Here is a 111,881-nt window from a genome sequence, read left to right as displayed (position 1 = left end):
TCTTTCAAGCAGTTGCAATAACTTAGAAATCATCATTCTTATTGTAGGTTTCTCTATCTGTCTTACTTACTTCATGGAAGCAAGATCTTTTTCCCTTCCTCCTCCAGATAGGTGTCTGATGCAGCACTACCAAATACTAACTTAGGAGATTATTCTTCATATTTGGTGGGCCCTAAGCGAGTGGTGTATTGTATGTGCGAGTTGCCATTTAGCTAGTAAGCCCATGGATATTGAGGTTCCACAAGTGATCCAAAAAGGATCTGGTCTACAGCATTATGAAAGAAACTTCTGCATCACATAAGATTCCAATTTGTTTAGATGTGGCCTGAGGTTTGATATGGCATTTCAGAATTCAAAAGTGCAAGCTAGTATTGTGGATGTATGCTGCGACTTAAAAGTTCAATTAGCCGGATTTTTTTTCCACAGAAAACTGTCTGACTATTCTTTAATTCTGCAGTGTTCACAGAACCATTCAAGTATAACAAAATATTAAGATTTCAAGAAGGTGATCACTGAAACACTTGGTGTCAAACTTGTAAAGCTCCCATTATATTAATTCTGAATATGTAACTTTTATTTTTTTTTAGCAAATGTCCTGCTTCCATCAACTTATAATCATGCATGCTGTAAGATATGGGATGGTTCATGGCTACTGTTTAGATTGAATCTCCAATTGATCATTTGCTTCTAGAACTTTTCTGGATGGTTCATGAGTACTAGTGTGACAGTGTCATAAACTTCAGAGTTATGGTTTCTCTCGTTATTTCAGCAATGGCTGTTTTCTAGGACTCCCAATTTTGTTTTGGTCACTTCGTAGTCGATCTCTTTGTTTCAGGTTATGGATGTTTTCAACAAAATCTCAAAATAATTCCCAGGTTGGCAGGTTCACCTTACTTCTCAGATTTCATGAGCCAAGTGAACCTAATATTTCACTTCTGTTTGACTGTGTCAAGATGGATTCATCTTTCATGACACTAGGTATTTTCCTCAGATTTCAATAGCTGAACCTAATAATTCACTTCTGCTTGACTGTGTCAAGGTGGATTCATCTTTCATGACACTAGGTATCTTAAAAGAAGTGGGGTCTCTTTCCTGTCCTGGGGATGTGATGAAGGTAACTTCTCCATTTTCTCCATTTTCCCATTCCCCAGTTTTGAGAATTGTACTTTTGCATCACTGAGGTACTGGTTTTGCAGTTTGATATGCTTCTTTGCTAATAAAACAGATGTGTCCATTCTATCTAGGCTGTAAAAGTTATAGAGATGCGAGTGTACAATGTTGTCCTGGATTCTGCAGTTTCTGTTTTCCTTTTTTCATATACTGATATGCATTTATGCTATAGAACAAGCCATTGTTTGTCAGAAAAAAGAAAAGAAAAGAGAGAAACTAGCCTTTGGGATTTCACCATTACTAGCATTTAAGTAGCCAACAATTTCCTTACCCCTCAAAAGAAAAGTAGCCCAACAATTTAGAGATTTATTTATGGAGTTTGAACGTTGTGTACAATTATTCTTTTAATGGCCTTAATTAAAATCCATATAATTGGCACACAAATTTAGAACATAATAAATTATCAATAGCCTAGCATGCTTCTCTACAGTGAAGGAACTAGTGGCTTCAATGAAGCACCACCGTTTAATGTTGGATTCCAAGTTTAATTTGAGACCAGAAAACCGTTGCCTTAATCAAAATTACTGGAGAATTAAAGCCCATTTTTAAAGTCCAAAGGATCGTCTATATCAATGGAAATCTTTCTTTGTTGATTGATTTGAACCCTAATGTTGAGCTTGCCCACATGTTTTCAGTTTTTGTGTCGAAATTTATTAAGACCAACCAACATCTGAAGTTTCTTGACCATTTAGATGAGAAATTTGGTGCCGTTGTTGAATTGTACATCTTGTATATTAATTGATGAATAGCTTTGAATACTGAATAGCCTTGATTTTATTACTCTTGATCTACTCTCCCAGAAAGGAAAATTTATTACTCTTTACAGTTGATGAAAAGGCTACTTGTTAAATGCTCGAGCACGCCTACCAATGGTGAACCTGCTAGTTTGTAATGGTGGGAAGGTTTCCCTGGAGCTTCTAGCATTCAATGATAATAAACAATACTGGTTAGTTTTCATCATTAAAGTTCATAGAAACTTTGTTTCATATGATTCTAGTCAACAAAAACCATTGACTCTGTAGTGAATCTTGAGACAGATCTTATCTTTTGATGTCCTTTTTCTTTCTTTTCAAGAGTGGCATGATGTTAATGAATTTGTAAATTTGTTGACAAAAAAAAGTTCGAATATTTCATCTACAGGGGATGAACATATATTGGATATAATTTATTACTGTTAGTTCTTGATTTTATGGGGGCAATGAACATGTGATTGCTATGACGCAGAGGAAGTGATGACAATTTTGAATTTCTGGAATGTAAGGTATGAGAGCCAAGTGGGAGGACTGCTTGCACTACAAGAACAGACATCAACAGAGTCCAGAGTCCAGAGTACTTTTGTCTCCTTAACACTTAATTATAGGAGACCTCTTTAGAGATTCTGCATTCCTAATTTTACCCTTCAGATACAACTTCTGCTACTCTGGATTCATTCCCACATTGTTAACCACAACAGTAGTGTTGGCCATGCAATCAAACAACTCTCTCTTACCTTGAAAAGGGATTAAGAGTCTCAGAACACCTTTGAATCATGAAACCCTAATTCTTGAAAATGTTGTATGTATGTATGTTCTCCACTTCACAGGAGGAGTTGTGCATGGCATGTTGTTCCACTGAGAAGAGCTGAGATATTTGCTTTCTGGGTAGGAGAAGAAGAGCTAAGATCATTAACTACATTACATTTATGTACACTTGACAAAAACTCTAATAATAAATGCATAATTATTGAAAAGCATTATTTACCATCTACTTACAAGTCATCCTTAATGTCCAACTACCAGTATGAACCCTAAAATTTTACTCTTCTCGGATCGTATAATCCACACCTCTTTCCAGTTGGTCAAAACTCAAAACTGGTCAAATTATGATATAACCTTCAAGGACAGCCATCAAAACTTAGCATCAACTACTCTATGGTATCCGATGTTTGGCTTCACTATGAAGTATCAGTATTAACATTTACATCGTACAATCATAACGAGCTTTATCATCTAAAAAAACCCATCAAGACAAGGGAAGCAAACGGTGATAATGCTATCTGATCATAAGCGATATGTAGTTGCTATACTTGGATACATAGCAGAGTTGGGATTCTTTACCCGCGAGGGTCGGAAGAGGATTGCAGCAATCCTCACACCTTTCCATCACATATTCATGAGGAGAGCTACTTTGAATGTGTGATGAAATAGTGTGACATGGTATTACAAATTTTCACCTTTGAAGATAGATGATTCAGATTTTGCATGGTGGATTCCAACAATGAAACAACGAAAACAGACGAATATAAGAGATAGAAATATCCCACCTTCCAAAAAAGTCAAATAAAGAGTTGAATCACTTAATTGTACCATATGAGTGATTCTAGAGAACAACTAAGTGATAGTGACATGCCCCCCCTCCCCCAAGCACTCTATTATTTTGTTCTTACTAAATGGAACAGACTAAGTTATTAAAACTAAAGCTACGAACAACACATGTCAGAGAGTTCTTAGTAAAGTGTTTTGATACCCATTGCATCATTTCATCCCATGGCATAAGAGTATGCAGAGAAAACCCATCGAGATGAAGGATACACTTCCAAATCTCAGCTGAAAAAGAACAACTAAATAAGAGAGATCAATGCTTTCCTCTCCTGAACTACATAAGAAGCGGGTAAGTTTCTTATAGGGAAACAAATATAAAGTTTCTCATGGGAAAAAAATATAAATTCTTTTACATATATTTGCATATTTGTTTGAAGATTATAAAGACGAAACATAAATTTTTCTGTCATACAAATTGAACTTCCAAATGGTTCAACCAATTATCACACTTAAAATTTTTGTATGGACTTTACATTCTTTTTATCCTTTCTAGTTCTTTTATAATAGAGGCAACTAAGGATAGAAATTTGGTTTTCAAATTTATACTCAATTGCATGATTTCCCTCGTGAGTTGGAGTGTGGCAATACCATTATGTGAAAAACTTATGAGCCTGGGTCTTCACCCTTCGATGCCATTGTAACTCCATTGGCTTCATTTGTGAATGCTATAAAATTCATTAGTGCAGTTACAATGATTCCTTGTGATTGTTCATTTCGAGGATCCGTTATAACATTTAAATGTTTGACTTGTAGTTAAAGTATTATTCATTAACATCCACAATCGATCAATAATTAAAAAAAAAATTCAACTTCATCAGACAGATTCCAAAACAATTTTGTGAATTTTATTCAATTTTTTTTCCTTATGCACAAGATAGATTTGATTACAAATTGATAGATTCGATTACAAATTTGTCCGATACTTTGAGGAAATTAAAAAAAAAAAAGCCCGATACTCTCGATTTTCCGATACTTCCCGAACGTGCAGACAGTCACCAACCACCGAAATTCTACACCGTTTGTGGTGTAGCCATGTCGGCCACTACGTATATACACACCCATTCGTATATTTTCTATTCCTACTTATTTCATTTGCTTTTTCCATTAATTTTTTTTTGAGAGAATTTCTTCTGCATTCAATTATTAGTTTCCACAACTTATCAGATTTGGAAGATTCAAGTGTTTAATTAGCCTTTAATATCTGAAACCATCACTTTTTCTTTCCCAATTTTCAAGAGAAAAAAAAATTCTTTCCATGGTGACCTGGTGGGGGGACCTTCAAGCTTTTATGCCTTGTCTCCATTGAAACACGTCTTCCCATTCTTCAAAATCTCTGATTCTCTCTCTGGGTTATCGAGAACCGCCAAATACAAACCCTATAGACGCCATTTAGGATTCTCACCGTCCTTCCTTGATGGTTCTCTTGTCTGGTTACGATGAATCATTCCCCAATCCCCATCCAACATTCTCATAGTGGATTATTAAAGAGATAATCTCTCCTCAAGTAATGTTCTTGGGATTTGCAGAGGAATAGAAAATTTTTAATCTCTTGGGAAACTTGAGTGGATTAAAAACATTTTTCTCTATTTTTCTCTTCCCAGCTTTTTCTGAAGTCACTGATTCCAACTCAAAAGGAGAGATGAAGCCTGAAAGAAGATGGAACAGTGCAGGAGCAGAGTTCTAAGGTAAGAAAAATTTTCTTTTAAAAATGATTTTGTGGGTTCTGCCTTCTTTAGAATAATTCCCTTCCAAAAGAAGATGGAGTCTGAGATTTCTAAAAGTAAATCTTTTTGCTTTTTGGGTTCTGCAACTTCTGTTTTCTCAATGAATCTTGAAGAGAACAAAGCTTCCTTTGCATTTAGTCACTATCAAAGAATCCGAGTTTCCTTTGCATTTAGTCACTATCAAAGAATGCGACCTTCTGGGTTGTGGTTTCACTCTTTCTTGGAGCTTCTCAAATCCATTTGTCTTTCTTCTACTATATGTCTTGAGCAAGCAAGCTCTGAAACTCATTTTTTTTCTGTGTTTTCCATGAAAAAAATCGTGTATTTTCTGGACAACCAAACTGAAAATTTCGTTGATCATTCCCCTTTGTTGTTGCTTTCGTTTTTCAATGGCACAGTTCAGCGATCTGTCCGAGTCAGAAGTCGACTCACTGAGTTGGGAATCATTCATAAAGAACTTTCTGCTCTTTCTGTGAAAAATTGGCCTCTCACTATTCACTTATTTGTTTTGTCAAGTTTTCAGGCAACAAGAACAGAAGAATCCACTAGAAAAGGGGAAACAAATCTTTTTCTTGGGTGAAATGACGGTTATACCCTTGTCATCCTTTGGAATGGACAGATTCCTCCTTGCTCTTCATCACCTAACGGTCCTTCTGTTATTACTCCTCAGTTTCCCGTTCCCGCCATCAATAGCTCTAACGGTCGAAACACAAATCCTCCTGCAATTCAAGAACCATTTGAAAGACCCATTAAATTCTCTAGCTACCTGGAAAGAATCTGACTCTCCCTGCAACTTCAATGGGGTTTCTTGCGATCTATCTGGCCGAGTCACAGGTATCAACCTCGAGAACAAATCGCTTTCCGGCGAAATTTCTCCGACCATCTCTGCTCTCCAAAGTCTGGAATCCCTTTTCCTGCCGTCAAATATAATTTCCGGTGTACTTCCTTTCGAGTTGATCAACTGCAGCAATCTACGAGTTCTCAATCTCACAGGAAATAATCTGAAGGGTACCGTACCGGATCTTTCATCATTGAGAAGCTTGGAGATACTTGATTTGTCTATTAATTATTTTTCTGGTGGATTCCCAACTTGGGTTGGAAAATTGACCAACTTGGTTTCACTGGGTCTTGGTCAGAATGACTTCGACGAAGCTGAAATCCCTGAAAGTTTGGGAAATTTGAAGAACTTGACATGGCTTTTTCTGGCTGGAATGAATTTGAGAGGGGAGATTCCGCAGTCCATTTTTGGACTTAAAGCCCTTGAAACATTAGATTTTTCGAACAACAATCTCTCTGGTCAGATTCCAAAAGCGATTTCGAATTTGCAGCGGCTCAACAAGCTAGAGCTCTATGTAAACAACTTCACTGGGAGTATCCCACCTGAGCTCGCAAACCTTACACTTCTTCGTGAATTCGACATTTCTAAGAATCGGTTATCTGGAGAAATTCCTGCTGAGATTGGTAATATGAAGAATTTGGTGATTTTCCACTTGTATGAAAATTATTTCACTGGAGAGCTTCCTTCAGGGTTCGGGGATTTGCAGCATCTGGAGGACTTTTCTATATACAGAAACAATTTTTCTGGACTATTCCCAGTAAACTTTGGCCGGTTTTCTCCGCTGAAGGCCATAGACATATCTGAGAACAAGTTTTCCGGTCAGTTTCCCAGATTCTTATGTGAAAGCAAAATGTTGCTGTTCTTACTTGCTTTAGATAACAACTTCTCTGGTGTTTTTCCAGAGTCTTATGCTGAATGTAAGACACTGGTGAGGTTCAGGGTAAGTAAGAACCGATTGTCTGGTGTGGTTGCTGATGGGATCTGGGGTCTACCCTCTGCAAAAATTATAGATTTTGGAGATAATGACTTTAGGGGGGGAATATCTTCGGACATAGGGATTTCTGCAAGCTTGAATCAGCTACTCTTACAGAACAACAAGTTCTCTGGAAAGCTTCCTTCAGAACTTGGGAAACTTTCTCAGTTGGAAAAACTATCTGCAAGTTATAATAGTTTTTCTGGTGTGATACCTTCGCAAATTGGAGGCATGAAACAACTGTCGTCCTTGGATTTGGAAGAGAACTCATTGTCAGGACCAATACCATCAGAACTGGGTCACTGTACCGGGCTAGTATACTTGAATCTTGCTGGGAATTCTCTGAGTGGTAATATCCCTGAAACACTTGCCACGATGAACTCTTTGAATTCTCTGAATATATCACAAAACAAGCTTTCAGGTTTCATTCCAGATAATCTAGGGGAACTGAAGTTGAGTTCCATTGATTTTTCCAAAAACCAGTTGTCAGGAAGAGTTCCTTCTGACCTTCTCGTGATGGGTGGCTACCAGGCATTCTTAGAGAACTTGAATCTCTGTATTGATAAGAAGTTGGAAGATGAGATGGGGTCTTTAATTAGTGTCTGTAGCGGAAACCAACGTACTAACAAAGTTGCTGCTGATAAATTGGCTTTGTATTGCATGATATTATCAGCCCTGGTTATTATTTTTGTGTACGTTTTGGTTGTGAAATACAGGGCGTATGAATCTTATTTGGAAAATCTTAAAAAAGGGCAGGAGAAAGATCCAAACTGGAAGCTTGAGTCCTTCCACCCAACACAACTAAATGCAGATGAAATATGCAGTTTGGAGGAGGAGAATTTGATTGGAAGCGGGAGCACAGGAAGAGTCTATCGATTGGATTTGAAGAAGAATGGAGGAACGTTTGCTGTAAAGCAACTGTGGAAGGGAAGACAGTTGAAGGTGCTAAAAGCAGAAATGGAGACTTTGGGTAAGATCAGGCATAAAAATATACTGAAGCTATATGCCTGCTTGATGCGAGGAGGATCAAGCTTTCTGGTTTATGAGTACATGGAGAATGGGAACCTGTTTCAAGCTCTTCATAGGCAAATTAAGTGTGGGAAGCCAGAATTAATCTGGGCTCAGAGGTATAGAATTGCTATGGGAGCTGCAAAGGGTATTTCTTATCTTCACCATGATTGCTCACCCCCAATCATCCATAGAGACATTAAATCTACCAACATTTTACTTGATGAGGACTATGAACCCAAAATTGCTGATTTTGGGATTGCAAAAGTTGTGGAAGAGTCTGGGACAGATGCAAGCTGTTTTGCTGGCACTCATGGTTATTTTGCCCCTGGTGAGTTCCTAAACTGTTCTATTTTGAATGTCGTCCATGTCTCTGTCTTCAAATGCATTTATTAAATCTGTGTTCCTCTCGATTTTTCCTTTCAGAGCTCGCATATTCTCTCAAGGTGACTGAAAAGAGTGATGTATATAGTTTCGGGGTTGTCCTGCTAGAATTAGTGACCGGTAGAAGTCCAATCGAAGCAGAGTATGGAGGGAAAGATATTGTTTATTGGGTCTTTTCCCATCTCAATGACCAGAAAGACATCCATGAAGTTCTTGACCGGAGTATATCAGATTCTTCCAAAACTTCCATGATGAGGGTTTTGAAGGTTGCTGTGCTTTGTACTACTAAACTTCCCTCACTGCGTCCAACCATGAGAGATGTGGTTAAGATGCTTGTCGATGCTGATCCCTCTGCTATTAGTCCTGAATGTAAGACTCCTGATCATAAGATTTGATGTACTGATTTGTAGGTTTTCCATGTTTAACATATTTTGTTTGGTAGAAATGTTGATGCCGAGTGGCTTGATGAATCTATATTTGAAATCTGCTCGAGCATCTCAGTTTGTAATGCATGCTTAGAGGTAGTTTCCTAGTGATCAGCAGATAAAATGTTACTAGACAATTTGTGTTGCTAAGTTAATAGTTCAATATGTTCTACCCAGATTTAGTCAAAGTGGGTCTGTACATTCCATATCAGACAACCTGAGCCAGCCTAGTGAGCTGCTACCAGGGCATCAGACAAAACTACTTGACCCCATTTCAGAAAGTGGATGCCAGGTGAGGAAGAAGGAACCATTTTCCTTCCTGGCATCAATGATCTACTGAAATAGATGCTTTGAAGTCTCCAGAACACAGAGGTAGTTTCCAAAAGTGATCAGCAGATAAAATGTTACTTTTGTGTTGCTAAGTTGATAGATTAATATGTTCTACCCAGATTAAGTCAGAGATGTGTGGGTCTGTACATGAATTCCATATGTAAACTTAAAACTACTTGACCCCATTACAGAAAGTGGATGCCAGGTGAGAAAGAAGGAACCATTTCCCTTCCTGGCATCAATGATCTACTGAAATAGATGCTTTGCAATCACCAGAACACAGGTAGTAGGCCCATTTCTTCTTAGCAAATAGAGGTATGCATCCTTTCATCTTCTGGCACTCTGGCATTCTCTCTGGGTTCTTTTATTCATTACTAGCACATGCTAAACATTAACTCATGTCAGTAGAAATCAGCAGTGGAAGATCCAATATAATCTGAAACCACACATAATGCTTTCCATATGTTTTTATATTCTGTAATTTGATAGGTGTTTATGGTTGCCAATTCATGCAATAAGTGAATGGCTGTCAAAAATATTAAAGAAAAAGGCGGGTGTAGAAGTCCTATGGCATTGCAACTGAAGCTATTTTCACAGTTTTTTTAATTTTTTTATGGATAAAAGAGACTTGTGCCAAAAGAATACCAAAAAAACATTTATATGGTTATATTCTGTAATGCTGACGACCCCATCTTCACATTCTGTCAACGTTAACGTTATATTTTCTCAATTCTCACTCGCCCACCCAAAAAAGAAATCCTGAGGGAGTGAGAGGTGGGGATTTTGGGGAGAGTCCTTTTTAAGATATTTAATCTAAATTTTGTATTATTTTTTCTGGTAGTTGTTATTATTGTTTTCTATATATCAAGTTTTAATTCTGGGATAATTACTTGTTGCTCCTATATTTATCAATTATTAGAAACTTTATTCTTTAGAGCAAATTGCACCGGTACTCCAAAATGGAAGCTTAAAGCACTAACACCCCACTTTATATTTGAGAAACACAAAGACCTCAAAATTAGATTTTTATTGGATACATTAGTCCAATTTGTCAATGAAAACCGTTTAAATCACTGTTTATTATAGGTATATTTTTAGAATTGAAAGAAAATAATCAGTGACTTAACGGTTTTCAATGACAAATTGAACTAATGTATCCAATAAAAATTCAATTTTCGGGTCTCTGTGTTTTTCAAACATAAAGTTGGGTGTTAGTGCTTTAAGGCCTCTATTTTGGGGTGTCAGTGCAATTTGCTCTATTCTTTATGAAGTTAATATTGCCCCCTACTTGCCCGATGTTAAATGGTTATTAAAATTGGATATGCAACATCTATTTTGCCGTTTGTTAGGATGTTGATGTCTCTTGTTCTACAGCTCAATTATTATCTTATTTTGTTGTACCTTTTGAAATTACTAGTCAAAACCTTAGGCTTTGTTGATTATTGACGCCCTTAGTGGCTAAGTTCTATTAGTTAATTGATGATGTGACATTTTTGTATTTTTTTAAAATTTTAAAATAACCATAATTTGAAATCCAAAATGACTATAATATAAGGGTAAATTGGTATTCCATGTGTTTTTGTAAATGAATGTAATATGGTCTTTGGCTTCTCAATCTTAGCAAATGGCTAAATAGATATTGCATATCCAACATTAATAGCCTTGTACTCTTGTAACACCACTAGAAGTGAGATGTGTAATGGTAATTTCATCAATAGTTGGATGTGATTAGTAATTAAGCTATAGTATAGGGAGGCCATCGATAATTGTTCTTAAATAATGACAAAATTCAGGTTTATTTTTTGATTATTTAAAAAAGATAACGCAACATCATCAACCAAGACTTAAAGACTTAAAGATGGTAATTAAGCTATAAGAGGCATCAGCAATTATCCCTTCAATTATTGATTAACGCCCACTAATGACAATTTTGAAAATAAAAAATGGTGGGGCCCCGTAAAACCAACCTGTTTTGTCTCCATTTAAACACGACACCTCACGACACCTCACGATACCTACCGTTCCTCGTCCTCTCCCGCGCTTTTGTATTTTAATTTGAATAAAAATTATAAATTATATTGAAGAATCTTTTTCTTTGGCCCGGGTTGGACCGCATGTACAATCAGAAAATTGAGAATTGAGCAATCATGCACCGGTTTAATGTCGGCGAAGAATGATAACAGCAAACAGAGAAATTAATTTGAAAAAAAAAACACTTGTTTGTTTCTTCCAGAATTTTTTTTTTAGATGAGAGAATTTATTTATTCAATTGAAAACCACAGGATTTTACACGTTAAACATTCAAAGAGCAGGATCCAAGATAAAAAGGAGGGGTGGGGATTGGGGAGTGGTGGTACACAAACCAATCCTGAGAGAGGGCTGCTGATTTGAGTAATTCGTCGGCCGCAAAATTCGCTTCACAGGGGATGTGTGAGAATGAATATTCAGTGAATAATGCCACGTTTTTATGCTCAAGAATCATTACTGGGAAAGAATTGCAAGTATGATTTGAGTCCTCTTAGGATGCGTTTGATAACGGTTTTTAAGTTATTTCACTCTCAAAGAGAGAACGGGTGTTTTGAGTTTGTTGAAGCAGTCTCTTCCGTTATTCTTCAATAATGAAACAGTCAAAAAAACATAAATGAAGAACGAGTGTTTTACAAAAGATGTGCATGATCTGTGAAAACAAACAAAAACTAATACAATAATCTTAATGGTAAAAGTCTCTCGGAAGTCGGAACCACCTTCATCAAGCGTCATCCTTTTTTGGAAACCCCCTTTTACCTAATCTCCGACTCTTTTGGCATAAAGAAACATGAGGCCTTTCCTTGCAAACCCTATTTTACCTAATCTCCGACTCTTTTGGCATTAAGAGACATGAAGCCTTTCCTTGCAAACCCTGTTTTACCTAATCTCCGATACTTTTGGCATCGGGAGATAATGAAACGTTATTGTCAACTTTCATTATCAATAATGATTCTCAAATCACCAAATAAAGCAGACATTCTCACAAAAATTATTTCAAATAAAGTAATATTAGATAGACTTGACTATAGTGTAGTTATGACTTATGACTCACCATATGGTTATCATCTTAAATTTATATAATGTAGTTAATGACTCACTTTCTAGGCATACTTGTGTTTTGTTCATTCAACAATAATAAATTCAAAATTACTAAGGATGAATCTCATTAATTTGCTTTCTTCTGAAAACAATGGGAGATTAATGTACTAGAAGCATGAAAAGTCATGGGTTAAGAACTTCTTGAACACAAATCCCACAAAATATTTTAAAATTAATATTTTTTAAACCACTTTGACGTCAAATATAATTTGTGGTTAGGTAGGAAGGAAAAAAACGTCTCATTTGGTATCTATCATTGACCAAACAAAACTAATCTAAATAGATTAGATTACTATAAATGGATTTATTAAGGCTACATAACCAATAAAAAACAATGGATTATCAATAAAATTTATGAATTTAATTGTTATTTTTATGACTTCTCAATGGTTGTCGAATTTATTGTTGGACATCTTCTTATTGACTTTTCAACGAATGGTATAATAATTTATTAAATAAAAAAATTTATAAGAAAATCTAGGAATTTTTTATCCCATTGAATTATTTTTTTTAAAGTTATTTTCAGGTAGAAAATTTATAAAATCACTGCATGGCAAGGGCCTTCTTCTAAGACTTGATTTTGCTCACAAAAGGCATCTATCTTGCATTATGAAGTCATTAATCTAGAAATTTTAATTAACATTATATTACAATTGATCAACCATTTAAGTTGTCAACAATCATTTTGAATAAGAAAGTACATGATCTAAAAGGAAAAGCATCATCTATATTGCTCATATATGTCAAATAATTATCTGAGGTTCATCCGTGCTAGTTTGTGCGTACCTCGATTACATCCTCAGAGGGAGCTTTTTCGTCCACAATGATCGATTCCATGACATCTCCACTGAGAAGTATGTGCACTGCTGTGCACAACAAGTGATTTTTTTCTAATCTAAATCCAAATTGAACTAAAAATATTAATATATCTCTAAAATTAGTTTACTAAAAAAGAATTTATTAAAATCTAAATCGAATCAAAAATTTTATTTGATTTTCTAAATATAATGGAAGAGAAAGAATATTATTTATTCTAGCTTTCATAATATTAATCATTCAAATCTATGAGACTAAACAATTCACAAATATATATGTTCTATTCATCAAATACTTTTTTTTTTTTTGTATTTATTTATATTAAAAAAAAAAAAATGTTTTCCATGTTTTATATTCAAAACTTGATGTGGTGGATATCTAACAACGATAAGATCATGTTTAACTTATTTGCTGCAATATTTAGAACCTTGTAAAGCAAAAAGGAGGTGCTTGATCTTCATGTAGTTTCTGTTAATGCTAATTAGTCTTTATCCTTAACCCCTCAGGCAAAAATGTACATTTTGGACTGAGCATAATTGCTTTAAATAGTAAAATTCCTCGTTATTTTATAACTGAATTCTTTGATAATTTTTTATTTACAATTCCAGTCTAAGCGATGAAGGTTTTGTATCATCTATTCCTGTGGGTAGAGGATTGTTTTTTTCTTCTTCTTCTTTTCACACTATTCTACTACACAATTATAAAGGAAACGCAGTTTTGAGTACTGATAATGTGAATCAGAGTTAAATCTACCTATAAACACATGATAAGAAAGTATGATAAGAAAGTATGAGGAGAGTATAATGGCGGATATAGAATTTCAAATATAAACATGTTTAGAAAAATCACTTGTGTCACATCCATGAAGGTATGGAGCAGGTCAGTGAAGTCTCATATTTTTGGGTTTTATGTGGTCAAGGAAAGAATAATTCCAAGAACCCATTAGCGAGAGTGGCTGTTTGGTAGCCAGGAAATAGTTTCCCAAAGCCTCATAAGGTTGCTCAAATGGAATCTCCAAGAAAAGAAACCACTGTGAGGGAAAGTGCTCACTTCAGTCTTGCCTCACCAATCATACCCCAGTGATGATCTACACCAGAGAGAGAGAAAGAGAGAAAGAGAGAAAGTGACTCAAGGGGTTTCTGCACTTTCCTTAATTTGACTCAGCTGCTCCACTGTGGAAATTCAAAAGGACTTGGTCTTTGGTCCTCATTCCTCGAAAAGACAACAAACCCAAACCGTGTATACACGATTTCATACACGATTTCATACTCTTTCAACATAAAAACTATGGTTTTCAGAGCTTCTCCTCTGCAATTCTCATAACAATGAGATTGAAAAATTCTTCTTCTTCATGCCAATCATCTCAATTCTTCCATGACTCCTCAAACCCCTTTGTCTCTTTTCCTTCTGGTGATCTTCTATGCTACTACTCTTCTTCCACCATCTTTCTCCTTCTCCACTGTCGCCATCTCTGAGACCTCAAATCAAACACTTGTTTGTGCATTGATTTCACAATCATATCTCAATTGTACTAGCTTAACTTTGGGAACCCAGAACCCAATTCGATCTCCAAACGTTTCTCTTACCGCAATCACAGCTGGGAACGGCTTTGTCTGTTTTCTTAGATACCCATCATCGGCCTCTACTGCAATTGGTTGTTATAGATTTTCCGGTAATGGTTCTGATGTAACATTAAAGAGGATTTATCGAGGAGCCATACTTAACGGTTTCGAATCTGGGAATTCTCATGTATGTGGGATTGTCAGTGGATCAGACAGTATCGCTTGTTGGCAATGGAAAGGATTCATTCCTCCTAATCTGCAAAACATATCAGAGATCGCCGTGGGTGAAGAATTCGTCTGCATGATACTCGAATCTGGGCAAATCAAGTGTAACGGAACAAACACGAATGTCGTCGGAAAGGAGCCAAAGGGGAATTACAGTTCAATCGCAGCGGCATCGCAGGAAGCTTGTGCCATTTCAATGGATGGTTCCACAGTGATTTGCTGGGGTCAATTTGCTAGAACCGTTACAGGGAATTTCATTTCAATGGCCTTGGGAGAAAACCTTGGCTGTGCTATTCAATCCAATGATACAGTTACTTGTTGGGGAGAAAACAATTTCGCCTTGCCGGAAAGTCTGCAAAATGTCTCTTTTATGTCAATTACCGGGAAGAATCGTGTTTTCTGTGGGATTTCATTACAGAATTATTCGTTAATCTGTTGGGGTGGTGAGAATTTAGGTTCTGGTTCCTTGATTTTTCCGAATGTCATGCCGGGATCTTGTGAGACAACACAGTGTCAATGCGGAAGGTTGCCTGATTATGGACGATTTTGCAGCCAAGGTCACATTTGCCAACCGTGTAAGAAGGCGGCTTTACATCCACCAGCATCAGCTCCGGCACCGGCAGTACAACCTGCTTCGCCGGCATCTTCGTGTAGCAGTAGAAGGATAATCTTCTTGGTTGTTGGCTCTGTAGGTTCGGCCATTTTTGTTATAGTGGTTTGCTACTTCACCTACCGAATTTGCAAGAGACAGGTATGCAGAGTTCATGATTCAGGGCGATTAGAAGAAGCCGCCGAGACAACACCACCTGAACAAGGAGCACTTCAAACCACAGCGGGACAAGAAGAAGAAGACCTCTACCCACATTACCCAGAGAATTTTGATGATTCCTCATTTCGCTTCCCTACAAATCAGGGAAAACCTCTACCTTTGCAGGAATCTCCAAAACTAAAGAGAAGGGTAAGCCGTTTGGCGAGCATGGGTAGTTTCCAATTGGAAGAATTCACGTTAGAAGAGCTCAGCAAAGTTACTGACAACTTCAGTCACGATCATCAAATCGGTTCTGGAAGCTTTGGTTCTGTGTATCGAGCAATACTCCAAGATGGACGAGATGTTGCAGTCAAGCGAGCACATCCATTGCGCGCAGGCTCCGTCAGGCGTCAAGAAGACCTAGACAAAGCGTTCACGTCAGAACTCGCAAATCTCTCTCGTCTCAACCACAAAAACCTAGTTCGGCTTTATGGGTATTGTGATGAAGAAGACGAGCGCGTGCTGGTCTATGAATTCATGGTTAATGGAACTCTCCATGATCACCTCCACAACTTCCATGATTCTCCCCTGCATTCGTGGACTGCAAGAATCAAAGTAGCCTTAGACGCAGCAAGAGGGATTGAATACCTCCATTCTTATGCCGTTCCACAGATAATCCATCGCGACATCAAACCCTCAAACATCCTGCTCGACTCAAACTGGGTTGCAAAGGTTTCAGATTTTGGGCTTTCATTAATGGGTCCTGAAGATCAAGAATCACACATTTCACTTCGTGCTGCTGGTACTGTAGGTTACATGGATCCTGCTTACTACAAATTTCAACAATTGACAGCGAAGAGTGATGTTTATAGCTTTGGAGTTGTGTTATTAGAATTGCTATCTGGGTTCAAAGCTATACATCGAAATCAAGAAACAGAGCTACCAAGGAATGTGGTGGATTACGTTGTGCCATACACTGCTAGAGATGAAATTCATCGAGTGCTCGATCCGAAATTGAAATCACCAACGCCATTGGAGATTGAAGCTGTAGCTTATGTTGGATATCTCGCCGCCGATTGTGTAGCGACAGACGGGCGAGATCGGCCGGGCATGACCGAAGTTGTAAATAACTTAGAAAGAGCGTTGACTGTGATAGCGAATCCAAATCTTCTCTCACGGTCTTCAACTGGTTCATCGATAAGAGAGGTTGAATAACACACCTGAGGTGAGGCACCAGTTCACACGTGTGCCTAGCCATTTTTGTGCATAGATTCTTTGTATTTGTTTATTTAAACCCAATTGTAATTTTTTAGTTGAATTTTAACAAACACGGAGAAAATTAAAGAAGAAAGGAAAAGGAATTTCGCATGAGCACTCAAGGTTTTTCTCTCCCTCTTATTTTGAAGAAGTCAAAAAGTCACATATAAAACTTCTAGATCTTTTCCATTTGTTCGAAGTCTGACTTTCTAGATATCATTGTCTTTGATTGTTTCTCAAAGACATTCAACTTGTAATTTGGGGAAGGTTCTCTTGATCCAATGATAGTTGTAGTTGAATAGAGTGTTGATGTAAGTCCTTGAAAAGATTGCTTTTTAGGGATGTGAATGGGTCGGAATGGCCAAGTCTTCTTTGTCCAAAGCCAAGTTAGAGCTATTCATGGCCAAAGGGGATCGTGATTAGTTCAGATCACTTCTTTATCGTGAGAACCTATACTATTCTCTTGACGCTTCTCCATTATACAATAAAAATATGATTTATATAAAATTTACTGAAAGTTCTAAGTATTTTATCAATATTCATATGTAAGCTGTAGACCTATTGTATCTATGTAGAAAGAAACGTTAGAAGAAAAAAAATCCCCTTCCTGATCCTTATTTTCATGTGCGAAATAGTAGCAACCCCTCAAAAAAAAATCCTCCGTCTTTATTGTTTGGAATTTTCTTCCTCCAGCTCCCAACACTTTCTTCATGTGCGAAATATTAGTACTTAACCCCTTAAATATTCAAATTTGACTCCCCTGCATAAAGCTATATAGACCCTTTTTTCATGTGCGAAATATTAGTATTTGACCCCCTACATATTCAAATCTGACTCCTCCGCGTCAAGCTATATAGACCCTATTTTCATGTGCGAAATATTAGTACTTGACCACCCTAAATATTCAAATTTGGCTCTCTTACGTAAAGTTATATAGACGTAGTAAGACCAAACAAGTCATGGGTTTGAACTTCTATCCTCTATACTTTTCCCCTGAACCCACCTCCCCAGACCTCTCAAATCCGTTGAGCTTGTGGGCCCCAGTCATTGTGACTGGTTTGATGATGACTGAAAAACAGATCACCCCTGAACGAGTCCAATCCAGGTTTTTTCTTAACATTGCATACCAGCCCTAGTTCATTCTGATTGGATTGGATTTGATTTAAAAAGATCGAAACATTTCTGTTTACTTCATTATGAATCGAACCGTTCGGTCAGACCAAACCGGCTGAACCCGTCACTTGAGGCAGCTTTTTTTGGATGCTTTCGTATGGTGCGGATCAATGGAGAAGGAGAGAAGAGAGAATACATATTTGTGTATTCCACTGCGATTTTCAGTGTTAATTGCCCGCTAATCCCTTTCTTTTTTCTCTGCGCGAGAGAGAAAAATGGCAGCAACACCGTTAATGCCTCAAAATGCAATGCCCGGAAACCCTAATTTAGATGGAAACCCACAGCCACCACCGCCTCCAGGGACTGACATGACTGGTATCTGCTTCAGAGATCAGTTATGGTTGAATACTTACCCTCTCGATCGCAATCTCGTGTTTGATTACTTCGCTTTGTCACCTTTCTACGATTGGACCTGCAACAATGAACAGTTGAGGATGCGTGCCGTACACCCACTTGATATCTCTCAACTCTCGTAAGATTCCACCATATTCTTTCTTTGTGATTATTGTTTAATTTGAAGAACAAAATTCTTCAACCTGTAACATTTGGTTTACTCTGTCAGACTTGCGTTTCCATATATTTCTTTAGCAGGTTATCATGCGAAAATCTACTTGATTTTCCATTTGCTATGGTAATTGTAAGATTTTGCTTGAAACGAACTGATTCTGCAACTTGGGCTTATGTTATCCATTTGTCATGCAAGTAAAGCTATTTTCTTTGCCTTTTGCGACAACAATTGAACGATATTGCTTGATATTAGCTTATTCAGTCGCTTAACGATCCAAATTATTTTCACTTGCTGGACATTCTGGTAAATTTGTTACTGTAATGGAAACCTATCCAAAAGAAAGGGGAAACTTAGGTAAAATTGAAGTGCGTATAATGTGACACTGCTATATGTGATATGGAATTTTTATTTCCTGGCCAAGAAAATCACTCATATAAAATACATAAACCAATAAACAAATAAATAAATCAAAGGCTAGATAAGTAAATGTTTATGGACTACAGATGGTGGTAAATCCCAAGTAGGCAGAGCCTGTGTGAGTTGATTAACTCCTCCAGTTTGGAATCCTCGACATGTCAATTTATCTAATTCTGCTATGAAAACCAGTGACTTATGAGTTATAAGATGATGCAATCCAGATTCAAAGACCTAGGCTTAATGCTACAATAATATGACTCCAGCTAAATTCAAGTCGTTGATTCTCTTCCAATTGTATAAGTTACATGTGTGCATATAAATTTAAATACTCCAACCCAAGACAGGAACAGGAAGCAAAAACTTACTTCATCTAGGAAACTTGAAATGGGAAGCTATCTCCTACGTAATCTACCCCGAAAATGAAACATGATATATGAAAATATTGCAGCATTGTCTTCTGCCAACCCTTGTTGGTCCAAACTTGGGTAGGACTGGTTCTGTCCTACCGTGGTGATGCCACTCCATCATACACTTTTCTGAACTGTAGATGCTGGAAATTCCAAATAGGTATAGCCACCGCAAGTAGGAGTTGGTAACCTATTTCTTGTCTGCCTGGTTTCTTTTGGTAGCTCTTCACCCAAAGTTCTAAAGGTTAAACTGATTCCTCAACTTATTGGACGGAATCACTCAAAAGACGAAAGGCAACTGCACTATCTTTCTTCAATCCAGTAGACCTGGCAAAGTAAACCATACCTGCTGATTCAATACCGAGAAATTCTGAAAGTTAAATGTATTATTATCTAAAGTTTTCAACTGCAAGTGGACTCCATCCCAACAATCAAACTACTGTGATTCCAACAGAGCCTAGGCAACCAGTGCTCATAGATCAGCTTGACCACTGGTTGCCAAATGTCACCATTGTATACAGAATACGTTAGTAGGTCATGAATACTCTTTGTCCTGATGTTAAAAGAAATTACATTCTAGAGAACAATGGTATGTTTCAAGACCTTGTGGGGGAAGGTGAATCTTTAGTCCTAAAAACAGTGTCAAGCATTACTGGACTTGAAATGTGAAACTTATAAACAGAAGTCCATCCACAGCCCTTAGAAAGTAAGGATGTGGAACCAATTCTAGATTATTTAGATGGACAAGTAAAATTTTGGTTATCCTCATCAAAGGAAACTAAATAAATGTTCAGGGCATTGTGCTCACTGCTCAACGTCCATCAAGGGCTTCATGTGGCTTGATCCTTCATTTGGATTATGGAAGTGTATATGAAGGTTTTCTTTCAGAAGGGTTTAGCCAAACTCCAGAACAAGTACAGTGAACTTATCATAGGTAGACACTCCTAGTTCATTTACAAGACCTTACTAGAGACTGTAGAATCCGGTCCTACCTTTTACAATGTGGCTTGGTGGATTAGTTACTGATGTCACTTACTGACTAACAAATTATAATGTCTATTTTATTACAGGAAAATGACAGGCATTGAATACATGCTTAATGAGGTAATGGAGCCGCACCTCTTTGTTATTCGAAAGCAGAAGAGAGATACTCCTGAGAAAGTCACGCCCATGCTTACTTACTATGTACTGGATGGTTCAATTTATCAAGCACCACAGCTTTGCAATGTCTTCGGGGCTCGTATAGTAAGTTCTCTATTAATAAAGATGCATTTTTGTGATGACATTGTCCGTTGCACACAAAATATGGTTCAGTATCTGATCCAGCAAGGAAAAGAAGGATTGTTTCAGGTGGATCCTCCAGAAAGCTCTTAATCTCCAAGTGGATCTGATATCCCATTAGGGAAAAAAAGACGGTTTTTAGGTGGATCCTCCGGAAAGCATTTAATCTCCAAGTAGATCTGACATTGGAGCTACTTGCGGAATCAGATCCACTTGGGGGGGGGGGAATCATGGAAAAAAGCAGTTGTGTGGCTGGCCCACTTACGTAGATGTCTGTAACAGTAGTTGGTTTTTGTTATTTCCTAGACCTGGATCAATAATCTTTTCTTCATATCAGTGTCATCCCCCTATGGAACCATTGTTGATTTTGAAGTAATATTAATCTATTTTAGTGTTTATTTGGGGTCTTGTGATCGACCTATTCATTTAAAGCTCAAAGAAAAATTCTATAGGACCGTCGTTCGGCCAGCTACAATGTATGGTGCATAGTGTTGGGCTATTAAAAAACATAATTTAGATAGACTTGCGTTGCAGAAATGAGGATGTTAAGATGGATGAGTGGCAAAACTAGGAAGGGTAAGATAAGGAATGATCAATAATGTAGATAGACTCACATTGCATAAATGAGGATGCTAAGATCGATGAGTGGCAAAACTAGGAAGGGTAAGATAAGGAATGATCATATTAGGGCTGATCTGGGAGTAGCTCCAATAGGTGATAGGCTTTGAGAAAGTCGTTTGAGGCAGCACGGCCACGTTCAACGGAGGCCTATAAATGCTCTTGTACGGAAAAATGATATAATTCAAATTAAAGTAATTAGAAGAGTTAAAGGTAGACCTAAGATAACCTTTAGAGAAGTGGTGAGAAAGGATATGCATTGCTTAGACCTTGTATCTAGCATGGCCTCAAACAAAGCTGATTGAAAGGCAATAATTTATGTAGCCGACTCCATTTAGTTGGGACAATGCTTGATTATGATGATGAGGAGGAGGATGAGTGTTTATTTTTTCTTGGTTTACTTTTCAAACCCAGTCCTTTATTTAGGACTTATTTAAAAAGAAATAGATGTAACAGCCTCCAAACATGCCATTTCTTTTTGGGCTTAGAATTTGAAGCGGAATTCTGATGCAGTCAAGACTGCTCAAGCTTAAGAGGTTTTTTATTGGACCATGGATGGGTTCTATGTGCCTTGGGTCAATTGTTATGGGTTAAATTGGTGTATTAGGCATTAAGTACGATTCCATTAAGTGTAGGTGAAGTGGGTATTCTGCATGAGGTGACAGTGTTTAGGTTGGATTATGATATTCATTGGCAAATATATAATTTTGTTTTAAGTCTATTTCCTTTATTCCATATGTTTGTGATTAGGACTCATTTTGTGAGTCTATTCAGAATTATCAAAATCACATAGCACATTCAAAGGACCCTTGGGTGACCTGGCAGTAATTTTGCAGTGTTATTGATGATGTTTCTAGCTTCAAGAGAGCTAATATTGTCACATGAGAACTTCTTTTAACTTCATTCAAGACTTATCTCTTGCTTCTTCAGTAGATTCGCATGGTAGCTGTGAAACCCCCCGGATTTCTACCCCTTTCCCTTTTAACTCGTGGTTTCAAGACCGAAAACCCGGGCCTCGAGTCGGCGACAACTGTGGGCCATTCAAGTTGAGCCCGAAGGATTGAAAATGGAACCAGTGTTGGTGGATTACCATTGTGATGACTCAACAACTCTCCTAGAGTTTAAGTGAAGAGAGAAGATTAATCACGATGGTGTAAAAAGGGTGATTTTGGAACGTCCGTAGATCGGCGATGGAGAATCCAATTGACGCGAATAAGGTATCAAATCGAAGATTGTTGAAAGACCTTTCCAACAAGCCAAAAATCACTAAATTCGGAGTCTTTTTGGGGGTCCAACCATGGACTAGTCGGTTGGGCCGGTTGGGTGAACCAACCCCCACCACATTTTTTGTTTAGGGGCAAAAACGGAATTCTGAATTTTTAAGCCCTAATTTATGTTTTAACTCACCGTAACCGCATTTCTATATGCAAGAACGAGTTTGAGGCTGCGGGAAGAGGAGAAACCAAGAAGAAGAGCAGTTCCCATCCTTTCGAAGGTGTTCTGCGATTCGAATCTTCGCAAAAACATTAGGAAATGTTAGTTTTCTTTAATCCTTCTCTTAGATACAGTTTTGTGAATATTTTATGTTCTTTTCTTTTGTGAAATCTTGAAAAGGAAGAGTGTTAGGTATCTTGGATGCTCATCTTTATTGTATTAATGTTTCCCTTGAGTATGAGAGTAATGGTTTGTTCCCTTGCGAAAGATTTTGCATTTTGACTCTCCGAGTCGCCCACGGGTGATTTAAGGGAGCCAATTTGGGGCTTTTTGATCTTGGTCAAATTGAAGGTACCTATAGGATTCTTTAACTGCCAATTAAACTTTCCCAAAGTTTTGTTTCGATTAGACTTCAAATCGGTGGCGAGTTAGAGACCATTCACTAGCGAGGTTGAAAACTATCATTTTTAACCTAGTTTTCAAATTTGGGTTTTCGTGAGAAGATTTTGGGATATCCTTTAAAACCCAAATTGACTCTAATTTGTGATAATTATTTCTCTTGCAAGATGATTAAGTTTATATCCTTTTGTTACCTTCTTGTGGGAAGGAATTACTGATCTTTGGAGAAAGGAATCTAGTTGGAATGTGAGGAATATACTTAACCTTATATTACATGTATAATGATGTTAGTTAGTTTTATTATTGATATCTTAACTTGCTTTAGTATTATCTTGTGATTATATCTTCTATCTTTCAATATCCTTTGAAATGTGATATGAAAATGTATAAGATGGATGAGATTGAGTTTCTTTTATGTTTTTTATCTTAAATTATTGAGATGAAAATATATGGATGATGTTGAATTAAATTACTCCTTTAATTTATGTTGCTTACTAGGGTTGTGGATTCACCCATTGCCCTAGTGACCTTATGTGATTGCTTAGATTTTGATTGGGGAATGGGGAATGCCTTTTTGGCGTTTTTGTCATTGAACACTAGTGGATGTGGTATGAGACACATTCCTATGGTGCCCTTAGCGCTTATCCTGATTATTGGTTGACATACCTAGGGCATGTCTAGAAATGTTTGGTTAGGTGACCTAATGAGTACTACTACCCTTTCGGCAGGGGTATTGAAGTTGGTTAACCCGTGATGTTTGTGGCTGGGTGTTGTGTGCCAAACAGGCCCACTATCATCATAGAGATGTAGAGTTGCATATAATAGATAAGGGTTCCTGGGCGCTCAAGATCGGTAATCAAGCACGTGAGAGGACATGGAGAGCATCATGTCCATATATGTGGATGACCGCTGGGTTAAGGAATGGGATCCAATAGATGCCTCTTGTTAAGGATTCCATTCATAGGTGGGAAGGTATCGAACCAACAGAGCACTAGGCGTGAGGGGAGATATCCGGACCATATGTAGTATGAGACCATATGACCTTGCACAGGGCTTAGGTTTATCCTTGACACGCGCCAGATCTTATACCAATGGTGATGTGAGAGGGTGGTGACGTAATCCTCAACCATGGCTTGATAGGACTTTACCCAACAACTAGGAAGAACCCAACAGACGTGCTTGGTTACCGGTTTTGAGCACCCAGGAGCCCTTATCTATTATATGCAACCCTACCTCTCTATGATGATAGTGGACCTGTTTGGCACACAGCACCCAGCACTAACATCACGGGTTAACCGGCTTCAATACCCCTGCCGAAAGGGTAGTAGTACTCATTAGGTCACTTAACCAAACATTTCTAAACATGCCCCAGGTATGTCAACCAATAATCAGGGAAAGCGCCAAGGGCACCATAGGAATGCGTCCCATATCACATCCACTAGTGTCCAATGATAGAAACACCAAAAGGGCATTCCCCATTTCCCAATCAAAATCTAGGCAATCACATAAAGTCACTAAGGCAATGGGTGAACCCACAACCCTAGTAAGCAACATAAAATAAAAGGAGTAATTTAATTCAACATCATCCATATATTTTCATATCAATAATTTAAAATAAAAAAAAAAACTCAATCTCATACATTCTCATATCACCATTCAAAGGATATTGAAAGATAGAAGACATAATCACAAGATAATACTAAAGCAAGTCAAGATATCAATAATAAAATTTAACTAACATCATTATACATGTAATATAGGGTTAAGTATATTCCTCACCTTCCAACTAGATTCTTTTCTTCAAAGATCAGTAATTTCTTCCCACAAGAAGGTAACAAAAGGATATAAACCTAATCATCTTGCAAGAGAAATAATTATCAAAAATTAGAGTCAATTTGGGTTTTAAAGGATATCCCAAAATCTTCCCACGAAAACCCAAATCTAAAAACTAGGTTAAAAAGGGTAGTTCTCAACCTCACCAGTGAATGGTCTCTAATTCGCCACCTATTCAAAGTCTAATCGAAACGAAACTTTGGGAAAGTTTAATTGGCAGTAAAAGAATCCTATGGGTACCTTCAATTGACCAAGCTCAAATTGGCTCTTCTAAATCACCTGTGGGTGACTCGGAGAGTCAAAATGCAAAATCTTTCGCAAGGGGACAAACCATTACTCTCATACTCAAGGGAAACATTAATACAAGAAAAGATGAGCATCTAAGATACCTAACACTCTTCCTTTTCAAGGATCTCACAAAAGAAGAGATAGAAAATACTCACATGTCTAAGAGAAGGATTAAAAAAAACTAACATTTCCTAATGTTTTCGCGAAGATTCGAATCACAGAACACCTTTGGAAGGATGGAAACCGCCCTTCTTCTTGGTTTCTCCTCTTCCCGCAGCCTCAAATTCGTTCTTGCATAAAGAAATGCGGTTATGGGTGAGTTAAAACATAAAATAGGGCTTAAAAATCCGAAATTTCGTTTTTGCCCCTAAACAAAAAATGGGGTGGGGGTTGGTTCACCCAACCGACCGGTCCATGGTTGGACCCCAAACGGACTCCGAATTTGATGATTTTTGGCTTGTTGGAAAAGTCTTTCGACGATCTTTGATTTGATACCTTATTTGCATCAATCGGATTCTCCATCGCCGATCTATGGACGTTCCAAAATCACCATTTTTACACCATCGTGATTAATCTTCTCTCTTCACTTAAACTCTAGGAGAGTTGTTGAGTCATCACAAGGGTCATCCACCAACATTGGTTCCATTTCCAATCCTTCGGGCTCGACTTGAATGGCCCACAGTTGTCGCCGACTCAAGGCCCAGGTTCTCGGTTTTGAAACCACGGGTTAAAGGGGTAGAAATCCGGGAGATTTCATAGCAGCCTCTTCCTTAGAATCCTTTCTGTCTTAGGGTTCGAAAGATAGGTGGAAGAGATGGCTTTAATCCGGCAAGTGGGGAAGGGAAACAAAGTCCAATTTGGGGTGCCAACCTGGATTCCTTCTTTCTGCAGTTCAAAATCTCAACGCCCAAGCCTACAAGGTGTGATGTTAAATTTGTTGAAGAGATCATTGACCTTGTGACTAAAACATGGAAAACACCACTAATGCAAGACCTTTTCAGCTCGATTGAAGTGACAGCCATCAAAAAAATTATTCAACCTTTGAATGATTGTGAAGACAGGATGGTTTGGGATGCAGCCAAGAATGGAGTTTTTTCTACCCGATCAGCATATCATCTCCTGAATCGCAGAGATGCTCAAATGGCATGTAGGCCTTCATCCTCAAGGCGACATAGGTGGGAGGGTATCAAGAAGGCGGAATGGAAGTATGCGTTTGGTAACGTTTCTGTTCTAAGAAACCAGTTCTTATGCAAAACCGTTTTTTAATGTTTCTGTGCTAAAAAACCGTTCTTTGCTTGAAATTGGGCATTTGATAAATCCATTCTGAAAATATTTTTAAAACACTAATAGAATATGTTAGTGTTTTTTTTTTTTTTTTTGGTTGAAAAATAAGTTGGTGTTTGATAAACTTGTTCTAAGGCTTCAATTTGAACCAATTTTATCACTTCCGTTTATGTTCTTTGGTAAAAACATCTTTTTTATGTTCTGCAAAAAGCGTTCTTTAGAACACTTTTCTGAGTGGTCCGTTCTTTAAGAACAGAAGAACGAACCGTTTTATCAAACGCCTCTAACCCGTTCTTCCGTTCCCAAAGAACAGAAGAACGCCATAAACGTTTTTTAAGAACGTTATCAAACGTGCCCGAAGAGACTTTGGAAATGCAACATGTTGCCTGAAATTCGCAATTTTATGTGGAGAGTTTATGCAGAGGGTATTGCTTCAGCAGAAAACCTCTTAAGAGTGCAGATCAAGGTGGAACCATTATGCAAATGGTGCGGTCAAATAGAGGAAACAAGCAGCTATGTATTGTTTCAATGCCATTTTTCTCGAGCAGTCAGGGTGGGTAGTGGTCTGGAGTTTCTTTTATAGACAACAACTGAAACATCATTACCAGGAATATTGGAGGCATGGAACACTCTTCACTTCACATCTAAGCAGCACAGTAGAGAAATCTTATGTCAATTTTCCTTTGTATGCTGGCACCTTTGGTTACACACAAATGATTTACAGTTCAATGGAGAAAAGAAGACACCACTGGAAGTTGTAGTCAAAGCGGAGAAGGCTTTTCGTGAATTCTGGACTTGTAATGGAGGAACTGCAAAGGATTGCTTGAATACTAACCAGGAAGTTGCAGCACCGACTCAAGATATGGAGATGTGCTCTATTTATAGTGATACTGCAGGATGTCCAGAATCGGGGTAGGAGAAGCTGGTTTTGCAGCTTGGAATATGGGTGAACTAAAGGCAGCATGTTCTACACCCTGTTCGTTGCCATCTATATTCACCGGTGAAGCTTTAGTGATCAGGGAGGCTATGTGCTGGGCCAAGGAAAATTGATGGATTAAGGTTAACATCTATACCGACTGTCTAGGCCTTCAGCAATACTTGGCCGGTATCAGTATTGATCCACCCCCCTTGACCGCTGCTACCGCACTTGAAGATGTACTGTCTTTGAAAGACAGTTTTACCTCTTCTAAGTTCTTTTTTATTTCAAGAGATGGGAATGAATGTGCCCATTCTCTTGCTCGGAGGGCCTTGGCCGTTTCTAGGCGGACCTTTTGCCTATTTCCTTTCCAGAAGCTGGGGTATTTCTTGTCCAGCCTTCTGAGTCTTTTCTTAGTTTGTTGGAATGAAAGGATTTTCACCAAAAAAAAAAAAAACATCAAGTTACAGGCTCACATCACAGTGGACATGTGTTTAAAATAGTTTGTTAATTTTAACATTTTCAATTATCCATTTACATTCTTATAAAACAGATCAGCAGCCCACCTAAACTTTAGGCTTGGAGTTTACTGAAGGTTCTCCAAAGCACAAAGAGACTCCACGCTTCCTCTCAAGAATTCACCTTAAACTTCACCTGGAATCCACTCCACCAGATAAGCACCACTGAATCCACAACAGAAAATTCAGGAAAAAAACTGAAAGCTTTATTTCTTCAAATCAATTATGCTGGTCTGAAAGGCTTACATATATCATGAACTAGTAAAGCTAAAGTCCTAAAACCTTTTTAGTTTTATAGTTTATTTAGGAGTCTTTATTTTTCTCTTTAAATACAAAATTGTAACCAACAAAGAGTTTCAAATTCAAATGGATGAGCTTTGGGCTTTGTTTATTGTTAAGATATAGCATAGCAGGTTGTGACACCTCTTTTTTCTGCTTCTTTCTGTTCTTTTTGATGATTCGTCTCTCTCTGTTACTTTATTTTGTTGTTCTTATTGATGTATTGTTTTAGGTCTTCAACTCTTCTTGGCTTGTTATCTTTTGTTCCTCTCAATACTGCTTTACATATTACTGATTTTTCCTTCCTTGGATGTGGAAGAAGCTGTTAGAAATTACTAGCTACCAGTCCTTTTAGCCTGAGATTACAGGCCTCACCTAAGGTGACTCAAGCTCTTAAATCTCATACCGGAGATCCGTTTCTTCTGGAATTTACAGACCTGCAACAATAACCAGATGTGGAACTACCGTCAAGTCCAGTTTCAGAATTTCCCCATAGTATCATGTGTGATTTTTGGATCCAAATATTGCATGTTCTAGGACTACATTCTTGTATATTTGCTGATCAGAGTAGTGTGGAAGACTAGGACCCATGCAGCTGACCTCACGTAAAGGGATGTTCCTGGGATGCTAATTTGACTAAACCTATTTCTCTTCTTTTATGCTTAATCATACTACTGTTACTCCTCTTGTCTCCTTTGATATGACCTTAGAGGATCCATGCGGTCAACCCCATTGGAATAAGGTTAAGGAGGTTGGTGTTGATTTTTAGTGGAAATGGAGTTATGATTGAATCCTCAAGTTCCAGCTTGATTGATGGATGTTGGTTAAGTTCTATCAAGTCTACTAGGGATTGCTGATGAGTTTTGGTTTCACAAAGGGAGAAAAAGACTTCTTCTCAATGTCTTCAATCCATTGTCTCTGGGATCTCCCAATGTATAATCTTGACCTTGTTCTATCCTTATTTTATGCTAATGTCTGAATTAGACCTTATTCTTTTAATGGTAGTTCTTCTCATGTTGTCTCTTCTTTTCCTACCTTGTTAGCCCTCTAAGATCTAGCTTTATTATGAAAGTGGTACCCTCTTTTCAAAACTTTGGATGTTTACAGAAATGCCACTGCTTCATTATGCTCTAGCTTTAATTGTTAAACTGAGCGCAGAAGCAATGCGGACTGGTTTTATGATGCTGGGTCTGTGTTAATCATTCTGATGGATGACATTGACGTTGCTATTCTGTGTCTCCTTTTGTTAATTTTTTTCTGGTATCTGGTGCTGTTATTAAGACATAACTTTTTTTTTTTTTTTTTTAAATCATTGTTTACATAAATTGATTTTTTTTAAATCATTGTTGTCATCTTTTTCACTTACCAATGTTTCAGGGACGGTCTCTTTATCATATATCAAAAGCATTCAAGATTGCTGCCTCAAAGTTGGAGAAGATTGGATATGGTATCAATCGGAAAATTTTGTTAATTTCTTTCTTTTAAATCCCCCCCCCCCCCGCTGTGCCCAAAAAAGAAAAACCCTCCCCAACCCGGGATGAACGAGAGTTGCAGAGCAGGAGAAAAAATAGCATCAGAAGTAGATATTTTCTTTTCCCTTTTTTTTTTTTGTTTTTCTTTGGGGGGGGGGTGTTGTTTGCAAAGTCACACAAGCTATAAGCTTCGCTTGATTCCCCCCCCCCCTTCCATCCAAATAAACAACTAGTGAGTTTTTGAAGACAACTTAAGAGATTCATGATCAGATAACCCTAATCCTTAATGGGTTTCTAAAATGTAAAATTGCAGGACAAACTCAATTAATAAAGTTTTACTAATTAAGTATCTTATGAAATCCAATATTTTTGTTTAACCAGGTCAACTCAATCTTTAGGCCCAAGTGGGTCTGCGTTGTTGGTCCAAGGCTGTGCTGCATCACCTGGGTGGTGGTTCTTGGCCTTCAAATTGTCACCTCTAGCTATTTTTTCGTTTTCAGGGCAGTCAAACCTTTGTTTTGCTTTTGACCTTCAGAAAATATTGTGTTGATCTGGTTGTTGCAGCCATGCTCGCAACTTATTAGGCCCATGCAGAGCATTGTTATATGCCAATGTAGTAAAAACAAACACCGCTTTATGTTGGATCAGAGTCATAGTTTTGTTACAATTTAGCCTGAAATGTATCCATCTGATACTTTTGAACTGTTTTTGTAATAATCTTAGTTTTTCTCCTTTTCACTATGGTGGTCTTTGAATGTGGATGAGTTGTATACTGCTTGCTGGTTGTGGCAACAGTTTTGGTTTGCAAAATTTCATTTTGATTGCTCTGTTGTTTGTGTTGCAGTTGATGCTGAAAATGAGAGTTCAGCATTAGAACCAAAGAGTGTAAAAGAGACAATTGACTTCAAGGAAGTCAAAAGAATAGATCACATTCTTGCAGCATTACAGCGCAAGGTAACTTTTTTCGTGTCCATCAAAATGTAGTTGTATGGATAGGGGATTCATATAAAACAGAAAAGATGAAATTGTTTGAGCTAGTAGTTTCACATGGCACTGCAAATTTGAGCAAGGAAATTTATTTGATCTGTTATTCAAATGCTTTTAACATTGTTTCACGGAAATCATCATTTATAATGTGTTTTGCTCTATTTTATCACAGCTCCCACCTGCCCCGCCACCACCTCCTTTCCCTGATGGCTATGCTCCACCTGTGGCACCTGAAGCTGAGAAAGGCCCTGAAACACAGCAAGCAGCAGAATCACAACCACCTACTGTTGATCCCATTATTGACCAAGGTCCATCCAAAAGGATGAAATTTCAATAACAGGTCTAGTTCCACCCCAACCCAACCCAACCCAAAATGCAGATGGAGAAGGTTTGCAGAGTAGGATCAAGTAACTAATGAATATGATCCACATCCATGGAGCAGGATTACAGAGTAGGATTAAGAAACTAATGGATATGATCCACATCCATGGAGCCCTTAGTGAAAATTAACAGACAGGATACAGGTCTAGAGTGCAAATCCACCGGTGGCCCCCTTATCAAATGGAAAGAGCATGAGCAATGGCGATGACTCCATCATAGTGTGAGATATGTACTTTTTTCTCAGAGGGATCTTTCTTTCTTTCTTTCTTTCTTTTTTTTTTTTTTTTTTTTTTTTTTTTTGTGGGGGGGGGGGGTGAAACTTGCTTGAATTTGTTAACTTAAGAATATTAGCTATGTTGACCAAAAAAAAAAGAATAGTAGCTATGTAGAATACGTAGAAAAGAAGACATTACATAACATCTTGGTCATTATGTGTAAAAGAATACAATGTTTGGCTGCTTTCTTATTTAGAAAGGTTCTTAAGCCACCAGTTTCATTAATCCCAATGCTTATTAACAGAAACAAATGCTTTGATGGTTTCAATGCTGTTGCATATGAACCTATGACATATCCATGATCAATCCAAGTAATTGTGTTGATAATAACAATATGAGTCTGGTGCATCTACTGACATTACACCAAATCATGAACAGAAAAAAAGAAAATTGCTAATATTGTTTTGTATCCACTAACTTTGACAGTGTTTATCTGTACATATAATCATATATATTTGCAAGCTGACATTGACTTTTGCAGACAAGATGCTCTCTCGAAGTGTTTCTTTTGGTTCTGTGTAAAAGTATTTCGATCATTAAATTTTCTTTGGATCCATTCTTTGGGTATGACAAAATCTAAGGTGTTAGTGGGGCCATATGTAAAGATCAGTGGTCCTCTCATATCACAATTAGGCCCATTTTAGATGACATTCTGTTTCTGAAGAGTAGATTTGAGTCATGTGTTTTTGAGCATGTTCCTAGGTTGACAAACTCAATTGCCGATAACCTAGCTAGAAAGGCAATGTTGGCTAGAAACACGACTTTAGTGCCTGTTTCCACTCCGTGGTTGAAAGATCCTTGTATCCTTTTTTCTTCAAGCTCTGCTCCTGAATAAAATCACTTTTAACCAAGAAAACAAGTGGGGGCATACGTATAAAGAGGGAATAGGATCTATGTCCTCACTAAAAATCAAAATAGGTCTACGTCCTCAGTCCTCACTAGGGATCAAAATAACACGTCTTTCAATTTATGAGCATAGATTACCAAAAAATTAATAAATTGGCAAAGATTGTTTTGGATGGGGTGAGAATTTCTGCTCATAGTAAGATTTTTTTTTTTTTTTTTTTTGGGGGGCTATGGTTATTGGTTAGAATTCAATCAAAGACATTAAAAAAGATTTTTGTCTTTTCTTTTTACAAAAATTAATTACCTGTTTCTTGCTCAGTTTTATAATTTGGTTTGACTAGTATTTGAGTTGAGTTTAAATTAGTTTTAAAATTTTGAAAATTTCCTGGGTTCTTTGAATATTTCAGGCTTTCAGCCAATAAATTGTTAATAAAATGATTAGTGATTATGCCAACTAAAGTCATTAGGAGGAAGGGGTTTTAAAATAATGGAGGATTATAATTCTACGTTATTATTGAAACAAAGTTGGTGAATACTCTCAAATCCATAAGCATTATGGGTACAAGTCTTGAAATCAAGATACTTCAAGGAACGGAAGTCTTTTTTATCCGAAGGTATACACAAGAAAAGGGTCATGTATATAGAATAGTATTGTGAGTATTATTCCCTAGCTAAGGAATATGGTAATCCGCAAAATTGGGAATGGGAATAAAACGTCATTTTGATTTGATCCATGGGCACAATCCAAGTAGGCGGCATGACAACAATACAAGACTTCACAAGGTGGCCACAACAGGCAACAGTGGCGGAGGTGGCAAATGAATTGCAAAATCTTAACAGTGAGATATCTTCATCCTCCTCTAATCACACCCATGTAATAACTATTCCAGAGAATTCGTCGGATCAAGAAGATTCTTGGTCCTCGTCAATTTCTCCAAATGGAGAATTCTCGGTCAAATTTGCTTTTAGGGAAATAGTCAAGCAACGTTTCATGACCAATGATTACCAATTTATGAATTGGTGGAAACATTATGTGGAAATTACCAATACACCCAAAATTTAAAGTTTTCTTTGGCGTGTTTTAAATGCAGGGCTGCCAGTGCGGCAAAATTAGCTCAATGGTCGCATACTCAGCGTGATTGTGCATTATGCGAGAAGGAAATTGAAACAATATGGCATATACTACTCTCATGTGAATGGGTGAAGAGAATTCATGCAGTAGGACCATTGGGGCTACGCACAGAAAAATGGAGTGATACATCTCTATTGAGTTTGTATCATAATATATGCTCACAATTAAATATGTCTAGTATCAAATGGTTTATGTATGTGTTCATACTCGCATGCTATTTCATTTGAAAATAAAGAAATGATAGAGTGTTTAATAAGAAATTCATTAGAAAACACCCTGTCCCCTCAAGGTGCTAGCAAACATACAACATTGGATTGTAGTTTTAAAACTACAAAAAAGAGGAGGAAAGAACAGTGAATGTATCAATGTACATTAATCGTGTGGTGCCTCGAGGAAAAAAAAAGGAAATTATTGCATTAATATACCGGAATATAACAAAAATGTGCTGATATGTGCTGCATGATGGAGCATTGGGATATGCAAAGATGGAAACCTGTAGTCTATCAATTTTGAAAAATGAAGTACAAAGGCATTGTTGGATGCAACACTTTTTGGGTTACAAATAGAGATGGAAAAAGCAATCAACTACGGGATAAAGATAGAAGAAATATGGACTAACTATCGACAGTTATCAGATCTTCTACCTCGGCCATCAAGAAGAACATGGTCCCTTGGGGAATTACCTATGTTAATGAAACTTACCAACACGACAAAATAAGTCAACTATGACATAATCCCAAACTCTATGCTCCAAACTTATTTTGAACAATTAGCTTATATAACATTAACATCTAATCTAATAGATGCCTGTAATAGAACATTATCTAACAACTGTAAGTGCTTTCAAGATGTTTAATGAATGGTAAATTTATTTCTTTTATCAAAAAAAGAAAGAAGAAGAAGATGATTAGTGGTTATTATACTTGTGAGGATGCCACAACATGTGATCCAATTTATCCTTGAGCATATGTTGAATCTACACACTTTCATATTAAAACCTCTACTGATTACCCAACAAAATAAATAAATAAATAAAAACCTTGAGGGGTGGCTCAGTTGATTATATACTAACACTTCAACATAGGAGGTTGTAGTTCGAATCTTCTAGGGGTCAAGGGTGAAGCTCCGCTTTATATTATATAATACTCACTTATACCGTGCATGCACAAAGAAGTTACTTTCGTATAAGAGGGACATAAAGGATGTTTAAAATTGGGACAAAAAAATAAAGGAGAACTGGGTGATAAACACAACGTAGTTATGATACATTAACAATGTGTCCAACCTATCTGGGTCGAGATCCTCTGCTTGCCTCTAACAACTCACCGTCCCAAATTTAGTAGGGAGGTTGGATTATATAATTGGAATGATACTTTCAATGGGTGTCCAATGAGTTTCAGGTTTTAGCTATGTATAATATTCTAATCCAAAGGCTAGGGGTAAAATCCAATGAGTGTCATTGATTGGAATGTTACACGTGGTTGAATCCTATAATTCATTGGATACTCACTGAGAGAATATCTCCAACGATGGGAGTCAAATATTATAGGACGGCCCCTTCTCTTAGAATGGATAAAATGCATCGAAAGTGAACCCTCATCCTAAAGATGTGATAGAGAAGTGTGAGGAAAACAAAATCATCCGAAGGAGATCCCAAGTCTAACTTGCTTGCCAAATAAATATGCAAATCTCTTAGATTTGGAATGACTGGGACTGGATTCAAACCGGTCGGTCCAAAAAATTATATCCAGATCTGGCCCTGGTCCTACATCGACCCCCTAGAATTATGGGTTACTTGGTACTTGACCTGTTAGGTCATTCTCGAACTTTCACTTTCAGCACAAGAAGATTAAAAGAAGATAATAAAAAAAAACAAGAAGAGAAAAAGAATTTCCCATTTCCATTTTGTTTTTCCTTTTTGAATCTTGGTTTCCTAATTTTCTTTACCCGCCCTCGCTTTGTTTCTTCCCTCTAAGCCTTTTTTTGATCTAACGGACTATATTCATTGCTTACGAAAGCAGGACGTTTTACTACGCGTCAGATCTGAATCAAGGGTTATAACATTCGCTTCTTTTTCCCTCTTTCAATAGGTTCACAAGTCCTCTCCTCTCGCTCTCTCACCGGTCTCTGCTTGTCGCTCCTCAGTGAAGTGCTCGAAGAGAGGATCCAGAGCTCAAGCGTTAGATCTGAAGTGGAAATTCGGAGCTTGTAAGGTGGTTTTCTTGCTTTTTCTTGACTACGTTCGCTTCTTTCCTCAGTGAGAGATCGGAGTTTAGCTCCATCTATTTGCATAACTTTAGGATTCTCTGTTCAAGAAGTTTTCGCTTTTCTTGTTGAGTGTATTTGATGACGGAATTTGTGTTTTTCTTGTTTAGAAAGTATTGAACATCGTTGCTTCAAGATTGGAGAGAATAGTTCTTTTGTTCAGCTCAAGAACGCTATTTCGCTCTGAATTTTTGGCTTTCTTTTTTGTTTTCTGAATTTTGTTCGATTTGTTTATCTTTTAAATGATTCAGTTCAATATCGTTAGGAAAAGGGGAAAAGAAAGCCTTTCCTACAGTGAAAACGTGTAGAACTTTCTTCATTTCTGGGTTCACTGTAAAATCTCGAAATCCGATTTGTTCTTGGAAACAAATTTGGGAGAGAAATTTTTGTGAGTGAAGATGGAAGTTTATCTAACTTAGAGGAAGAAATCTGATTTTGTTATTGACATTCGATTTTTTTTTTTTTTTTACTTTTTTGCGAAAATATGTAATTTTTTATGTTATTGAAATTCCACACCTTTATTGATCGTGATATTATTTTTCTTTTTTAATTTTAATGTTTTTAATTGTTGCTTACGAATCGCTTTCTGGGGAGAATCTTGTTTGTATCTATTTTTGACTAATCGAATATTTTCTTGTACACCTACGTTTTAGGGTTTTCCAGAACGCTGACGCATTGCGCGTCAAATGCAATTTATGTGGTTTTGGTTCTGGTCGTGCTATCCTAAGCCGTGTTGTGTGATATGAAGTGACCCACCAGGGCTGGGTCTTCTTTGTGATTTTATTCTATTGAATTGAATTTACTCATCATAGCTTACCCCAAAAAAGATTATATAATTTTTTTATCTGGATAGAATAGGACACTTATAGGGAATTAGACTTCTGAAGAGTCTTTGTGACTAAGAATTCCTTTTTTGTTTTTATTTTAAGTATAATTTTTCCGAAGTTGTTTACAGATAACCGTTGAATTTGGAATCTTTGTTGGACTATTTTTTAACTAGGTTAGGTTACGTTTCAGATTTTCCTTCCTTTTCAAAGCTGAAGGTTCTCGCTGTTCCTTCTACTTCAGAGGTCGGAATTGTGCAGCCAGTTCGTGCCATAAGTTTCTGAAGAGGGTGGTTTTCGTTTCTTCAGTGATGGCTGGTGAGAAGAGAGTTGAGAAAAGTATCCTTCAGATCAAATATTTTCTTTCTGTGACTTTCAGCTTAAAATTGATTGAAAAATTGAATTGTCGCCAATCTGAAAATTTTCCAACATGCTTGAAGCTGTTTTTTTGTCCTACCATAATTTGCTAAAAGAGTTTTCTTATTAATTCAAGTAACCTGTATGCATGTTTTATGTTTTCTTTTCTTAACTATATTTATCCAGCTAAGGTGGAGGCAGAACCAAAGCAAATTCTCTTGGCTGAGGATAGGAAAGATGTGGTATGTTATCTCGTTGGACACTATGATATTTACTCTTCTTCCCCATAATGATTTTTCTAAGTTTTTTGGGATGAATTTAGTTACTTGTGTGTGTTAGGCTTCAGATTGATTTTTACTTTTTATAATATAATTTATTTTTATGTACTTCGTTCGGTGATGGGCCTTTCAGGACACATGTTGATTCTTCCCCTTTTTTTTCTGTGTTGCGATCTGTAGAACTTAACTTTTTTGATTTTGGGAGGCACTATATTCTCTTCATGTACATGATAGTTGCGAGTGTTATGACACTCTAATCTCATCTTACCTGTCACCTTGTTTTTCTTTTTTGGGTCCTTGTGTTCACTTTAAAGGCTTCTAACTTTCCTCTCAGGCTTCTGGAAAAGATGGAAAACCATCTGATTCGACTTCTTCCATATCCACACCAGGGGATGCTACTTCTAGCATCAAAGGCGGGACAGATCAACAGCCAGTTGCAGATCAAGGTGTTTACTATCCGACCGCTAGTTATGGCTACTACTACCCAGGTTAGTAGTTTGGAGAATTTCAATCCTCCATTAGAGTCTGATGGTTTTGAACCTGAATTACATTTTTAAATTATCCTGCACAGGGTATAATACGGCATACTCTGAATGGGATGACCGTGGCTATTTCAACACAGATGGTTCGGAGATGACATACCCGGTAAGTTCATTAGCTATGTTACTGAAATTGAACGGTCTGTGAAGTGAACATTTGTGGACTTGTCATTGTAGGTCTAAATTTAACTATATAATTTTCTAGCTTGTTGGGGGTAACATATATTAGTAGTTTTAGCTTCCTCATATTCAATGCAACTGCATCTTGACTTCTCACTACAAAATTGGTGCAATGTCTTAAGGTTGTCCTTACTTTTTTGTGATGCTTTTCACAGGGTTTGCAATCGGACAATGGTTCTCTTGTTTATTATGTGCCTGGCTATAACCCATATGTTTCAGGGCCTCTGATGGGTGTTGATGGGCAGTGTGTTGGTCAACAGCCATTCTACACTTCATCAGGATATCTCCAGCCTCCAGTTGCCTATGGGTCAGAAGCAATGGTTTCTTACTCATGGGATTCAGCATATGTTGGGGACACCCTGAATGGGTCTGCAGTTGGAGTCACAGGTCCAAAGGCTAAATCTACTCAAGGTCCAACCTCTGTGGTGAAATCAAAAGACTTGAAGTCTTTAAAGATGAATGGTTCTGTTGATTCCAAGGGTTCTGCAGTTCCATTGGATACAAAGTCAAGTCTTTCTATTTCTACTGTCTCGTCCAACTTCTCGAAGTCAACTCTTCCAAATCCAAATCTTAAACCCTTCAATAAGGTATTGATATGGTAGAGGGAAATTTTTAATAAGAATCTAGAGTTTATTTACTTATTTTCTATTTCACTAAACTCTTTGATACTGAGGTAAGAGATGTCCCCAATGAGACCAAATTCCATTACTACCAAACAGCCAACTAAACACTTCTCTTTTTCTCTATATTCATGAATTGATACTGATGCTACTGCCAACTTTTCATGTTTTGGTATGACCAGGTTTGTGTTTAGTAACTAATTAATATAACGACTCGTCCCTCCTTCCACTCATATATATGCATATAACAAAAGAACTGCTTACTGCTACCTGTATTCCAACCATACCAAGCTCAAGTATCACCAAAGTAATACAACATAAAAAAAAAAAAAACTCTTGTTATGTGTTTGTATCTTGGCCACTACATTCTGGTAAATCCGTTAGTCACTGCAGACAAATGAAAAACTATGAGTGTGCCATGGCCAGGTTGTGTAGCCCCAAAACAGTGGGTGGATCCAACTTGATTTGGAATTTTCATTTCACTGTGGTGGGGCAATCAATTTGCTCTTTTTGTGTCTGGGTGTAGGAATCACATGCATTCAAGCTGAATCATTGAAGCAGCCACTTGAATTAGTTTTTAAGAGCTTGTTAGTCTACATGGTTTTTCCTTCTGGGAGCTCTCTGCTTTTGAGTTGAGAGACAGTTCTTATTTATCTATTTTGTAATTTGAGTTTGTTTATCCTCAGGTGCTGCCCCAGTTGGGTTCCAATTTTCAGTCACCTGGGTTTGGGAAAGGTTTTGATCCTTTGAGAAAGCTCTCTTCATTCCCTAATCAAGGGCAAGGACTCTTTCCGCATAATGGTGGCATGAATTACAGACCAAATGGCCGGACCTGGGCTGGCAACGACAGATTTAAGCCTAGAGACAATTATTATCAGAATAGGCAGTTTGAACCCTCCAGGGAGCTACACTGTGGACCTAGGGCTCAAAAATTGGGTCAAATGACCTCAACGGCTGAGAAGGATAATTTGGGTTTGCATGTTCCAGGTGATCGATATAATCTATCTGACTTTAAGACTGCATATGAATATGCAAAATTCTTTGTAATAAAGTCCTACAATGAAGATGATATTCACAAAAGTATGAAGTATGATGTCTGGTCAAGTACTCCAAATGGAAATAGGAAGCTGGATGCAGCATTTCATGATGCAGAGACAAAATCAACTGAGACAGGCACACATTGTCCTGTTTTCCTTTTCTTCTCGGTGAGTGCAAAAATGTTGCTGTAGTTCACATATGGGTCAAACATGTAGATTATCAGCGGTGTATAATTTCGATATTTGTTCTATAATGTTATAATGTTTGTCAGGTACTCATATTTACCATCTCACCTGTTACTTCAGGTAAATGGAAGTGGGCAGTTTGTAGGTGTTGCTGAAATGATTGGGAAGGTAGATTTCAAGAAAGACATGGACTTTTGGCAAGTGGACAAGTGGAATGGATTCTTTCCTGTAAAGTGGCACATAATAAAAGATGTTCCCAATAATCAGTTGCGGCACATCATACTTGAAAACAATGATAACAAACCTGTGACGTTTAGTAGAGACACTCAGGAGGTATCATTCTTATTCTCATGTAGCACAACAATTTGTTGCTCCAAGCTGCAAAACATAGAAATATAAAAGACATTTAGAAACTTTGCTTGAAGGAATACTGTTCTGTAAATGTGTGCTTTGTTTTGAGTTAACTAGTAGTATTCATAGTTATTATTTTATTTATTATACATTAATTATTGATTAAAAAACTTGACTATTGTTATGATTATTAGGCATGCTAATATATATATATATATATATATATATATTTGTTTATATTTTTTTTTTTTTTATTTATTTTATTTTTTTTTGTTGTTTGTATGATTCTCACTGACACTGTTGTTTCTTCCCCCTATTGTTTGTTATTTTGCAGATAGGATTAAAACAAGGATTAGAAATGCTAACCATTTTCAAGAGTTATCTAGTTAAAACTTCAATGTTGGATGATTTTAATTTCTATGAAGAGCGGGAGAAGACGCTTCAAACCAGGAAAGGCAACAAACCTTCATCCTCTCTGCAGATGGAGGCATACAGGAACAATGATCTAACGGTAAACTTTGGTATCTTTTCTGTATCATTGTTCTATGTTGATCCATATAATGTTTTGCTTTGACGACAATGTGATACAATTGAAGATATTCATGTGTTTGATTAATTTCTATGTTCTAGTTTAATTGAATATACCTCAATTGTGTTCAAGACAATTAATAATCAAATCAAGAATTACAGTTCAATTTACTTTTCAGGATTCTGGAACATAAAATGAAGTATGAATTGTGTGTTCCATGTGGAGATTTACCTTTTTGTATCCTGATTGTAATTAGGTGCAGATTCATATATTATTGTATTTTATTTATTGTAATCTATGATCATGTTTTTGAGGGAAAAATTATGATCATGATTAATGTAATCATATATTATTAGATTGGATTTGGATACTTTTATGAAATGTCTTCCAGATTCCAGGTCGGATTGTTTGTGTACATGTTAACATGTCAAATATGTTACTGAGGAAGCAGCTGCTAATATGTTACTGACAAAGGAGCTGCCTCTTATTAATAATTTCCATTTTTTGCGCTCCTTTATTGATAATTCCCATTCTTGCTTAATAGTTTATAGAGAATGGTTAGTCCCTGCAGCTTTCATTCATTGCCAAATCTTGTCCTTGTGCTGCTAGTTTTCTAGTTTGGTATGTGATTATTTGCCTTTTCACATTGAACTCCTTGTGCTGTACGTTTGGATTTTTGTTTAATTTTGATTTGATATTGTTTCTGTGGATCAAAGTACATATGATTATGTGCGGTAACTGTAATTAAATCCTCTCGGTCATGGTAGCTTACAACTGCATACCTGGAATGACTTAACCCCCAAGTGTCAGTTACTCTCTTGGGATGGGAGTTGAAATTTTTTTCCTACCTATTTTGTGGCTGCTGCAGAGCTGACCTTCAATATTAACTTTTACATCAATTCATGTTTTTTTCAGCCAACATATTTGGAAGGAGTCAAGAAAGTTGAACTTGCATCAGTGAAGGCTAAGAAAAATTCTGAACCCAACACTAGTATCATTTCCCTGACAAAAAATCTCTCACTCAATCCACAACTGCCGAAAAAAAGTGGAGGAAAGGATCCAACTAAAGAGTCAACAGCTTCTATAATCACTGCCAGATCCCAGGTTTAGCTCACAGGCATTGTTTTTATTGCTTGATGGTGCATGTTTGCATGTTCACTGGCTATATCATCCACTTGTTGCTGCTATGTACCATATTAGTCGTCAATTCCCCTGGGTTTTGTTCCTGTGCCTTTGGGTTTTGTTCCTGTGCCTCTCTGTTTAGGGTTATTTGAAAATGATTGTTTTTCCTTCTTTTTGTTTGGGGGGTTAATTTAATCCCTTATGATTTCCATCTAAGATTAGTTGAATACCTGTTCTTCAGTCCAATAGTTAAGCTATTGGGCAACTTTACCAGTCGAGCCAAATCAATTTTAAAATGTGCAGGTTCCCCTATTAGTACTAGGCGAAGCATGGGTTAAGGTTAATTTATGTTAGGGTTATCTTTTAGATTTTTTATTAGGATTCAGTCCCAACTTGGATTGGTTTCATCTTTAGCCTAATTCTTTTATATGATCAGGTTGGTTCTGTTTCATGTGGTGTTGTTTCTATTTCAATCATTTCATAAATAAAAAGATTCATAGTTTGAGCTACTTTTTCTTGTCATGGAGACGAATGGTGAACTCCACAGAGGAACTTGTATTCCCATTAAAAGCGAAGGCACGTCACAGTTTTACAGCAGATGTTAAATCCTGCAGCAGTTTTTTTATTTTTTGGAAGGTTCTCAAGCTGTTCAGTTCCATGTCAATTTCATGGTCTTACCCAAAACAAAGTCTTTTAACAGGTAACTTCTGGAAAAGTTTTGTAATTCACCTTTAAATAGGGACACCTAACCCATTTACTCACAATTTTCTGAGGTTTGGTTTAGTGTACATATTCGTTCTTTTAACATTCCATTAAACCCGAAATTTTCTATATGCAAAAGACAAGCCTACTGTTGCATTGATTATAACCTATGATCCACTCGATGAATAAATCTTTAAAATTAGAGTGGAGAAAATAACATTTAAATGCAGATATGAGGTGCTAGATGCTCCAAAATTGTCGCTTGCGGGAAGGAAATTTATAGGGAGGGGGAAGAAAATTTGCTTTAGTTGCTTTTTTGTTAGGCAGTCGTTTTCCTTGACATTTCTGTGTGATTCAACTTATAAGAGTTCAAAGACAGCTAAAAGAGGCGGTGTCTCTGTATTTGTGGTCGATGCTAGCACAACGTGCAGTGTTTTTACTCCAACGAGCTATTGATTTGGGAATGTTTGATCGGTGGGCAAGTGCAGGGATGCTGGCCTAATCATTTTTGGTTATTTATATTTGTCTAGTTTTCAAGTTTTGGACAGAGACAAGAACTAGTTATCTCTGATTGTGGATCATCTCTGATGGGGAGTGCTGGCCTTATAGCTACAAAGTATGTGGGGCTTTTGAGTAAAAAATAATAAAACATTGAAAAAATAAATTTCACTACGCTAATCCTGTGGGCCTCCTTGTAATTTGTAGTCGATAGCCATCGGAGTAGCACATAGAGTATTTCCTGTTGGGGGAGACGATCTGGACTTGCCAACTTTTTGGGTTCAATCAACAAGTAAGAATCTAATTTGAATTTTGTTATCGAAGGAGAGATAAACGTATGGGTTCAGTGTTGAGAACCTATTTACCCCAAAAAAAAAAAAGTGTTGAGAACCTGACAACTCACCATGGCGCAAGGGCTAAGGCTCCATTTGAAGGTGGGTGGGATTTTTGGGTTGTGATTGTTGTATCAGTAATCTGCTTACCCTAATTCTTCCCTCCAACCTGTGTCCCTTCTAAACAAATGGGCCCCATGGAAGCCCGTTTTTCAAGAAAGGTGAGGTTTGTCGTCTCAGACTTCCTGCATTGACAATGTTTAATCCAAATCCTCTCTGCCTATGCAGGCTAATTTATAAGGGAATGTTTGGGGGTGGAATGTCATGTTGTGAGTAGCTCATATTAGGCATATTAGGAGTAGAAGGGTCACGAAGACAGGAAAGCAATTTTAGATTATAAATTCGATAGGGTAATGCAAATTGGAGGCAATGAAGAATATGAACTCCAAAACTCCTAATTCTCAGCAATGTGTTGCTTGCGAGAAGGAAATTTATAGGGAAGAAAAACAAATATGCTTTGGTGGGTGTATTTTGTTAGGCAGTCGTTTTCCCTGGCATTTCTGTGTGATTCAACTTTATAGTTCAAAACAGCTAAGACACTGGTGTACGTCTCTGAATTTGATTTGGTAAGTTGCCAGGTGCAGAGATAACAGCCTCTCACAATTTTTGTTATTTGTAGTTTTGGACAGTGACAAGAACTGGCCGACTCTCTGGGTTCAATGAACAAGTAAACTTAAAAATCTAATTTGAATTTTGTCATCTATTGGGTATGGGATGAAGTGTCTGGATGAGAACGATGCAAGGGTTTCAAGACTTTCAGTTTGAGAACCTAACAACTCACAATGACAGCGCTTGGTTGGAGGAAAAGGTGGGTGGGATTTTGGGGTTCTAACTTCGGTGCTGCAAAATAATTGTCTATGGTTGGGATTGAAAGTGGTGATCGAGATTGTTGTGCTGCTTTTTTTTTTTTTTTTTTTTTTTTTTTTTGTTAAAGTTGGTGTAGTTAAAAATAAAATAAAAAAAATAAAAAACGGATTGGTCTGGGATTTTGGGGTGCAATTGTTGTATCAGTATTTTGCTCACCCTAAGTCCCTTCTAAACAAATGGGCCCTATGGAAGCCCATTTTCCGCTTTTACAGTAGATGAAAGCCCATTTTTCTAAGAAAGGTGATGTTTACTTCTCAGACTTCGTGCCTTAACCATGATTCAAATCCTCTCCACCCATGCAGGCCGTCTGCTATGACTACGGTTTATAGGTACGGTAAAAATGAAAAGCGTAGTTCGTAAGGGAATGTTTGGGGTGGAATGTCATGTTGTAGTAGGTCATATTAGGGGTAGAAGGGTCATGAAAATAGAGAAGTTGTCCTACGACAATAAATGTAATAGAATAAGGCAAATTGAGGCAATGAAGAATATTATCTCCTAACACCTAATTCTCCCTTCTGTGCTTCATCTTCTTTTCCTCTCCCCTGTCTCTTAATTGCCATCCTCACCCTTTTGACCTTCTTCTATAGTCTCAAGATACGGGTCCTATCACCGTTTCTCCACCTCTCAACCCTGTCTCTTGGACTGCTCAGGTGGAGAAGATCTAGACTTAAAGTGTTACTGTGAGAAACCTCTTATCGCAGTACAGTGCTGCGCATTAATTGTGCAGAATCGAGCTCAAATAAATTAAGATGGGGACTTCATTAACGACCTGTTTCGAAAAACGAAGTGACAAGCAATATGTGTGTTAAACTGCTTATTTTTTCTCTTCGTTAAAATATAAATGCTGTGAATGCTTTTCATAAAATGTTCTGCTGGGAGATCTAAAATTTGATAAAAATATCTCAACTGTGAAAGCCTCTCAGAACCACTTTTACCCTTATTCCTATTTACAAATCATTTTATCTTACACTCTTATTCCATGTTATTACTTGAAAAATAAAGGGTAATTTTCATCTGGACCCCCTAAGGTTAGGTCAAAGTCACTTTTAGTCCAGTTTAAGTTTTCTTTTGCATATGGCTCCCCTGTAGTTTCAAGAAATGATTAAATAAGGACAAGTTTAACAGAAACTGTTAGTTTAATATTTTTTGTGACGAAAATACCCTCCCTCTCTTTTATTTCAAATTTTTTTTTTAAGTTTCATTCTTTTATTAATAGTTAAACCGTCCCACGAGAAAAGGAGGATTCCGGGAGGGTTTACGGGTCTTGATCTCATCTCATGGTTGGCTGAGAACTGAGAAGAGCAAGAAGGAGATACGAAGGAGAAAGAACAAATTAAATTCCAACAGAAGGGATCCGGCGCCAAACCACAATTTTGCTTTCAAACTTCTCCTTCAGATTCTACGAATCCTTATTGTTGCCGTCTTCTCTGCTTTTATTTATTTCTTAATCTCTCATTCACTGGTAAACATTACAAAACTCGAAGAAACTCTCTACTCTCTCCATCTCGCTCTATATCTCTGAAATTTTCAAATTCAAAATCTGTCGAAACCGCTATTCTATTCTTTGTGCACTTGTTCTCTTGCTAAGCGCACATTAGGGTTAGGGTTAGGTTTCCGTTTATTTCATGATTATCCTCTCTTTAATTGTGCTGCGAATACTAACCTACAGACTCTGATGATTCTGCATTTTTCGTTTTCTTTTAGCTGGTGCTGAAATCCAGCAGTAGGGTTTCATGGCAGAGTCTAGAGTTCCAGGCACTCCTGAGAGCAGCGGATGCAGGCTGGGGTTCTCAATCGACTAGTTCTGCAGTTAAAGAACAGGATAGTTCCTTCCCAAGCCAACATCAGTTGTATCATGAAAAAGGTCATGCCCTCAAATGGGAAGATCTCCAAGGAGGCCAAGGATTGCGTGCAAGAATGTGTCTCTGAGTTCATCAGCCATCATCAGGTGGGATCAATTGGTCTCACCCTTAAGAAACCTCTGTTCCTTATTCTCTTATTTTGTTTCTTGAACTGTTACCGACAATACGGACAACTCTTGTAAATGAAGATCCAAAGAGCACTTTGCTCAACAAAAAATAAAAGAATCGGCAGGATTTAATATTTTTGTTTCTAATTTGATTGTGCAAAGTAAGGATGAGATTACTTTTCAGTTTTTATGAACGATGATGCCGTGGATCAAACTTATTAAAAAGAAACAAAAAAAAAAAAAAAAACAAATAAATTGAAAAAAAGAGATGGTATTTTCGTCATAAAAAATATTAAACTAACAGTTTTTGTTAAACTTGTCCTTATTTAATCATTTCTTAAAACCACAGGGGAGCCATATGCAAAAGAAAACTTAAATTGGACTAAAAGTGATCTGGACCAAACCTCAGGGGGTCCAGATGAAAATTACCCAAAAATAAATTATTGTATTACAAACCCAATTAGTAATATTATTACAGGTTTATAAAACCTTTATTTCTGGGCAAAAGCTAGAGAGTTTCTCAACATATAAGAATAGTTTTACACATGCGGTCTCCTTGTAATGGCTAAGTTGTTATTTGGTATCCATCAGGCACTCTCCTGTTATAACCTACCTTATGATCAATGTTTACTTCATAACCTCAAAACTTATTATATTACTCTTACTTTATTTCTATCATACGAATTTGGGATGATTAAAGGTTCGCAACTTGGACGCCAATGTTTAGGCACTTTTGGCACATGCACTTTTTTTTATTTATTTAATTAATTTTTAAAGAGGCTTTATTAAGCCGGGGGATGGGATATTAACATGCCTTAGCTCGAACCCACGACCTCTTGAAAAAGGTGTTGGTTTGAACCACTAGAACAACTCTGTACATGGCTGGTGCATGCACTTAGCACTTGTATATTCGATGTTCAAGTAGTAGATCCATACATATCTATTTGATGGTTCGATTTGAATCTTTAGATTTGATGACTCAAATTCGAATGTTCAGTTGAGGCACCTCAATGCCGATAAATACCTTCTAACTTTTCAACTACAAAACATAAAAAAATTCCGAAGTTTTGAGTTTTGTCTATGCTTTGCAAAACTTGGAAAAAAACAACTTTAAATTGGGCTGGGTTTTGTCTATACTTTAAAAAACTTCCGAAGTTTTGGGTTTTGTCTATGCTTTGCAAAACTTGGGAAAAAACAACTTTAAATTAGGCTCGTAGTCTATACTTTGCAAAATTTGGGAAAAACAACTACTTTATAACACCTTCAGTGAGGGTGAATTATGCCTTAAGGGCAATGACTATACTAACGCGCCTAGAAGCTCCTGCTTTCACATATAATTGGTGTAAGATAGTAACAATAGATTGATCTTAAAAAAAAATTGAGAATTTTGAGACAGATAAAATGATGATTTTTATATGCGTTCGTTTATTTGATTATTGGATCGGGAGATGATGTTCTCTTCACTTAAAAAAAAATTATATTAATTTTTCCCTTTTCGTTTCTTTTCTTTTCATTTTTTCTTCTTCTTTTATTTATTCATTTTTTCCCCTTCTCTACATGCAAAATTCTATCCCGTCTCTCTGACCTGATCATTCAAAAATCCCAGCATAACAATAGTCACACCAAAACCAAGGGTGGATAAATATAGACACAAAAGGGAACCTTCAATCCAAACTAGACATATATAACCTTCCATTTTGAGTACAAGAGACTTGATAACTACATGCTGCATTGGTTATCATCATCACATGATGAACATGATAACAAACCCTATGCTTATTTATTTATCTATATAGGTATGGCTTATTTATTAGGAAGGTAACACAACAGATGGGGGTGCATGGATGGAAAGAAGAGTTAATTAGCATTGGATGAAGATACTCTTCCAGCCAAAACCGTTGCAGGAACGAGCACCGGAGCTAAAGCGTGTGTGTGCAACACCACTGCAACCACCCTGGTTGTAGAGAGCAGCAGATTGGCCATTGTAGGTGAACTCATACCCTCCATGCTGCTTTATTCCTGAGCATCCACACTTGCTATACCTCTCTGCACGGTTGTTGCAACCAGGTCCACTCCATACTGTTAATGAACTTGCGTTCACCACATCACTTGCCACCGCTATCAGCACCACCACTGCTATCACTGCAGATATTGAAAACTTGCTGGAAACCATGGCAGCTAGCTAGCAGCTTATAATTAAAATAACTAGTTCTAACTGGCCGGCCGGACGAGGTGGTGGAGAACCGGAGGTGGAGCTAGTACTTAATGGTGTTCTCCTCCAAGGCTCTTCTGGTCATGGCTATTTAAAGGCAAGGTTCCCATGCGTGGCCAAACCAGGTGTCTCCACCAACGCACGCGGTGGCCATGAACTGAATCCAAGTGGAACACGTATTTCTGAATTCAGAGTGTAGAACTTACAGCTTCGTACAAAAAAAGAAAAGAATTGTGTTGGTTGCACTTTGGAGTCTTACATTCTCTATTTTGCTTGAGTCATGCGCATTCAAGATCGTGATCGTTGATAATTTTTAAACATTAAAAAATTCAATATTTGTGTTTAATGAACTCACTTGGGGGCATTAGTATAAAGTTTCCCTTAGGAAGTAAATCGTGATGCGCGCAAGCTGGCCCGAATGAACCTCAGTTAAAAAAAAATAAAACATATATGTTTTCTAAATTGTGTTTTCGATCACAACGGTGCAAAAACAGGCGGTAAAACCATTTCTCCATCCTCTTGTTCTCTCTTTTGTTTCTATTCGGTATGTACCGAAGCCGTTTTCTAGAATTTGATACGGTACGGTTTCAGTTTCAGACTATGTACCATCGGTGTATACCGTTTTTGTACCACATTGAAGATTAGCTTTATAATTTTATTTAAAGTTTAAACCCTAATAACTTATAACCAGAGGTTTGCAAGCAGGATAATGATTTATCATGGGTACACGTAGGTTTTGCTTCCTTAGAGTGCTGAAATTTTCGATAAGTGAGCCAAGCATTGTGACATTAGCAAGTGTTGCTGTGAGTATGACGAACAACAATTCTCTCCAGTGGTAAACTAAGTTGGGGATTGCTTGCAGTTACTAGATTTGAGGATATATATGACTTCCTATAACCTCAATCAATCTTAATAGGAACGAAAGGTGAAGGGGGGAAATCATCTATTAATAAATTAACAAGCATTACAAATTAGAAGTTTAGAAGAATGGGTGTTTTAATTGAAATCATATCGAATTGTTCCGTTTTTGTCGTATCGATTTTATATCAAAACTGTATCGAACCGTTTTTAAAATACCATTTTCATACCGTGCTATATAAATTTAGTACGATACGGTTTAAGTATGATAGTTTGAAATGCGGTATGGTATTGACACCCTTAGGTTTGAGTCATGCTTGGAAAAAAAAAGACGGTTTAGGTTAAAGTTTATAAATGTGTTTTATACAATACAAACTTCTTTTAAAGATAGTATTGAGAATATTGATGAAATACAATGGATAGGACATGAAGATTTTTATAGGGAATACTTGTTGAATGTCTTGTCAGATGAATTTAGATGTTCAATATAGAAAGGAAGAAGAATTATCCAACACTATCTGTACTTTAGATTTGTTGAAGATCTCAAGATACAAATCTATAAAACTTTAAATTCAAACTAGTTACTGAGAAAATGGTTATCTAATTTAAAATAAATTTGAATTTTATTTAAACCCACCTATAAATTTGAATTTTATTTAAATTATAGTTTGTTGGGTAAGTTTTGGATTACTTAAATGTCACATGGCACAATCCTAATAGGGAATTGCAAGGAATTGTAGAGAAATGAATTACAGAGGATGTGAATCCCATTAGGATAGAAGGGTCATATGAAAATCAGAACTAATCCAATGAGGCAATAAAGAATATTATCTCCCAACTCCTAATTCTCCCCTCTCCATGCTTCTATCTTCTTCGTTCTTCCCCTATCCCCTGTCTTCTAATTGAAAATTTTGAAACAGAGAGTAGAAATTGATTGATCGAAAAAAAATTAAGACTGGATCATTTTTATGAGTTTGGATCAGGCGATGATGTTGTCTTCCCTTAAAAGCTTTTTTATATTAAAAATTTCCCCTTCTTCTACTTTTTTCCTTTTTCTTTTCCTCTACATTTATAACTGTATCGATCCCGTCTTTATCCTACCTGTTCACTCAAAAATCCTAACATAACAATAGTCACATGAAGGGTAACTGCCATGGATAAATATTAGACAAAAGGGAACCTTCAATCCAAACTAGATATATAATACCTTCCATGCATTTTGGTTACAAGAGACCTGATTATTACAAGCTGCATTCCTGGGCATCATCAATGATCGTCATCTCATGATGGACCTGATAACAAACCCTATACTTATTTATTTTGCATCTATCCCTCCCTGCATGTATATATATATCTCATACAGGTAGTATGGCTTATTTATTAGGTCGGTAACACAACAGATGGCCGGTGCATGGATGGAATGAAGAGTTGATTAGCATTGGATGAACATACTCTTCCAGCCAAAACTGTTGCAGGAACGTTGATCGGAGCTAATGCGTGTGTGTGAAGCACCACTGCAACCAGCCTGGTTGTAGAGAGCAGCAGCTGGGCCATTGTAGGAGAACTCAAACCCTCCATGCAGGTTTATTGCTGAGCATCCACACTTGTAATACCTCTCTGCACGGTTGTTGCAACCAGGTCCACTCCATACTGTTAATGAACTTGCCTTCACCACATCACTTGCCACCGCTATCAGCACCACCACTGCTATCACTGAAATTGAAAACTTGCTGGAAACCATGGCAGCTAGCTAGCAGCTTAAAATTAATATTAACGAGGTGGTGGAGGGCCTGAGGTGGAGCTAGTGCTTAATGGTGTTCTCCTCCAAGGCTCTTCTGGTCATGGCTATTTAAAGGCAAGGTTTAGGTTCCCATGCGCGGCCAAACCTCGTGTCTCCACCGACACACGCGGTGGCCATGAACTGAATCCAAGTGGATCACCCATTTTTGAATTCAGTGTAGAAGTCGGCTAGCCATGGAGGATAAGATGTTCTCAGTGTTCACATTCAGTGTTCGACGTGAGCTGGAGAGATAAGTACTGTTGACCAGTTTCATTGGTAGAACCCTACCACCACACCAGAATCGTGTTGGTTGCACTCTAGCCATGGATAATAGCCATATGCCCTCACTCATTGGTCTGCCCGTGTCAGGGTAGGTCAGGTTAGGTCCCCACTTATGCAAGTAGATGGACAGAGATGATCCAAATTCATGTGAGACCCTTTGGTTAAACTAACCATGCATCTTTGCTGTCACTGTTTTCTGTGAGCAGATCTTGCTTGGGAAGTGTGTATCTTTGGATGAATGCCTTGTGAATTCTACCCATTTAAAACTTGGTTTAATTCATCTTCAAAGAAACAATGTTTTCTATTCACTTAAGTTGATTATACTTACATGTGATGTTTTGAGTGCGTGACTAGAATTTAATGAAATTCCCGTGGCATTCATCGACTAATGTACTCCACAAGCACCACCCCACAAGCACCACCACGTCAAACACACAAGGTGCTAAGAATTTTGCTGCTAATGTCATTGATGTGGTGGTGCCTAACTAACATTGGATGGATACCATATGAATTCTATTAATAAATCTCAACTCCTAAAAACTACCATCGACACAAGTAAACAGAAATTTTTTTTTTTTAATGAACCAAAATATTGAAATTTAAACCAAAATATTGAAATTTAATAGAATTTATGTGGCACAGATTATGCCACAAGCACGAGATAGGTCCTTTGACAAAAAAAATAGTGCAAGATAGTTTGTAGGGTTAATTCACTTTGTTCCATCATCTGCTGCCGCTTCACTCTGCTAGCAGGGGGTTTTCTCGCAGTATGGCAATGATAATTTTTTCCCCTACCCTTTTTGGAGAGGAGACAATTTGTAATGTTATTCTTTATTCTAAATCTACTGCAAATAAATAAGTTCTGGTAATCTATTTTCTTTTCTTGCTCTGTTTCATGTAGGAGGCTTTTCTGAAATTTGTTGGAAAACCTGTTTCAATCTTCTGCTCAAGTCGAACTGTAAGTTAACACTTTTATGGTTACAGTTTATTCGAACTTTAATTCATACCACTCGTCAATCTAGAAAATGGTGAACCTTGAACCAAACAATGCCTCAGATTTATGTTGCCACAGGAGGAAGAAAAAAAAACAAAAAACAAGCCGAGTTCTTGTTTTCATACTGTGTGTTAAATTTTAACGACTTCATTTGGTTTTGAGTAGATTGACCTTAAAAAAATAGAGAATTTTGAAACAGATAAAATGATCATTTTTATATATGCGTTCTTTTATTTGATTATTGAATCGGCAGATGATGTTCTCTTCCCTTAAAAATAAATTTATATTAATTTTTCCCTTTTCGTTTCTTTTCTACATGCAAAATTATATCCCGTCTTTCTCTTACCTGATCATTCAAAAATCCTAGCGTAACAATAGTCACACCAAAACCAAGGGTGGATAAGTATAGACACAGAAGGGAACTTCAATCCAAACTATATATATATATATAACCATCCATTTTGGGTACAAAGAGACTTGATCATTGCATGCTGCAGTCCTGGGCATCATCAATGATCGTCATCTCATGATGAACATGATAACAAACCCTATGCTTATTTATTTATTTATTTGCATCTCTCTCCGCATATATATAACAGATGGGGGTGCATGGATGGAAAGAAGAGTTAATTAGCATTGGATGAAGATACTCTTCCAGCCAAAACCGTTGCAGGAACGAGCACTGGAGCCAAAGCGTGTGTGTGCAACACCACTGCAACCACCCTGGTTGTAGAGAGCAGCAGTTTGGCCATTGTAGGTGAACTCATACCCTCCATGCTGCTTTATTCCTGAGCATCCACACTTGCTATACCTCTCTGCTCGGTTGTTGCAGCCAGGTCCACTCCATACTGTTAATGAACTTGCGTTCACCAAATCACTTGCCACCGCTATCAGCACCACCACTGCTATCACTGCAGAAATTGAAAACTTGCTGGAAACCATGGCGGCTAGCTAGCGGCTTATAATTAATATTAACTAGTTCTAACTGGCCGGCCGGACGAGGTGGTGGAGAACCGGAGGTAGAGCTAGTGCTTAATGGTACTGTCCTCCAATGCTCTTCTTGTCATGGCTATTTAAAGGCAAGGTTCCCATGCGCGGCCAAACCAGGTGTCTCCACCAACGCACGCGGTGGCCATGAACTGAATCTAAGCGAAACACGTATTTCTGAATTCAGTGTAGAAGTCAGTTAGACATGGATGATAAGATATTCTTAGGGTTCACATTCAGCAAATTACGTACGACGTGAGCCGGCGATAAGTACTGTTGACCCGTTTTCATGGTAGAAGTAGAACCCTATCACGACGTGAGAATTGTGTTGGTTGGAGTCTAGATCCTCTCCACCCAGGCTGCTTATATAGCCGTACACCGACACTCGTATGTCTGTGTGAGGGTAGGTCAGATTAGGTTCTCACTCATGCAAGTGTGAGTGAATGATTGTATGGGCAGCTTGGGTAAAGATGATCCAAATTCATGTGAGACCCTTTGGTTAAAGTGTTAAACTAAATACACGTATTTGCAACTGTTATGTGTGGGTCACATTACGCTTGGGAAGTGCATAATGTGGCATGGTGTCCATCTTTGGATGCACACCATGTGAATTCTAGTAAGTCTGAGTCATTCACAACTTGGTTTAGTTCATTTTTATATTTACTCAAGTTGATTGGATGTGCACATTGTGTTTTGAGTGCATGACTATAATTTAATGAAATTCTTATTCCGTCCATCCACCGATGGATGCCACAAGCACCACCTTATCAAACACACAAGGTGCTAAAGATTTTGTAAAGCTAGTGTCATTGATGTGGTGCCTAGCATTGGATGGACGCCATGTAAATTCCATCAAATGTTAACTATTGAAAACACTATCGGCACATATAATCAACTCAAGTTAAAAGAAAAAAAGAGTTTTTTTTTTTTAATGAATCAATACATATTTTGAGCAAAGTGAGATTTAATAGAATTTATGTGGCATCCTAGTGTAGCAGATCTGCAAAATTAAGCCAAAAAGTAGTGCAAGATAGGTTATAGGTCTGATTCAATTTGTTCCATCAACTCTTGGATTTTTTGGCGACAAGTTCTAAATATTTAGTATAAAAATTAAGGTACAATGAAAGGCGTTTAGCTTCAAATGCGCAATACTGAGTAACCTATGGTCGATGTAATTGTGCAACATTGTGCTACAAATGGTCGAGATCGAGTTTATATTAAAATTTTGATCTCGACCGTTCATTTTCAAAAAGTGCATTTAAGGTGTTGGATATTAATTACGTAGCATCCAAGCAAAATCCTAAAATAGATGAGATTTTGGATTAACGCCGTTGGCTCGCTCCAGATGGTATGGTCGTAATCGTGGGAAAAGTGGGAGTGTTTAGCCCGGTTTGCATTTGCAAGCTTCCGAGGCTTTTCTCACGGCTTCAAAATCGTCTTCGAGTTTCGAATTTCCCAATTGTATTTCGGCGGGAAAACCCCCTGGCTAGCCGAGTGAAGCAGCAGCAGATGATGCATCTCAGTCCCCAAAACCATTCAAGAACAGCGCTAGACGCTCCTGAAGAATCTAAAAGCTCTCTGGATTCTGATTCTGAATCACCAGAGAAGCCCTCGAAGATCGCCCGAATTGAGAATTCCGGAGATGAAGAACAATCTAATAACCACCAAATCATGAATCAAAACCCTAGGATCCAGAGATACTTAATCGCTCTTGAGTACATTGGAACTCGCTTTTCTGGTTCACAGCAGCAACTGACTTGCAGAACCGTCGTTGGCGTTCTTCAGGTAACTATGCGCCTCGCTCTTTCGTTCTTTGTATTGATGTCAGTCTTTTGGTATCGTTTTCGTTCTCATTTTGCCTATCCATTTCTCATAAAAAAAGAGAACAACTATTTGGCAACTACAGACATAATTTCTCGTAGAATGAGGTAACACGATTTAGTGTTTTCAGAGCCCTGCATAGCTAGGGAGCCGGGTAGACAGATTTAACCTTATTTAAAAGAACTTTGTGTGAAGGTTTCTTCATCACAGAAACGACTTAACAAGGCACCATCTATTGCTCCCCTCGTAATAGGAAGAAAAGGCTTGAGTTCATTCAGGAATACCTCCGAGATATAGATATAGTAATTAATATCTTGAACTGAAATTTTTAAGTAAATCCATGGGCGGCGAAGGAATCCAGTACGCAGGTCTGAGGTCAAGGTCAAGAAGACAGTACGCCCCTAATATATTACCTAATCATTTTGATCTGGTTTGCATTTTTAACCATAAAATTGTTTATGCTTGTAGTCCCACTGTACATGAATTCGTAACATTGCCAATATTTCTGAATGGCTATAGTTATCATCATCCTGAATCTGTGGGTTTCAGACATGTTCAGTCAACTGATGAGTATAAATGGGGTACTCGCTGCTGGTTAGTGTGCTGAAGACAGTAGAAGAGCTTTTTCTAGGTCTTCTTTATTTCTTCTTCAAGCATCTGGTCTGGCAAGGAAAGTCTCCTCTAGGGTTTGTAGAGCTTTCTCTCAGTTTTTTTATTTGTATCATGAGGCAAGTTGCGTTGGTAGGAGCCATATTTGTTGGGAGAAGAAGAGTGAGAACTAGGGCAACAATAGAAAATGACTATTTTACCCTTCAACTTTGGGTCATACAATCATTAAAGCTACCACACGAATGACCAATGTCCACAATCTGGTTTTTGGGGGTGTAAAAATAAGTTCCAAAATGGATAACAAAAACACAAAAGGTAGAAACTGTAAAATTATTTTAGTATGGGAATGCAAAATGATGCCAAAAAGAGCCTTAGTATGTGTGTCGAATTGAAAAAACCAAGAATTTATAATTTAGGAAAACTGGAATATTGAGACCATATGGTTAAGGTTAACTGCAGACACTGGTGAATGGTAGTGAAAATTGGATCTGAAATTTTAGTAGTATTCATAACTAAATTATTGCAGGTCTGACCTCAGTGGAGATAGTAACTTACAAATGTGTAGCTTAGTTCTTGAGCACGTGACCTAAGTTTTGACAACCTCCATAATCTAATAGGAGAAAGTTTTCCTTCATCCATGACTAAGGAAACTCCATGGATCCATAGGCATTGTTATGTTCCTTATTTGTTGGGTGTCCTAATATTAGTGAGATGTGGAATACCAAAACTGGTGGCAATGCATATTCTTACATCTTAGGTTTTCCATTAACCAAAAACTGTTTTGTGATGAATATGCTTGCATTACATCTTGTACCCTTGTTTTTCATGCGTTGTTGTCTCATTATAAGTTAATACTAGCGGAATTATGTAAACTTATGATTGATATATTACACATTGGTCATTGCTGTAGTAAATACGGTCATATACTGGACTCTTAGGGTGCCTAAGAGATGCCTAGGCGGGCCTGGGATGCCCCTCCAACACCTTGGGTTGTCTAGGCACCTTGGACAAGTATGGCAATGATAATTTTTCCCCCCTACCCTTTTTGGAGAGGAGACACTTTGTTATGTTATTCTTTTTTCTAATTCTACTGCAAATAAATAAGTTCTGGTAATCTATTTTCTTTTCTTGCTCTGTTTCATGTAGGAGGCTTTTCTGAAATTTGTTGGAAAACCTGTTTCAATCTTCTGCTCAAGTCGAACTGTAAGTTATCCTTTGCCTAAGAAAAAGCACTTTTATGGTTGCAGTTTATTCAAACTTTAATTCATACCACTTGTCAATCTATAAAATGGTGAACCTTGAACCAAACAATGCCTCTGACTTTTGCGATTCCTACACATCTTCCTGTGTACCTGCATGATGTAGTGACAGGATGAACTAGTGTTGCCACAGGAGGAAAATACAAAAAACAAGCCACATGCTGCTGCCACTGGCCTGAGGCTTGACATTCCAAGCAATGTTCACCCACAGTTGGGTCAATGCATAAATTTTTCATTGAATATCTACTTCATATTTACTCTACACCTGAATTTATAGATAGAATCTGTGTAAGACACACATCTTATATTTGGGGCAAAACCCTTATTTACTTACTGGTTACCATTAGCTAACACCCGAAAGGGATTTACTACGTGCTTTTTTCTATTCCTACACTAGGATGTGCTTTGAAAGGTGTTAAGAGGGCTGAAAACTTCATTGTCCACCCAAGCATACAAGAATGCTGTAATACGCTAGCTTTTATTTAGTTTGTTTTTTCCCTGACTGCACTGTTTAGGTTACTTAACCATGAAGTATCTCCAAGCTAACTGCAACTATTCTCCCCTTTTTTAATATTTTTTATTTTAATTGGTGCAACAACTATTCACTTTTCTTGACGTGCTGCCTTAAATTTTCACAATGTCAGTACATTTGCTTCAGACCGAGATTTCTATTGTTCACTTTTTATGTCTTGCACTCAAGCCATCTCGTTTCCTTGTTCTGAACATGATGTTTCATGTGGACTGATGTAGGATGCAGGAGTGCATGCCATTTCAAATGTTTGCCATGTAGATGTGGAGCGTGTTAGCAAAAGGAAGCCTGGGGAAGTGGTGTGGTTTCCCATTTATCATTTCCTGTTTGCTGACTTTCTTTTCCAATTAAGCTTTGTTTTATTCAAATTTCTGACTAATAACCAGTTCAATGAGTTGATAACAACTAAAATGTAAATTAAGAATGAAGGAAAATCATGTAATATTATACAATGTCAAAGTATTGCTAGTGCAAATAGACAAATGTTACAGGTACTTGAGTACAAGTGTACAACCAGAATTAAACATCCCAATGAAAAATTTCTTCCAACTCTTGATCGTACTACATAGAGTTTCAGGAAGGCTTGGAATCTCTGTGGAAAAAGATTACAATTGTAAGAATAAATAATGCAGAAATCTTGCTCAAAATGTAGCTATACCCATCCTTTCTTCTTCCAAGAAATGTAGGTGATTTGGCCAGAAATACCAAATATGTCTCTTCAGTGTAAGGAGAATGTGTCATGATGGAGGTTCCCTCCCTCCCTCTTTTTTCGCTCTCTATAAATCTTGCATTGATTTGTTTTGAGGTTCTGGGATAATTATGACTTTTCAAGTCTGTAGACATTGTACAAAGCAAAGCGGCAGAGCATCGTTGTTCATATCTTGTTACGTAATGATGCTTGATTTTAAGTCAGCAGATATTAAAGTATCCTTGACTTATCGTATTTGAACATTTGAATAACCAGTACAATAATGTTTCCCAATGCAGTTGGCACCTCATGAACCTGCAGTTGTTAGGCGAGCTGTGAATCATTTCCTACAGGTGTGGCTTTGTTCATTGTCCATGTCTTAGACAAAAAGGATCCCTGTTGTTTTTAGTATCTTGCTCTTATATTTTGTTCCAGTGAATATTTTACCTTTTGATTCATAGCCACGTCTTATTATATATATGGAAGTTTTAGATCTGAGAAGAACCTTAGGATCAGAAAGTTGAAATTTCACTACCACCAAAAAGTTCTTGAACTGCGCCCAGGTGGGGGGTGGTGAGTGGTGTGGGGGGAATACTTTCTATACATTGGAATTTTGTTTTTAAGTATTTTTTTGGATTCAAATGGGTGTGTGTGTGATGAATTTGCTTATTTATGAATCACATCTTATCTAAATGAAATACCAAATATGACATCTTGTGTTTGAATGATATATTTAATTTAACATAGATAAGTATCAGAACCTGGTCCAGTACCAATTAAACCAGCACAAGGCGCCAACTGCCTAGACCTTCATAAATCTGCTCAGATGCATAAGGGAGGCCTAGGAGATGCTTTGAGCCTTTGACAACTGTGCTTTTTTTATTTTATATTTTTTTTGTACAAGAGACCTATGTAAAGGAGCTGCAATGAGAATTTGAAAAGTTGCTTTTGCATAGATAGTGAGACAATTTTGACTGGTGGTATCACTTTTCTTGTTGGTGACTTCAAATGATGCATATCATGACTAATGATACATTTAGCATCATTTGACTAATGATACATTTGGAGTGGCTAAAATTTATTACCCCTAACTAAAGATGGGGATAAGTGAAAACTGTGGTAACTGATATAATTGAACTTAGATCCTCATTCCTATGGCATTTGACATGATGTAGGTTTCTTCTTTCCTTTCCTTCATTGTTTTAGCAAGTTTCTATACATTCTTTACAATGTCCATTGTACTTGAAAATAAAACTCAGCATACAATGATACAAGCAAGTTGAATCTGATTTTTTTGGGATGAATTAGTTGAATTTGAATTTGAATTACTTTCTACTCAAGGATCAAAAGGTGAATAGTAATTCGAAAGCTGATGGCGTCTTACCTTCATTAAATGGAAGAGAAGCGTGAACTTTGTGGGTACCCAATACTGTCACATGCACTTTAAATTCTTTTAAAGGGAGGACATAACTTTTTAATTCTCATTTTCCCCCGGAATTAAAGGCATAATCCATGATTAAACAGTCAAGCAGGTTCTAAAACATTGACATTGTTTTCTTAATGACAGAGTGAAGGTGACCTTTTGGTGACCGATGTTCGATGTGTCCCAGCTGATTTTCATGCTAGATATAAAGCTCTAGAACGCACGTACGTATCATTGCGGCACGCAATTTATCTTTGTGAAAGATTTCTTCTGTGAGACCCTGGCCAAGGTTTGCTTGGTAACTATTTGATCTCAGTTATGCAGAAACCAGTCTGACATTTTTAAGTATATGGGGTGCTGTCAGTTGGGCCACATGTAAGATTTTGTGGCCCTTGACATATTGGCTTTCACCCTTTGTTTCTCGCTCTTGAACCATTTTGACACTGGTTTACTTTTCAAGTATTTTCAAAAGCTTTGTACAAAAAATGCAGCAAAGCAGTTTGGAGTTGAATTGCAGAACATGACTTTGTATGGTGGATGTGGATGTCATTTCCACCTAATTGAAGTGCTAAGTAAGCTTATGAGAGTTTGAGTGCCAGACATGTCAGTATAGACTTGCCTTGGTGCCTGCCCCCGGGAATCATAATGTGTGCCTTGTTTTGCATGAGAGAAATTAATGTGTGTGGTGTTTTTGTCCAAAGTCAGATTGCAAATATAGGAAAATCCCTTAGATGGAATATTTTAGTACCACTGATTGTAGTGTTCATCTTTAAAAGCGAAGTCTGGAAGACATGGATGTTTGGCTTGGAAACTGCTTAGACTTTTTTGAATTGGTAGATGTGCTACTACTCTATAACTTTGACATGATATGCACTTATACAAGTCAAAAGTATCTTGAATCAAAGAAAGGTTGAAGGCCAATTAACTGAATTGTCTGGACAAACTGTCCAGTCATGGTCAGAAAGTTTAGCTTCACAGATATTGGGTAAATATTAAATATGACATGTTAAATTTAGGTACTTCTATCGAATGCTATCTGGGCCGGAGCCTCTGTCAACATTTGATAAAGACCGGGTGTGGCATGTACCTGAAGATCTGGATCTTGCTGCTATGCGGGTTAGTTTCATGCTGGATTGTTTAGGGAAAATATTTGTCAATAGGTCATCCCCATGGTTCATTTGAATCATTAACTTCTTCTTCTTCCCTTTTTCTTGTTTTTTTTTTGTTTTAATTTAAATGCAGAAAGCATGCAAAATCCTTGTTGGACGTCATGATTTCAGCTCATTCAGGGCTTCGGGTTGCCAGGTCTTCCTTTATCTCATTGCCATCTCCATGTTGGACAAATATTTATGAACAGCCTGTGTACAATATTCTTTGATTTCTGCATGTTTTAAGTCATCCTTGTATATATGTAGCTGTGATTGCTTTTGCAAAATAAGCAACAAGCCTTGGAGCTGGGTTTCCCGATGAATTGTTTTTTTTATCAGACATCAAAAAAAGGGAAAAGAGAGGAGAGGGTAAAATTGAAATGCTGTTTGCTTTGTTTGATACATTTTCACCACCCCTTCTTTTTCCCAGCACTGTTGTATAAATAGTCATAAAGATAAGAAAGTACAAAAGACATGATTAGTGAGGTTCCTTCCATTGTTTTTTCTTCTGGTATTGGTCTGTCATTTTCATATCCCTTACACGGAGGAATAGGAATAGTTGTAATCTGTACTGTTAGTTTCTTAGCTGGAGGTATATCTAAAAGAATCTCATATAGAACTACTCTCATGTAGTGTTGGAATCTGTTTCATCCAGTGAAATTTCTTGCATGATGGGCCTCCTTTAAGCATTAATATTAATGTATTATGTTCAAGTTCAACTGAATACTCATGCAGTAACCTTGGTTCATCAAGTTTGAGGTGTTTCAGGTACCTGTCAAATTGATAATGAAACATGTGGGGGATATGATCGTAGCAATAGTATAACCCTTTTCCTAGTCTTCAGAAGGCTTTCTTTAATTTTGGAGTGGCAAGTGGGAAGGGATTTACCTGCCATATCACAGAGGTTATTCCCAATACTGGATGTGTCTATGGGAAATGATGGTGCACACCACTCTCCCAGCTGCTCAAACCACTAGATCAACTGCTAATCTTTGGACTGGCCCTTATTATAACTTTAATGTGTGGGACAAGCACCATGGTGGGGATATTGGGTAGCATGGCCAAAGTGAGTCTATTCTGTCAATCGATAGGCTCCAGCTTCATTATTGCCAGGTTGTGTGCTCATCTTTCTTTCAAAGGCTTGCTTTGTGTGAGTGCAGTCTGTTAGGACCCTCTCAAACCTGAATCTAAGTCCTATCGATAGCTTACTGACAACAATGAATGACTACAGAATCAATACAAACAGCAACAACATATAACTCTGTTCTTTCTTTTCTTTCAATATCTCTGTTAAACTTCAATAACAAAAACCTATGAATTCAGAATAGCATCACAGCAGAATACTCAGAACAGCATAACAGCAACTCTGATATGGATATAGCTGCTGAATTAAGATTGATTATACTAGTGATAAACTCTTCTGAAAATAAGATAAAACTAACTAAGACTCAGATCAGCTAGAACAGCCGATGGCTAGCTAATCCCTCCCAGAGGTCTTCCCTCTCCCACAAGCACTTGCTTGTATCTTTTCTCCTCCCCCCACTCTCCTCTGCTCCTCCCTCCCCCCTTTTCATACTGCCCTGACCATCGTAATCAACTCTAACAACTGTTACTCTCCTATCCAATCTTCTTCTGCCACCTGGAATGCTTGTTCTGCAGCTCTGCTGAAATCATAGTTGTCAAGGCGTTGCCTAGGCGTCGGGGTGGAATAAGTAGGTGTGAGGCGTGGGGCGCCTCAGTGGAAACACGTAAGGCTTTTGCCTCAGTGTATGTGGTGTCTCCTTGGCGTCCGAGGCGACGCATCGGATGCATCATGTTGCTAAGTGACCGCCTTTTGGTTTTTTAAAAAAATCACAATTTTAATTATTCCAAATCAAAGGCCAAAACTGAATTGGAAACTAGATTCCAATTGGAAATCATCTAATGGCTGAATGGTTACATAAATGGTACTTGAGAAACATGGGATCATTTTGTAACATTAATTCAATAAAAAAAAAAATGAAAAGAAAAGGGAAAATCGAACAAAATTCCAAATCCCTAATAACTCGTTCTCTCTCGATTCTTCCTCTCTGCTACTCTCGCCCTTTGCTACTCCTCTCCTTGAGCATCGGTGACGCCACGCCACTAGCGACACCAACCCAACTTGCGACCGGTCGTCTTCATCGACGACTCCGCCGGCGACATCGACGACTCCACCGGCGACATCGACGTTGCCACCAGTGACATTAGCTCTCGAGTATTTTTCCTCTCTGCTACTCCTCTCCCTCTGCTAATCTAGTTTCAGACCTCGACGACAACACTAGTGACAACCGGCGACAGTCAGAGACATCACCGGTGACAGCCAGAGACGTCGGCGACAGCCCGAAACATCTAAGGCGACACCAATAGTGTACTGTACTCTCTTTTTCAGTCCAAATTTTAATTAATTGATCGACTTTTGCAATTTTTATGCTACTCTCTTACTTCTGCTTCTCTTTTTTTCTTTCTTTCCTCCTCATAGGCTCATACGAAAGCCACCGTAGTTGCAAAGACCAAGTTGCAGCGGCGTTGGTCACCATCTCAGGCGACAGTATGTCGCAGGATTGTTTTTTTTTCGCGATTGTTACAACTTGCTTTTTTTTTCTGGTTTGGTTGTTGCATTCTTGATATATTGCTTGGTGTATGACTGTATTATCACAATGTGTTGCTTTTTTTTCTTGCGATTTGTTCCCAAGCATGAATTTTTCACAAGCAAAAATTTTTTCTGGGGGTGGGGGATTCTAATAAAATTTTATATGCCTGACACTGAGCCCAATCTATGGTCTCATGGTGTCAAATTTTGTTTATTAAGGGACTATGGTGTGATGTAGATTAATCTTCTGCTGCTAACTTAACTAGGTTGAGATTATTCTTTTCTTTGGTAACTTCAGCTGTTGCTGCTGTAAGTGGAGGCTTTCTTACACTGTAACATTGACAATAAGATACCTAGGATTGATCAATTGATTAGAAGAAGGTATTTAACTGGATGGATGTTATGTTGGATGCAACAAGGAAATGTCCAAAGTCTCCTTAAACTTATATAATGCTGATTAAGGTACTATAGAGTTTAAAATTCAAGGGAACTTAAGTGAATGGATGGGGCTTAAGTGTATATACGTCAGGCATTGTTCTGGATATTAGAACTATAGCTAGTGAATATCAGGAGGGGTATTTTTGGGTTTGCTCATTTCTCTTTTTTAGTTTTTTTTTCTTTTCTTCTTCTTCTCCTTCTTTTCTTTTCTTTTTTTGGTCATCATCTTCATCTTATATTTTTTGATTTTTCAGAATAGAAGCTTGATTATCAATTTATTATGAAGTGAGATGATTAGATGAATGCATAGGATTTTTATTGTGGTGCGGTATGGTGCAAAATTAAAATTATACGGTATCATTATCAACTTTATTATTGTTTTTAATTTTGGCTGATTATATGTGTATGTTTTATGTTTTTTATTGTAGATATTTACTAGTTATTTAAAATGACCTCAAGGCCGCAAACATGCTCTTTCGGTTATTGGATAAAAAAGTTGAAGAAATTGGGGAAGAACATGTACTTCAAGTGGTGACTGATAGTGCCTCAAATTACAAAGCAGCAGCGGCATTATTAATGGAGAAGAGGACTAGATTATATTGGACTCCTTGTGCAGCCCACTGTTTTGATTTGATGCTAGAGGACATTGGGAATTTGAAACAATATAAGAAAGTGATAATTCAGGGGAAGAGAATTACCACTTTCATTTATAGGCACACAAGATTGCTGGAGGCCTTAAGACAGAAGACAAATGGCAGGGATCTTGTGAGGGTTGCAGTGACTAGGTTTGCCACTTCATTCTTGACATTGCAAAGCTTATTGAAACACAAGGATGATTTAAGGCACTTATTCATTTATGAGGAGTGGACAAATTCCAATTTGTTTAAGACTGAAGCAGGGAAGAAAGTAGCTGAAACAACTTTTTCTACAGCATTTTGGCATGGTGTGGAGGATTGTATTAGAGCATCACAACTTCTTATGATTGTATTGAGGATTGTGGATGCTGATGAAAGACCTGCATTGCCTGAAGTGTTTATAGCCATGCAAGAGGCTAAAAGAAGAATAAAGGACAATTTTGGAGGCAAAGAACCACTTTGGAAGAAAGTCATACAAATCATTGATAGGCGATGGGAGTGTCAGATGGAGAGACCTCTGTATGGTGCAGCCTTTTTTTTTGAATCCTGGGAAGTTCTACAACTTAAATGATGTAGATGATTATGAGTTGATCACTTCTCTCCAAACTTCTTTCAATGAAACTGTTGGAAGACTAGCGCCTGATGCACATCAACAAGATAAGATATTGTCATGGGTAATTGACTACAAGGAAGGTAGAGGTCCTTTCTCCACAGCTATGGTTATTAGACAGCGTACAACTATGAGTCCTTGTAAGTTTTTACTTGTATATTTTATTTTTAGTTATACTTATTTGGTTCGTAACTCTACCTATTATGTTAATCTCTTTTTTTTTAATACTATAGTTACATGGTGGGATACACATGGAGGAATTGCTTTTGAGCTTACAAAGATTGCACGGAGGATACTAGGCCTTTGTTGTTCTTCCTTTGGTTGTGAACGGAATTAGAACACATTTGAGTTTATAAGTATTAAGTGATTCAAGTATTTAAAACACTTTTAAATTTAATTTAGAAGAATGACTTGGGATTATTTTCAATTGCTTATGAATTCAGATTCACACCAAGAAGAGGAATATGCTGGAACATGAAAGGTTGAATGATCTAGCTTTTGTTCAGTACAATCGTCGTCTTCAAGAAAGGTTTGATGAAAGGCGATTAAATAGTAGAAATTATGATCCACTACTCCTTGATGAGCTTGAGTGGAGAGTGGATGGTTAATCAGCCTGATGATTTAGTCCATCTTGAGGGTGATCTTACTTGGAGCACTGTTGATAGAGCTATAAGGGCATCTTCATCACTTGAGGGCGCGAATAGACCGAGGAGATGTCAACCAAGTGGATCAACATCTGGTGGAATTAATATATGTTACTCACGTCGCAGGTCTTTGGAGAGGGTGGTTGAGGAACATGACTCTGAGTCTGATGGAGACATGGAAGAAGAGGAAGATTTGCATGATGATGAGAACATTGCAGATGATTTTTGTTTGAGGTCTACCTCTTTAGAGCAACAACAAGTTCAAGAAGATCTCCCATTTGCTACCAATTTGCTTGATGATGATTATGACTAGCTGACTTAATACTTTTTTATTGGGAATTTTGGATATGGATTGTGGATTTTTATTGGGAATTTTGGATATGGGTGTGTTGGTATATTTGGGATTTGGACTTTAGATTTTAGATATAAGTGGGACTGTTTGCTTAAATATTTAAAACTTTCTATTTAGATATAATATGATTTGTTTCATTTTCTTCTTTTACTTGTGAGGATATTTGGCTACAGCTCAACAATGTAGAACAGGTGGAGTTGTAGGTGTTGATGGAAGTGGAGCCGTGGAGTTGTAGGTGGTGCTAGTGTTGGTGACATTTAATGAAGGTATGTTGTCTAGTGTTTATTTGTTTTGCTCATGTATCTATGTGTTTACTATTTAGTTACATTTTATCGTATCTTGATTCTTGTTAATGATAGTATGATACTTAAAATTTATTTTGGACATACTATATGTGGTTTGTAGTATGTTGGATGACTTGAGGTAGGCTAAATGGCTAATATTAGTTTTTTTTTTTATTATATATAAGATATATTTATAATGAATTAGTGTATGAGTTGTAGATTAAAAAGTAAAAATTTCATTTAAACGTCTCGACCGCCTCGGAGGGCCTTAAATCATCCTTGTGTTTCAATAAGCTTTGCAATGCCCAGAGAATTTTTGTATTTTTTTTTAGTGAGGATGCTTTTCTGTTACTAGCCGGCCACGAGATCAACCCCCAGGACGAGTGTTACATATACTCTCAGACGAGCATTGGCGTGCCGTCTCGTTATTGTGTTGAGGTTGAATTTTGATATCGGCGAGTTCCCCATTTGGTGTCTAGCTAAGATCGGGTCTCAATGGTTCGCTAAGTGGTTGGTTTGGGTTTGCTTATGGCTGGAACTTTTATGGATTGTGTGAGATCGATATGTTGGCCTTTCACCCAAGTGGTAATGAAAGTGAATGGGTTTTTTGGATCTTTCTGATGTGCATTTCCCCAAAAAATAAAATAAAAATGCACACTTGCACCATTCATGTCTCCCAGTTGTCACGGCGACGAGGCGATCCGATGCGATTTTAGCTAGTTGGGGAGATGAGTCGACGAGGCGCCCTGCGAGGCAGTCGAGGCCTTTTAAGTGAAACTTTTACTTTTTAGTGTACATCTCATACACTAATTCATTATAAACATATCTTATATAATATAAAAACTAATATTAGCCATTTAGCCTACCTCAAGTAATCCAACATACTATAAACCACACATAGTAAGTCCTAAATAAATTTCAAGTATCATACTATCATTAACAAGAATCAAGATACGATAAAATGTAACTAAATAGTAAACACATAGATGCATGAGCAAAACAAATAAACACTAGACAACATACCTTCATTAAATGTCACCAACACTAGCACCACCTACAACTCCACGGGTCCACTTCCACCAACACCTACAACCCCACCTCTTCTACATTGTTGAGCTGTAGCCAAATATCCTCACAAGTAAAAGAAGAAAATGAAACAAATCATATTATATCTAAATAGAAAGTTTTAAATATTTAAGCAAACAGTCCCACTTATATCTAAAATCTAAAGTCCAAATCCCAAATATACCAACACACCCATATCCAAAATTCCTAATAAAAATCCACAATCCATATCCAAAATTCCCAATAAAAAAGTATTAAGTCAGCTAGTCATAATCATCATCAAGCAAATTGGTAGCAAATGGGAGATCTTCTTGAACTTGTTGTTGCTCCAAAGAGGTAGACCTCAAACCAAAATCATCTGCAATGTTCTCATCATCATGCAAATCTTCCTCTTCTTCCATGTCTCCATCAGACTCAGAGTCATGTTCCTCAACCACCCTCTCCAAAGACCTGCGACGTGAGTAACATATATTAACTCCACCAAATGTTGATCCACTTGGTTGACATCTCCTCGGTCTATTCTCGCCCTCAAGTGATGAAGATGCCCTTATAGCTCTATCAACAGTGCTCCAAGTAAGATCACCCTCAAGATGGACTAAATCATCAGGCTGATTAACCATCCACTCACTGCTCCAGTCAAGCTCATCAAGGAGTAGTGGATCATAATTTCTACTATTTAATTGCCTTTCATCGAACCTTTCTTGAAGACGGCGATTGTACTGAACAAAAGCTAGATCATTCAACCTTTCATGTTCCAGCCTATTCCTCTTCTTGGTGTGAATCTGAATTCATAAGCAATTGAAAATAATCCCAAGTCATTCTTTTAAATTTAAATTTAAAAGTGTTTTAAATACTTGAATCACTTAATATTTATAAACTCAAATGTGCTCTAATTCCGTTCACAACCAAAGGAAGAACAACAAAGGCCTAGTATCCTCCGTGCAATCTTTGCAAGCTCAAAAGCAATTCCTCCATGTGTATCCCATCATATAATTATGGTAATAAAAAAAAGAAGATTAACATAATAGGTAGAGTTACAAACCAAATAAGTATAACTAAAAATAAAATATACAAGTAAAAACTTACAAGGACTCATAGTTGTACGCTGTCTAATAGCCATAGCTGTGGAGAAAGGACCTCTACCTTCCTTGTAGTCAATTACCCATGACAATATCTTATCTTGTTGATGTGCATCAGGCACTAGTCTTCCAACAACTTCATTGAAAGAAGTTTGGAGAGAAGTGATCAACTCATAATCATCTACATCATTTAAGTTGTAGAACTTCCCAAGATTCAAAAAACAGGCTGCACCATATAGAGGTCTCTCCATCTGACACTCCCATCGCCTATCAATGATTTGTATGACTTTCTTCCAAAGTGGTTCTTTGCCTCCAAAATTGTCCTTTATTATTCTTTTAGCCTCTTGCATGGCTACAAACACTTCAGGCAATGCGGGTCTTTCATCAGCATTCACAATCCTCAATACAATCATAAGAGGTTGTGATGCTCTAATACAATCCTCCACACCATGCCAAAATGTTGTAGAAAAAGTTGTTTCAGCTACTTTATTCCCTGCTTCTGTCTTGGACAAATGGAATTTGTCCACTCCTCATAAATGAATAAGTGCTTTAAATCATCCTTGTGTTTCAATAAGCTTTGCAATGTCAAGAATGAAGTGGCAAACCTAGTCATTGCAACCCTCACAAGATCCCTGCCATTTGTCTTCTGTCTCAAAGCCTCCAACAATCTTATGTGCCTATAAATGAAAGTGGTAATTCTCTTCCCCTGAATTATCACTTTCTTATATTGTTTCAAATTCCCAATGTCCTCTAGCATCAAATCAAGACAGTGTGGGCTGCACAAGGAGTCCAATATAATCTAGTCCTTTTCTCCATTAATAATGCCCCTGCTGCTTTGTAATTTGAGGCATTATCAGTCACCACTTGAAGTACATGCTCTTTCCCAATTTCTTCAACTTTGCCATCCAATAACTGAAAGAGCATGTTTGCGGCCTTGAGGTCATTTTAAATAACTAGTAAATATCTACAATAAAAAACATAAAACATACACATATAATCAGCCAAAATTAAAAACAATAATAAAGTTGATAATGATACCGTATAATTTTAATTTTGCACCATACCACACCACAATAAAAATCCTATGCATTCATCTAATCATCTCACTTCATGATAAATTGATAATCAAGCTTCTATTCTGAAAAATCAGAAAATATAAGATGAAGATGATGACCAAAAAAGAAAAGAAAAGAAAAGAAAAAAAAACTAAAAAAGAGAAATGATCAAACCCAAAAATACCCCTCCTGATATTCACTAGTTATAGTTCTAATATCTAGAACAATGCCTGACGTATATACACTTAAGCCCCATCCATTCACTTAAGTTCCCTTGAATTTTAAACTCTATAGTACCTTAATCAGCATTATATCAGTTTAAGGAGACTTTGGACATTTCCTTGTTGCATCCAACATAACATCCATCCAGTTAAATACCTTCTTCTAATCAATTGATCAATCCTAGGTATCTTATTTGTCAATGTTATAGTGTAAGAAAGCCTCCACTTACGGCAGCAACAGCTGGAGTTACCAAAGAAAAGAATAATCTCAACACAGTTAAGTTAGCAGCAGAAGATTAATCTACATCACACCATAGTCCCTTAATAAACAAAATTTGACACCATGAGACCATAGATTGGGCTCAGTGTCTGGCATATAAAATTCTATCAGACTCCCCCATCCTCATAAATTTTTTTTGCTTGTGAAAAATTCATGCTTGGGAAGAAGTTCATACGTGGAACCATTGAATGTGGTAAAGCATTCACCAAAATGCAGTTTTTGTCTCATGCCCCTTGAATTCACCAAGATTTCTGAAATTTTGCCAAGTTTTTGAATGATGGAATTCAAGCAGTATATCTCAAGAATGCAAACCAAACCTGAAAAAAAGAAAGAAAAAGAAAAGCAACGCAGAATGCATACACCAAGCAGCAAGTAGTATATCTCAAGAATGCAAACCAAACCAGAAAAAAAAAGAAGCAACACTCAGTGCATATAGTCATATACCAAGCAGTATATCAAGAATGCAACAACCAAATCAGAAAAAAAGAAAAAAAAAAGCAAGTTGTAACAATCGTGGAAAAAAAAAAAATTTGGGGACATACCGTTGCTTGAGATGGTGATCGACGCTGTTGCAACTTGGTCGCTGAAACTACGGTGGCTTTCGTATGAGCCTATGAGGGGAAAAAAAGAAGAAGCGAAGTAAGAGAGTAGCCTTAAAACTGCAGAACTCGATCAATTAATTAAAATTTGGACTGAAAAATAGAGTACAGTACACTATTGGTGTTGCTTGAGATGTTTTGGGTTGTCGCCGACGTCGCTAGCTGTTATCGGTGATGTCTCTGACTGTCACCGGTGTCGTTGGCTGTCACTGGTGGCGTTGTCGAGGTCTGAAACTGGATTAGTAGAGCGGAAGAATATTTGAGAGCCATCGCCGGTGTCATTGGTGGCGTCGTTGATGTCACCGGTGGAGTCGATGCTCAGGGAGAGGAGTAGTAGAGGGTGAGAGTAGCAGAGAGGAAGAAGACAAGACAAAAGTCACAGAACTAGGGTTTGTCGTCACTGGTGGCGTTGCCGATGCTCAAGGAGAGGAGTAGCAGAGGGCGAGAGTAGCAGAGAGGAAGAATAGAACGAGTGATTAGGGATTTGGAATTTCGTTTGATTTTCCCTTTTGTTTTCATGTTTTTTTTTAATTGAATTAACGTTACAAAATGATCCCATGTTTCTCAAGTACCATTTATGTAACCATTCAGCCATTAGATGATTTCCAATTGGAATCTAGTTTCCAATTTAGTTTTGGCCTTTGATTTGGAATAATTAAAATTGTGATTTTTTAAAAACCACAAGGCGGTCGCTTAGCAACATGATGCGTCCGATGCGTCGCCTCGGACGCCAAGGAGACGCCTCATACATTGAGGCGAACGCCTTACGTGTTTCCACTGAGGTGCCCCATGCCTCACACCCAATTATTCCGCCCCGACGCCCTTGACAACTATGGGCCCATAGTGGATCTATTGAAGTGGTTGGGCTTAAGTATGTAAACCCATGGGACGAATAGTATAGGCTGGTTATCTGATAAAAGGACTGGGTTGGGCTTGTTAATAAAGTGGGCTGAGGTGAAAGTGTTAATTTTGGATCAGTTGAACCTAACTGCTTAAGTCCATGAGTTGAGAAGTATGGGCCAGAAATTAGGCTAATGAGATAGGATGGGCTTGGGGTTAAAGAAATAGGTTGGGCCCAAGGTGTTTTCTTTTGAGATGAAACATACCTGAACGTGGCCCAAATAACACGATTTTTGGCCCATTTGGTTTGGATCAATCCCATGAACCGGTTTGATGTGAACCGAACCAATCCCAAAAAACCTAAAGCTCCATTGTCTTCTTCCTCTCTTACGAACAGAATTGGTTGCTGCCGTCTGGAGATTTCCACCGTGTTCTCTCATCTTCCCTCGATTCCTTTTCTCTTTGCAGACCTTTGATCTAGCGGGATGATATATTGCTGCTGCTATTTTACTCCGCTAGGTATCGATACCTGAACCTCTCCCTCTTTGCTTCTCTCTTTTCCAAGCTCGACGAGGAAAGTTCTGAGTCACCACCGAATGTCTCATTCTATGCTGCAAGGGTTCATCTCTCTGCGATTCTCAGTGTAAACTTTTGATTCAGCATCGTGTTCGTTAGCATCGACTTCTAGCTGATGGCTGTTTGCAACCGAGCTTGAATCTGGCGTCTTCCCTTCACCGAAATCTTGTTGCAGAGCTGCTTTGAAGTGTGTCCAATCGAACACTGGCCAATGCTTTTGGTAAACCCACTCTAAGGCTTCTCCATCCAGATGTTGGAGAGCCACACTCAGTTGCTGCTCGTACCTAATGTGATTTGCCCAACAGAATAACAAGACTTCTTTCAACCATTTCCGTGCACTGCCATCACCGGAAAACATCGACAGTGTCATCGTACCTCCCTGGGATTGTTGGGGCTCTGATACCAAGTTGTTAGGACCCTCTCAAACCTGAATCTAAGTCCTATCGATAGCTTACTGACAACAATGAATGACTACAGAATCAATACAAACAACAACAACATATAACTCTGTTCTTTCTTTTCTTTTCTTTCAGTATCTCTGTTAAACTTCAATAACAGAAACCTATGAATTCAGAATAGCATCACAGCAGAATACTCAGAACAGCATAACAGCAACTCTGATATGGATATAGCTGCTGAATTAAGATTGATTATACTACTGATAAACTCTTCTGAAAATAAGATAAAACTAAGACTCAGATCAGCTAGAACAGCCGATGGCTAGCTAATCCCTCCCAGAGGTCTTCCCTCTCCCACAAGCACTTGCTTGAATCTTTTCTCCTCCCCCCACTCTCCTCTGCTCCTCCCTCCCCCCTTTTCATACTGCCCTGACCATCGTAATCAACTCTAACAACTGTTACTCTCCTATCCAATCTTCTTCTGCCACCTGGAATGCCTGTTCTGCCGCTCTGCTGAAATAAGAGTATTGGTTGCTGTCCAGTAAGAGCTTGCCATCTGTTTCCTTTCTCCTTTGATCCCCTACAGCAGCTGGAAATGATATTGTGTTTTTTTCCCTTTTATTCTTTCACTTGTACATGTGCGTTGTGAGGGCCTTGTCACAGTCACTAGAATGCAACCAGCTGATATCTTCATCATTCCCACTAGGTTGAGCCTAAAAAGTTCAAGGTCTTCTAGTGTTGTTGACAGGGGGTTGCTTTTTCCTGAATCCCTAGTCTTGCTAACTGTTGATTCTTATTTTTAGAGATGATTTGCACTTTTAGGGAATTAGAGTTTTCTATATGTAGGGACTATAGGAGCATGGGGGTCTTATTGAATTATTCACGTCTTCCCCATTTCTCTCTCACGTCTTTCTCTCTTGCTGGTCTTATTGTCTCTCATCCTTACATCATGTGTGTGTATGGACTCAAGGCTCTCTAGAAGACATGAACCTGCTAATATTAGCCCATTTTGACTAGTGTTCTCAGGGTTCAGCTAATCACTAGGGTGAACCATGCTCCTCTATGTAGTGACTATAGGAGCATGGAGGTCTTATTGAATTATTCATGTCTTCCCCATTTCTCTCACGTCTCTCTCTCTTGCTGGTCTCATTGTCTCTCATTCTTACATCATGTGTGTGCAAGGACTCAAGGCCCTCTAGAAGACATGAAAATATTAGCCCATTTTGAGGATTTTCATTTGCGGCGGGGCTGCTGCCAGCTGCCGAGGGTGGGGATTTTGTCAGAGGCAATCGGACGGTGTGGAACAAAATTTAGGGGTTTAATTGTAATTAAATTTTTTATTTTTATATTCATGAGTTTTAAAAGTTACAAATTTACATATGAAAGCCCTTCAGGGTCGGAAACCACCGCTCTCAACTGAAATCACCCACCCCTGAGAAACAGATGAGAGTGAAAGAGAGAGGAAAGAAAATCCATTGACTGTTGAGGGAGATGGTGAGTGAAGGAGGAGGAGCTCGAGTCTTCAGCGGAGATCGGAGAAGAAGCAGAGGTTAAAATGGCGAGCTGCGGAGATCGGAGAAGAAGCAGAATTTTAAATGACAAATCCGACGCTTGCAACCACGATCCAGCCCTGCTTGTTGTGTTCTTAAATCTCTTGAAATCGAGTTAAAACTATATGGGCAAGAAAACAAGAAGCAGATTGATGGAGCGATTATGATTTCATTGTGTTTATAAAGTTCAACTGGATTTTCTTGCTTGCAGATTTTCTATGGTAGAATCATGGTTTTGTTAGGAATTTCTTCCATCCAATATGTCATCCGAGATTGAATCAGGAAACATTCAGAACCGAGGGCTTATTTGCATCCTTGATTATACCCTCAAGAGCTTCTCGCATGTATGATCTAAGATCGATAACAACCCTAATCGTAGGAAGCCGAATGGTGAAAAGAAACCCTAAGTAACAATAGGGAAATTAGAACCCATGAGGAGAAATCATTGAGATATTAACATATTGATTTTTGTAATACCAGTTTTGTTGCTTTGTCATTTTCGAAATTTGATTGTTTCAGCGTTGCATCTTTCACCCAAGCACTTGAGGTGGGGAAGTAACAGAGATTTCTCGAACGTCATTTTACAAACCCTAAGCCAAGAGTTTACAAAACTCACCATGGATCCCTACGAACAACTCTCCATTACAAATAAGGTTGAAGGGTGAGCATATTTTCGTGGGTAAATCTCTGAGAGGGCTAATCGAACTTGAGAGAACCTGGAGAGTGAAACAGAAAGAGCCTCAACATCAGGTAGAGCGAGGGGCCTGATTTGTAAATTTGCAAACTTGAATGTAAGAATTAAAAAAAATCATATTTACAATGAAATCCCCGAATTTTGATCCCACCGTCCGATTGCCTCTGGCAAAATTCCTACCGTCCGATTGCCTCGGCAGCTGGCAGCAGCCGCTGCCGCAAATGAAAATCCCCATTTTGACTAGTGTTCTCAGGGTTCGGCTAATCACTAGGGTGATCCATCTTTGGTGAAACTCCATTAGCTGACATTTGAGTAACCCTAACCCTAACCACACCCAACCTCAAATTCCAGTGGATTTTTTATGTCAGAAACCCATCACCTTTGGACCATAGCTTGTTATGGTACCCTGTCTTTAATTCAAACCTCAACTCATTCTCCCAACTGAAACCCTTAAATCCCTTGAGCGCTATTTTCATCGTAACCTAAAATTCTGTAGATTCAGATCATCCACTTCCCACCATCAGAATAGGCTGAAACTTTTAGGAAACCTTCCTCTTGATTATCCTCACACTCGATCTTGCCTGCAACCCAAAAGCCTATGCTGTTCGAAAGTTCAGACCTTAGAATTACACATACCCTGAAACAAGTGCCTGAGCCCCACTATCAGTTTCCGCCAACACTTGGACTGATACTTCTCCCAGCAGATTAGACACTCAAAACAAGTTATACCTCATTTCCATATTCAAATCCATGAAGCCCAGTAAACCCTAATTCCTCATATTGAATTGGTTCTGTTTTAAGTTTCCTGACAGCATTAGCCCTTAGTTGGACCTCTTCAATCTAAGGCTTGATCAATGAACCAGAGAACACTTTGAAACCTTTAGATATTACAGTAGTGAAGCCCAAATCCTTCTGCCTTTAATTTCCTTTTTATCTTCAGCTTTTCCTTTCTGATTTTGTTTTCTTTGTAATATGTGCAACACATGGCTGGTGCAAGCGAAATTTGGTTCTACTTGGTTATATCAAATTCAAAGTTGAGCATTGCCAAGTGAGGCCCAGCCTGAGTTGCCTTTCAAAACAAGCTTATTAAACAGATATTCAGCTCAGGGCTCTTTCTTTCTTTACAATGAAGGGAAGATAAGCAGTGTAGCATTACTCGTGCTGGGAGATCCAGGCCTAAGGTGGGAACAAATCATTTCAGCATTTGGAATTGCATGGGGAACTCCAATACCAGTGGGTCAGCTGTCTGAACTAAAAAAAACCAACTTTAATTTGTGACCAACTAAGGGATGGTCAATATAACCAACAGTTCAGATCTTTGGAGTCAAGTTTGCTGTCTGGTGCATCTATAGATAGGCTTTGTTCTTTCGTGTTCCTTGTTTTGCATTCAATAAATATTGCCTAATGATTTGGAGCAAGAAGGATCATATTCTTTTATTGGTTGTATTTGTACTCATTGTTTCAACATGTCTTACTTTATCTTGTATTCTTGTCCTCTTCCCCCCCCTCCGTTCCTCCTTTTGGAGCATTGCTTTGGCTATGACAGTTCTGTTGGAAACAAAATTAAGAGGATGTAGTATTGGTTATCTAGTACTATTTGGCATAAAGTCAATTTACTTTTTATTCTCGAATATAGAGTTTGGTGCAAAACATATTGGTTATCTATGTACTATTTGGCATAAAGTCAATTTACTTTTTATTCTCAAATATAGAGTTTGGTGCAAAACATAATTTTTTATACTTTTTCAATGACCCACAGGCTAATTCACCTATTAGAACATTAGACGAACTTAATGTTTGTGAGGTACCTTCAACCCCTTACTTTCCTTCAAGTGTCGAACGAGGGCAGGAAACAGAGCAAGATCTGCGTGTGTGCATCAATGCATCAGATGATAAGCTTACTGGCGAGGGTCCAACTTCTACTAGAAATGGAGGTGGCCTAGAATTTGGGCAGAGAAGACAACATCGTTGCTATGTTGTAACTGCACGTTCACGCTCATTCCTTTATCACCAGGTTGGCCTTTTTGCATTTTCTTCTTTTTAATTTGCTAGGACTACGTTCAATCTATGACAGGCTAAATGACCACATAACCTTTCCAATATTTTGAGTTGATAACAAGAAAAGCAAGCTTCCTCATTCTTACATTAGATGATTACATAACTTCTCCAATATTTTCAGCACCTCAACTTGTGTTGGCTTGAGCATGTTGGCCATGTTGATTGTATACATAAAGACTGTTGACAAAGCTCTGAGCTTATCAATACAGTCTTAACAAACAAAAAAAGGAAGATGAACTTCATTTATTATAATATGTAGTTGTATTACTATCTGAAGTTGGTAATGGTATTAGACTGTCCAAGAATGTTGCTGCTATATCTTGGGTTTATAAGAATGTGGTCAAACTTTGCAGGTCAGGCTGCTTGTTGGTGTCCTGAAATGTGTGGGAACAGGAGATCTTACTGCTGATGATGGTTTGTCAATCCCTCATTTCCTAATATTAATTTTACCCCCTCACCCCCCCCCCCCAAAAAAAAAAAAAAAAAAAAAAAAAAAAAAAAAAAAAAAAAAGACACCTTGTCAACACCCCTCCTCCTCCTCCCTGTTTCTGACGTGAAAAGCAGAATGGGAACGCCCATAGCAAACAAGTTGATTTCCAACTCACCAACCATAACCATATGCTTTCATTATGTTAAAAAGATTTACAATTTCTCTGCATTTGTCTTATGCTAATGTCTTATATTTTACACATCTCTTTAGGTTGTCTTGTACTAATTTATTATATTTTATGTTAATTATTTCAGTTGAAAGAATTCTGAATGTAAAGACAGTGACTGCTGCAAGTCCCATGGCTCCTGCTTGTGGTCTCTACCTTGGAAGTGTGAAATATGATCTCCCATTAGAGTAGGAAACTAGTCGATATGTAGTGGCTGATTTAAAGCATTTTGGATACATTGCATTGTGGGGAGCTGATGGTACATAAATTGCTGGAGCATGAAGGGTTCCAACCAAATTCTTGAAATCGAGTGGAACAAAGGTGGTTAAACTGTTCTTTTGAACAACAAAATAGATAATTATGATTTTGGGATTCCATTTCCTTTGAAGTAAATGGAAAGCTGTTATCGTCCCCAATGAATTGTAATGATTCCCCCATGAACAAGACATCCTCACAGCATGGGAATCAGAAGCCCTCCCCACCCCTTCCTCTTGGACATGGCCTACTCTGTTTGAAAGCTATTCTTGTCCTTCGGTGTTTCCTCATTGTGGAGGTGTTTTTGTTTGTTTTCAGTTTAATTAATTATTTGTTCACCTCCCAAATAAAAAACAATAGATTTAAGCTTTTACGTATTGAGCTAAATGCAGCTTCACTGACGTAGTATTCTGGTAGTTATCTTTGCTGTTTCTCATCTGACAGTTGCAGCTTACGTTTCTGGAGAGTTGGTCAATGGGATTTGGTGAGTGAACAGAACAGAGGTGCGACTTCAAATTCCACGTCTTTCAGATTAACAAAGAGCATAAAACAGGGCTAAGGTTGGTATGATTTCCAGTACAATTTTGAATTACATTTTGGTAAAAATTGAAATTGCTTTGGTTGTAGCAATATGAGGTGTTTTACGAATACAAAATTCTTTGGTAGTAAAATTTCTGAGAGACAGATTTACTTCAGATTTTTAGGCCCACAGCTACCTTCTTCTCTGCCCTTTGCAGCCTTGGTTACTTGCAGAAGTAGAGGCAATTTTCCTCGTAGGGTTCCCCCATCGCAGATGGTATATTCCAATCGAGATACAGTAGCCGCCAGTGGCCTCTGTTTCTCGGAATTCCTGAAACTGGAGATACCAACCTATCCGTTTCTCCAACAGTAGTCTTTACAACTCCATTGTGCATGTCATTAGCACCAATACATGAGCGGGGAAAGATGTGGCCTCCTTGGGACAAGCTTTTGTTAATTCCAATCTCCATCATTACCATGGAGATCTTCATCTTCATGGGAAATCTTCCCACATAGCATTCCTATGTGCATGCTCCGGTTCCATTGTCATCACAGGTGCTCTCTAAGAACCTTAAACAAAAAAACCCTATATAGCTTTGTGATTTGCCTCCTTACTCTTTGAGAAAATTTTATAACGCTCATTGGATTTATTAGAGTTTTATGCGACACCTTGTCCACGTACATGGATTTGTTAACTTATTCAGTTATTTTTTTTCTTTTTGGGTGAATTATTTATTATTATTATTTCCGTAAAGGGAAGCTCGTATAATAAGTGCCAGAAACCAATAATTTAAGTACAATTGCACTCATCAACGCCCCCAGAGACATTTTGTTATTCAGTATATTTCTAGGTATGGATCCTTCCCTTTTGTTGGTTGGGTCTCGTGTGTTTGATTGCTGCATTTTATTTCTAAAGGAGGGAGAGGAGAGGAATGTTTTCCACCTTTTGTTCTTCATTGGTTTCCCTTTAAATTACAACCAAACTGTCTCACAGAGAGGCAGAAACAAATCTAACAACAGAAGGTACAGAAACTCAGTTCAACTTAACCAATCTTGGAGAGTACATCATTTAGAATAGACACAGTCGTTGCGTAGTATTTCTCTGCTTCAGGTGTGCTCTTGATCTTTGCAGCATGGTCTAACTGAACAGACAAAAAGCAAATAAATCAAAATCAGGCACACCACACATAATTTAACACACAATCACTATACTGCTAAAACAAGGAAATTGAGTTTACTTACACTGTCAATGGAGTTGAAGAGGTTCCCAATAAGATCCTTGAGAGGCTTCTTCTGGTCCTTGGGCATGGCAGAGACCACAGTGTTGAGGTCATACCGGAGATACTCCGCCTTTAGACGAAGGTCGTTCTGGACATAAGGCCATGCCTTCTTGTCAATAAATTGCTTCACGCTTAAGATTCCCTGGGCTGACTCCTTGGCCCTTTTTGCTGCCTGTTCTGGAGTTAGTGGCTGAAGGAAGAAACGTTCCTTCAATGGAAGATCAAGGTCCCTTGCTTCATCAGAATTCAATGTCCCCGCTGCCAATTTGTCACGAAACATAGAAAATAGAAGAGAAAGATCATCGCTTTATTTTATTGATTGAATTTTCTTCGTTTTGGAAAAAAGATTATTCAATCACCAACTAAACTGCCACGTGGCAAATACTTGGGATTATTTCCCAAGGCCTTTCCTTCCCCAACAAAAGACTAGCAAGGAAAATCTAACCCATACTGCATACAAATTTAAGAGTTTTCTTCAAATAAAAGATCATGTATTATAATAACTATCATGTACCTATAATACAGACTAAGACCATCGATTTGGAATATTATGTTACGGATTCCATGTCAATGGAAACCGCATGTGGTCTACTGCAGGTGTGCTTTTAGCAGTGACCAAAGCTTTCCAGTAGTAGGTCACAGGGTTGATTCCGGATCATCTTCCTTCTTCACCATAGAATTGGTTGAAGCTCATATGGAACCCACAGGATCCCATTCTAATTTTATTATTATTTAAATATAAAATTTGCATTTTTTTTTATGGTTAAAAAGAGCAAAAAAAGTAATGAAAAAAATGATCCGGACTCATCAGGGTTTGATCCGATCCTACATGATGATGGTGTATAACTGTATATAATATATTTTTTTTCAGTAAATTAACATAACTCCCTTTTTCAACCCAAAAAAAAAAACCCATCTTATTATTCAATTGGTATTTGTTGGAAATTTAAACGATAAATCACAAGGTATCGGAAACTTACGCAGACCACCGGAAGGAAGTGGAGGTGGGCCAACCTTAATCGACTTAGCCGCGGCAAGAACGTTTTGAACGAAAGATCCGGCGACTAAGCCAGAGGCTACGAGACTAAGAACGGCTCTGCGGCTGCTCTGAGCTACCACTTCGGTCTCCGTCGACGTGGTCTGATTCTGTTGAGCTTTAATGGAGAAAGCAGATCGGTTACCTGAAACTCTTCTCGAGCGGCTAGAGCCATTTAGCTGGTGGAGTGTAGCAGAACCATGTAAGCCAGCCATAGAAGCCATAGCCTGCGACATTTCTCTCACTCTTTCTCTCCCTGGTAGCTTGGTTTCTGTTTCTTTATCTCCTCTTTGCAAAAGCCAAAAGGGGTGTTTAATTTCAAGAGAATCCGGATCAGCTAACTAGATGGGTCCCTGTGGGCTGTGGCTTTATGTTTATGTGATTTGGAGAAGCTTTCCAGTGATTGGGCAATGCCTTATCCACTACTTCTTGTTGGATAAAGCTCCGATTTGCAACCACCCAATGATTGCTTGCCACATGTCCTGTAAAATGAATGAGCTGGATTCTTGATAGATACCATCGGGTGGGTAATAGGTGCTGCTCCAGCTCCAGTCACTTGTTACTGTCTAATCTCACGCTTCCAGATCTTTAAGCCTTAGGAGTGAAAAACCAAAGATATTGATAATTGAACAATTAATGCCCTTTTCATCCATGAAAACAGAACTATATTTACCAAGAACAAGAATCCTGTACAGAGATCAGTGCCATTTACAAAATTGAAAAAAAGAAGAAAGAAGAGTAGCATGCAACATAAAGGCTTCAAACTAGGCATATATTTGATTGAAAAAAGAAAACACTAAGATGAGAACTATATGGAAAATACAAAAATATACATCTTTTCTGGTGCAGGGGAAAAAAATGATAAATCAAAAGATAGAAGCTTAAAAGCCATCCTCCAGTAGACTAGTTAATTTCCAAAATGATTCCATTCCTTTGACGGATGATACATGACCTCCTCAAAAGAGTGAGTCGCAATCCAAATATTCTTCATCCCATTAAGCTTCCCTGTTGGAGCATGGATCCTATAGTTAGGCCTTATGTGAAAACCAAGGAACCCAGTAAGATCATATTACAATTTACAACTGCTGTCAATAAAAGGTGCACTTACCCAACAACAACAACCACCAAAAGAAAAAAGAAAAGAAAATGAAGAAGGTACAACATTGTCAACAGTATTGACACAATCCAAGTTACCAAATAAAATTTTGATTGGATTTAAATGTTTTCTGAAACCCTTCCAAAAATAAGAAGACATTTCACAAGGGCAATGAAGAAAATTGAAAGTAGTAATGAATCCCCACAGAGTGGAAGTCAACGATCCACTGGATCCAATGGGGTTTGTTTTCCTACCACCAAAAATTTACATTAGGCTTTTCCTAGAATGTCAACATGGAAAAGAAACAGGCTTGGGATGAATAGAGGATTAGAAATGTAGAATTGTGTATGGGCTGTTATGGAACACTAGCTATGAATTTGGTTCCATTTACCAATCTTAGACCTTTTATTGGTCCAGAAATGGCATGTGTGTTCTAGGATGTAGATGTGAGAGCACCCAAGATTACAAGAGATTTACAGTTCAAGAAGAAGGCATGAAAAGAAAACAACAAAGTTTGAGCTGTAACTAAGAAATTTGACAGAGACTGACACAACCAAGCCCACTGTCATATAATTAATAGTATGCAACTCAATTTCTACCAAAAAATTAGTTGCCTATGGATACCTTCACTTCGAATATAGAAGTTAAATAATATTTTCCGATCCAGGAACTTGCTTATGCTAAGCACATTTTGCGATTAACTGGAAATCTATCCTGCAAAATACACTCAAAACACAAAACAGAGTCACAAGATGCATTACCTCTGGGGGGCAAGCTGTGTCATTTTGAAGAGGACAATTTCTCTTGTCATGCCCTGATTGTCCACAACCAGGACTTCTACAAATTCTTTGTTTTTTTGTACATTCCATTGTACGCTTATCCATTTCCTCTCTTGATCTTCCCTTTGTAATGGAATTGATTGGATTCGCCAGTGCATGATCTATGCTTTCAAAACCATTTTGATCCTCAACTAAGACAAGTGGCATAACCAGATCATTTAGAGCATTGTGCACAATATTGCTAGGACAACCCATCTCCTTAATCTTAGGAATTGCCGTCCTCATGAGTTCAACAGCAACATTATAACGTTCCTTTGTTTTAGCACTCTCCTCTACAAACCCTGCAGCAAGAACTTGCAGACTGTCAAATCGCTCCATATGACCATCCATGTCACCATCTATAGAAGGTAACTGCATCAAGGACTCATGGCACCATCGACGCAGCAGATACTGGTCTGGAGTTCGGAAACAATTGTTCCTCTGAAGAACCGTGATAGCATGCCTACAAAGGATCCCATTGAGTTCAAATCCCATGCAGCTACAAGAAATTGTTTCCTTCCCAACAACATGGTGGACTCTACAGTTCCCTTCTTCCAACAAATTATGCTTTACAATCCAGACACCAGGTTCAATTGAATCGCAAGCATAATGAAAAGAAGATATGACCTCCTTCTTAAACAGACCAAATGCATAGGGGGTGAGTATTTTAGATGCATGCTCTTCAATAGGGCCACCAGTTTGGAAATCAATGTTGTCCATCTCCCCATGTGCTGCAATTTGTTCCCCTACATGATCCAATTCCTCAACAACTCTTCCGAACTGAAAAATCCCACAGATATATCAATAGGAAAATTTAAATTAAAATATAAATTAGAGATCTATGTTGCATCAAAATTACCTGCGCAATGAACTCATTGAGCAGTGCTAGTGAGGAAACAGTGTGTTTAATATAACCGTACATTGCTTCCAACCTACTACTGTTTCTCATTCCTGCGAAGAAATATGACTTCAAATATGGCTTTGCCCACATATGCCTCAACTCATATAAACTCCGCATGTGCATATTTGCAGATAAACCATACTTCTCAATCAGGTCTTGCCAGCTTGCAACAAACTGCTGTTCTGTTTCTGACTCAGGCAACTGATCAAACTTATCTTTAAAATCTTTAAATTGTGTCCCTAATCTGTTTCCCAGCCAGCTAGGAAGCTTCCTGCCTATATGCCATAAGCATAAAGCATGCTTTGTAGTTGGCATGACTTTGTGAACAGCCTCAAGAATAGCAGGATCTTGATCTGTAAGGATTGTTTGTGGAGCTTTTCCTCTCATAAATTCTAAAAAGACCTGTACAAGTTAGTAAATTTGCTTCAATTATATATATCATAAGACTATACAACAGATCACATTTGTAACCCTTATTTCTTACCTGGAAAGCCCATTCAAATGATGACATCCTCCTGTTCCTTAGCAAGCAACAACCAAAGAAGCATGTTTGTCCATTGTTTGTCACACCAACCCAAATCCCAACAAGCATTTTGTAAGCATTAAGCTTGTACGTTGTGTCAAACAAAACCACATCACCCCAGCGTTCATACCCCAGCAATGATGTGGCATGTGACCAAGCTATATGTTCCAATTGATTCACTTCATCCACTTGAAAGTCATACCAGAACTCACTATCTTTATCTTTCAATCTTTTACATATCATGACAAGATGACTTGGATCATTCTTATGGCTGATTGTTTTATAAGCATTCAAGAAATTCCGAGCATCTCTCACATTGAATGGAAGGCCCCCAACTTCAACATCCTGTTCTTTCTCCAATAGCATCATCATTTCCTTAACAGGGACTCTAGCTTTGTCAAGGGTTAGCAGACGGTTTTTGAAGTGATCAGAGATGAAACGATATGCTGCTAAATGCCGCACTTCATTCTGATTCAGTAATTCATGGGTATGCTCATCAGAAAATCCACGGACCTCCCACAAATATCCATCACCATTCCTGATGGCACATATATACATGTGAGCTTGACAATTGCACCGTATCGATTTCCTAGTCCTCTTTTCATTCCCTGTTGCCTCCTCACTGTCCCCCTTTCTTTCCCCGGAACCAGCTCTGTGGCAGACAAAATCCCTCCGGTAAACGCCTTTGTCACCCCAATCTCTGTGATATGTACGCTGCTTCCTGACAGCATAGCCACGCTTTTTGGCAAACTTCACATATTCAGCAAATGCCTCATCTGGATCCCTGAACACTTGGCCAATTTTAACTGCCACACAATCATTGGCATTCATGTCATCCACATCTCTATTTTCTTCACCAGCATCACTTGGATTTACTTCAATGGTTTCACCATCCACTTCCAATGGCTCCACAGATCGTTCACTGACAAGTGGTTCCATCTATAAATAAGAGAGGCCTCAGTCATAAACCAACTTGATCATACATCACAGCTAAACAAACTATCTAAAACTAGACTATAGAATACATGTTTGCTATAGGCACACTGGTTGTACACCAACAACATCAGTGTAAAACTATTAGCCGACTGGTTGTAAACCAACCAAAGTATAAGTTTATGACTCAAAGTCCACCAGAACATAAGAACCATCCATGCAGCTGGCTTTATTATTTGAAGAGTCGTCTTTTAGGTGAATACAGTCACAGCCACACTGCAAAACCATCCATGCAGACACAAAAGGAAAGATAAACTTCTTTTTCTAAATGAATATATTTATACAGGCAGTTTTTGTACTTGACATCATAAAGATGGAATGGTTGAATGGTTCACTTAGATCTGCCACATGGCAGCTCAGATGGACCAAAGTTTGAGAATAGGTGGACCCCAAGGCCTCTGCTCTAATGCTAATTCAGACCAGTCCAACTTTACCAAGTGGCAAAGTTGAACAAATACATGATTACCAAATGAATTATGGGACTACAGTGGGGAATATCGATATATATGGCAAGAATATGGCATCAGGTGGGAGCTGTCATTGAATTTGAAGCCGACAACATACGTTCTGATACAGCATCTGGACCCCATTAATTCTTTAGCAGGCAGTTCTTTCAATACCAGAATCAGACCACTACTGATATTAAAACTCCTTCAGTAGCGGATGGTATTACCTATTATAATTCAATTGGTACCGGAATGACCTTTTTATGAATGACCTTGTTATGGTTAAAGGGTTTTCAGTTAATTATTTTGTGGCTGCCTCCGTTCTCTGACAATCCACTCCCATCCTTGATTGAAGCATTCCAGAATATTTGTGAGTTGCACCATGCCAGCGCGCAAACTTTCTCGATCCCTTGGTACTTAAGGCAGCTGATCACCTCAGACAGTCAGATCTCACAGGTGACAACTTCGATTCAGTTAGGAACATAATACCTAATCTGGAAATTTCAATAGTGAGTGAATTCCTATTAAACCTTAAAAAAGGTGTAACTTCAATTAACAAAAGAAAATTTACTTACCAACCAGAACTGATGAGTCACACTTAACAAAATAGCAGCATATGCAAATTCTAAAACCAAGAAGGGAAGGAGTTGATAGAACGTAGAGAAGACTCTAAATGTAGGTTGTGGTGAATTAACATATATATTTTACAGTGTTCTGGTCCAACAAAAACATCTATATCATGTATTTTAACCAAAAATCTGTGACGGTGAAATGTAGTTTTTTCTTCTCCTTCTTCTTAACAAGCATCATAAGAGTGATTCATATATACAATAAAATAAAAACGGGCAAAAAATGTCTCTATATTTTTCTAGAATAAATACAACAATCAGTTTCTGCTACTCGGTTTTCTTCATTATCACATTAGCGATGATTCAGAGACACAATGCACAATACATACAACTCATAACTAAGCACTCTAAATAAGAAACTCTCACAAAATTTTAATCATTTCCTCCCCAGTGCAGTGGGAATTTCCAATTACTTATCCAACACGCAGCACGACATACCTAAACACCAAACATTGTGAAAGGAGAAAAATAATTGATAAAAGCATTAGAATGGATCCAAAAATAGACTGAAATAGAAGGCTTTCTGCTTTCATATCCAAACCTGCTCATCTTGAGAGACGAATTCCACAGTTAAAAATGGACATACACAATCGCTTTTACGTAACTAGCATCTTTAATGAACAATTTGAAGAATGGAATAGTATATCAAAAGAAATCAGCAAACACATATCAACATATCTGACATAGATTCCGACAGAGAAATCCAAATAGATAAAAGAGTGAATATTGGCCTATCTTTGTGACAGAGAAGGACAAATAAAGAGGCAACAAAAGAAAGCTAGTTTTACCAGAGAATACGCCGGCGCCGGCGATCGAGGTTGTTTCACAAGCGGAGTTGCCACTTCCATGATAGAGAGAGAGTTTGATTTCATCGGAGAAGGCGCCGACGCCGGCGCCGGTGATTGAGCCAGTTTCGCAAGCGGAGTTCCGACTTCCATGGTGGTTTGTGCCCTAGCAGCGATCGGACGATTATTTCGAGTGAAGTTAGAATTATCACCTGGGGGGTGTGAAGTTTAACGATACCTAGTTACGTTTGGTCACACACGTAAACCAAACCATTCAAGTGTTTTATTCTAGTCCGAAAAAGTGCGGTAAATTATTCATTTAACTTACCTTCAAATTTGCTATTAGAAAATCAAAGTTACAATTTAAAAAAAAGACAAGAATACCTTTGAATGAAAAACCTTATGCTTAAATTGTCTTTGTCTCGCAACAATTCATTTTTTTCTATTACTACATCTTTATGATTTATATTGTTGCATAATTATTTTATTTTATTTTATTTTTGCCATCTTCTTCCCTTTGAATGTGAGCCTAATATTGAAAATGGATAAATAAAAAAACTAAGACTTAGGTGTTAGTAATTAGGGATGCACTTAGTAAATTGGATAACTAATTTTTTACATGAGATGATACCCTTCTATTTCCATTGGAAACAGTACACCCTCCATTTTTTTTACTGTAAACCCTACCGTCTTGTTCCCTTCTATCCCTACTTCCATCCCTTGAGCTTATAGGCCCTAGTATGTAATACAACAACATGAAGAAGTTTTGTCTTAATTAAATGGGATCAATTACATGGATTCTCGTCTCCCAATCAGTTCTATTAATTCTACACTAGATACAAGGTGTAAACCATACATATCTTTTCTCACCACTTCGCTTAAAATTATCTTAAGTCTGCCCTTCGTCTAGTAATTCATTTAACTCGGATTACATCATTTATTCCTACGGGAGCATTTACAAGCCTCAATAAAATGTGGTTGTCCCATTTCAAACAACTTTTTTTGTATCTAATCACTCATTGAAGCTACAACCAAACCAGCTCGTAGTCCTCATGGTATGATGATGACCAGGAAAAAAAATGGAATGACATGATTCTCAAGATCAAGAAACCATGAACTTCTAAATAGTACTTCAAATTAGAACATTGTGCAAGCTGTTAGATCAACACACTCCCCCTTTATCTTTTTGAGAGGATATCCATAAGATCCCGTTATCAAGACACTTTCTACTTTCTCAGCAAAAGTTATAAGGGTAAGACAACATAAGAAAATTACCCTCACTTTTATGTTTTCATGGTAATGGGCATTATTGGTATTTATCTTTGTATATGAGGTCTACATAGCCAAATATTCTAGAAAAGCAAGAAATCAGCTGTTGATGGATAACTTCTTCACTTGGTAGCACCAGCTTTGTCTCCCTTTTCAAAGAGGTAACTCCTTTATCAGCAATCCCACAAGGCACAATATGCTTAAAATAGTTGAGGTCTGGATCAATGTTAAATGCCAAACCGTGGGAAGTGAACCCTGAAGAGATTTTAACCCCAATAGCACCAATTTTCCGGTCTCCTACCCACACCCCTGTCTCACCCTTCTTCCCAGGATGAGCTTTGATGTCATATAAAGAGGCGAATTCAATCATCAGCAACTCAAGTTTCTCTACAAACTTCCGAGGACCTAATCCAATCTCGCGAAGATTGATAATGGGATATAGGATGGCTTGGTGTGGACCGTGAAACGTGATGTCTCCTCCTCTCTCTGTATAGTGAAGCTCTGCTCCAATACACTCAAGTTCAGCTTGAGGAATTAATAAATTATGATCGGTTCGCCGCTTCCCAAGTGTATATGTAGGTGGATGTTGTAGTGACAGAAGGGTGTCTGTAATTTTACCAAGCTTTCTATCAGCGACAAGTTTCTCTTGGAGCTTAAGTGCTTCTGAATAGTTCACAATCCCCATCTTCAATACTTCAAGGCTTCTTTGACCTCTCATTCCCTGAAAACCATGACACAATAAGATACTCCGAATAACCAAATTCACTTAAGTTTTTCGTATTTCTGGCTAACTCCATTGATTACACAATCAAACAGTGAACAAAGATAATGTTGAATTTACAAAAAGAGAAACTGTTTCATGTAATACTTTTCAAATTCAATCTACACTGGCAATTAGTCAGCCACTATGGTTCAAGGTATCATAGCAGCAAGCAAAACAAACATATGAAATACTATGGTAAAAGTTGAGGTCATCAAGTGTCCAACAACAGCAAGCAAACCCAGCAGCTTGTTCCTTCTTTCCAATACACAGTCTTCGCCATTCACCCCTCTACTTTCTCTTTATCTCTCCCATCTCCCATTAGAGTTTGGAAACCAGATCCCAAAAGGTCCAGTCCATTCTCTAGACCATTGTACTCAAATTAGGTCCAGGGCCTGCAGGTGGTGGCTGTAGTCTTCTATTTAGTTGGGGGAAGTTTTCTAGAGGCATTGTTGTGATTGTTTTGAATATTTCTATTAGCTAGTGTAAGGCCGAAATACAAGGAGAGGTATATTATGAATGTTAGTAGTTGTGCTAGAGTGTTTCAAGTTCACTCAGTGTCAACTTTTATATATGGAGGAAAACAACCCCCCCCCCCCCCCCCCACTCCATAGTGCAGTTGAGAATAAGAAGATGACCACCAGCAAACATGCCATCAGACTGGGCCAATATGCTTAATTTTAAATGCCCAATCATTTAAGTTCTAATAGGTATCTAGCTATTGAAAATATTGGAAGTGAAAAAGGTAATGCATTTAAGAAAAACATATTCTTGATCTTTTATCTGAGATGTATGTTAGTTTCTAAACAAGTTGATTCTCCCATAATAATCATCCAAAACTTGTGACATATGGTGCTAACGAATTTGCCACAACCATCAATATAGAACTTGGTTAACACATTTATCTTATCATGACAGGGTAGACATATCTCTTGTAGCAGGTGTAAGTCAGTTCATCGAGATGCCTAAAGAGGCTTACAAGGTGATTTGCACTATAAAGTATCTTAAGGTTGCTGCAGGAACAGCTCTTATTTTCAAGTCTCGTGAACTTTTATCATCCACACCAGTGATACTATTATTTCCATTATTTTCTTCCACTCTTGTCCTCATCTTTCTTGATACTATTTTCCATGATATTATGCTGGTGGTTGTTGTTGGCCTGAGAGAATTCATTGCAACACCACAACTTTAACTCAGATCAACCTCAGATTATACAAACTCTTTCTACAATTATGGGAGATTCAACTACTGGATTTTAAGATCAGAAGAGTTTACCCATTATAAAAACCAACTTCAGTTTTAGGACTGATTCCCCCCCCCCCCCCCAAAACCAAGATCCCATCAGAAAATTCATATTCTACTACGAGGTCTTTCGGGTCCACTAATGAGTATTATTAAGATGCCAGGAGTTGGAAATATTGTGCTGAATTTGTAGACTGAACAGCGATTATCTGAGTGAGCTTTCGTACCAGCAAATGAGAAGAGCACCTGGATACCTAGCCTAGGCAACACCTTGACAACTATACTAACACCTAACCCTCCTTCCAGAACTTTCTCAGCACTCATCCCCAACCCATGTTGGGGAAATGCCCATCAAGAATCACACTTCCTAAGCTGGTCATAACTAGGTTTCAATGGTAACAAATATTCAAGTGTGTTAACTGTTTCTCACTTTCTCTAATGTCTTGCTTACTCACTGAATAAAAACAAATACTTAAACACCAACATATTGGAGTTAAAAGACTAAAGAGAACAAGACTAAGGAAGAAAAAGTTCTTTAATAAAACTGAAGATTAGATTAGAAATAAGCCTGAAGATTGAAGACGCTCATGAGCACATAGCTTAGTTCAGGAGACTTGCACGCATCTGGAATACAAATTTTACATACCCATCTGAGCGTAACTTAGATGAACCTTAGGAAATGCCACAAGGACCATTGAAAGTGACAAATTTAACAAAAAGGACCATAGGACCATTTTTATCATTGCCCCAGGAGACCAGACTAAAACAGCAAAAAATTGCACCATTAGAATCAACGGGCTTGGTTCCTAATTGGCCTGAGCAGGTGGTAACCAGTCAGAAAATGTCCAGTCAATATCAAGCTGCATCTCCCCATGACTAGTTTACTGGTCCAACTGGTTGACCCAGGAAGAGCTGTTATTTGAACATTAGAGATTCTGTTACTCTAGTCTTTTTGTCTATGAAGGCCTCCAAAGGACAAGGACCACATAGTTTCTGAGGCAATTACCAGCATTGAATTCAGAACTTCCTATGAGAGCATTTGACAACTGACTAAGTCGTCCAAAGCTCAGTTATGACAGTGCCAAATTGAATATTTCAAGAAGGGACTTAACATTTGTTTCCAGAGTAAATCTCAGAAGAGAGTCAGGCAAATACAAGTGCTGGATATGTAATGCAATTTGGGCAAATTATATTTTTTCAACCAGATGAATCGTGTATGCAATAAATACCACCCACCCCATCAAATGTCCTTGTTTTTTCACGATTTGAAAAACCACTCACCATTCTCCATTTTCTACATGATTAAGCATGGCATGCGATAGAACTAAACCCCAATATCAGAAAAGCCAGAATCTTTTAAGGATACCTTACCACAGAAACCCACATACGAAACAACAATATGTCATATAATAGAACCCTAAATGATCAAAGGTACATACCATATCTTCAAGCGATGAGCTTCTATTTCTTAATCTGCTTATCGGCGCTGTTACTCTTCCGCTGCTGCCTCATCTTTTGCACTCTGATTCAAACAATAAAAGATTATATACGAAAACTATAAATAGAGCATGAATTTCCACAGATTCGTATAAATTACCTCGACTTCAGACTGAAGAGCTGCAATTTCTCTCACTCTCCCTTCCATTGATTGGCTTTGAGAGGTGGTGAAGCTCCAGAAAGGGGAAGAAATGTAGGGGTTGGTTCGTCTCTCTCCTCAAATTGACACCCTGATATTAAAAGCAATTCGACCGGATCCGGTCGGATCGGAAGTTGGATAAAATTGCTTTTACAGTTTTACCTGTGTCAGGTTCGGACCAACCCAAGTTCGACCAGCCGTTATTTTCACGGTTATCCCTGACGGAGCAGTTGAAGAAGTTGACCCGTGCACGTGATCTCAACTCGTTTTTTTTTTTTTTTGGTAAGAAAGAAAATATTATGAAAGAAATATTATAAAAAGCGTTAGTGCGGGTAGCACAAATCTCAACTCGTTGCAAATTGCAGAAGAATCCAAACCAAACCTTACCTACAAATCTCAACTCGTTGCAAATTGCAGAAGAACCCAAACCAAACCTTACCTTCTACCACCCATGCTTACCTACCACACTCGATTTCGTTTAAGCAAGAACCCTACCAGATTTGTCAAGAATCAAGATTCACGTGTAAAACTTTTACTATACAGCGGTAGTACAGATTCCATCCTCCCAAATACCTCTTTAAAATGTTGCTGCGGAATGTTTTTCTGTCTCTCTTCGATCATTTGCAAATAATCGCTTCCGTCCTGTCCTTCAGTGTTGCCGTCGGTGATAATGGATACGTTCTTCCTTTCTCACGGTTCGCCAACGCTTTCGATCGATGAATCGCTGCCAGCGAGACGTTTTTTGCAGTCATGGCAGGAGAAGGTGTTACCTGAGAGACCCAAATCAATTCTAGTTATATCTGGACATTGGGAAACTGCAGAACCCACCGTTAATGTCATCAATGGGAAACATGATACCATCTACGATTTTTATGGGTTTCCTGAACGCATGTACAAGGTATAGCTCCTCGCTAGCCATTTCTGTGGGGTGTGTGAGTTATCAAGTTTTCTCAATTTCTGATCGGATTGTCTTTCTCTTTTTTTCTGGGGGTTTTTGTTGGGTCAATTTTGTTCACAATTCATAAATATTAAAGAATTTTGAATCATGGCCCATGAGATTCAGCCTTAATCCAAAGCTTAGGCTTCTCTCCTGGAGTCTTTTTAGGTCTACCCTTTACTGTTATAATTCATTCAATCTGAACCTCAGTTCTGCTTTAGTTCTCTCAATTTGTATCAGAGTACTCTGTAATGAAGCTCTGTTTTGAACAGGATTATGTCACTTCAAATGATTTTCTTATAGCTTATCATGTAACTAGACTAACCCCAAGTCGACTCTAGTATAGTTCTTCTTTACTGTAACTTTATTAATCATTGCCATATATCCTTCTCAACATCCTCATCTTCTCTACACTGAGATACTCCATGATGCTTCTTAATTGCTCAACATTCTACTCCATAAATCATAGCCGGTTGTATAGTGTATAGTGGTTAAACTTAACCATATCACCTACCTCGCTTTGGATCTTTTCACAAGTGTTTGTAATTGTTGAACTATTTTACCTATTTGAGAGGGATAGGCACAACAGGAACACTTAACCACATGAAGTTCGCTAGTGGGCAGTACCCATGGGGGCCTCAAGATGAGGCATCATATAGGAGCGAGAAGGTGGTCATTTCAAAAAGGGTAGAGAGATTGACATGGTGTACTCTAGCTTACGGTATACAAATAGTATGCCAAGTCTTTACCCTTTACTTACATGTCGAAGAGTTTTCCACCAATCTTGACTTCTTCTGAGCTGCTGTAGAATCCATGAGCTGGAATTTTTATGCGTAATAATTAGAGCAGAGGGTTTCAACTTCACCTAAGATTTGATAATCAAATGTGTCTCTACATGGCAGCAAGTGATCACCTACTCTAGATTCTTGGATCAATGCATATTTTGCTAGCTGCTTCAATCTTTTTGGTAGAACCTGCTTTATTGTTATTCATGAAGTAGGTAAATTTTACAAACAAATGCACAAAATTTGTTAAGTACAAAAAACAAGAACAAACAAAACCGTAGATACAACACAAGGATTTGGTCTTTGAAAAGTACATCATAAGAAGTGTCGTATTTATAAGACTTGTTGCGTGCGCAATCTTTATGAAGAATGTGCAATCTTATTTGCTATTCTTTTGAGCTTAATTTTGTACACTGTTCCTGCATCTGATCACTGTAGATTTGGTATGCTTTTCTATTAGGCAAGCAGAATGCCGAACAGAAGAACATTGTAACTACTGGTGTTTTGATGATATGCTCTTTTGAGCTTTATTTTGTACACTACCCCCATATCTGATCACTCTACATTTGGTAAGCTTTTCTATTAGGCAAATAGAATGCCAAAGAGAAGAATATTGTAACTGTAGGAATTGTGTGGCTCAACACTTGTCATTATATTACTTGCACATTCACATTGGACACTTGTAAGGTTATTTTGATTATATGTGGCATTTATTGTTTATGATGATTTATGTGGTTATTTGGTCCATTGGATTGTTTGGACTGTTTTTATGGATGATCATCTGGTTTGAACCACTTTGTAGTCCTTGACTTAACCGCACCCATCATAATGTATTATTGTCTAAATATACATTGTTGGACTATGATGGGTTTGAGGGGTGCAAGTTAAAATTGCTCAGACTATGGGAGATATGAAGAGTAATTTCTCTATGGTTAGTACACTTTGAATTTGTGGAGTCCATCCATGTAAAGATTATGTGTACATTGAGTGCTGATCTTAGTGACTAGTGCTCCATTGCTAGTGACTTGATAATTACGAAAGTGTACACGTACCTACAGACTGCCTTTTGAAAGGATTTATCGATAAAGTGGTTTTGCAAATTTGTTTTTATATATTAGTAAAAACTTGTCTTTTTTTTCTCTATTTTTGCAAAACCAATTTTGTTTTGTTTTATTTAATGGCAATTCTGTAATTTTGTTCCCTAATTCTTTTTGGGGGTTTTCTAGTAATTATCAAGGTAAGCTTTAAAGGTATTCTGGATATGAGCATTAGTGGGTTAGTAACTCACTTAGGGTGGACTTTATGGCTGGTCATCTCCACCCTAGAGATATAGATATCTCAAGGTCACACATGCAAAGGGATCTTTATCTCTCAAAATACCAAATGATGGTATACCTATCCAGCTGGGGTGAACACCCTGATTGCTTGTGAGATCCTTGGCATCATTCGTGTTTCATGTTGTGGTGATCATCTTCAAGTTTCATCCTTCATGTTGTTTTGCTTCTGTGGTGCAAGATCTTCCTTTTTTTTTTATATCATTTCTACAAGGTTGGAATATATTTCACGGAGGTATGTTAATTCTATTATGATTTTGTCAAATTGTAATTTCTTCTTTTATAGATTAAATAATCTTGATTCTATGTTTTAGCTAGTTTATTTAATAGTAACTACTGGTGTTTTGATCATATAATACCAGTTTTAACCCTTCTTTTTATATGTAAATCACTAGCTCAAGTACCCTGCACCTGGAGCCCCAGATTTGGCAATGAGAGTGAAGGAACTTCTAACAGGTGCTGGCTTCAAACACGTAGGAGAAGATAAAGCTCGTGGACTAGACCATGGTGCTTGGGTGCCTCTAATGCTCATGTACCCAAAGGCTGATATTCCTGTGTGTCAGCTCTCTGTTCAGACAGAAAAGGATGGAACTTATCACTACAACATGGGAAAGGCATTGGCCCCTTTGCGGGAAGAAGGGGTTTTAATAATTGGGTCAGGAAGTGCTACACACAACTTGAGAGCCCTTCAAAGGAATGGAAATTCTGTTGCCTCCTGGGCACTGGAGTTTGATGCATGGCTAAGAGAATCTCTCCTAAATGGAAGGTAATACTACCTTTATGTTCCACTATGGTTAGATAACAATTTATTTCGAGAATTGGACTAGATTGGCTACCAAACCGAGTTAAACTGTAACTAGAGATTTTAGACAGATTTTCATCTAGGAGTTAAATGAAAGTCTTTCAGAATGGATAGAAGTTCAGTTCTTTAAACTATATATGAAGCAATTCAAGACATAATATAAGAAACCTCTATTTGGTGTGCTATTTGTCATTTAGGTGTCTAGTTAGATACTTTAAGATGAGGTTTAACGCCATACTTAGTTCTCCATGTATTTTGTAAGTATCACCACAATTTTAGTTTGATAGCATCCTGTTGATATTGCAATTAGTTTTGGGGGGAAAAAAACTCAGTAACCTCTACTGATGCCCAGCATACTTTGTGTCGCCTGATTCCATAAAATAATGTCTTTCATGGTTCTTCAGATTCTTTACGTACACAAAAATTTACTTATGCATCTGAAGCCACTTCAACTATGCTTAGGTTCATAACTATTCAACTAGTTACCATTCGCAACATAATTGTGCAATATGACCTAACAAGCTTACTTGTAGAACTACTGACAAAATTCACTTCCCTGTGTCCTGTGTTTCTTTGTTTCTATTGCATCACTCTTACAGGCATGAAGATGTAAATCACTATGAGACGAAGGCACCCCATGCAAAAAAGGCGCATCCATGGCCAGACCACTTCTACCCTCTTCATGTTGCTATGGGAGCTGCAACTGAAAAGACCAAAGCAGAACTTATCCATGATAGCTGGCAACTTGGTGCACTTTCATATTCTTCTTTTCGTTTTACAGCTCAGTGATGTTCACTGGCTTGTCTGAAATGCCCTTTTGGGTTTGATGTGAATGCTTGATGGCTGTGATTGTAAAATAATTTTCTACTGTTGCATGACCTGGGGCAGTCCCTAAATAGTAATTATAATGATAATATTGTGGAAGTAATTGGTTCTTACAATCTCAACGTTGAATTAGTATCTCCATTGTCCAAGGCAGAAAATAATTTGAATTTGCAGCTTTGATTGTAGCAACAGCATCAATATTACAGGTATTCTCTCCATGGGGAAATCTTCAGCTGCTCTAGGGTTTCCTTGAAGGTAATGAATGGAGAAGAACACATTGACGAATTTCTCCAGTAAGTCTGTTGAAGATTCATCAACTGAAATTTAATGAAGATCTCTTTAGGCTTTTTTTTTTTTTTTTATATATATATATATATATCAAATTTGTCAAAATCCACGTGTAAAACATCTACCATACGACGGTAGTACAAATTCCATCCTCACAAATACCTCTTTAAAAATGTTCATGCGCCCTGCCTTTTTGTCTCTCAAATCAATTAGGAAATTGTCGCTTTCGTTCTGTCCTTCAATGTCGCCGTCGGTGATAATGGATACGTTCTTCCTCTCTCACGGATCGCCAACGCTTTCGATCGATGAATCGCTACCAGCGAGACGTTTTTTGCAGTCATGGCAGGAGAAGGTGTTATCTGAGAGACCCAAATCAATTCTAGTTATATCAGGACATTGGGAAACTGCAGAACCCACCGTTAATGCTATCAATGGCAAACACGATACCATCTACGATTTTTATGGGTTTCCTGAATCCATGTACAAGGTAAGTAATTTCTGATCAAATCGGCTTCTCATTTTCTGTGGTTTTGTTGGGTCAATTTTGTTCACAAGAATTTTGAATCATCGCCATGAGATTTGGCCCATCTTTTTTCTTTTTCTTCTTTTCAATGAGTTCTCAAAAAATTTAATTTAAAATCAAGCTTTAACTACAACCTTCTGATATAAAATTGAACAATAATAAAATGTACACAACAGAAGATTATTTTAGGATTTCTTTTTCCGGGTTTTCTCTGCTTCAGTTTTCTTGACAGAAATGACCGAGATAACATAAGAGTGGGAGAAGGAGGTGAGAGAGAAGAAGAGCATCGGAGTTGAATCGAATTTTCTAATGAAGAGAAGATGGGATCTATTTAAACTCACATTTAGAACAGGTTCCAATCTTAGTTATTAATTTAATATATTACACGTGTCATTTTGTGAAGTAGCACTACATAGTAGGCAATTTTTTTTTTAATTTATTAATGACGACATAGCAAACTAACATCGTTAAAGAACAACAGTTCAGCCTTAATTCACTCTATTCTGCTCCTAGAGTCATTTTAAGTCTCCCCGTTACTCTCTTAATTCATTCAATCTGAACCTCGGTTATGCTTTTGTTCTCTCAATTCGTATCAAGGTACTTTGTAATGAAGCTTTGGTTGTACTTTGTAATGAAGCTTTGGTTGAATATGACCTTGTCACCTCAAATGATTTTATTATAGTTTATCAGGTAACTAAATTATTTTCAAAATCAACTCTAGCTAGTGACTCTAGCTAGTATAATTATTCTTTACAGTAACCTTCCTAATCTTGCTTGTATCCTTACTCAACATCCTTATCTTCTCTACACTGAGATATTCTATTGATGCTTCTTAATTGCTCAACATTTTACTCCAGTTCTAGGGTGTATGGTGGTAAACTTAACCATATGACTTATCTCAGCTTTGGATCTTTTCGCAAGTGATCACCTACTCTAGATTCTTGGATCAATGCACACATTTTGCTATCTGCTTCACTTTTGTTTGGTACAAACCTGCTTTGTTGGGATGATATGTTCTTTTGAGCTTCATTTTGTATACTAATCCTATGTCTGATCACTGTAGATTTGGTAAGCTTTTCTATTAGGGGAGCATAATGCCAAACAGAAGAATGTTGTAACTACTGGTGTTTTGATCATATAATACCAACTTTTAACTTCTTTTTTCTCTGAATGTAAATCACTAGCTCATGTACCCTGCACCTGGAGCACCAGATTTGGCGAAGAGAGTGAAGGAACTTCTAACAGGTGCCGGCTTCGAACATGTAGAAGAAGATAAAGCTCGTGGACTAGACCATGGTGCTTGGGTGCCTCTAATGCTCATGTATGCAAAGGCTGATATTCCTGTGTGTCAGCTCTCTGTTCAGCCAGAAAAGGATGGAACTTATCACTACAACATGGGGAAGGCATTGGCCCCTTTGAGGGAAGAAGGGGTTCTAATAATTGGGTCAGGAAGTGTTACACACAACTTGAGAGCCCTTCGAATGGATGGAGATTCTGTTGCCTCCTGGGCATTGGAATTTGATGCTTGGCTCAGAGAATCTCTCCTGAATGGAAGGTAAATACTACCTTTATGTTCCACTATGATTACATAACTATTTCAGATTCTTTACAATCAAAAAAAAAAGGGCATCTGAAACCATGTCCATTACATAGACCTAACAAGCTTACTTGTAGAACTACTGACAGAATTCACTTCTCTGTGTCTTGTGTTTCTTGTTTTCTGTTGCATCACTCTTACAGGTATGAAGATGTAAATCACTATATGATGAAGGCACCCCAAGCAAAAATGGCTCATCCATGGCCAGACCACTTGTACCCTCTTCATGTCACCATAGGAGCTGCAGGTGAAAAGGCCAAAGCAGAACTTATCCATGAAAGCTGGCAATTTGGTACAGTTTCATATTCTTCTTTTCGTTTTACAGCTCAGTAATGTTCACTGGCTTGTGTAAAATGCCATTTTGGTTTGATGTTAATGTTTTATGGCTGTTATTGTAAAATATAATGATACTTTTGCATGACCTGGGTAGTCCCTAATAATAATTATAATGATAATTTTGTGAAAGCAATTAGTTGTTAAAGTATCAACCTCAAATTAGTATCTCCATTGTCCAAGGCAGCAGGCAATTTTAAAGCTTTGCAGCTTTGATCGAAGCAACAGCATCGATACTACATGGTTCTGTTCAAATCTCATCCACTCACTTATGACACTTCCAAAGACACTGTTGCACTGCCATAGCTTCTACAAGAGCTGTAGAATTGGAACCTCTTCCTATGGAACTTGTAACATAGGAAATATACAATTCTAGTCATTTCATTTCCTAGGCCAAACTATAAGCTGTGGCACAACGGATTTTATACAACCTGGTAGTAGTGAAAACCAGTCTAATACTGGATTTTGATAGCACTAAATGAAGTTAATGAGAACAGAATGGTGATGATGTACATATAAGAGATGCATAAACTACTGAAGGTTTGCACTCATCATCTACAAATTGTTTGATCACATATACTGGTTTTGCTTAATAGCTACTGCACCAGAAGACAGGAAAGGAAGGGGGGGGGGGGAGGCCTCAATCTTACATGATGGTGCAAAGAGATCCAATGTAGGAAAAAAAATTATTCTTTTCCTTCAATTCAATTTGCATCTGTGATTCGAGATCACACAGACTGCAACCTCCTGTTCATAGCTTCATGGAGGATAGAAGATCCCACAGGTGGTTCTGGTACAAGTAAATGCGGCCACTGTTAATGGTCAACCCTCAGCCAGTCCCACAGGTGTCCAGGCCATCAACCACTTTGTCCTTGCAAAGAAGGGCTTCAAAACAGGGCACACCTTTATTGACAAAACTTCTGCCACTCAGGAGTTCATGGAGGGTCATAATGCATGCAGCCTAATCCTGCTTTCACAATAAGGCTAAGGGTTTTGATTCCATTATCCCTGGCCCAAAGTTCCATCATGCAATTCCTGCCCCGTATAGAACAACATGATCAAACCCCTTCTCTCTGTACTTTAATTGAAGCAAGACAACCTAGGAGATAACACTCTAATTAGATGCATCTTCAAACTTGTAGACCTCAGTTCTAATTGTCTAATATAACATGAATGCTCCCTGTTCGGCACATATTATTATAGAAGATTACATATAAAGCACCATGGTACAACACAATTAAGATTATTGCTAACCCCCACTTATTGGAGGAATGATCGCCACTTCATCTTTATTATGAATCAATGTGGACCCTGAAGTATATTCCTCATTCAGAGCCAAAACCATACAACCACGGATCTCTTCCAAGCTTGGAAATTTAGCCAAGACATTATCTAAACAGTCATTTGCAGTGCTACCTGATGGTAATTTCAGTGACATATCCGTCAAGCCAGTTAAATCTCGAGCTCTTGCGAAAAATAGAACCTTAATTTCAATAGTTGTATCCTCCTTTATCTTGGGAGTTTTGAATTCTTGATGGTTCTCAACTTCTCTTCCACTATCATCCATATCAGAATGTCCTGCACACAAGATCAAATAACAGTAAGATCAATGAAGTTATTCTCTTTATGTTAAATGGAAACTAATATATGGTTCTGAAAGCATCTCTTTCAGTAGGTTGAAAGGCTATTCATTATTTGATTTGAGTCCTGTAGAAAAGAAATAGCAGTTTATAAGTGAGTGCTCTAGTGCCCCCAAACCCAGGTATGATGTGGGTAGACACCCTTGCAGGCCACTGTTAGAAACTTCCTTTCTTTTTTCGCAAAATCGCAGCGATTTAACATCACTATATATTCAATAAAGAACATCAGAAATAATCCCAAAGTAGAGTACCCAAGTATGTCTTGCATCCACTAATTTTCCTATGATCCCAGTATACAAGGAACTAAAACAGTACACTTTCTCTTCACATTGACTAATCACTTGAATTAACCTAAACCAGCAGCTTACTTATATTATCTTAGCTCAATGGATGTCCAACAGAAAAGCCCAAAATCGTCAGTTGGTAGATCTACATATGGATATATCCTCTTCGTTCATCCCTTTTCCTTCTTTCTCTTTTCTCTTCGTTTCTTTTTTAGTAGCTGTCACTGAGGCAACCAGGACCTCAACCCAGCACCTAGAACACTCACATCTGTCACACATATACACACACCAAGCCACACACATACATATCCACAAACACCCATGAAGCAACATATCTGTCACACATATACACACACCAAGCCACACACATACATATCCACAAACACCCATGAAGCAACATAAGTACTTTTACACACCAACAACAAGGGAAAGGGCCTGCCTGCTGGCAGAGCTTGCTGCAGCCCAAGCTTATAGTCATGATTTGAAGGCACAGTCAGATGTAATACACAGGTTCAAAACAGAAACTACTGTCATTCATGAATCCTCAAGAGTTTCCATAAACTAACTCTTTTTCTTTTTTGGATTTGAAATACCTAACTTTCCACCCTAAACAAAAAATCTCTCTTTTAAAAGCTCTTTCATTTCTTAAATAAAATCAATCCTTTGAAGCAGAATATGATTTCCAAAAACAAAAGAGACGAAAAAGGTTTATCACCCCAATGCATGTTTTTGAAGCAGAATAAGATTTTCAAAGCAAAAAGTAGCAACAGAGGCTCAAGATTATCTCTCTCTCGAACAAAATTTTTAACTATGAAGAAGAATTGAGCCTAAATTGTCAAAACCTAGTCAAACAAGTTTGATCCAAACATGCTACAGGCTAGTAGTACCAGCAAACCACACAGCTCCGTGAATTTTGCAGGTTAGGCCCTTCTACTTGTACTTGAACAAAATTCTTACTCCTACTCAAAGAAAATATGTACATAACAAAAGAAAAGCTTCAAGTTCAAAATCCAATAATGCTCAAAGAGCACATTCATCGGAGGGAAATGCTGTATACAAGAGAAGGTCTGGGTGAGGCCAGGTGCCAACCTCTTAGGTTATATACAGGTAATAATGTAATAGCAAGTCGAGTGTATATACATAGGTGACAGATATTGCTGCACCCCTCCATCCACTATTTATATCATTCATCTACTTGCATTAACATAATGATAGTTTAAGATGCAACACCACTGCAGTATCCCTAGAAATCATATCTGCATAAGACTCTGTAGAACATCAACAGAAATTGCCAATAACTCAGAATTATTTTAGATCTTTAAGTCCTCAAACACTGTAACAACCTTGTTGATAAATAAAACTGTAAATAAATAAAAAGGATAAGACCAGCACAAATAGTAAACATGCATAGATGGAAGGATGGAGAACCAAAGCTATAAAGAGTCAATGGAAATGTCGAATCAAAAAAAACAAAACATGGGCAATGGACAGTTTAACACTCATTATAATGAAACTAATCAAACGAAGGGAAATCCAGGGGCAAAAAATAATGGAGCTAGCTGAATTGGCGTAAACCTACCCCATGTCTGGGCAGCAAAAGTTTGGAGATAAACGGAACTCACAGAAGAATCTCTTCGAAATCAAGGGACAGTAAACATTATAATTAGAATCTGGAAATTAGGACGAAACAAAACAAAAGTCCTCCTCTGAGGACAATCCAGTAAAGGAATAACCAAAAGTAATTTTGCCCATTGATCCTCTTATAGCCCACAATCCAGCTATTGTGGATTTCCTTTGCTTGTGAACTCCAGAACTGAAAACCCTAACAGCTAGCTGAAGCCAATAATATCCCGTTCTTCCATGCTTATTTAACCTCTTTCTTCAACATTATTGTTTCTTTTCCCCCTTCAATTTTGTTGACTTCTTCGAAACTTCAGAAACCGCGACTAATTATTCTCATTTCATTTATTCTTTCAGCAATCCTTCCCTCTCCCAAAATTATAAAGATCATGATCGATGATAAACACCAACGGAACTCTGGTTTCAGATGGTTCATTGGTTTTGCGAAATTCACTCCAACAGGCAAAATAAAGCTTTACGAAAAATCTGATCTTTATTGTGATTCAGAAATCATTCTACACTAGCAATCAAAATGTTCGAGGATTTGACTCAGAGAGAGAGAGAGGTTGACCTACCGGGTTTTCACCGCTTTGTCGTCCCCTCCAATCAAAAGGGTAGTGGTTGGAATCTCAGAGCTTCACGAATCGGGAAGGTCGACAGAGTCACCTATGGAGCCATATCCACGAGAAGCTTGAACTGCAAAACCTGGTGAAAGACTTCAATCGATTACAGTCGGCGACGGAATCATTCTCGGAGTCGGGACCATTCTTTTTGGCGTTTGATCCTCTACGTTTACTTGTTTCCTGCTTTTTATAATTGCTGGTTAGTTTTGTTTTATAAGTAAAAAAATATAACTCGTAGCTGGTTAGTAACTCGGCCGAGTCCTTTTAACTCAAGCGAGTCATAAGACTCAAAACTACTAATCTATCACGTTCGATCGTTCTACATTTATTTTTCTGATGAACAAAGAGGTTCAGGCAGGAAGGCATTTGAGAGAGACGAGGTGAGAGACCTTGAGAGCAGAATCCACAACCAAAAGCTCTTAATCTTGCTCGAACTACAGAGCAAAATCCACAACCAAAGGTCAAATGGGTAACCCCTAATTTCACTCCAATCCAAAGATAAATTATTGGGGAAAAAAACCGAGTAGACAAAAACATAGCACAGGCGATATTGCTGAGAGACAAAGGAGGAGGGCAGTCACAGATGCAAGGGCTCCTCTTCTCGCGAAATCGGTTTGCCCGACTTGATGCTCTTCTTCAACCTCCAATACAAAGCAGGCAGACAAACTCGAGAGACTCCAGCAACCCAGATCCTTGAGCGGGACGAGACAGAGCCAAAGAGAGACGATAGAGGGGCAGAGAGACGAGAGAGAGAGCAGAGAGAGACGACAGAATCAGAGATGGACAGAGAGACGAGACAGTTGAGAGAGAGCAGAGAGAGAAGAGAGATCTTATCTAGGGCTGCGAGAGATTACCGTTGAGAGAGACGATAACTAGAGTAGAGCGTCGAGAGAGTGAGAGAGACGAGAGTAGAGGACGAGAGTGATGAGGAGCTTTTAGGGTTATCGTGAAATTACATCGATTTACCTAAGTACCGTCACCAGCCTCATATGTGCCCGGCGTTTCCAAACAGAATTGCTTCTCTGGCACAAGGAAAAACTGTGTCAAAGTGCCTGGTTCATCACAGTTTTGCTGAACCAGCACAGAAAAGTTGAATCGATTTACCATACATGTTTTTGCTGACTTCTGTGCCAAAGTGGACAAATGGCACAGAATAAGTGAGTCCGAATCACCTCCCTGTTCTAACACCTTTCTACGAGTTTAGATCACTTTTTCATTGGGAGAACACCATATACTTCTGTGATAATTTTTTACCACACAAAATGTGTAGCAAAATAGCACAAACCATTAGGGGATGGGTAGGTGACTTGAACTCCTTTTTTACCACACGATAGGGGTAGAACTTATGTTAAATCCACCAAGATCACATCTCTAAATTATTTTATCGGTGCCTAGACGTGGACTTGACAAGAAGGTGATCAAAACATTTGAGGCTTGGTTTCACCAAAGAGCAAATCGAGTTAACAGGGAGGAAGTGGAGCATCGAGTTCGACTTCAGTATTACACAATCAATGCACAACACTGTGCTCTCAAAATCTCGAACCGTTCGCTGTGGAGCATCATCTAGAACTCGGAGATTCATCTCTCGTTTATGATTTTAGGAAACTCCTCTCTTGAGACCAGGAATAACTGAGAGCACCATTGAATCCTGGCATTGATCAGAAGCAATTATGGAAGCAATAGTCAAGGATAGCAACATGGCTTGCAAACAGGGTTGCAGATCTTGAAGCTACTCACAGATAAATCTATACAGGTTACACGTTATAGGTCTAGAACCCATTCGATAATCAAGCCAACCAATTCACCATTCCACTATGCTTTCTAGATTAGTGGTAACAAATGTAAACAACGTTGAATAAATTTATAAATACTATTGTCTGACAAAGATAGGCATCTCAGGATTTTATTACTAAATCTGTTAACCAAAATACTGAACTTGCTTCGATCTTTCAAATAAAAAGATCCATATAGCCCTTAAGTTGAACTGACAATTATCTCAACTTCAGAAAGAAACTTCTCAGAATTTCAGATTATCCACAAGTTCCATTTTCTTGCAATTTTTCTGCTTTTTTTCCCCTCAAAGAAGGGAGAGTTCAATAAAATAATCATCAGCAGGGGTATGACGACCTTATGTTCAGCGCGAACTTCTCCAACATTCCCCAAGAGGCGGTGAAGGGGTCTTAAGCATCTGAAGAGCCCCCAGGCTCACCCACAACCACTGAAATGAGATTTAGAGAAAACTCCAGGGGGAGAGATAAGCCCATTGAAGGGGATTCAACCTTAATGTTGATTATCCTGGTTTCGTCTTAGATTATCTGAGTGCAACTTCAGCTGTCATGGAGTAAGAAGAATCATCAATTATTATTTCCAGATAAATGCACTACTTCTGATGGATCCTTTAAAGTCATATCTACAAAGATGAAATTACCTCAAGTTGTCGAATGAATGCGCGTACAATGGGATCAACAGGTGCTCCCACGGTTTCAAAATAACCTCCATCTCCATAAATTGGTGGTAAAGAAGCTCTAAAAAAATGGAAATATTGTCGTCAAATTTATTGTTTTGAATTACTTATGTTCAACAACCCATAAAACAAAATATAATGCAAAGGAACTAGAAACTGGAAATATTTATACTTAGGAACATGGATAATATGTCCAGGGGATCTTGCAAAACCTGGCGGTGGAGAAACCCTACAAATAATGCATGTATATTGAATATTGTTATTGATAATTAGAAACAAAAATATTTTCAAACATAAAAAAAAAAAAAATCTGTTAAATTATAATGGTAAGAGAAATATAATATAAAATAAAAAGATTCTACCAAAAAAATGTAAAATGAAAAGAAGAATTTAAAAAATCTATACCAGGTGCCTGAGAAGATAGGATGAGATGGATTCCTCCTTCTGTTGGCATGGAAGCAGAGAAGATTTGGTGATGTATTTCGTTGATAAGGCCTAAAATCTGATGGCCTCCTGCAAATGATGCATCCATGTTGAAACTTCATGAGAATTGAAAACAAAAATATTTTCAAAATCCAATCTCATTTACTGAAAAGAAGTAAGACTCGATAGATAAAAATAAAAAATAAAAACTACATAATTATACCTAGAGATTGAGTTGATTTGACTGCTTGACCCAGTTTCATTCATGGGAACCTAGGAAAAATATGCATCAAATCATTTAGAATACTCAGTTAAACTCTAAATTAATCAATGTTAGGGATGGTTAATAAACACCTGAATAGTTTTACGGGTGGGAGAAATTCATTAGAATGACATCTATAAAGAAGTATAGCTGCACTTAAAGGTGTTTCATACCTTCCTGTTGCTTCCTGAGCTTGCCCCTGTCTGAAGTCCCAACGTTAAATCCAGTGGCTCCTGCTGTCATCGTTTTCTTTATATTCAGTACTAAGTATTGGGATTCCAAATCAAAATTGATGGCTAAGAAAAGGAGAGGAAAAATTCAGGTTCATGCCTCAGAATCACTTCTTCTGGTTTCACTAGGCCGAAGTTGAAATGTTAGATTCAGAGGGGAATTCTGTCATGATGTTCTCAATACTTAGTATTAAGTTCTTTGAGAGAATAAATTTCTTTAGTGTAATCCATGCATGCCCATTCTTCATCAAGTTAATATTCATAACTGTAAATGGGAATTGAAGAAATACAAGAATCATAAGCCTAAATTGTTCACAGTAGTATAGAATTAGAATACCTTCCCAGCTGCTGGCACATTTGCATCAAGTGAGCTGGAAGCTGCTGCAGGTGAAGGTTGTCTTCTAACTGGCACATTTACAGCAGGTGAACTGGAAGATAGTTGAGCTACTCCCGATGGTGTTTGTATACTAATTGGCATATTCATTCCAGCGCTGAACTGACTCAAGAGATCTACTGCATGAACCCTAGACATGATTTTTAGAAGGGAAAAAAAAGATTGAGAAAGAAAAAGTTAGGTTCTAAATTTAACTTTAATATAGGTATCAGTAAGCATGAAGTGCATGTGTAAAAGACAAGAGGGGAAAAAGAAAAGAATGCATAAATGTAAACCATGCATTGTAGAAGAGTAGGACCTTTGGGGAACTATAGTCTGGCTTGTGGGAGCAAATAGAAACCAAGGTTTTTCATTTTTGCCTGGGAGTTGAGGCTGCTGATGGCATTTTTTTTCCTTCAGTTAGTAAGCAAATTCTATATATATTGCACAATTTTCAAATTGACGAGATTTAAAAACAAAGATTCTTACAAGATTTTGTGTTCGCATGAAGTTTGAATCTTGATCAGCATATTTAGGAAACAGTTGATTTTCCACCTTATGAGGAAGGTGACTGTGTTTCATAATGGGTACTTCATATAGCTTAGGATCCACGGGTAACTTGTCCTTCTGTTTCGAGATGTTAGGAATGGGGGTTACTCTGGAATCTGGTCCAGGAACTTTGAAGGGCTCGGGATTTTGATTCCTACGTTCCTGGATTTTAATGGGGAGTTGGTGTGGCTGCGGAACATCAGGTAACTTATTATCATTTCGCTTTGAGACATTATCTACTGAAGGTACTTGTAATGGAACAACAGGCAAGCCCTCCTCCTTTCTAAGCTCCATGTGACTCTCGAGTAGAATGGGGATTTCATGTAGCTGAGGATCGAGATTTAACTTGTCCTTGTTGCTCCTGAACTTTAGTTTTGATGAGCACTTTCTGTAGAAACAAAAGAAAAAATATATCAGAAGAAAATTGTTGTATATTGAGAAAAAGGTCAATCATCTCCTTGTTTTCTATTAAGATTCTGTTATTAAAGAACAGTCTTATTGTATGGATTGGCTTTCTCTTTCTTTCTTTTTCTTTCTTCTTCATTCCCCCCCCCCCCCCTCTCTGTGAAGCTATGGGTGGTAACTTTGTATAATTCTAGTTCTCCATTTCTTAACAAAAAATTCTTGTTCACCCAGAAAAAGGTTACATCAAGAATAGCACAATAGTAATGGGAGACAAATATTTGTACCGAGAAGATGAGCTTTGTTTCCGAAGAGCCATTAGGGTCGACACACAGGCCTGTTCCAGGTTAGCTGATTGACCTTCTGCATCTTCCAGTCTATCAACCACCTGATGGTGATGTTCAAAAGTCCAAGAAATTCAATCTATTTTACATGGTCTCTAGATAAACATTCGATTTCATTTTTATTTGGTTAGAGAAAGAAGATCATAAATATTGCATAAATATATAAGCAAGGAGGAGGGGGATCTAAAAAAGGAATGGAGAAACTACCACAGTAGTGGAAGGTTGTGACTTGTTTTTCTTCTCTGGAGGTGTATTTACTGGTAGTCCTCGGGCTGCATTGGCAAAGTCCTGCAGGGCTTGTGCACCTGCTACTGCTTCATCTACTGTATCATTCATTTCTTTTTCTTGATTACTGCAGAATGCAAGAAAAGAAAAATGTGAGGTAGCAGAAAAATCAAAATAAAATACTACCATGAAGACAAATCATTACTATAGTTACCACTGCAACTAATATTTTATTTTTGGAAACATGAAAATATCTTTCTTAGGTAGGTTCTGACATGAAAAACTAATTAAGCTACATGAATCGAGCTTTTGTACAGTTGATACTGCCTATAAGGTTCAGAAGCAACTTTGAATCTTTAATCTCTAAGATTTCAATCCCATCAAAAAATACCAGCATACTATTATAGACTAGATAAAAAAGGAAGATGCTGGCTAGGGAAAATTGATGGTTTCTTGAAGCAGAATAATAGCCATTGTAACCGAATATGTTCAAGATTTCAAGAGCTTAACAGACCTTAAGTTTGTTCTCAGGTGTAGTTTTTCTTTCTTGGACCGAGACTGTGATGCTCCAATAGTTAAACTATCGTTTCCCAGTTCAACATCCTGCTGAGACATTCAAACAGGCAGTTATCACTATTAACTAAATGAATGAAACACCAGCTGCTTAGCTCGATCAGTTTATAGTAATAAATCAGAACAAATAACAATCAAAATGTTCTTAAAACTGGTTTATTCGTTGGACCTGTTGATCAGGCCAGGATTTCCTTTTTCAGGTTCATCCATGCTTGACAGTTTATATAAATTTCACCTTTAAAATCAGGCCCAATTGGTGAAGTTCACCTTTGATATCTATGATAGTAAATAGGGTTCATATATAACTGCATGGGACATATGAGGATAAACTACATTTTTGATGTGTGAAGTGAAACACTTGGAAAGAAGTAGACTAACAATAGAAACTAATGGATTAGAACACACAACTCAGGATTGATAGTAAGAGTGCTTCTGGTTTTTGATACTGAAATTGAAGCTGAAAACCAGAAGAGTTCAGACAGCCATTCATTCAGGGAAGAAGAACTGCATGAGGGGAGAGGGTGTTGGGTGCATGAGGGCTTATAGTTTTTAGGGATAGAGATGCATATGTAGATGAGATGTGCAAGACAAGATGGAAAAAGGGAGCTTGGCTGAAAATTACATTCAGTCATTCTAGGGAACCCCATCTAGCTTGAACAATGTGCTTGATAACGACATTTTGCCGAGGTGATGATATAAATGGCTTCTATTATATATCACTATTAAAATATATAGAGACACAACCAATAATAAAAAAGTTATAGATATAGAGGCGATAAATGAAAACCGCAACAACTATATGTAAAGGCATAACTAACCGGAGGCGATAATAAAAATAAAAAACACTGTATCAAACGGGTGTAAGAGCTATATCATTGAAAGCCTCAATCACGCATAGATTCTACATGTAGGATCCAGGAAAATTGGTGAGCACCATTGATAACGTGATAGCAAAGGGCATAACTGCTGGGCATCTGAGGATAAACTACTTTTTTGATGGGTGAAGTGAGACAGTTAGAAAGAAGTAGACTAATAATAGAAACTAATGGATGAAAACATACAAATCTAGGTGTTTTAAGAGCTTTGATATTGCACTGAAGCTGAAAGCCAGAAGAGCTCAGACAGCCATTCATTCACAAAGAGGAGCTGCAAGAGAAGTGGAGTGGGTATTGGGTGCAAGACGGCTTACTGATTTTAGGGATAGAGATTTAAAATTACATCCAAGCATTTTAGGGAACGCTATCTTGGACATGATTAAATATGCTTGATAAAAATATATTGCCGTTGTAGAAGAAATAATTTTAACATTGATATAAATCATTTATATTTTTTTTATCACTACTAAAAGATATAGAGACACAATCTAATAAATAAATAAAAACAGCCATTATATATACACATAGAGGCGATAAATGAAAATTGCAACTATATCAACGTATAAAGGCGATAACTAAAAACCACCATTATATATACCTATGGAAGTAATAATTAAAAATCGTAACTATACATACAAATATGGGTGCTCTTAGAACTTCATTATATCCTTAGAAAGCATTGATCATGTCATAGTTTTTGAATCAAGGGTCCATGGAAATCCTACATTCAAAAAGCTGTAACGCATTCTAAGGTTTCTAAAGTTACAATAAAACTCTAAAAGCACCCATATTTGAGACATTAAGGTATGAAATTAGACCTTTCTTTTGATATTGCAATGATGTATCTCAGGCCCTTTGCTACCTTCTTCTAGTTCTGATTTTCTGTGGTTCTTAGACATCTGTTTTTTTGCTGGCTCCATCTGTGAGCAAAAAATAAAAAAAACTATACTTAGAACATCTTATAAATACATACAGAGAGGGAAAGAGACCGAGAGAACTTACACTCTTATAAACTGATTGACCTTCTCAAACTTCAACTTACAGAAGGAAAAATGATGAGATTAATGAAAATTTACGTAAGAACTGAAGGGCTTTTAAAGAGGAGAAAGAGTGATATGTTAGCAATAAATGCCCTCATAAATATTTTCCATTTAATTACTTAAATAGGAAGTAAAAAAGGAATATTATCACTCATATTAATTGTTCCGGAGAAAGTTTCACATATTCCAAAAAAAAAAAATATTTCACAGATTCACAGATTGCAGTTTCACATGAATAAGAAAACTCACTTTTCAGTATCTTTCAAGAAGAAGAGGGACATTTATGACATATCATCCTCACACTGAACAGTGATAAGCTATGGCATCGACAATTTCATTTCTGAGCTGACATTGCCCAAAACATTTACTCTTAGTTATGACATTTATCGAAGAATCATAAAAAAAAAGTATGCATTAATTAATTATATTAATAGATTTTTCCCTTCTATGCATTCACCAACCAAGCACTTTGAATAAGGCCTCTAACAATAGAAAAGAAGCTGGGTTTCAATGGATTTGTATTGATTTAAATCTTCTACAGCTATTACGTTTTTCCCTTTTCTGGACTCGTTTGGATTTATTTCTGCATGAGGGATGTATTGGGAATAAGGCTCCAATGTTGTCCTGGCTTGAAATATTACTACATTTGAATAAGTTTGAATTGGCTGGGCTGAAGGTTGAAATTGATAGTGAAGATCCTCTTCACCCAGCTTGTCTGTTTAACCATTCTCGCATATTCACATAAAATAGTGAGACTCACATTCACAGGATCTACCCGTGTTAGGAAAGGCAATGTGTGAGAATGGTCTGACGGACTGGTTGGGTGTAGAGGATCTCGACTCAAAAATTGAAAGAAAAGTAATTTGAATATAACATAAAATAGAGTCAATTTTTTTCTCTTCAAACAAATCAACAAGTCATTTATGGAACTAAGTTTTATTGCTAAATTATGGCTAATAATCTGATCCAAAAGGTCTCATCTATAGCGGGTTGATGA

At 37.7% G+C, this 111,881-nt stretch overlaps 12 protein-coding genes across 15 annotated transcripts; 7 read left to right on the top strand and 5 right to left on the bottom strand.

Moving 5' to 3' along the window:
• Window positions 1-4,805: 4,805 nt before the first annotated feature.
• LOC149009679 (Leucine-rich receptor-like protein kinase family protein) lies at window positions 4,806-9,674 on the top strand. The gene is made up of 3 exons (XM_089162244.1): window positions 4,806-5,215; window positions 5,771-8,404; window positions 8,500-9,674. Exons 2-3 carry the CDS (start codon window positions 5,836-5,838, stop codon window positions 8,850-8,852), a joined length of 2,922 nt encoding a protein of 973 aa, XP_089018370.1. The 5' UTR covers window positions 4,806-5,215; window positions 5,771-5,835; the 3' UTR covers window positions 8,853-9,674.
• A 4,597-nt stretch (window positions 9,675-14,271) lies between these two features.
• Window positions 14,272-17,210, top strand: LOC149009678 (serine/threonine-protein kinase-like protein CCR4). The gene has a single exon (XM_089162245.1). The coding sequence runs from the start codon at window positions 14,529-14,531 to the stop codon at window positions 16,902-16,904; it is 2,376 nt and encodes a 791-aa protein (XP_089018371.1). The 5' UTR covers window positions 14,272-14,528; the 3' UTR covers window positions 16,905-17,210.
• Window positions 17,211-18,218: 1,008 nt separating this feature from the next.
• Window positions 18,219-31,839, top strand: MED6 (RNA polymerase transcriptional regulation mediator-like protein). The gene is made up of 5 exons (XM_089161919.1): window positions 18,219-18,591; window positions 20,522-20,696; window positions 29,679-29,748; window positions 30,618-30,727; window positions 30,933-31,839. The coding sequence occupies exons 1-5, from the start codon at window positions 18,335-18,337 to the stop codon at window positions 31,095-31,097; spliced, it is 777 nt and encodes a 258-aa protein (XP_089018045.1). The 5' UTR covers window positions 18,219-18,334; the 3' UTR covers window positions 31,098-31,839.
• A 3,635-nt stretch (window positions 31,840-35,474) lies between these two features.
• ECT11 (evolutionarily conserved C-terminal region 11) lies at window positions 35,475-41,785 on the top strand. 2 transcript variants are annotated; one of them, XM_089161828.1, is made up of 10 exons: window positions 35,475-35,607; window positions 36,728-36,822; window positions 37,027-37,082; window positions 37,453-37,606; window positions 37,690-37,763; window positions 37,993-38,424; window positions 39,144-39,662; window positions 39,801-40,013; window positions 40,366-40,542; window positions 41,476-41,785. In XM_089161828.1, exons 2-10 carry the CDS (start codon window positions 36,795-36,797, stop codon window positions 41,668-41,670), a joined length of 1,848 nt encoding a protein of 615 aa, XP_089017954.1. In that variant the 5' UTR covers window positions 35,475-35,607; window positions 36,728-36,794; the 3' UTR covers window positions 41,671-41,785. The 2 variants fall into 2 exon arrangements, with proteins under 2 accessions (XP_089017954.1, XP_089017953.1); XM_089161827.1 differs by having other exon boundaries at window positions 36,677-36,822.
• Window positions 41,786-52,866: 11,081 nt separating this feature from the next.
• LOC149009675 (antimicrobial peptide 1-like) lies at window positions 52,867-53,178 on the bottom strand. The gene has a single exon (XM_089162369.1). It carries the CDS (start codon window positions 53,176-53,178, stop codon window positions 52,867-52,869), a length of 312 nt encoding a protein of 103 aa, XP_089018495.1.
• A 1,358-nt stretch (window positions 53,179-54,536) lies between these two features.
• Window positions 54,537-78,555, top strand: LOC149009674 (Pseudouridine synthase family protein). Of its 2 annotated transcripts, none has more exons than XM_089164380.1 (10): window positions 54,537-55,008; window positions 56,800-56,856; window positions 57,663-57,740; window positions 58,429-58,482; window positions 59,697-59,776; window positions 60,569-60,668; window positions 60,795-60,857; window positions 76,391-76,645; window positions 77,043-77,103; window positions 77,434-78,555. In XM_089164380.1, the coding sequence occupies exons 1-10, from the start codon at window positions 54,574-54,576 to the stop codon at window positions 77,535-77,537; spliced, it is 1,287 nt and encodes a 428-aa protein (XP_089020506.1). In that variant the 5' UTR covers window positions 54,537-54,573; the 3' UTR covers window positions 77,538-78,555. The 2 variants fall into 2 exon arrangements, with proteins under 2 accessions (XP_089020506.1, XP_089020507.1); XM_089164381.1 differs by having other exon boundaries at window positions 77,048-77,103; window positions 77,434-77,523.
• A 492-nt stretch (window positions 78,556-79,047) lies between these two features.
• On the bottom strand, window positions 79,048-80,671 carry LOC149009673 (oxygen-evolving enhancer protein 3-2, chloroplastic-like). Its single transcript, XM_089164382.1, has 3 exons — window positions 80,380-80,671; window positions 79,362-79,657; window positions 79,048-79,261 (listed from the first exon to the last, which is right to left on the bottom strand). The coding sequence occupies exons 1-3, from the start codon at window positions 80,669-80,671 to the stop codon at window positions 79,163-79,165; spliced, it is 687 nt and encodes a 228-aa protein (XP_089020508.1). The 3' UTR covers window positions 79,048-79,162.
• A 167-nt stretch (window positions 80,672-80,838) lies between these two features.
• LOC149009672 (protein FAR1-RELATED SEQUENCE 11-like) lies at window positions 80,839-86,858 on the bottom strand. Its single transcript, XM_089164378.1, has 5 exons — window positions 86,630-86,858; window positions 83,735-84,712; window positions 83,209-83,652; window positions 82,293-83,129; window positions 80,839-81,440 (listed from the first exon to the last, which is right to left on the bottom strand). The coding sequence occupies exons 1-5, from the start codon at window positions 86,777-86,779 to the stop codon at window positions 81,423-81,425; spliced, it is 2,427 nt and encodes an 808-aa protein (XP_089020504.1). The 5' UTR covers window positions 86,780-86,858; the 3' UTR covers window positions 80,839-81,422.
• Window positions 86,859-87,484: 626 nt separating this feature from the next.
• Window positions 87,485-91,585, bottom strand: LIP2 (lipoyltransferase 2). Its single transcript, XM_089162138.1, has 3 exons — window positions 91,495-91,585; window positions 91,337-91,419; window positions 87,485-88,616 (listed from the first exon to the last, which is right to left on the bottom strand). Exons 2-3 carry the CDS (start codon window positions 91,337-91,339, stop codon window positions 87,933-87,935), a joined length of 687 nt encoding a protein of 228 aa, XP_089018264.1. The 5' UTR covers window positions 91,340-91,419; window positions 91,495-91,585; the 3' UTR covers window positions 87,485-87,932.
• Window positions 91,586-92,169: 584 nt separating this feature from the next.
• Window positions 92,170-96,519, top strand: LOC149009670 (extradiol ring-cleavage dioxygenase-like). Its single transcript, XM_089163754.1, has 3 exons — window positions 92,170-92,431; window positions 94,985-95,355; window positions 95,991-96,519. The coding sequence occupies exons 1-3, from the start codon at window positions 92,204-92,206 to the stop codon at window positions 96,178-96,180; spliced, it is 789 nt and encodes a 262-aa protein (XP_089019880.1). The 5' UTR covers window positions 92,170-92,203; the 3' UTR covers window positions 96,181-96,519.
• A 143-nt stretch (window positions 96,520-96,662) lies between these two features.
• On the top strand, window positions 96,663-99,134 carry LOC149009669 (extradiol ring-cleavage dioxygenase-like). Its single transcript, XM_089162917.1, has 3 exons — window positions 96,663-96,991; window positions 98,212-98,582; window positions 98,768-99,134. The coding sequence occupies exons 1-3, from the start codon at window positions 96,677-96,679 to the stop codon at window positions 98,955-98,957; spliced, it is 876 nt and encodes a 291-aa protein (XP_089019043.1). The 5' UTR covers window positions 96,663-96,676; the 3' UTR covers window positions 98,958-99,134.
• A 452-nt stretch (window positions 99,135-99,586) lies between these two features.
• CNX7 (co-factor for nitrate, reductase and xanthine dehydrogenase 7) lies at window positions 99,587-104,014 on the bottom strand. 2 transcript variants are annotated; one of them, XM_089162919.1, is made up of 3 exons: window positions 103,514-104,014; window positions 103,077-103,304; window positions 99,587-100,535 (listed from the first exon to the last, which is right to left on the bottom strand). In XM_089162919.1, exon 3 carries the CDS (start codon window positions 100,522-100,524, stop codon window positions 100,207-100,209), a length of 318 nt encoding a protein of 105 aa, XP_089019045.1. In that variant the 5' UTR covers window positions 100,525-100,535; window positions 103,077-103,304; window positions 103,514-104,014; the 3' UTR covers window positions 99,587-100,206. The 2 variants fall into 2 exon arrangements, with proteins under 2 accessions (XP_089019045.1, XP_089019044.1); XM_089162918.1 differs by having other exon boundaries at window positions 103,077-104,014.
• Between the last annotated feature and the right edge of the window lie 7,867 nt (window positions 104,015-111,881).

This window comes from Hakea prostrata, chromosome 7 (assembly GCF_041222555.1).
Source record: "Hakea prostrata isolate BN-2017 chromosome 7, UWA_Hpros_2, whole genome shotgun sequence".
NCBI classification, from domain to species: Eukaryota; Viridiplantae; Streptophyta; class Magnoliopsida; order Proteales; family Proteaceae; genus Hakea; species Hakea prostrata.
Note: the sequence above shows the minus strand (reverse complement) of the source record. Positions and strands in the feature narration are given on the sequence as shown.

Coding starts and splice junctions, on each gene's coding strand:
- LOC149009675 (XM_089162369.1), bottom strand. CDS start 53,178: ATGGTTTCCAGCAAGTTTTCAATTTCTGCAGTGATAGCAGTGGTGGTG.
- LOC149009669 (XM_089162917.1), top strand. CDS start 96,677: ATGTTCATGCGCCCTGCCTTTTTGTCTCTCAAATCAATTAGGAAATTG. Junction 96,992..98,211: donor TTCCTGAATCCATGTACAAG/GTAAGTAATTTC, acceptor GTAAATCACTAG/CTCATGTACCCTGCACCTGG. Junction 98,583..98,767: donor GAATCTCTCCTGAATGGAAG/GTAAATACTACC, acceptor TCACTCTTACAG/GTATGAAGATGTAAATCACT.
- LOC149009674 (XM_089164380.1), top strand. CDS start 54,574: ATGGTCGTAATCGTGGGAAAAGTGGGAGTGTTTAGCCCGGTTTGCATT. Junction 55,009..56,799: donor CCGTCGTTGGCGTTCTTCAG/GTAACTATGCGC, acceptor TGTTTCATGTAG/GAGGCTTTTCTGAAATTTGT. Junction 60,858..76,390: donor TCAGGGCTTCGGGTTGCCAG/GTCTTCCTTTAT, acceptor AATGACCCACAG/GCTAATTCACCTATTAGAAC.
- MED6 (XM_089161919.1), top strand. CDS start 18,335: ATGGCAGCAACACCGTTAATGCCTCAAAATGCAATGCCCGGAAACCCT. Junction 29,749..30,617: donor GTTGGAGAAGATTGGATATG/GTATCAATCGGA, acceptor TTTGTGTTGCAG/TTGATGCTGAAAATGAGAGT. Junction 30,728..30,932: donor TTGCAGCATTACAGCGCAAG/GTAACTTTTTTC, acceptor ATTTTATCACAG/CTCCCACCTGCCCCGCCACC.
- ECT11 (XM_089161828.1), top strand. CDS start 36,795: ATGGCTGGTGAGAAGAGAGTTGAGAAAA. Junction 36,823..37,026: donor TGAGAAGAGAGTTGAGAAAA/GTATCCTTCAGA, acceptor ATATTTATCCAG/CTAAGGTGGAGGCAGAACCA. Junction 39,663..39,800: donor CTGTTTTCCTTTTCTTCTCG/GTGAGTGCAAAA, acceptor CTGTTACTTCAG/GTAAATGGAAGTGGGCAGTT.
- CNX7 (XM_089162918.1), bottom strand. CDS start 100,524: ATGGATGATAGTGGAAGAGAAGTTGAGAACCATCAAGAATTCAAAACT.
- LOC149009670 (XM_089163754.1), top strand. CDS start 92,204: ATGGATACGTTCTTCCTTTCTCACGGTTCGCCAACGCTTTCGATCGAT. Junction 92,432..94,984: donor TTCCTGAACGCATGTACAAG/GTATAGCTCCTC, acceptor GTAAATCACTAG/CTCAAGTACCCTGCACCTGG. Junction 95,356..95,990: donor GAATCTCTCCTAAATGGAAG/GTAATACTACCT, acceptor TCACTCTTACAG/GCATGAAGATGTAAATCACT.
- LOC149009672 (XM_089164378.1), bottom strand. CDS start 86,779: ATGGAAGTCGGAACTCCGCTTGCGAAACTGGCTCAATCACCGGCGCCG. Junction 84,713..86,629: donor CGGCGCCGGCGTATTCTCTG/GTAAAACTAGCT, acceptor TCTTATTTATAG/ATGGAACCACTTGTCAGTGA. Junction 83,653..83,734: donor CATTTGAATGGGCTTTCCAG/GTAAGAAATAAG, acceptor TAACTTGTACAG/GTCTTTTTAGAATTTATGAG.
- LOC149009673 (XM_089164382.1), bottom strand. CDS start 80,671: ATGTCGCAGGCTATGGCTTCTATGGCTGGCTTACATGGTTCTGCTACA. Junction 79,658..80,379: donor ACTTCCTTCCGGTGGTCTGC/GTAAGTTTCCGA, acceptor ACAAATTGGCAG/CGGGGACATTGAATTCTGAT. Junction 79,262..79,361: donor TCTTCAACTCCATTGACAGT/GTAAGTAAACTC, acceptor TTGTCTGTTCAG/TTAGACCATGCTGCAAAGAT.
- LOC149009678 (XM_089162245.1), top strand. CDS start 14,529: ATGACTCCTCAAACCCCTTTGTCTCTTTTCCTTCTGGTGATCTTCTAT.
- LOC149009679 (XM_089162244.1), top strand. CDS start 5,836: ATGACGGTTATACCCTTGTCATCCTTTGGAATGGACAGATTCCTCCTT. Junction 8,405..8,499: donor TCATGGTTATTTTGCCCCTG/GTGAGTTCCTAA, acceptor TTTTCCTTTCAG/AGCTCGCATATTCTCTCAAG.